This window comes from Fistularia commersonii, chromosome 34, assembly GCF_037954325.1.
Source record: "Fistularia commersonii isolate RoL2024-O1a breed Wild chromosome 34, RoL_Fcom_v1.0, whole genome shotgun sequence".
NCBI classification, from domain to species: domain Eukaryota; kingdom Metazoa; phylum Chordata; class Actinopteri; order Syngnathiformes; family Fistulariidae; genus Fistularia; species Fistularia commersonii.
In genome coordinates, this window is record NC_141317.1 from 671,027 (window position 1) to 815,205 (window position 144,179).

The 144,179-nt window shown below is 40.8% G+C and overlaps 6 protein-coding genes across 10 annotated transcripts; 1 reads left to right on the top strand and 5 right to left on the bottom strand.

Annotated features, from left to right (window-relative positions):
- Window positions 1-10,351: 10,351 nt before the first annotated feature.
- Window positions 10,352-79,681, bottom strand: mib2 (MIB E3 ubiquitin protein ligase 2). 2 transcript variants are annotated; one of them, XM_086141785.1, is made up of 19 exons: window positions 79,543-79,681; window positions 59,209-59,589; window positions 57,969-58,140; window positions 35,484-35,590; window positions 34,048-34,242; window positions 33,289-33,431; window positions 32,820-32,927; window positions 32,607-32,711; window positions 31,991-32,153; window positions 31,284-31,417; window positions 29,662-29,810; window positions 29,015-29,171; window positions 27,584-27,738; window positions 17,075-17,201; window positions 16,674-16,934; window positions 13,998-14,176; window positions 13,724-13,917; window positions 13,420-13,485; window positions 10,352-12,910 (listed from the first exon to the last, which is right to left on the bottom strand). In XM_086141785.1, exons 2-19 carry the CDS (start codon window positions 59,429-59,431, stop codon window positions 12,669-12,671), a joined length of 2,880 nt encoding a protein of 959 aa, XP_085997911.1. In that variant the 5' UTR covers window positions 59,432-59,589; window positions 79,543-79,681; the 3' UTR covers window positions 10,352-12,668. The 2 variants fall into 2 exon arrangements, with proteins under 2 accessions (XP_085997911.1, XP_085997912.1); XM_086141786.1 differs by lacking the exons at window positions 57,969-58,140; window positions 59,209-59,589; window positions 79,543-79,681 and adding an exon at window positions 36,651-37,182.
- A 1,512-nt stretch (window positions 79,682-81,193) lies between these two features.
- Window positions 81,194-86,071, bottom strand: ubiad1 (UbiA prenyltransferase domain containing 1). 2 transcript variants are annotated; one of them, XM_086141357.1, is made up of 3 exons: window positions 85,899-86,071; window positions 84,325-84,945; window positions 81,194-82,143 (listed from the first exon to the last, which is right to left on the bottom strand). In XM_086141357.1, exons 2-3 carry the CDS (start codon window positions 84,887-84,889, stop codon window positions 81,656-81,658), a joined length of 1,053 nt encoding a protein of 350 aa, XP_085997483.1. In that variant the 5' UTR covers window positions 84,890-84,945; window positions 85,899-86,071; the 3' UTR covers window positions 81,194-81,655. The 2 variants fall into 2 exon arrangements, with proteins under 2 accessions (XP_085997483.1, XP_085997482.1); XM_086141356.1 differs by having other exon boundaries at window positions 85,995-86,034.
- A 2,259-nt stretch (window positions 86,072-88,330) lies between these two features.
- On the top strand, window positions 88,331-97,551 carry mmp23ba (matrix metallopeptidase 23ba). 2 transcript variants are annotated; one of them, XM_086141358.1, is made up of 8 exons: window positions 88,331-88,606; window positions 92,496-92,632; window positions 93,609-93,748; window positions 94,186-94,353; window positions 94,492-94,656; window positions 95,911-96,021; window positions 96,970-97,096; window positions 97,190-97,551. In XM_086141358.1, the coding sequence occupies exons 1-8, from the start codon at window positions 88,475-88,477 to the stop codon at window positions 97,362-97,364; spliced, it is 1,155 nt and encodes a 384-aa protein (XP_085997484.1). In that variant the 5' UTR covers window positions 88,331-88,474; the 3' UTR covers window positions 97,365-97,551. The 2 variants fall into 2 exon arrangements, with proteins under 2 accessions (XP_085997484.1, XP_085997485.1); XM_086141359.1 differs by lacking the exon at window positions 94,492-94,656.
- A 1,296-nt stretch (window positions 97,552-98,847) lies between these two features.
- On the bottom strand, window positions 98,848-116,622 carry cdk11b (cyclin dependent kinase 11B). Of its 2 annotated transcripts, none has more exons than XM_086141361.1 (20): window positions 116,513-116,622; window positions 115,564-115,694; window positions 115,350-115,489; window positions 113,888-114,015; window positions 113,627-113,771; window positions 113,080-113,216; window positions 112,604-112,729; window positions 112,403-112,501; window positions 112,033-112,221; window positions 111,883-111,957; window positions 111,465-111,673; window positions 111,270-111,360; window positions 111,072-111,193; window positions 109,289-109,394; window positions 109,012-109,133; window positions 107,722-107,829; window positions 107,232-107,348; window positions 104,718-104,866; window positions 101,000-101,189; window positions 98,848-99,437 (listed from the first exon to the last, which is right to left on the bottom strand). In XM_086141361.1, exons 2-20 carry the CDS (start codon window positions 115,672-115,674, stop codon window positions 99,342-99,344), a joined length of 2,460 nt encoding a protein of 819 aa, XP_085997487.1. In that variant the 5' UTR covers window positions 115,675-115,694; window positions 116,513-116,622; the 3' UTR covers window positions 98,848-99,341. The 2 variants fall into 2 exon arrangements, with proteins under 2 accessions (XP_085997487.1, XP_085997486.1); XM_086141360.1 differs by having other exon boundaries at window positions 113,080-113,255.
- A 4,824-nt stretch (window positions 116,623-121,446) lies between these two features.
- On the bottom strand, window positions 121,447-124,112 carry klhl10a (kelch-like family member 10a). Its single transcript, XM_086141112.1, has 4 exons — window positions 123,666-124,112; window positions 122,367-122,990; window positions 122,075-122,224; window positions 121,447-121,803 (listed from the first exon to the last, which is right to left on the bottom strand). Exons 1-4 carry the CDS (start codon window positions 124,080-124,082, stop codon window positions 121,447-121,449), a joined length of 1,548 nt encoding a protein of 515 aa, XP_085997238.1. The 5' UTR covers window positions 124,083-124,112.
- Window positions 124,113-126,526: 2,414 nt separating this feature from the next.
- On the bottom strand, window positions 126,527-133,997 carry rprd1b (regulation of nuclear pre-mRNA domain containing 1B). Its single transcript, XM_086141687.1, has 7 exons — window positions 133,330-133,997; window positions 131,522-131,651; window positions 131,078-131,211; window positions 130,135-130,253; window positions 129,864-129,990; window positions 129,217-129,392; window positions 126,527-128,531 (listed from the first exon to the last, which is right to left on the bottom strand). Exons 1-7 carry the CDS (start codon window positions 133,478-133,480, stop codon window positions 128,382-128,384), a joined length of 987 nt encoding a protein of 328 aa, XP_085997813.1. The 5' UTR covers window positions 133,481-133,997; the 3' UTR covers window positions 126,527-128,381.
- Between the last annotated feature and the right edge of the window lie 10,182 nt (window positions 133,998-144,179).

Here is a 144,179-nt window from a genome sequence, read left to right on the forward strand (position 1 = left end):
CAGGATGGGGGGCGCTTGGGCTACGAATGGGTCACTTGAATCCAATAGCATCATCTCCAATCTGACTTTGGTGCACCTGTACTCCTCTGCCAGACTGGAAATGGGCAGGTGTAGCATCCCTTTGCTGTAGAGCCCGATACTGCTGAAGTACCTGGGAAGGCCAAGCCACTTCCTTGCATATGAGTTGACCAGTCTCTCCAGCTTTTCTACCTGAGAGCAGAACTTCATAGAGGGTTAGTGGCCACAGGATACGTGGGAGTAGGCCATACTGCATGCACCAGAGCTTGAGCTTGCCCAGAAGCAGGGTTCTGTCAATGTTCTCCAGGCCACTGGCAACCTCCTTCATGAGCTGCTCTATTTGCTCTTTATCCTTGAGGGAGGCATCATACCAATGAACTAGGCTCTTCACCGGCTTCTCCGAAACCGTTGGAATGGGTTCCTCGCTAATGTAGAAGCGGTGGTCTAATAGTTTCCCCTTGACAATGGAAATGCTTCTGGACTTGCTCGGCTTGATCTTCATGCGAGCCAGCTTGATGTTATCTTGGAGCTTGCCTAGTAGCTGTACTGTACAAGCCTTGGTTGTGGTGAGTGTTGTGAGGTCATCCGTGTAGGCTCTGACCGGTGGCAGCCTCAGTCTGGGTCTTATTCGCTGTCCGCCAACCACCCGTTGCGAAGCCCGTCTGATGACCTCCATGGCCAAGGTGAAGGCCAAGGGGAGGTGGTGCAGCCGGCCATGATCCCCACCTCTAGCTGTTGCCATGCTGTGGTGTACTCTGCAGTTGTCACACAGAGCTGAACGTCCTGGAAGTAGGCCTTGATAAGGGTTGTGAGAGCTGGTGGGATGCTGAAGTAGTTGAAGGCTGTCCACAGGAGGTTGTGAGGGACTGAGCCAAAGGTGTTTGCAAAATCCAGGAACACCATATGAAGATCTGTTCCTTCTTTCTTGGCAGCCTGGTTCTGGTGCCAGATGACACTAGCATGCTCCACACACCCGGAGAAGCCGGAGATGCCTGCTTTCTGAATTGATGTGTCAATCAGGTTGTTTTCCTTCAGAAATCCTGCCAGTCTTTGAGCGACCACGCTGAAGAAGATTTTTCCCTCCACATTTTGAAGGCTGATCTGGCGAAACTGGCTGATTTCTGATGAATCCTTCTCCTTGGGGATAAGGATCCCTCCAGCCCTCCGCCAGGACGTCGATATTTCTTTCTTTTGCCACACCACTCCCATCAGCCTCCGGAGAAATCGCAGGAGATCTGGTGCGTTTTTATAGAGCCTGTATGGTATGCTGTAGGGGCCTGGGGCTGACGCAGCTCTTGCTCTGGGCACAATTTTGACCACCTCACTCCATCTGGATGGGCTAATGTCTAGCTCGTACTGTGGTGGGTTGACTGGTGGCAGTTGGGAGGGGAACCTCTTCATGGTGAAGGTCATCTGTGCAGGTCTTTTCCAGATGTTTTTCCAGATCAGCCTTTGACACTGAGAGACTTCCACTCTTCTCCTTTGTGAAGAGAGTCTTCACAAAATGGAAGGGGTCTTTGTAGAAGCGTGATCTTGTTAGCTCCTTCCTTCTGCGCTTCTTGCGGAGGTTTTCAGCTCTCCTCAGTGTTGCAAGCCTACTCTGAATTTCTTCCTGCAGCAGGTTTATTCCCTCCATCTCCTCCTCTGTGCCTTTCGCTACTGTTTCTTCAGCTGCCTCCTCTCCTTGAATAGGCAACCCATTTCTGTCTGCCCTCTGGACTTGATAGGAACTGCTCTGTTTGATCGCTTGCTTTCGACCACACCAAACCTTTCCGCTCCATAGGCATAGGTCAGCCCGACCATTCTCTCCAACTTCTTCATGGTGGTGCTTTTGATCCCTTCTAGGATGTTGCGGAGATAAGTGTTGATCTCCTTCCACAGCGACTTGTCGCAGGACTTTGGCCACTTGATTAATGGCCTTTGCCCCGGGAGTTTCTTCTCTGCTGATGGACGTGCTGTGTTGGATTCCAGTTCCTCTCTTTCGCCTAGCTCTTCCTCCTCTGGGACAGGGGCATTGATGTCCTGCAGACTGTGGTGTGTGTCCTGCTGCTGGACTTCAGTCGACTGACTCGGCCTGCTTCTCAAAAAGTAGCTGTCGATGCGACATCCCTGTTGACCCTTCTTAAGGCACCCTTTCTTGTCCTGGTGCCCGGAACTTGTCCTTCCTTTCTAGCTCACATCCAACCTATGGGGCAAAGCCACTACCAACATTGAGCCTCACACCTTCAAGCCTCACACCTTTCAGACTGATATCAGTTTCAGTTTCAGACTGATATCTGTCAACAAACTCCTGCTTCAACAAACTCCTACTCCATTTTCTTTTCCCGTCAGTACCATGACAGTACAACTTAAAGCCTGCTCGTAAGCTTCTAGCCTTACTAATTTCCACCTGGTCTCCTGGTCTCCGCCAAGATCTAAGATCCAAGTCTAAGTTCGGACCGCAAGGGTCCCCTGCGCCGCTAATACCCAGCTCACACTGCACCAGACCCCCTTGGCCTTTCCTGTGGATGATGATCCCAGGGGAAGAGGGACCTGTTGTTCCTTCGGCCTGAGCCATGGGTAAAGACCCTGCCACAAGGCGCTCACGGCCAAGCTCCGTCTCTGGGTCTGGCTCAAGGGAGCGACCCGGGCAAGGGAAAACTGGGTCCAATGATTTTCCTCTTCATGGAGGTCTTCTGAGCCACACTTTGTCTGGTCCCTCATCTGGGACCTGTTTGTCTTGGGTGACCCTTGCAGGGACATAAAGCCCCCGACAACATTGCTCCCAGGATCAATGGGACACGCAAACCCTCCCACCACGGTTAGGTGCCAGCTCACGGAGGGGATTATATATATAATTTACTATACAAAATTGTGAAAATTGTAGTCATGCTAACTCTACAATTGTATAATGAATATATCATGACAGGCATTAAGTACACTCAGCTTCCTGAGCAGGTACTACCGTTGGTGACATTTCCTGATGATCTCCTCAGTGTTAGAGGAGAACTTCAGTAGGTTGTTGAAGACAGTGCTCAGGTATCTGTACTCCTTCACCCTTTCTACTGGCTCCCCTTGTATGGTTGTGGTGATTGGCTCTGCCAGTTGCCTCTCCCTAATGGAGAATGTAATGACCATGTCCTTAGTCTTGCTCACACTCAGCTTCAGGGCGTGAAGTCCTGGAAGTCTGAGCCGTGGTGGAGTGTGGTACCAGACAGTGGGGAAAGGAGGACAGTGTCATCAGTGCACTTCATCAGGTGGACCTGCAGTCGTCAATGTAGAGGACGAAGAGCAGGGGAGACAAGATGCAGTCTTCAGGTGAGCCAGTGGAGGTGAAGAGAGTGTCAAAGTATGTTAGGATGCAGGATGTTAAAAGCAGAGGTCAGCAAAAAGGAGCCTGGCTGTGTTTCCTGGCTGTGGGGGGTTTCCAGGTGTTTGTGTATAGAATCAGTGAGGAAGAGCTATGCATCATCCACCCCTCTGTGGGCCCTATGGGTGAACCAGAAAGGATCAAGCAGGGATTCAGTAGCTCTGGTGATGTGAGTTTTTACAATTCTCTCCAAGGCCTTCATCACCAGAGAGATGAGAGCCCTAGGGCCTTGGGGGTCCCCTTTTTTGGGATGGGAATCACTGTTGAGTGTTTCCAAATCTGGGGCACTGTGCTGCAGGAAAGGGAGCTATGAAGAAGGAGATGGAAAATTCCCCCCAGCTGCTCGGTACAGTGCTTGAGGTAACATCCACAGATCCTGTCTGGACCAGACGCTGCATAGACCCTAGTTTTCCTAAGGGCTCTCGGATGGCCACCTCCTCAGAGTCGAAGACCAGGGAGGGGCAGTCCGGTTTGAGAATGGAAACAAAGGTCTCATAAGTCTATCTGAAACTCTGAAAACCTGCCATCAAGCTTCTTGCCTTGCAACCTTTCTATCTTGTCTGCTGCACTCACAGTATCATGGCAAACAGCTTTCTAACTTTTCCTGTCGTCATCCCAACATTCAAAGTCCCTACTCTCAGTCATTTTCCTCTTTTCTCTCTGCTTCCGAACAATCCTTTCTCCTCTCCTTCTTCTTGACTCATAGTAGTCAAATTTCCACTGGTGCCCCATTAGTTACCGGCACCAATTGGTTGGTGTTTACCACTAGCAGGACTAAGGAATGATCATTTGATCCCTATACCTTTGGTGACTACAGAGGGGTCATTTGACCCCCCTGCCATGGAATGTGGTCTTTCCAGTATGCTAATAATGTGGCAGCTCCCTGCTGGGAGTTGAATGCAGTTTGTCAGAGGAGCAGCTCTGGGGGGAGGGGAGGAGAAAGCGGTATGAATCAGTTTTACATGGATTTCACCTAATCAAGGGTAATTGCTTCTGACTCTGATCTTCCTCTTGAAAGCTTGAATGTTCTTGTTTTTTTTTTGTAAATATTCTGCATTGCTTGATAATGGATAACCACATATTTATCATTTTTGTTGATTTCAATTTAGTAAGAGACATGAAAATAAGGGAATGAAAAATATACAACATAGACACTTTGCTTTTTTCGAATGGTCTGTTTATTTTTTGATACAACATTGTAACAAAAACACAAACAAAATTCACAAATATTTACAACTTTTGGTTGGTCTGAGCAGACCTGGCACTCCCACTGCACTTCTTTTGTGCGTTTGCCACATGTAAACTTGTAGCAGTGCACACATTAAACAGCAGCAGGGTTCTTTTTGCACCGGTGCTGGACTTGGCATTTCTTCCTTTTGCCGAGTTCAGCTGGTGTGGCGGCCTGTTTGTACAGCATGATGGTACTTAGCTTTCTTTTGTGGCCATCCTCAGTCTGAACCACACCGTACATACTGCTCATAACGTAGACAGTCTTCTTCCAGCTGACTGCATACACTGTCAGGGTGGCGTCAGTCATTGAAAACACCTGAGTGCTGAACTCATTGCATTTCATCTCTCGAGGCAAAGGGGGAATTTCTCTGCAAATCTTATTGGGTGTTCCTAGAAGGGTATTTTTCCGGCTGAGCAACTTTTTTGCAAATGAAATGGAGGGGAAAAAATTGTCCGTTGTGACAGTTCTGCCCTGGTCCAGAAATAGTCCCATCAACTTCATTACCACACTCTCGGACAGTCTCTCCTCTTTGGGACGACCAGGCTCTTTGCCAACATATGGAAAGACGTCACAGATATATTTTAATGTCAAGTCGCCAGCCACCCAGAGCTTGATGCCAAACTTATCTGGTTTTGTAGCAATATATTGCAGAAAAGGGCAACGTGTCTTTAATGGGAAAAGCTGTTCATCAATTGTGATGTGACAACCAGGTCTGTTGAATGTGAAGACCACAAGAAGACCAAGGCCTCGCCTACATTTCACACCTTGCATTGTACTCTCAGCAAGCTGCTGCCATTAGTGGCACATTTGAATAAAACAGGGACTGCTCAGCCACAGCATTCCAGGGCACGGGATCAAATGATCCCTGTACAGGATTTAAAGAAGTACCCAATAACTCCAGTCTTGATAGTGTTACTCGGACCTCGACCAATTCGGTATGATATTTGTAGGTTTGTCTCACAGAGACATTGGCTTGTGCCCCACGGAGGCTGAATTCCGTGCCACAGTAGTGACCACTAGATGGCGCGCTCTTCCTAATTAAAAGCCCGCAAACGCCGCTCTGCACTGAAATTCTAGGATGACCAAAGTAACAGGAAAAAAAAACATGTTCAAACATAATATTCAAAAGCTACAACTTTCATAAATTTAATACATTATTGTGTTGATCTGTTGTCATAATGGAGAAGGGGAATAAAAAAAAACATATTGAATTCAATCAATTCCTCATTGTAATATCAAGAGCTATTTGAATGAATGGAATCTGAGACGGCGTCAACAAACCGACATTTAAATATTGGATTTCTATCATACAAATTAAGCAACATAATCCACCCATATGCTTTCATTCTTTTGTTTTGTATATTCTTGTTGTTTGTTTGTTTGTTTATTTGTTTGTTTTGAGTTTGAGTAAGTATTTACTTATTAACACATTACATTTCTTGACACCTGATTCTGATTCTTAATTCTTTTTTCATACTTACATAATGGTACCATCATGTGATTTACTAATTTTTTTTATTGTAATATTTAGAATATTAAAGCAATTACTTTTAATCATTTAGATAATGTGCTGCTGACTGATTATTTCATTTTCCACACATTTAGATTCGTACAAAAACATTAATAAAATGCACATAAATAGTTAATAGCATCCAGCATTTCACACATTAAAATAGTAGCACATGAAGAGTTGAATATAGAAATATATTGTAACATTTTAGTCAGGGAAACACCCAGGTGATGGTAAAACGTCTGTTTAATGAGCAATTGCTGTTGTTGGCCACAGCACACAGGCTTGCAATACAACTAACTGTTCCCGCTCAATTACAGGTAAAAAAAAAAAAAACAGACACAGAATTCATTGCACCCCAAACCACACCCACAAAATTCCCAGTTACCCCAAAATCTCACAGAAACCAAGCGTCAATATAAACCTTAACATTGGTGACTCACTACAGTATGTTAATATACGCTTTCTTGATTTAAAAAGAAAATACAAAGTAACTTTAGAATTAATTACGTTGCTGTCTCTGTTTTCATGTTGTTGTTGGTACTGGTGTCCTCAGAGAGGACATCACTACTAAACGCTGAGTCATCTGCCAAGGCCACCTGAGCCTTAAGACAATTAGGTCTAAGAAGTGGCTCAGGACACGCAGAAGCCCCTGAGATGAGCCAGGTTTGTCTCATCAGCTCGCCAGCTGTCTACCACAACATAGACTCAGCTTAGTCATGATAATGTTTTCTTTCAAGTTTCATTTGATATAGGTATTTTTCTTTGAGATACAAAACTTCACAATATGGTCTTGTTGTATTGAATGATGTGGATTTTCAATTGAAACCTATTAATAATTCTCAATCATTCTATCAGTTTATATGCTTTCAGGCAGCTCATATTAGCAACAGTAAAATAGGCATCTGCAGCCGTATAGGTAATTTAATTCTATTTATACATGATACTTATACATGATTACTTGTGAAAGGGCTTCTTAAAAGTAAAAAAAAAACAGATGCAACATTAAAATAAGTCATGTGTATCATTTCAAAACTCACAAAACTTGTTTTTCAAACAAGATTTTTATCAACATTTCTGGATACTTTGTGTCATTTCAGGAATTTAGCAGTTCGGGAATGCTCAAAAAACACCTGTTTGGAATATTCCACAGGTGAATTTGAAACAGGTCTTTGTCATCATTTGGTATAAAAGGAGCACCCTGAAAGGCTCTGTTGTTCACAACCAAAGATGGGGTGAGGTTCACCACTTTGCGAACAACTGCGTGAGCAAATGGGCCCACAGTTTAGGAACAACATTTCTCGAGGTGTGATTGCAAGGAATTTAGGGATTTCATCATCCTTGGTCTATAATATCATCAACAAATTCAGAGAATCTGGAAACATCTCTGTGTGAAAATGGCAAAGCTGAAAACCAATATTGAATGCCCATGATCCTCAATCATTCAGGTTCTGCATTTAATGCTTGCATCTTTGTGTTAAGAAAATTGCCACGTGGGCTCAGAAACACTTCAGAAAACCATTGTCAGTTGTAATTATACAGTTGTCAGTAATTCAGTTTGCCGCTGCATCTACAATTGCAAGCTAAAGCAGTATCACACAAAGCAAAAGCCAGACATCAACAACACCCAGAAACGCCACCAGCTTTCCTGTGCCTGAGCTCATCTGAAATGGACTGATGCAAAGTGGAAAAGTGCGCTGTGGTCTGAGTCTACATTTCAAATTGGTTTTCAAAATAATGGCTGTCATATCCTCCGGGCCAAAGTGGAAAAGGACAGTCCGGATTGTTATCAGCACAAATTTCAAAAGCCAAAGTCTGTGATGGTATGGGGGTGTGTAGCAGTGCCCATGGCACAGGGAACTTGCAAATCTGTGAAGGCACCTTTAATGCTGAATTATACAAAAAGCTTTTGGAAGGACATACGCTACCTTCCAAGAGATATCTTTTTCAGTGACGTCCTTATTTATTTCAGCAAGATAATGCCAAGCCACATTGTGCACGCATTACAACAGCCCAGCTTCATAGCAAGGGAGTGCAGGTACTAGACTGGCCTGCCTGCAGTACAGACTTTGTCTCCTATAATGTGTGGATCATTATGAAATTCAAAATACAACAACAGAAACCCTGGATTGTTGAGCAACTGAAGTTGTACATGAAGCATAAAAGAAGAAGAGTGAAGAATCCCTCTTAAAAAGCTTAAAGAATTAGTGTCCTCAGTTCCAAAACACTTATTGAGTGCTGTTAAATGGACAGATGATGAAACACAGTGATAAAAATGCCCCTGCCCCAGCTGTTTTTAAATGTGTCATAGATATCAAATTCAAAATGAGAGAATAGTTGCAAAAAACATGAAAGTTTGTCAGTTTAAACATCAAATATCTTGTCTTCGTTGTGTATTCAATTGAATATTGGTTGAAAATGATTAGCAAATCATTGTATTGTTTTTAATTATGTTTTACTCAATGTCCCACTTCATTAGAATAAGAGTTTCTAAAATATTTCTAACTGCTCCCTTGCCACTGGTGGACGGCAGCCCACTGCTCATGGTTGATCCATGATGGGTTTATAGCAGAGAACTAATTTCCACGCAAGGATTAATAAAGGATGAATTATTATTATTAATTTTCAGGCCCATGTGTCTGTGCAAGTTGTCTTTTTATAATTTACTCATTTTATCATACTTTTGGAATTTCAGAGGTGACAGGCTGCACATTTACAGTGATATTATATCATGATTGTGAAAATATAACAACACAAGCTGATGACAATGTCAATATACCGAGGACCAAATGTTATAGTAGAACTTTTTTACTGGGTTAGCAAGCAAGGGTCAAAATATTTTTTGTAATCATAAAAGAATATTTTCCCGCCTTGCAGTCATCAAATTTGAAATTATAACATTAACTCACATTGGTTCATGAATATATGGGAGCAATAAGCAGTTTCATGAGTGAATTTTCCACTGTGTGCTAAGAGGTCATAAGTCAGCTTTGTCAGCTTTGAGAACAGTGGAGGAAGGAGCTGTTCTTACACCACAAATAGAATGGGAAAGGGCAGATGGTGGGAGAAGTGAAAAAAATACATGTATAGACTATTCTCTTCAAGCAGGCTTGAACAGGGAATTGAGAACAGCAAGCAGGGTGGTGTTCAGCAAGAGGCTTTTGATAAGTTTTGAGAAAAACTTAATGGGAGTGAAGCAAAAGCAAGTTGACACCTTTTTATCCATCAAAAGATAAAACCTGTGTGCCTGGAAAAACTGTAGCATTTGAAAGACAAGTTTAGAGCCTCTAACACATGTAGGGCCCCTTTATTACTAAAATAAAGGAACCAAAGACTCATTATCCCTATTGTCCTTAGGCGTTTGAAGAAAACAAGGGGATTCCTTTTAATTTCATCTTTGGTAAAAGATGACAAAAATCTCTGTTTTAATTTGATTTCTGAAAAATCCTGTCAAACCCTCAACATTAGCAGCCTCAACATTACATACCCCTCACCCAGTTACAACTCAACAGAACTTAACGAAAGCCCATATTCAGTGCTGACACACCATAACAACTGTGTAAACTGGAATGAAACAAAACCCTGCTGGTATCAAATTTTTGCACATGATTTAATCCAAGTAATTTCCAAGAAAGAAGATAATCAAGCTTCCGGCGTTTTGACTTGTTTACTGTTTTCAGTTCAGCTTGTGCTCTTTTGGAGTCTTTTTACAGCAAAGTGCTTTATTAGTATCGTGCAATTTATTTATCTGACTTTTCATCACGAGTTTCACACAAAAAATACTGGCTGATGCAGGTGAATCTTTCAACTGAAAATTAAAAGATCCAATGTTCAACTTATTGGCTTATATCACTGGTGAAATACAATAATTGTCAGCAAACTCGAGGCTTGTGCTGCTAGTGTTGTTCCATGTGTACCTTACATGTGTACATGTAAGGTTCATATTAAAACCTCTCTGTTTTACAGTGAGAATACATACATACACTAGAAGATTCATTCTACCTAACAACATGTCTGATCACCTCCTGTATGTGTGCAGTCTGGCTCATGGTTTGAAATACCAGGTTTTTGTATTAATGATACCCAAGATGGACATATTAGTTTGAGGGGGGAAAAACAGACATTAAATGATTCTGCTGAACAAGGAGATGATTTCATTTTGCTGTAAGAAAATGCAGAACCTGCAATAACTGAATCAGCAAAATTTTGAGCACATAACTAAAAGATAACACATAACATGATCTCCTTAAAAAAACGTTCCATATTTATTGCAAAATATTTTTGTACACAATACAACTGAAAAAAAAAATAAAACAAACATCAACAGAGGAGGAATAGACAGTAAGGCCAACTTTAGAACTCCAAGAGCTGAACTGTACAAACACCAAAGCCAACTATGTTTTCACACACATATTATTTCTTGCCTTCACAGCTACCTCCTTCTGGGGGAGAAAAAGGATAAATGTTACTTTTTTTTCCTAAACAATATTGCCTGAAAAAGTAAATCCATTAATGCAGTGGAGAAATATGACAGCCCCTTGATTCATCATGTCTGACCAAATATAGTATACTCACAAAAGGCTCCAAACAAAATTAGTCTGATACCATTGTATAACTCTGAGAACATGGGCATTCAAGCTAAAGTTTAGGAAGCTAACATTTTTAGCTTAATATCTAAAAACAGTGTGCTGAGATAATACTTATTTTAAACAAAACAATGTTATAAATAGGCAAAATTTGCCTCTTAGTTTCAGCTCTTTCATACAGCTTTAATAACTGAGCCCCAGCTTGAGCTAGGAGAGGTTTAACGTAGTGCAATACCCATGCACATCATCATGTGATATGGCACTGATGTAAAAGTACTTTCCTCAAAGTAAACCTTTTGGTACACATGTCTAAGTCTCTCAAGCTTCTTTTCCCACTTCTTTATAAACTTTCCACACAAAAAAAGGCAGAGCGAGACAGGATAATGTTCCCTCTCCACAACATTCACATGTACATATTTCACATCGGCTCTCCCAAAATTTGGGATGTAATGGAAACAAAAACCCTCCTGTTTCTAAGTCTATCATTGAAAATAATGATTAAATTAAAATCAAAATATATATGATATGCATAAGCCCTTCAAGAAAACACACCAAAGACATAAGAGTAAAGATGATGTACAATCCAAAACTCAAGGGACAAGAAAGGGTGGAGGGGGTGTCTTGAGAAATTATGCGACTGGGAGGGTGATGCAACAATGTCATGTATTTGCCCTCCTATTTCCATATGACAATAAATCACTTGGTTAAATTACAAATTTCTTTTAAACCATGAATGTGTCAGACAAATAGTAAAGAATACAGACTGCTGCTTCTGATACTTACGGTGTGTGTGTGTGCATGTGTGTGAGTGCAAGTGCGTGTGTGTGTGTGTGGTCTTTTTAAATACCTTTTGAAAAGGATATTGTTGCCCTGATGCAAGTACAGAGAAATTCATTTTCCAAATGAAAATTGAACTTTAAGGGTTAATAACTTGCATCGCTCAGTTCTAATTTGGAACTAATTTTTTATTACTCTGTTTTGGTGAGCAAATGGTCTGACACACTAGCTCCATAATGGTGGATGTGGGGGAGGGCTTTGAAAAAATCAGTGGATATCACAGGTGCTTATAATGCTTTGATACCCTGAGTATAGACATAGGCTTGGGGTGAAATTCAGTAGAAACAATTTTTTTTTTTTCAAGCAAACACCAATTGAAAAGGTCATTACTAAGTAAATCCACCTTTAACACATAAATAAAGCCTGTACTTAAGGGTACATTTAAAATCACATTGTAACCTAAAAGAAATAAAACAACAGCAACAACAACAAATCACCCATGGCGACAAAGTCGTTTTCAGTTTTACAATATGCATATCGTCATGCATATAGTGTGCATTCCCCTTGCATACAGGCGGGCGGTCAGGGACAATATAGAGAGCGTTTAGTTATACCAACTTCCTCTGCAGAGACAAACACTAATATTTAGAGACTTACACAAATTAGAGCAATCATAATTCACACAGCAGGCTGAGGGGCAAGATGGGGACTCATTCTGTGCAGCCTTGTAAACAGGAGAGGCCCAACAGCCGGAGAGGATGATGGGTAACAGACATCCCACCGAAAGCAGTCCTAGATTAGGACATAATCTAGGAGGTGGAGGGTGAGTGGGATTGAAGAAGAGAAGAGGGGAGGGGACAGTTTTCTCACAGCTTGCAAAGTGAGAGCATGAAGAGGCAAAATGACCTCACTGAGCGCTTCCTGTTGTGCCAGGTAAAACACTGACGCCGGAAATACGTTCACATGAATGAAATGTTCCCATCTGTGGACTCTCAGTTGTGAACACAGCATCTGATCAGAGCAGCCTGAAAGAGGTTCAGAGGGGATAAACAGGGGTGTGACAGGCAGATATTACTGGAAGTCAGACTCTAATGTCATTAGTTCTATCAAAAAGATAATACCCCCACCCTAAATCCCACCTCCCTCCAATCCCTTTGACATTCTCTTTGGGTCATTAAGAGCTGACAATAGAGGAGTTCAGACAAAAAGCTGGATTCGCTCTCGGATGGTCTGTCTACAGATTGGACAAGTCTTGAGTGCGGCACTGCAGTCAATACAGGAGGCATGTCCACACTGGAAGACCAGCTTGATGTGGTTGTCGATGCAAATGGGGCAGGTGATTCGCTCCTCCATTTGGCGGTATCGAGACTGGAGCTGCTCCAGCAGGTTGTGCTGCTCTGAGTTCTCTGTACCGGGGCTGCAGTCAACCTCGGTTTGGTCTATGGAGAGATATTACCAAGATCAGTTCGGAACAACAAGACTCTGAAAATCCCAGTTTAGGACAAATTCTGGATTGATGGAAAGCAACGATACTTGACTTATCCACAAAGGGTATAGCGATGTAATGCTGAAACATTTAGATGAGCAGAGGTTTCAAAGCAAAACAAGACACCAAGGTTTTGCTTGAGGTGATACTTTTCCAGAGCTGTACAAACCTGATATGAAGATGTCGAATTCACTGCTATTACATAAAGCAGCTAGTTTTAAGATTAATAGCCTCATACATTGACCCATGAACAGTCATAGAAAAGAAAAACTCAACATCAGTAGTTTGGACAAATTTACTGGTCTGTTCTTGACACATCTAAGCTTTAATTTACAGTCTAAAATAGATATTAAAAATAAAGATAAGTTATATTTAGCAAAAATAGATTATAAATATTGGGTGCACAAAGCAGATGCAAACAAAAAATCACTCTGACAGTACTGTAATAAGGGGCCAACGTACCTTGTCGAATTTTCTTGGTGATTGTGACTTGGCATTTGATGCATTTCTTCATTCGATGGGCACACTCTATGAAGAAAGGATCAGTATATTTGTTTCTTGAAACAATACAGGGAAACGCTTCGGCTGTTTCAAAGGTCCACACACACTTGATTTGTCTCTGATATTTATTTATTTTTACAGCACAGAGGCAGATCTTATCACTAAACTGTCTCACTTTCTGTATGCATAAAATGTTGAGTTTTTTACATTTCAATTTTTTTTATTTTTGTTTTTTTGTATGCTTGGTTTTATGTCCTTCCCTTACCTTCACAGGCCACACTGTGCTGGCACGGGCAAAAGAGAACCAAGAGAGCTAACTCAGAGCAGATGAGGCATTCACTGGGCCCTGGTGGTGTGGGGAGGACCAGATTGGTCATGGTGTTGGGTGTAGTGTGGACACGCCGCAGGCTGGCACTGCTCAGGCCCTGTCCACATGTAATAGCCTGCATACGTTGCATCCTGAGACACATGTTCCAATGACAAAAATGTGAGCATACACTGGTGTTGTAAGAAATCCAGCCTATGTCTGCAGATATTACCTGTGCTTCTCAGAGAAGTTCTTGATGAGCTGCACCATGGCACTATCTGCGACCAGGTCAAGGGGGCTTTTGCCCTTGTGGTTAGCATAGTTGATGTCAGCGCCTTCTTGTGCCAGAAAACAGGCAATTGCAGCACCCACACTCAGTTCAGTGCTCCCAAGAAGACCGGAAGCATTCAGCTGTGTGATGAGGAGAAGATGCAGAAATTAGTTGAGCTTGGTAGCCAACAGAAAAGACTGACTTTAGTCATCTGAACACATTAGATGACTGTGACGCAAACATCTGATATGTTTGTGCGTCCTGTTTGTGTGTTGGCTTGGGAGATGTCCAGGATGCTTGGTGGGGCTACATTGTTTGTTTTATACTGTAAAGGACATTTTTATAGGAACAATCGTATTAACACAAACTGATGTATCAGTGTGAGAAGTGCTAGAAAGAAAGTGCTAGATTAAGCGGGCAGTAAAGGTCTCCTATCATGTATAGCTAAACTTGTTTAATCAGTTGATGGCATTTCAAATAGGATGGAGAAGAAAAAGAATCCTGTGAGATTTTTAATTCTGAACCGTATTTACAAATGACATGGTTAAAGTTAGCATTACAAAACATTCACTCAACCTTGCATTTTCTGTATTTTATCACATTTCAAGTCATTCTGTTGGTTCTGACGCCCATGACTGTGTCAGGGTCACTGCTGTCTTCAGTATTGTTTTCAGCAGCTGCAGGCACTGATTTTGAGCACAAAAAAATAAAAGAGCTGAGATAAACACAGTCTTCCTCTTGTGTCCAGTACTAATTTATAAACATAACAGAGACAAAAAAATGAGTGAGTCCTGGGCTTGCCCGTATTGGCCTGAAACACAGCCTTCAGTTTCTTAGAAATGTGCTGGTATGGAGTAACTTCAACTACTTTATCAGACAGTTCACAATATCTGCCCAAAGATTTTGATAATATAAGGATTTTAACTTGCCTGAAGTGATGATGAACTATTCTAAACCAAGATGACAAAAATTGAAAATATAGCACTATCAGTATAGAATTAGATATTCAGAGGGGCTGTTAGGACTTTCTGCTTCTGAGGATGAATAATAGCACACTGACTTATTTCAGAGCCGTAAATTAATTCAGTTTAAGACATGAGTTAAGGAAACAGTCATCATTGGGGGTAAATTATGTGTGTTTACATGTTATTAAGTCTTGAATTCTGCTCAATATCACATGTATCTACCATTCCTCAGTCTTTATCAGTTGACTCCATCCATAATTCTCTCAATCTCTCAAAATGTTGCAGTCACCTAATTTTATGTTTGAAAACACAATATATGCTTTAATGTGCATTGCCTATTTGTTAACTGCTTTCATTTTACATGTGTTTATACTATAAAGTATTTTACCTCACTAAACCCCTTACATATTACGGTCAAAGCTTTCTTTGATCAGATTAGGTATCTTAGGTATCTTACTTGATTATCTTGAGTGACCCTTTTCCCCCAGATTATAGTCAAATGTAGTCTCTAACTGAGTCCTTCTTTACTGTGTATACATCGTTACAAACCCCATCCCATGTAATTCACTGTCCTTGAGTATGTTAGTTTACTTTTTGTCTCCTGAACACCACATTAATCTGTTTACTATCTTTGGATCACAATTACTATTCAATCATTCACTCTATAGTTCCTCCTCTATAAAGGCTTCATGGATTCATAGGTTAGTCTTTCTTCAGTTTTTAAGACTCTCTATGTAAGTCTAATAACTTGTCACTCAAATGATGAACAACTACCACTTAGCAGGTTACAATTAACCCTTAATCATAGTTCTGTAATGTCATGTTATCTGCTAATTTGTTTGTGAGACCAAGGAGTTTATATGAATAAACATTTATGGAAAAAATATTAAAAACCTGAAATTGTTTTTCTAATTGTTTTTCTTTAGGTCATTATTAGAAATTCAGGGTCATTTTAGCCAATACAGTAGGAATGTTCCCACAATGCTGGATTTTCACAAATCCAGTTATTAAGCCAAACATGTAGGGCCAAAGTTACAAGACTATTCTTGATGTTCTAATGCCGTTCTGTAGAATATTTGGATCTATGTGCAACAGGCTGGATCTGTAATACATTTTCTTTTGCCGATTAACGATAAACATTTGTTAAAGTTGAAAAACAGACAGAGAGCCAAAACAGCCACCCACTTAATAAGTAAAATTGCTGAAGAAATTATAAACAAGTATTGTACTTTTTGCCCAGTCAAGTCCAGTTTCTTCATAGGTCACATCTGCATTGAGATGGATATCGCACAAAAATGGATAATCCTGATTTAACACCCACATTTCTTTTATTAATATACCTGCACCTTCAGTATACTACTGTCAACTTCATATATAAAATATGATATAAAATTGAGATAAATATTCTACTTGTAAAATGTAAACTGTGTTACCACATTCCCTCTTTCAGGGCAGTCACTAGGCTAAAGCATACACATACACAGACACACTCCTACACATGCATGCATGCAAGCACAAGCACACACACATCTCCATTGCTGCGAAGCATCTTGCTGTCAATTACAGACTCCTTCTCAGGAGCATGGAGTTCAGCTCAGACCTAGGGCTGAAGTTATTTTTAAAATAAGTCAACGCCGTTCCATCTTTCCTCTGCTCTCCCGTTGGTTCTCACCTTACAGTACAGTGATGTAGAGGAACAGCCTTCACTGCTCTCCTCAGTGCTGCTCGTTCCCACAGTGGTACTCAGCATGACATTGGCTAGCTGAGGACGGAGGAGGGCCACATGCATTGCTGTGTCACCATCTTCATCCTCCATATTAACATCAGCACCCTCAGCCACCAGCAGCTGGACCAGGTCAGTGTGGCCCTGAGTCACAGCTAGCTGCAGGGGCGTCTGGTTACGGTTGTTACGGATGTTTATGTCACAGCGTCCCTGTAGAAGGAGAGCAGCAGCACCATTCACTTTTCAATTTTCCTCCAGATGATCGGGAAAGTAAGTGGTTTCTCAATCTCAAATGTGCACTTTTGCATACGTGTTCATGCAGAGACAGAATCTGAATGATAATCCCATACCTCCTTGATAAGGATATCAGCAACATCATGATGATTGTTGAGGGAAGCCAGATGAAGAGCAGAGAAGCCATCTTCCTTCTTGACATCTACCAGCTGCCGTGCTCGACCCAGTATCTTCTCTGTGGCCCTGGAAGAGACAGACAATATAGGACTGCTCAGTGTTCTGCACTGTTTAAAACATACTGTCTACATGACAAAATACACTTGAGGCAGCTTAACATCATTAATATAATAATACGGTAATCAAAACTTAATTCATTTCTAGTATTGCGTTTCAATCCATGCATGGATCTAATGAACCTTAGAGGTCCAATTCCTCGGCTCAAACCGCTGCATTCACTAGCACACCCATAAGCCTTTCAGAATAGGAAGCAAATGCTACCTAGGAGTCTCTTTATACTTAACAAGAACTTGGACAGAGACCAGCTGTTATAGGACAATTAACAAGTCAATTTAACAAGAAACATGCGGGTACACACACGCAACACAACAGAATACGAGTTTACACCTAATACACCTATTGCACATCACCAACCTGAGGAGACATGTTCCTTTCACAAATAACAATTCTTCTGGGCTATAATACTGACAGAATACAAAAAACTGATGCAAACTATCAAGATCTAAACATTCAAAATGCTACATTATTTACAAGGGTTAAAAGTCGAAAGTGCAAGTTTAGGGAAAGATTGAAAAACTTTACTCTAATAATCCAAAAAGGCAGTGGAAATAGCATCAAACACATTTTATGTAGTCTGAAATTTAGATATAGCCTCTTCTTTTGCTTTCAGCGATTCCCTTCAGTAGTAACCACAATGAATTATCTTCCCCCGTCTAACCCCATTTTCTTTGCATCCTCCTATCTCACACCAAGCAACTTCATGTCCTTTTTGACTCAATACATAAATCTCTTTGGTCTTCCTTCAGGCCTCCTGCATGGCAGTTCCAACATCAGCATCCTTAACACATTATATTCACTATTTCTCCTCTGTATATTTCCAACCATCTTGGTCTGGCCTCTCTATATTTATCTTCAAAACATCTGACAGGTGCTGTTCCTCTGATGGGCTCATTCCTTTGTCACTCCCAAAGAGAATGTCAATATTTTCATCTGTGCCACATCCAGCTCTGTTTCCTGTCTTTTCCCCAGTGCAAAAATCTCTATAAAGTTTTATGGTATGGTTTAGAGTCAGGACTTCGACAGGCTAGGAGAAGCAGGGAAACAGCCCGGGAACGTTCGATTGCAAGGACGACCACTCTCAACCCCTGAGCCACGCCACAAGCTGACGGAACACAGAGGCAGACTGTATTTTTAGTCTGTTTGGCCTTTTATTTCATAAATACAAGGAGGACTTAAATAGACAGGGATTATTTCATTTGAAGTAAACATAAAGATAGATGGAAGTTCCTGCTGGGCATCTCTGCCTGTAGCACCTCCTCAAGTGCCCATGGGTCAGCCACAGGGTCACGAGATTTCCCCAGCAACTGTCCTTGTTTCTCAGCCACAGCCAAAAGCTGCCTGCCTTCACCTCCTCTGCCAGCTGTTTAACAGCTTTCTTCAGCTTCCCTCTGGTCACTCCTGCATCTATCAAGAGGCGTATGGTGGTTATCAGCTACACGAAGCCTCAGCATTCCACCTCCACAATCACCCAACACTTGACAGCCACCTTGGAGTATTTGGCCTTTTTGTACTTGAAAGCAGCTACAATCCCTTCCTTGTGTGGACGGCTGATCAGTGGACTGCCTTAACTTGAGAAGTAGCCTGGTCTTCTCTTGCATAGCACTCACTGATGGATTGCAGTGGAAGTTCAGTGTGTTCTTCCTGAAGAGACCTGTGTGTGACAGGCATTGTGGCAGCTCCAACCGATATTAGATGAATGAATTGGCTTTTCTGCCCATCTATCCTGTGGTGGATTAGGGGATGTCACTCATTTTCAGCGGCAACATTACCCTCCTATAGATAGTTGAACTGATAGCAACAGACCTTGCACATCCCAGATAGTTGACTTTGGTCAACCCTTGCTAGGCTGTCTGTTAGCTGCCTCATGACAGTTCATGACAGTGATCTGTTGGTCAGACAGTTCGGTGGTAGACTGCCATCCCAGGGTTTTGATGGGCTGTTCTGACAGAAAGCGCATTTTCTCTCACCTGACGATGAAGGTGGTGGTGTCACTTCTGATCCCCATTCTGAGTGACAGGCTACGTGACTTGGTGGGCTTGATCCTCATTCTTGTCTGAGCCATCAACTCATTCATCCTTTTTAGCAATCAAACTGTACATGGCATTGTCTGGAGGAGGCTGGTGGTGTGGTCCATGTAGCTCCTCAATGGGGGTTGCCCCTGACCAGATGGTAGTTTGATCCCTCCAACTATTTGTCTTGCTCCAGTGAGGATTTCCTTAAAGGCTGCGATGAACAAGACTGGAGAAATGGCACACCCCACTGCAGTTACTACTTGTAGCTGCTGCCACTTGGTGGGGAAGTCTTGGAGGGAAAAGCACATCTGCAGGCCATTAAAGTAAAGCAATCAGGTTCTTTATGAAGAGGGCTGTGTGGAAGAACTCCATAGTTGATCAGCTGGTATGTGACTGATCCACACATGTTAGCAAGCTCTAGCCAGATGACATTTAATTCAGTCTTCTCCTGCTTGGCCTTCTGAATCTGATCTCAGAACGTTGAGTGCTCCACACATCCTGGGTAACCTGAAACTCCCACATTCAGCCATTCTCTAGCAGATAGGTGGCCATCCTTGAGACCAATACAGTGTAGAAGATCATTCCATCTACATTTAGGAGCATGATGTTTCTGAATTGGCTGAGGTCTTTGGAATTTGCTTCCTTGGGGATGACAACCGCTACCGCTCTTTGCAAATGTGATGGAATAAGTTGTTTCTTCCAGGCAATTCTCATCAGGTACCATAGCAGCTCTAGCAACTTGGGGAAGTTCTTGTAGAGCTTGCAGGGGTCTATTGAGGCCACGGGCAGAAGCAGACCTTGCCTTCTTTACAGCTTGTCTGACTTGGCTAAGCTTGGGGGGAATAGTGTTGAAATCAGCTGTTGGTGGTATGGGCCAAGGGACCCCTGTTCATAAGGGGATTTTGCTTAATGGGTCACTGTATTGCCTATTGGCCTGCTGTTTTATCTGCTCCCTGAAGGCTTCAAGCTTCCAACTCTTCTTCTCTATTAGGTAACATATATGTATTCTCAAGTTTCTATTACTCTTTCTCATAACATATGGTTACCACATTTTAGTACATCTCCTTCGATCAGTGCTACCACTCCAACACTCCCATATCTCCCCAGGTACTCATCATGGGTATCAGGTATCATCATGGTTAACTGCCTTACCACTCTTCATCCACTTCAATGTCCTCACTTAATCTTTACTAATTTCTGCTACTTTAATGGTCACCTCTCCTACCCTTTGTTGTCAAATCTTCCTCATTAATCAACTGTTCAAAATAATTCTTCCATTTTCCACACTCCTGTCAATCAATACCCTCTTTATCCTTAATTACCCTGACCTGCTGCACATCTTTCCAATCTATCTCTCTCTGTCCCACCAACCTGTATAAATCAGTCTCTCCCTCCATACTGTACAAACTAAAATACAACTTATTGTACACCCTTTGTTTGGCCTTTGTCACCTCTGCCTTCAGCTTGCAATGAAACTCCCTGTACTGCTGTTCTTTTCATTCCAATCAATGTCCCATTTCTTCTTTGCAAACCTATTTCTCTCCATACACTCCTGCAATTCTTTATTCCACCAACAAGTCTCCTTATCCACTCTCTTTCCAGATTACACATTGAGTATTCACCTACCTGTCTCCCTGATCACATCATCTGCAGTTTTCTACATATCTGGAATGTCCTCCTGATCACCCAGAGGCTATTTCAGCTTCTCTCTGAAAACTTCACAACGCATCTACCACCTTGTCCTCCGCTCTACCCTTGTCATCTTCAACTTCCTGGCCACAAGACCCATTGTACAAACTGCCGTCCTATGCCGTCTTGCTACACTTTCACTTACCACTGCTTTTCACTACAACTTAAATTCTGCTCCTACACTTGTAGCCCTGCTATCTGTATATCCGACTTTATCCATTGCATCATGTCAACAAACTCTAGCTTTTCAGGCCATGGTCTTAACATTCAAAAGCAATGATAACTATTACAAATAACTACATATATATGCAGGACTGAGAAAAATGGATGGAGCAGGCAATATTTCAGTAAAAACCTCAGCCGACTTACAGATAAGCTGTGTGTGCGTATGGTGCTGGTGGGTGGGGGGGTGGGGGGGGCACAAAGTTACCTTTATATTTTTGATAATTTTACTTTGTTCAAATTACTTACTCAAGACAGTTTGGTAACCATCAATTCAGCTGTCACAGAAAATATTAAATTAAGTAGTCGCTTGTGTACAAAAAGCATAAATACATCAATAAACGATATACTGGAACCCATCAGAAAACAAGACAATTCTTTAAAATATCATTACCATGTTTCTTTATAAAGAGTTAAATTGGATTTCTTGGTACATTCAATCTACTGATTACCATTCCTGTTAAGATGGAAAAAATTTCTAAGAAAGCCACAGTCCCAAGACAATATCAATCTAGTTTTTGCCTCATACATGAATGAACTCGTGAACCACAACGTTCCTTAACACCAAAAAACCTGTCTCTACTATTGTCACAGCAGTTGATATCAGGAAAACAGGAAAATGATTACCATGGGCCCTCGCAGAAACTCCAAGCACAGCACATAAGACATTATTAAATGGTTGTCTATTGTAGTTTACCCTTCTTACCCTTCTGTTGCATGCAGTTGTTACTATTCAACTGTCTTTCTCTTTGCTTTGTTGACATTCATCAATGTATTGCACTCAAGTTGTGGGCAGGCCTGAGTTAATGTTGTCTGTAAAATATTTCTCAGAGCTTTTACAAAAGCTATTGGCATGGCTCTGCGGAACAGGCCTGTGGTTGACAGTACTGAAAAGTGACACAGTGACACAAGAAGATAGTCTACAGGTAAGTTGCGAAATGGGTTAGAAATGTACTTGTATTCAAATTCTTAACATCTTAACTGATGAAAATAACAGGACCTACACGCTTTCCAATCTAATATTCCAAGATTTATTCATCAAATTGCATAACATACACAAACAGTGTCTAACACAAGCTTTGAGTGACATCAATTATTACTATTATTACTGGATTTAATTTCCTGATGGCATATCTTAAAATTGAGCTGAGGAATAAATTTCCACTGTATGGTTTTCTGATGATTTGGATAGAGGGTTCACATTAGGTCATAAATGTCCCGGAGCAAGGAGCCAAAACCTGACTGTGATCAAACTTGGTGGACTGTGAAAGACATCAATCACCCCCAAAAAACAAACATCTTTACCAAAATGGGTGGAAACCATGAGTAAATTGATGACCCGTTTTCTTTGACATGTTTCAAGACATTCACAATGTTATATTACAGGTTCTAATTTGAAATAAATAAGTGTCATGTAAACATATTGCCAACATCGAGACATCACCTCAAAGCTATCTGCCTTCTTCTTCTTCTCCTTTTGGCTTTTCCCTTCAGGTATTGCCACAGCGAATCAACCTTGTCGATCTAACCCTATTCTCTGGATCTTCTTTCAAACCAGCTACCTTCATATCTTCTCTCACTACATCCATAAATCTTCTCTTTGGTCTTCCTCAAGACCTCCTGCCTGGCAGCTCCAATTTCAGCATCCGTATACCAATAAATTCACTATCCCTCCTTTGTACATGACCAAACCATGTGATGATAATTATTCCTCTTAGTGCTGACAGGATAAAAGAAAAGGGCAACTGTAGATCAATTTATTCCAATATTTTTGGAATAAAGTTGATAAAAATGTACACGATTCAGTTGGACTGGGTCCCGAATATTTCTGTGCAACTTCATTTACAATTAAACCATTTCACAATATTACTGTTGAGTATTTACTCACAACCCAGCTTTCACTAACACTAACTTTTGTGTATTTGCTTGTCTGGTCAGTGTCCTGTCAAGGCTGTGTTTCTGATTCAGTACCTCCCCAACACACACCAGAGATAATAGAAATTTGTGACAGGTGTGAGTGAGGCAGTCTAGCTTGCCAAGAGCATCTTATTGTGGATTGAAATGGCTGAGTGGCTGAAATGCAGCCTCAGGGCGGCACTGGCCCGTGCCTCTCCAAGCCTGCCTTGGGGGGACACGGAGCAGTGTCTCCCTGTGCCGGTCCCAAGCCCGGATAAATGCAGAGGGTTGCGTCAGGAAGGGCATCTGGCGTAAAACTTTTGCCAAAACCAAATATGCGAGACAACCAAAACTATACCATACCGGATCGGTCGCGGACTGGGTTAACAACGACCGCCATTGGTACTGATGACCTACAGGGTACTAATGGAAATTGGGCTACTGTGGGTCGAAGAACAAGAACAAGAAGAAGAGGAGGAGTGCGTGTTCGGAAGCAGAGAGAGAGGAGGAAAGGAAAGAGTCTGGGACTGAGAGTAGGGACTTTGAATGTTGGGACTATGACAGGAAAAGGTAGAGAGTTGGTCGACATGATGCAGAGAAGGAAGGTGGATATACTGTGTGTCCAAGAGACCAGGTGGAAAGGTAGTAAGGCTAGAAGCTTAGGAGCAGGCTTTAAGTTGTACTATTATGGTACTGACAGGAAGAGAAATGGAGTAGGAGTTATCTTGAAGGAGGAGTTTGTTAGGAACGTCTTAGAGGTGAAAAGAATGTCAGATAGACTTATGAGTCTGAAATTGGAAATCGAAGGTGTGATGCTCAATGTTGTTAGTGGCTATGCCCCGCAGGTGGGGTGTGAATCTGAAGAGAAGGAGAAGTTCTGGAATGAGTTAGATGAAGTGATGCAGAATATTCCCAGAAATGAGAGAGTGGTCATTGGTGCAGACTTCAATGGACATGTCGGTGAAGGCAATAGAGGGGATGAAGAAGTGATGGGCAGATTTGGTATCCAGGATAGGAATGCAGAGGGACAGATGGTGGTAGATTTTGCAAAAAGGATGGAAATGGCTGTAGTGAACACCTTTTTCCAGAAAAAACAGGAACATAGGGTAACTTGTAAGAGTGGAGGTAGGAGCATGCAGGTAGACTACATCTTGTATAGACGAGGTAACCTGAAAGAGATCAGTGACTGCAAAGTAGTTGTAGGTGAGAGTGTAGCCAGACAGCATAGGATGGTGGTTTGTAGGATGACTCTGGTGACAAGGAAGATGAAGAGGACAAAGGCAGCGCAGAGGACAAAATGGTGGAAGCTGAAAAGGGAGGAGTGTTGCATGGTTTTCAGGGAGGAGTTGAGAAAGGGTCTGGGTGGTCAGGGAGAGCTTCCAGATGATTGGACAACTACAGCTAGTGTTATCAGGGAGACAGGTAGAAGAGTACTTGGTGTGTCATCTGGAAGGAAAGTAGATAAGGAGACTTGGTGGTGGAATGAGGAAGTGCAGGAGTATATACAGAGAAAGCGGTTAGCGAAGAAGAAGTGGGATACTGAGAGGACTGAAGAGAACAGACAGGAGTTCAGGGAGGTGCGGCGAAAGGCAAAGATAGAGGTAGCAAAGGCAAAACAAAGGGCTTATGATGACTTGTATGCTCGGTTGGATAGTAAGGAGGGTGAGAATGATCTATACAGGTTGGCGAAACAGAGAGATAAAGATGGAAAGGATGTACAACAGGTCCGGGTGATAAAGGACAGAGAGGGAAATGTATTGACAGATGCTAGAAGAGTGATGGGAAGATGGAAAGAGTACTTTGAAGAACTGATGAACGTGGAAAATGAAAGAGAGGCAAGGGTAGAAGAGGTGACTATTGTAGACCACAAAGTAGCAAAAATTAGTAAAAGTGAAGTGAAGAAGGCATTGAAGAGGATGAAGAGTGGAAAAGCAGTTGGTCCTGATGATATACCTGTGGAGGTGTGGAAGTGTCTAGGAGAGGCAGCCGTAGATTTTCTGACTAGATTATTCAACAGGATCTTAGAGAGTGAGAAGATGCCTGAAGAATGGAGACAAAGTGTGATGGTGCCTATTTTTAAGAATTAAGGGGATGTGCAGAATTGTGGCAACTACAGAGGGATAAAGTTGATGAGCCATACAATGAAGTTATGGGAAAGAGTAGTGGAAACTAGACTGAGAGCAGAAGTCAGCATTTGTGAACAGCAGTATGGCTTCATGCCTAGGAAGAGTACTACAGATGCAGTATTTGCGTTGAGAATGCTAATAGAAAAGTACAGAGAAGGCCAGAGGGAGTTGCATTGCGTTTTTGTAGACCTAGAAAAAGCATATGACAGGGTGCCAAGAGAGGAGCTCTGGTATTGTATGAGGAAGACTGGAGTGGCAGAGAAGTATGTTAGACTGGTGCAGGACATGTATGCTAGCTGTGAGACACTGGTACGGTGTGCTGTAGGGGTAACAGAGAAGTTCAAGGTGGAGGTGGGACTCCATCAGGGATCAGCTCTGAGCCCCTTCTTGTTTGCAATGGTGATGGAAAGGCTGACAGATGAGGTTAGACAGGAATCCCCATGGACCATGATGTTTGCGGATGACATTGTGATCTGTAGTGAGAGCAGACAACAGGTAGAGGAAAATCTAGAGAGGTGGAGGTATGCTCTGGAAAGGAGAGGAATGAAAGTTAGTCGCAGCAAGACAGAATATATGTGTGTGAACAAGAGGAACTCGGGTGGAGCGGTGAGGCTACAGGGAGTGGAGATCAAGAAGCTGGAGGATTTCAGGTACTTAGGGTCAACAGTCCAGAGCAACGGAGAGTGCGGAAAAGAGGTGAAGAGACGGGTCCAAGCAGGTTGGAATGGGTGGAGAAAAGTGTCATGGGTACTATGTGATAGAAGACTATCGGCCAGAATAAAAGGAAAGGTGTACAAGACAGTGGTGAGACCAGCGATGATGTATGGACTAGAAACTGTTCCAATGACCAAAAGACAGCAGACAGAACTAGAGGTTGCAGAGATGAAGATGTTGAGGTTCTCTTTGGGAGTGACCAGGATGGATAGGATCAGGAATGAGTCTATCAGAGGGACGGCACATGTTCGATGTTTTGGAGAGAAGGTCAGAGAACCCAGACTGAGATGGTTCGGTCATGTACAGAGAAGAGATAGTGAATATATTGGTAGACGGATGCTGGAAATGGAGCTGCCAGGCAATAGGTCTCGAGGAAGACCAAAGAGAAGATTTATGGACGTAGTGAGAGAGGATATGAAGGTAGCTGGTGTGAGAGAGGAAGATACAGAGAATAGGGTTAGATGGAGAAGGTTGACTCCCTGTGGCGACCCCTGACGGGAAAAGCCGAAAGAAGAAGAAGAAGAAGAAATGGCTGAGTGGCGCTTTCACCAGCTCCATAATGGTGCCACTGAAAATAAAATAAACATTCTTTTTTGTTTAGTCTTTGTCTCTGCCCTCTTTTTATTCTTTCTGCTAAGTCATGAAACTTTCCATGATTTCAGTTAAAAATACTACTAAGCGCCTCACTGCAGAGAAAAGTATTCTAAATTGTCTGTCTCAGTGTGTTATCTATATCCTTGATTTTCTTTACTAGTTGATCACAAAAGTTTGAATCTCCATTGCTGAAAATATTGTAAGTAAATCAAAATGTGGCATATTGTATAACAGGTTAAGGTGTGAGAAGAGGTACAGCACAGAACATTAGGGGTTTGACAGGTGATTGGAGCTGTTCCCATTTCAGGGAAAAGTGCTCATCATTGTGAGAACCTTTTGAATACCCACAACTCTAACAGCAGGTTAAATATGCCACATCTGACACACCTGTACATATTAGGGTGAGAAGACATGATATACATGTCCATCAATGTATATGTATATACATACATCATACGATCCATGTATATACATTTAATAAAATGGGGTAAAATAAAGATGATAACACCAACTAGATAAGGTAACATTCCCAACTATTACATTTAAGGCAGAAGAATTGGCATTTTCATGACATCTTATCTTCTGATAACAACTATTATGGTTAACATCATGTAGAGTGCATCATGATATCCCTGCTATACACTAGTCTAAAAAGGAAAAATGGAAAGGGATAAGTAACAATGAACCAATAACTGTAAGTGATTTTTTTGTTGGTAGCTACAGTTTGCTAGGCATTTCTATAGAATATTTTCAAGTCATCCCCACTAACATCTTTGCCCTTTAAATTCTTGGATTAGTTCCAACTACAAGTTATGTTCAGTATCTGCTGTGGAAAACAGACAATGACACTCAACACAGGTGGAGAGAGGCCATCATCAGGTAACATTTTAAATGTAATACAACCACATCAACTCACAAGTATAAATCACTGAAATGCTAGGACACAGAATTTTGTCTTTCTGATGTGCCAATGCAAGAGCTATAAATAAGCCACAAAGCTGTCAGAGGTGTAGGAATTCAGTAACTGGGACAATATCCAATATTTAACATGTAGATTTGGGTTGTCTTTACTCACAGTTTGTTTCCTTTAAGGGCTGCATGATGGAGGAGGTTGAATCCTCTGTGATTCTGTTGGGTGAAGTCAATGTTGGGCACCACCACTAGGATTTCAATTATATTGCGGAAATCCTTTGCAATAGCATCATGAAGTGGTGTGTCTCCATATGAATCCTGAATGGAGGAATATAGATGCAAACATGAAGCACAATGAGTCTTTGAACATTATCAAAGTTAGCCTGAGTTCTCAGCCTTGAAACACTGACATGCAAAACTGTGATTCCCTATGACTGCATTGCATTAAACTACAAAAAGATAATAAAAGGATTTGAACATTTTTCAGGTAATAAATACTAATGACTACCTTGAACAGTTCTATCAAATTTTCTGAGCAATTTAATAATGAGTACTTTGTTTTTTTTCAAACACTTTATGGCAAGATCTTTCACTAACTTTTTCTGTATTTATTTGTTTAGGATATCTCTTGCTGTACTTAGATAACTTCCCACCAATGAATATATATGAGTCAGATTTCCCACCAAATTCAAACTTAAGAGAAGGTTGAAATAGTTTTTGATTTTAATCATTTGTATCAATCATGGCTAGAAAAACATCATTTGGAAATTCAATGGTGAAACATTCATATTTTTTGAACTTATTATGTCAGGTGGATGCAAAAATAACTTATGTCAGGTGGTGGCAAAAAAATGATATTTGATTTTAAAATGGTCCAATCAAAGCTAAAACAGTGTATGTATATAAAATGTCTATTGACTCAAACTTTCACTTTCAGATAATTTTGCTGTCTAGGGGTCAAAAACAAGTAAAGTCAGAGGTTGGTCTTTGATTTAAAGATGGGCAAGGTGATTTAACATGCACTCTTTACACACAAACAGCAAATACTGCTATTATATTCCATGTAGCTGTGTAGCCATTCTACTCCAGCATAAAGAATTGCAGTTAGTCAATTTTGGTTCTTGCTTCAGGCATGTTACACAGTTTGGAAAACGCCTGAAAAGAGACATCAAGTGGGTTTGATTATGCCGAGGGACACAACAATAGGGTTATAGTAAATTACCACAAATGTTGGACACCATGTTTGTTAATGGACGCTTTAAATGGCATTATGTGGATTGCTCATGACATGTTTATTATAAATGATACTGCTATAGTAACTCTGTCATTAAGTACACTATCATTCATCCTTTCATATATCATTCAACTTATTAACATGATTACAAAGAACAGCAACAGAAATCCATGGTTTCGATTAATTAATTCCATGATTGTCGAATAAATTCTTGAATAGAACCTAAACTACAGATAAATTACATTCTTCTGGCCGGATCAAATCATTAAAACATCCAAGTGGGGAAGGATGCCAAGTTTTGGCCAAATTTTCGTTCAACATATTTTGCGGTGTGTATTTTTAGGCATGCCAAGTTCTCACCTGAAGATTGATGTCAGCTGAATGTTCAGTCAAAATGCGCACCACATCAGTGAAACCTTTGTTGACGGCAATGTGAAGTGCTGAGCACATAGAGTTGTTCAGAAGGTTAACGTTTGCTCCCTTGCTCAACAGCAGCCGTGCAATTTCTGCCCGATTGCTGAACCATACAAAAAGTAAAAAAACAAAGTCAAACTCAAGGTGTTCAATTCATTAAGTGTGAACTGTGTATTTACGTTACGCATTCTAGCAAATTAAATCTATGATGTCTGTAATGAAAAGCTACAAGTAAAAAAAAAAAGTGATGATCTCTTATATCATGCATTTAAAATCCTGTATTGTGTTTCATGGCAAAAGATTGCTTCAACAAACCAAAGTCATTTTGCTTTATTTTCAATTGATCATTCAGAATGCCTGCTTACTGAGTATGTGATAATGTGATAAAGATATGGCACCGGCCAGAAAAACGGTTTGTAGATATTTTCTTTGTGAACGGATTTTCATTGTACACAGGAACAAATTCAGTTACAAATACAAATTATCATTTGGCTTAAACACAAGACTTGAATCTTGTTGTTGACTCAGTGAGTGTCATATTTAAACCTCCTCGTGCTCAAAGGTCTAATGCATAAAGGAAACTGTGAGCTTACCCAAAGGCAGTGTAGTGTAATGCAGTGTCTCCATCTTCATCCTTGACCTCGATGGAGCTGTTGGCTTGCAGAAGGGCCTTCACCACCTCAATATGACCTTGGTGTGCAGCCACCTGAAGCGCTGTCTTGCCCTGGTTCTTGATATCCACCTGCCAGGAACATACAGCCAGGTGAAGATTCATTTTAGACATGACAGTGGTGTGGACACATACAGAGTTGAACCTACAGTGGCTGGAATAATCTGGGCATAATCTGTTATCCCATTGGCATGTGGATAATGCATAATCCAAATAAGTACTCACATCACTAGCCTGGAAAAGCAGAACTGTAAAAGGGAATGCAAGATATACACTGATATCGCTTGACTTTGACTTTACGTATGTAAAAATATAGTATGAACTATGGGAGTTTTTCTGTACAATTGCACAGCACTGTGCAGCCTTTTTTAATAAACGATTATTTTTATTGTTTGATTTGGCTGCCTTCCATCATTTCTCTCTCAAAACATTAGTCTTGAAATGATTGAATTTTTCACCAACATCTACATATCCACATTCCCTCTTATTCAGATCAAGGTTGGTCTACTGCCTCCTGATGTGAGAAACAAGCGCTCTTGTGTTGAAGGACTCTTTTGCTTTCTTCAGTACAAAGGTCTATGCATCCATCCAGTGAACTTTGTAAACTTCAGTGCTTGTTTCAGCCAAACAGCTTTACTAGTTTCAAATGCCTTTGTTTGTGGTGTTTCTGAAAAATCCTCCAGAATAAGGTTGTCAGATATTCATTTGAAAAAAACATAACAATAGTGATTCTGTTTGTTTCCTTCTGTATTTTATTAGTCTTCCTTTGGTTTTCAGAATGACTTCGTTTGCTAGCTGTGCTTGATGTGCTTTTCTGCTTTCTTTGTGCTCTTTGGCATGGTATCAGGTTCTGAAAACCTGATGCTGGGGCTACAGGGTGTCATGTGAATCAAGGCATAGGTATTGATTAATTGACTAAATTGACTAAATCATTAATACTTTATGTGGGTGTGCTGCTTCTATCATCATCAGTGTCCACCACACAGCCCATTATGGCCTTACGATTTGATATGACATGACATCATAATGTCATGACATCATAAGATATGCCACTGTGTCAAGCGAATGCGGTTGGCTAAACGCTGAGGGTGGCCAGAGGGTGGCCATTATTATATTATTTCATATAAATGCAGTAATCATAAACTATATATACCAATTGCAAAATGTATATGAATTTTATATTAATAATAATTTTATGCTCTTGGCAAAAGCCAAGAGCATAAAATCAGCACTCCCAGTGAATCAGCCTGCATTGGCTTTGAATTTATTTTTGGTCTGGTGATCCTCCAAGGAAAACGTTAGAAACCCACTGGTATGGCATTGTGATTTTGGCTTTGGAGTACAAAGTTAATTCACATATAAAAATGCTTACTATCTCATCTGAAACAGATTTAAAATTGGGAATTTTTTTTTGATGTATAAAAGTTCCCTTGTCTTATCTATCTCATTTTGTGACTTTGGTCCAGAACAATAATGTCCCTATGTAAAGAAGTTCTGGACTAGGCAATAGACTGCAACAGATAGATGTAGGAGTACTGCATTAACCTTGTCAGGATACTTTTGCACCAACTCCCTCACTTTGTTGGCACTACCATGGGCTGCTTCAATGACCAGCTGGCTGGGATTGTCTTGTTCAGTAGCCTGAGACAGCAGCTTTTCCAGCACGGATATTACAGTACCTGCATGGGCCAGCAAAGAGAAGAAAAGGAGGAATAGTGAAGAGCAAGGGGGAGACAAGAGGGACAAATAAGGGTTTTTATATTTATAAACAAGTTTAAATCTTATTCTCATGATAAGTGATAGTGTCACAAAAACTTTCAGATGGCCAAAAGCAAACCACAAAGACGGATGGGTTAACAAGTTTTGTTTGAAATAAAACCACAGGAATGAGTCAAAATGTCCCACTGATGGTTAACTCCGACCAACCACAGACAAATCAATTTGCCATCCACCAAGGTGAATACATGCACAGAATAGAATGAGTGACAAGAAAGAAAAAGCGGGGAACTGATGCAATGACAAATATCAGCAGGGCAGTGGACAGGATCTTCATATACTATGAAGAAGAACATTTCAAGAAATAGACACCTTTCCCACACACAGCCGCAAGGACACAGAAAGAATGCCTGTGAATTGATTAATGGATGCTTGCACAGTAGAGGAGTAGCTGAAATGAGGACAGAAAAGAGAAGACGGTAAAACTGTGGGTTGAACTTCCGTGATGAGCCCCCTCATCCCGGCAGAGGTCTTACTTCCAGATTCGTTGGGGTTTTCGGCTGTCATGAGGTTGGCGTCCACCTCCACCGGTTGGGCTGAGAGACAGGCTGGGTTGAAAGTCCATGTCTGGCCCCCAAAGGCCACTCGCAGGTCACCATCTGCATATGCTTTGAGCACCTTTCCAACCTGGCCAAGCACCTAAACAAGTAAGGAGGATGTGGAATGCGTGGATGAGACAAGAATATTTAAAAGAAATAGCTTGGATTGAAATTTCTGTAAAATCAAGTTAAAAGGTCTTCGTTTACTGTCACTTGACAAACAACTATATTTTTCCTGTTAAGTAAATAACAAGGCAGTATTCAAAAGGATATCTTTATACTCACTTATGTAAACCATACTTTCATGAAATTAAGTGACTTGGGCACTAGTGTTGTACATAACTCTTGCAAGCCCCTTTTGTCCTCACAGTAATAAAGAGCATGCCAAATTATTTCAAGTTTTTTATTATACTATGAAACAGTCATTTGATTGATGATATGCAAGTCATGTGGGCTGCGGCACGGCAGAAACTCAGAATTCTTAACAGGATGTAAAATACCAACACCAATTGGTAAAGCAAGCAACTTTAATATTAACGTTAAATAAGCATACGGGAGCCATGCTGTCTGTCCACTCCCCATGGCCTGCCTGCAGCCTCTTGACACTGTCCATGTCCTCCAGGACTCTTACTAGTTCACCAACACCAAACGTGTTAACCTTGGTAAATAAAAGACATATCATGAATATATTTGTTAGGATTAGAAAGAACTACACATTTAAAGGCAAGACCATTCGTTTACATATAAAGGTTCTGTAACTCTGTACCTTGGTAAGTGCTCCAGGATGGAAAGTCCAGCGAATGTTATTGCTGTACTGGACTCTAACATCTCCTCGGTCAGTGATTCTATGAACTGCCCCAATACGGCAAATGTACTGCAAACACAAAGAGGGCATTTCACCCTAGATCAGCCCCCTGAATGTGAATGACCTGGATGTTCCCTTTAGCAGCTGAGGTTTTAGGGTTATGCTGTGTTTTCTTTTACTCCATTGCACACCGAAGTCCATCTGAGTCACTTACATAAATATTCTTTATGCCAGGTTCAAAAGACACATGCCACATGTTATTAGTCATTGAGAGTAAATGTAACTCAAACTTTATTGTAATATGTTGAAAAAAACAAAAGAGGAACATTTTGTACTTTGGCATAATGAAACAGGGAGATTTGAAAAACCTGTTGCATTATTGTTTGTAAGCTGTGAGTAGCCTATGGCGCAAAAGCCAGGGCTTTCATACCTCTGCCATTTTTGGGTTCCATCCACCGTGGCCCTCCTGCATCTGTCTCAGAATGTCCACCTCCAAGAGACATTTGACTTTATCCCCCTGCTGGAAGGAGTGGCCATCAGCACTCTCTTGGCGCTGCAGCTCTGCATGCTCTCCTGGAAGGAGATGTTAAAAAATTAGCAAAAGGTACCTGCTGATGAAGTACCAGTAACACTAATATTTTTGGTCTACACAGCCCGATGGTATATCTTCAATCTACATTACAATTCATTCAAAAATCAATTTAAAAAAACATTTTGCCTTTCATTTTTCTGTGTCATCACATTCAAAATGTAATGAAACAACAGACTCATGCTGTTGAAGAAGCTGCTTGAGTTGTGGCTTATTTGATTGCTTGGACACGGAGCTGTCATACACTACTACCTGTTCTGCTTTGATTAAATGCAGACTAATATTAGGATATAATGGACTGTTTTAACGAGGTACAGTTCATGCTTGGTAGGTACTTTAGGAAAATATCAAGTAAATTGTCTGTCAAATAAGAGTTTAACAGGTTTAACAAGCAAGAGAAATGTTATGACTACATATACACATGTCTGGAAATGCTGTGGAAACAAGTACCAACATGAATTGCAATAGCACAGCGGTAAAACAGATTCGCCTATTTCTGTATCACACAGAAATACAATTCAATAGCCTCTTTATGTTGTACAGAAAATAGCAAATTGACCTAGAAGAAATGCATGTTTGGAATACAGGAAACTGTCTTACCAAGTTTTGGTAGATGATCTTTGTAGTAAAAGCCTCCTTGGCCATCAGAAACATATTTTAGGTCTACCTTGCCCTTGTGGCCCATTCGGTAGACATTGGTTGTGCCATTAGACCAGGTGACACTGGCCACACTGCGACCAGACTCTGTGTCCCAGCCTCGAATGTCCACTACCTTCCCAACCTTACCCTCCCCGCCTATACACACATAAATACACACAAACACACATTGAATACGCAAGAAACATTATTGCATCAGTGAGGCAGAGACAAAAAATGGAAAGGGAGAAGAAAATCTCTTCATTAATAAAAGAAGCAACATATTTTTGTGCATTTTGATCAGGAGAAAAACTGTAAAAATGTATTGACATGCTAGACAGAATGGGAGGGTGAGGGGAAATCATGAAACGACAAAAGCATGTCAAGAATTAGACAATATAACAATATGATTCACTCCCATTTTCTAGAACTCAGCATCTAGACAAAACATAAATTCCAATTTCTTTTTCAAGTAACAACAAACAAAAAATCACTTTGAAAGGTAGGATTTGGCCTGTTAGTTCACAATGATATCGATTTCTGATCCATACATGAAGCTATGTCATTTGAGAAAGTCCATTGAGCCAACCAAAGTCATTAAGGTGCCTCAGTGCATGAACACACTGGAAAAAAACAGTGACCCATTAGACAACATGATGGGATGGAGTTTTCTCAGAATGCTCAAAGTATCATGTATACACTTACAGCACACACGATTTAAGCCAGATAAGTGACTTAACCAAACCTCAGGCCATACATTTCAAAGACACCAAGAGGACATTTTGACTCATTCGTTCGGGCCCTGAAAAGGGAATGTTACTATTCTCAGAGATTCATACCCGAGACAGGAAAAAAAAGGCATATTAACATTCCATCAGCCACTACAAGAAGTATGAAAGGCCTTTTCCTCCTTAAAAGAAAAGCTATCTACCTCTCTAAATGAGTATTTCTAGTTAGTATTTAGAGTAAGTAGAAATATAACTTAAAACAACAGTTAAACTTTGTATCCTGATTAAAATTTGAAAGCAGGTTGATAAATAATAGACCAATGAACAACTAAAAGCAAATAAATACAGTCCACTTTACTCTCCTAACATATGCTCCAGATTAGGTTTTCTGAGCAATGCTAGTAAGACAGCTGAAAAGAGAGGAACAAAGACTCGACAAAGATGAAGAGGCAATCATACATGTGTGATAGACACCAATCAGTCATCTGAATTATAGGTGCAGTAGACACATATAAACGTTACATTACAGGGATTAATGACGTGATGTTATTAGGGGTTCTGAGTTACCAAACACTTGTTGAGGTACAGCTCCATGAGAAAGGAGATAAGAGGCCTGCTTAATTGGCAATGACATGTAAGTTGTGAGATCAGTCGATGCAACATGTAACTCACCGTCTTGGTTGCCCCAGTCCCAGTCAGGTCCACGAACCACTTTAACACCTTGGAAGATTCCCTTGAGGATGATCCGTGGAAGGTTCTGCCTTGGTGCCAAGTTTACTCTGTGATAAAACCATGGAGAGACAAGTGAAAAAACTGTAGTATGGACCATCAAAAACAATTAAGTGACATCATAAACACAGAACTCTTTCCCATTATTTGTTTTATGACTGACAAAATATTACCCGTCTTGACTGTGAAAGAACCTCAAGTAATTCCTTATGTACCTACTTTAAATCTGACTTTCTGATTTGGGCACATGTGTTAAAATCATGTTAATATTTAATTATTACAATGGCTTACTGGCTTGCAGTGCAAGATGATATGATTAAGATAGGAAACGTTAACGTCAATGGTCCTCCAAATTCAACACTTCAAATGTTTTGTTCACATAACCTTCGAGGTATAGTTTAAACTATCCAATTGCCATCCATGTTACTGATGTAATGAAAACTCAATTATCAGTAAAGGATAGTTTTGATATACCATCAAGAGAATAACTTCTTGTTGAGTTTAATGCACCCAAGACTGCATTGTTTTCAAATCAGTCAACCTTTTTAGCATAGCCAAAAAAAAAAACAAAACCAGTGCAGTATGGCCCTATTCAAGATCTAAAATAAAAGTAATAATAGACAATCTCTGCCTTTGGACCAATGAGGACAGGTAATTGAATAGTTTTTACCTTTGGAATACATCAAGTAAACAGTTTTTACAGGTTTTTAAACCTCATGTTTGCACATGGTGAGCATTCCTGTTATTTTGTTGTATATATATGTATGTACAGTGTATATATCTATATTTGGAGAGAGAGAGAGAGAGATAACATAACAATAGGAGCATTTCTATCATTCAAAAATTAAAATTACAGCCTTCAAAAATGTATGGTTTTATACATGTATATATCTAGATACACACACACATTCTTACATAAAATTATATATAAAATACCCCTCCAAAGGAGAGGGGATGTTTTTTCCAAAAACCTTACAGGACAGGAAATACAAACACACCAGAAGAAACACCAAACACTGAAAAACCCTGTAAAACAATACAGGCAACATTATATACACACTTTACTCAAATTACACATCAAGACAGTCATAATCTTGGCAAGTGACATACCTTATGGTAAAGATTTGATCGGACCTTGGCGCAAAGGAGCTGCCTATTCCCATTCTTTCCAGACAAGATCAAAGCCCAGCATTGTTGGACAGAGCCAAAATAGTACAAAATCCAATGTATTCAAAGAAAAAAAAAGTGTTGGAGACGTTGTCATAAAAAAGCTTTACAGAGGCTTTAATGCAACCATATGTCCCTCCAGCAGTGGAGTTTTACATTCTTCGCCAGGAATCTTTAAAGTAAGCTACTCTCATGTCGTGTCTGCATAGATAGTTAGGTTATTGGAGGCCACAACAAGAGCCAAAAGTAGATTTTGCTCTCAGTCTACTAACAGGAAATCTCTGTGATCTTGGAAAGGTCTGTGCTGAGAATGGTGTGTGTCTTTGTGACTAATCCCTGGAAAGCAAAGTAGTCAGAAAGCAGGCCGCCTAATGGCAAAGCTTATAAGGTTTGTTCTCTGGAGCTTGTATACAGTAAAATGTTTTTGTTTTTCATTACTAAACTACACACACAGTACAAATATATATATTTGATGTCACAATTTGGTTTTATGTATCGCTGCTGTAGTAAAAAAGGTTATACTGAGAAATGTCGCAGGTTCTGTCTATTTCCTGATAACCTAACCGTTTGTAACAAGGATCATGAGTTTTGTTTCAAAAGACAAGAGTGATCCTATGTTTTTTTCCTAAAGAAGATTTAAATTGACAACTGTATCTATAGCAAGATGACAAAACATGTCCTAAATATTTGACATGTTTCCCAGTATAGCTAATCTGAGAAAGAAAACAGCTCTTTAAAGTGATCAAGATTTCTAATCCTGCCTGACCAAATGTCAGCCCAGCTCACAGACAGGATCAAAGCAAGAGACCTACAAATACTGACAGTGACAGGGTCAACAGTCAGCCAAGGTTATCACTGAGGCAGTAGAAAACACAAAATTATACGACAAAATTAACATGCAGGCAAGTGAAAAGTACCAATAGAAAATATTGAAAAACATGTACACTGCTCAAAAAAATAAAGGTAACACAAAAATAACACATCCTAGATCATACTACATAAATATACTTATTAAATACTTTGTTCTTTACATAATGCAGCCTCAGGATGGCACTGGCCAATGTCCACCCGAGCCAGCCTCGGAGGGGGCACGGAGCAGCGTCTCTCTGAGCCAGTCCCAAGCCCAGATAAATGCAGAAGGGTTGCATCAGGAAGAGCATTCGGTATAAAACTTTTGCCAAAACCAAACATGCAAATCAACCATAATAACAAGATCATACCGGATCAGTCGAGGACCAGGTATACAACGACCGCAATTGGTTCTGATGACCTACAGGAAACCAATGGAAACTGGGCTACTGTAGGTCAAAAAAGGAGAGAAGGAGGGCGTGTTCGGAAGCAGAGAGAGAAGAGGTAAGGAAAGAGCCTGGAAATGAGAGTAGGGACTTAGAATATTGGGACTATGACAGGAAAAGGTAGAGAGTTGGTCGACATGATGCAGGGAAGGAAGGTGGGTACGGTTACAAGACACATAGCATCTTCTGACACATAGTAAGGCCAGAAGCTTTTCATTTCCAGTGTTAATATTTATGTGATTTTATTGTCAGCACATTCAACTATGTAAAGAACAAAGTCTTCTTCTTCTTTCGGCTTTTCTTTTCAGGGGTCGTCACAGCGAATCAACTTTCTCCATGTAACCCTAGTCTCTGTATCTACCTCTCTCACACCAACTACTTCCATATCCTCTCTCACTACGCCCATAAATCTTCTCCTTGGTCTTCCTGTAAACCCCCTGCCTGACAGCTCAGATTCTAGCATCCGTCTACCAATATATTCACTATCCCTCCTTTGTACATGACCGAACCATCTCAGTCTGGCTTCTCTGACCTTCTCTGCAAAACATCTAACATGTGCTGTTCCTCTGATAGACTCATTCCTGATCCGATCCATTCTGGGTTCATCTCTGTGACCTCTAGTTCTGCCTCCTGTCTTTTTGTCATTGTAACTGTTTTTAGTCCATATAGCATTGCTGGTCTCACCAAATCACTGATAGCCTTCTAACACATAGAACCCCTGACACATTTTCCACCCATTCCAACCTGCTTGAACCCGTCACTTCACCACTTTTGCTCACTCTGTTGCTCTGGACTGTTGACCCCAAGTACCTGAAATCCTCTAACTTCTTGATCTCAACTCCCTTGATCTCCATTTCATACACATATACTCTGTCTTGCTGCAACTCACTTTCATTCCTCTACTTTCCAGAGCATACCTCCACCTCTCTAGGTTTTCCTCAACCTGTTCTCTGCTCTCATCGCAGATCATAATGTCATATGCAAACATCCTGGTCCATGGAGATTCCTGTCTAACCTCATCTGTCAGCCTGTCCATCACTACTGCAAACAAGAAGGGTCTCAGAGCTGATCCCTGATGGAGTCTCACCTCCGCCTTGAACTTCTCTGTTACCCCAACATCGCACCACTGTCTCACAGGTAGCATACGTGTCCTGTGCCAATCTAACATACTTCTCTGCCACTCCAGAGTTCCTCATACATTACATTAGCTCCTCTCTTGGCACCCTGTCATATGCTTTTTCTAGGTCTACAAAAACACAATGCAGCTCCCTCTGGCCTTCTCTGTACTTCTCTATTAGCATTCTCAAAGCAAATACTGCATCTGTAGTACTCTTTCAAGGCATGCAGCCATACTGCTGTTCACAAATGCTATTGCCTCTGAAGTGAATAGATTGATTTCACAGAAGTGTGATTGACTTGGAGTTATATTGCATTGTTTAAGTGTTCCCCTTTATTTTTTTTAGCATGTTTATACTACTCTTTCAAACTACTGCCACCACTATGTTAGTGAATATGACAAACAGAAAAATTAGATCTTGATAGAATCCTCAATCAAAATATTCAAAGATAATAATACAAAATATCATTAAACAAAAGCATTTCCTCAAAAAGGCCGTGGGTTAAAATAGTTCCACTGATATTTCACTTTTCGTTATTTGAGTACTTTGGAGAGATAGTATAGTGTATACTGTAAATGTAAGGACACAAAGGCCTAAGAAAAACCTGAGAGTACTATTAGATGGATCAATGATTGGTAAACTGCACAAATCAATAGGAATGCAAGAACTCAAATAACATTTACTACTACTTCAAAAAGTCAAAACTGACTGATCAGTATCATCTGGGAACTTCATACACATCCCAGCACAAAGAGGATAATGATTTTGTTAAGTTTTACCATCAGACACAAGCTACATCAACACAAATTAATGAGCTTTACCAGAATAAAAATATAGGTATCAATCCCCAGAACCTAAATTTCCTTTTCCACAGTTAGTATCAGTTGCTGTTAGATGTTGGATGTGTCTGGCTTTCAATTTTGCGCTCTAGCAAAAAACAAGTGTTGATGAAACTGTTGCTTCAACCAATCAGATTTTGAGTTGCAACACCAAGGCCTTCTAGAAGGGTATGGTAACGTTAGCTTGTCACATGCCCTTTGACTGGATCATCAGAGACTGCACAAGCCAGAGCTAGCAGACTGCATCTGTAGCGAGCTGCACGAACACAAATACAGTTGTGTTGATAAAATAGCTAATTTGTCAACCCATGATGGCTGAAGGAATAGAAGAAATTGATGTGGTTGCAGATTTACTGTCGAAACCATTTTCAAGACAAACTTTTCAAGAAAAGCAGAAGATCGTTATAGGTCAGGCAAAGCTAGCAGGCCTGTTACAGTGAGGAAAATTATTTTTTTGTCACTTTCAGTCCGCTAACTATGAGCATACCAGTATCTCTAGCTCACAGGCTCCAAGGAACACTGCAAATTGTATTGCCTGGAGTGCTTGTTAATTGTCACCAATTGAGGTTAGACCATTGGCTAGAGTAAAGGAGTTCTGTGACACCGTTGTGCTAGAAAGAATCTAATACAGGGAACTCTGTGAGGCCACTGAATGCATTGCAGCCGCTTCAAGCACATATAGAGGTCAAGCGCAAGATCCCTGCGAGCTACAATGAACTCCATGGCAGGATTCTGGACAATGTCATTTGCCAGACACAGACCATTTAAAGACCACAAAAACTGATGTTTGTCACCCTCCTCGACCCCCAGAAGTTTCAGGAAGACAAGAAAAATTTCATCTTCATCAATAAACACCGAGCCACGGAACACTTTTCAATCTGTCTCGGCCTCAAACAGAACTGACTGTAATTTACATTATGGATGATTTTACAGGAAATTCTCCCATTGATCTTCACTTTCATTGATCTTCAGAAAAATCTGAGTGAGAGCATGGGGCAGCTGTACACATTAGTGTATGTGGTGCTGATCATCCCCATGTCCACTGCTTCTGTCGAACAAACATTTTCAGCTCTAAAGCAAATTAAAACTTATGCCACAAATACAACCCGGCAGGCTCAACTTTCACCATTAGCTTTGATTGCAATAGAAAATGACTTCTTGATGGCACGGTTGAAGCCCACGGATGATCTCTACGACACAGTAACTGAACTCTTTTTAAGGAAAGAAAAGGCGATAGATTTTGTGTACAAATAATCAGAATTTTCAGCAACAGCATTTATTGGGGCTACAACAGTTATCTCTGCAATGTAACAGCTGCAGAAGGAGATGTTTTTGATAGCCATAAAACAGTTATTGAGGGGTGGATAGATAAATGAAGCACTACTGAAGGCCTAGGTGTGAAATGCTTTTAGTGACATGTATTATTGTTTTTTTTCTTTGCCATTACATAGAGTATGTGTCGTTACAAACTCAGTCAACTACAATATCCATCCATCCATCCATCCATCCAGCGCTTATCTGAAGTTGGGTTGCAAGGCCAGCAGCTAAGAGCGGCCCAGACTTCCCTCTTCCCAGCCATATGGTCAAGCTCTCTGTGGGGATCCCAAGGCGTTCCCAGGCCAGCCTAGAGACATAGTCTCTCCAGTGTGTTCTGGGTCTTCCCCATGGCCTCCTCCCAGATGGACATGCCAGAAATACTTACCCCAGGAGGCGTCCAGGCGGCATCCTGACCAGATGCCCGAGCCACCTCATCTGACTCCTCTCTATGCAGACGAGCAGTGACTCTACTCTAAGGCCCTCCCGGATGGCCAAACTTCTCACCCAAAGAAGAGTTCAGCCACCCTATGGAGAAAACTGATTTCAGGCGCTTGTATCCGCAATCTTGTTCTTTCGGTGACTATCCACAGCTCGTGACCATAGGTGAGGGTAGGAATGTAGATCGACCAGTAAATTGAGAGCTTTGCTTTCTGGCTCAGCTCCCTCTTCACCAGGGCAGACCAGTACAGAGTCCACATCACCACAGACGCTGCACCAATCCACCTGTCAAATGGCCACTTCATCCTTCCCTCTCTCATGAACAAGACCCCAAGATACTCGAACTCCTCCACTTGGGGCAGGACCTCTTACCTGACCCGGAGTAGGCACGCCACATATTTATGGTTGAGCAACATGGTCTCGGATTTGAAGATGCTGATCCTCATCCCCTTTATAAAAAGGGGGATCACCATGCCTGTCTGTCAATCCATTCACACTGTCCCTGACATCCACACAGTGCTGCAGAGGTGTGTCAGCCAGGAAAGCCCTAAACATCCAGAGCCTTGAGGAACCCAGGGCAGACCTCATCCACCCCATGTCATTCTCCATGGTCTCCCTGAACTCCTCCCTAGTGCAGGTGCTGAGTCGAGGGGCAATCAATATGCCCACACCTGGCCAGCGCCTTTCACTGGGGGCAACTCCAGAGTAAAAAAAGAGTCCAGTCCTCTGAAGAGGCTTAGTTTCAGACCGCAAGCTGTGCGTCAAGCTGAGTCCAACTACATCTAGTCAGTATCTCAGCCTAACACACCAGATTGGGCTCCTTCCCTGCCCGAGAGGTGACATTCCATGTACCCAAAGCCAGCATCTGCGTGTCTAGGCGGGGGAAAACTGGTTCCAATTGCACCCTTCATCTTAAGGGGTCTTCTGATATGCACTTTTCCTAGTCACTCGCCTGGGACCTGGTTGCCTTGGGTGACCCTTCTAGGAGCAAAGCCCCCAACAACGTAGCTCCAGGGATCACTGAGACGTGCAAAGCCCTCCACCACAATAAGGAGGCAGATCAAGGAGGCTGACGACGACATTTGAAATAGAATTAAAAGTCCTGGTTAAGACACATAGCTCTATAAAAACACTGTTCACAGAAAGCTGAATATGCTTAACAATGAATTATTCTCAATGCAAATGTACTTTTTAAAAAACACTACTACTATTTTATTGTATTCCAATTTTATTATATCATATTTATTATCATATAATTGATTTTTGATATGAGCAATTATTGTGTTGTTTTTCTGTGGAGGTTGTCAGTCACCCAGGTCATAGCAGATCTTGTCAAAATCTGTCAAAATCAAAACTGGACTTGATTTCTTACCTCGACAATCTCAGATTTTCTTAGTTTGATTAAATTGGCCAAACAGAACCACGGGATTATAATAATTCATCAGTTGAGTTTAATCCAAAAAAGATTAACTTCAACTGTACAAAACACATTTTTATGTTGGTTTGAAATAAGTTCACAAAAATTTGCTCTTCCCAATGGTTTCAAAATTAAGTATTTTTGAAGCTTGTCAGGAATTCTGCATATGTTAAGAATGTGTAAATGTGCAATGTGTGGCTTTTCTGAAAAGTTTAGACAAATTACTTGGACAAAAAAACAAAAACAAATCATTTATTTACTCTTTAACTGAAATTAATGTAGCCCTTGGGAGGGCAGAAGCCAGTGTCTTCCCTAACCGTCCCAAGCCCTGATAAATGCAAAGGGTTGTGCCAGGAGAGGCATCTGACAAAAACCCATAACCAAGTACACAAATCAACCTCTGACTTTTATCCATATAGATTGAGGCCTGGAATAACAACATCCGTCAGCTGAGCTGATAACCTACAGGGTACTAATGGAACATGAGCAACTGTGGTTTGAAGAGGAAGAGGAGGAAGGCATGTGCGTAGGCAGAGAGTGAAGAGAAAGGCAAGAGGCTGGGACTTTTGAATGCTGGTACTGTGAGGAGAAATGTTCGTGTTTGTTGGCATGATGTAGAGGAGAGCAGTGAATCAGTGACGTGCAGTCAGTAGAGGCAGGGAGGCCGGGCCTCCCCTGTCATTACGGAAAGAAAAAAATGCAAAATGAAAAAATAAATTAAATGGTTATATTTATTCAGTGATTTGTACTATCAAGTTATTTTCCATATAGCTTCCCCATTTTTATTTTTTTTTTCCCAAAATCGCTTAAAGAATGTCAAATTTACTGTTCAAATATGAGGAAGAGACGTGCAGTGATGACATCTGTGCCTCACTAGCCATGAACCTCACCGCACGCCACTGCAGCGAATATACTGTGTTTCGAGGATACCAGATTGAAAGGTAGGAAAGCTAGAAGCATAGGAAAGCTAGAAGCTTAGGAGTAGAACTTAAGTTGTCCTATCATAGTACTGATGGGTAGAAAAACACACTAGGAGCTATCTTGAAGGAGAAGGTGGTTAAGAATGTTCTGGAGATGACAAGAGTGTCAGATAAACATCCTTGGAGGTTCTCAGTCATCCAGGTCATGGTGAATACTTGTCAAAATCTTCTGGTTGTGGCAACGACAAGCCACGACAAAGATGGATAGGATCATAAATGAGGACGTCAAATGAATAGAATATGTTGAATGTTTTGGAGATAAAGTCAGAGAGGGCAGACTGTGATGGTTTAGAAATATACAGAGGATCATGAACATACTTTAAGCGGGATTCTGATGTTGGATCAAGCAGGCGGCCTTCAGGAAGACCAAAGAGATTTATGGATTGAGTGAAAGAGGACATGAAGTTAGTTGGTGTGAGAAAAGAGGATGCAGAGAAAAGAGTGAGAAAGATACAGATGGTTCATTGTGTCAACCCCCTGAAGGAAACAGCCGAAAGAAAAAGAGGAAAAGTTAAAGACGTCTCTAACAGTCCCCCAAATCCCTTCTCTACTTCAGTCACAACAGCACATTTTAGGAACTGAAGGAAAGAAGAGAAAGAAGTCAAGCTCAGTAACGACAAAAGACAAGAAATTACCAAAGGAATTCCAATCAATCAACATGCTCCAGAAGTGTATGAAAGAAAGAGAAAGCTTGGTGGTGGGTATTGTGAATAAGCCATTAAGCATGATTGTGTGGCGGAAAATTGGGGTGGAGCTCTGAGCTTGATGTGCAAGGGAAGGATTAAGCAGTAAGATAACCCGATAGGTTCTCTGAGACTGCGTGTGTTGTTTTTGTGTGGCAGATCCGATTAACCAACTGCATACCAATCATCTTGTAAACATATGGTAGGAACATATGTCAGCCTGAGCACTGTCAGCATGCAAACACGTCTGGATATACTTCATTGCCCTCATCAAAAGCACTGTGAGTCAATAGAACATGATCACAATGAAGAAACATTTACTCCACTGCTCTCCAGTATGTACACATCAAAAGGCTTCCATTCCAATAATACTCTCAATACTCGTAATAATACTCACAAACAAATCACCTTTAATTGTGATGAAAAAACAATGTTCCTATACCACAATTCAGTCTGATCATGCATATTATACACAGCATCTGACCAGTTTACATTTGGTATGTCAATATGTTAAGCTATATGTACAGCTATATTTGCTTTATATCTAACACCTGTTACCTAATATAAGTTTGCCAGTAAGTTGAAAATTAACATGCTTATCTGCACCACCTGAGAATGTTGGGATGCTAATCCAGTTAAATCTGTTATAATTACAAAGGAACACTCATGCACAGAACATCCAGCTCAGGTCTCACACCACATTTATGACGGCACAACTCCTGCGTCAGCTCATTTAATAGCATTGTTTTGACCACTTCCCTTTGTACCCACAGGAGACAAATAAAAAGTTTCTAACATTATTAAGTTGTCATTAGAATGCTGTTCCACATTAAAGAAGTGCCTCTAACTATGCTAGCGCTGACTCCGCACATAGATCAAAATGGTGGAGCAACAAGGGGAGTCTTTCATGATGAAATCAAGTTATATTTGCCTCCCCATGCGAAAAGCAGCATGTCTTATGACTGCCAGAATCTAAAATAGTTTTCAGAAGTGCTTTTGGCAAAAACATGGGAAAAGGGGGGCCTTACATAAAGAACTACTATGTGTTCAAGACTACATTCTGTTCAATACCTCTCTATTTCATTCACATTGTGAAAAAAGAAGTGATATCCATGTGATTTTCTTCCAGTAACTATATCAGAAAAGTTTGGCAACAATATAAAAACAGTCCCCTTAATTTTGCATTTCAAGTCTGATTTTCTGATTTTTGAGATGATTATTTTCAAGTCATTAATTGCCATTTTTCTGATGGTATTTGTTCATTATTTAAAATGAAATGAGACAATTTAATGAACATGAGCTCATTTGCCATTGAAAGAATACATATCTCAATTGCATACAAAGTGACAATAATATAGTCTCAGGGGGGCAAAAGTCAGTGTCTTTTTGAGCCAGTCCCAAGCCTGGATTGGTTGGTTGCGGGGGGAGCAGTTATGTCAGAAAGGGCACCCAGTGTTAAACAATATAACTTCCATACCTGATCGGTCGAAGTCTGGGTTAAAAACGACTACGAGTGGTGCCGAAAACCTGGGCTACAGTCACTTAAAGAGGGACTGGAGAAATGTGTGTTCAGAACCAGAGGCAGAAGGGGAAAAGGCAAGAGTTTGAGACTATGAGTAGGGACTGTTATTATATTGACAGGAAAAGCTAGAGTTGGTTGACATGAGGCAGAGAAGGTAGGTTGATCTACTATGTAGCAAGGAGATCTGGTGGAAAGGTGGCAAGGCTAGAAGCTTTGACGCAAAGTTGGTCTATCATGGTACGGATAAAAAGAGAGGTGGAGTAGGAGTAATCTTGAAGGTGGAGTTTGCTAGGAATGATCTGGAAGTGTAGAGTCAGATAAAGTGATGAGTCTGAGGCTAAATATTGAAGGTGTAATGTTGCTACTGGCAATACCCACAGAGAGTAAGAAGAGAAGGAAACATTCTGGGTTGAATTAAATGCAGTGATACTGAATAGCCCCACAGGCAAGGAAGTGGTGACTGGTGCAGACTGCAATGGACACATTGGGGCAGGCAATAGAGGTGATGGGTAGGTTTGATATCCAGGATAGGAACAAGGGGGGACAGATGGTGGTAAACTTTGAAAAATGATGGAAATGGCTGTGGTGGATACTTTTTTTCCAAATGAACAGTTACAAATGATAACTTGTAAGAGCAGTTGGACGACTGTTAAGAAAGATGATAAAGAGGACGAAGGTAGAAAAGAGGATGAAGTGGTTGTCGCTGAATAGGATGGAGTGTTGTATGGTTTTAAGGGAGGAGCTGATAGAGGATGGCTCTGCGTGGCTGGACAGCTACAACTAATGAACCGTATTTTCCACACTATAAGGCGCATAGAATAAAAACTACAGTAGTGGCTGGGGTTGCATTATGCATCCACTAAATGGAGCTGCGCTAAAGGGAATGTCAACAAAACAGTCAGATAAGTCAGTCAACCGTATAAATATAATAAAAAAAACAATGTTCTGGCAACTCTGTTCACTCCCAAAACAAGTTTGTGCATTCACAATACGGTACTGTACGTACCGGTAGCTCTTACTGGTATTTGCGCCGCCTTTGTTGAAAACAATGTATTTCCAACTCAATTTGTCACAGCTCAAAGTGTTTCATAAAACAAAAGCACCAAGAAGGACCGTCTCTAAATTCATTGATGTTAAGTTCACGAGCTAGCACTGTTGCCTTCATTCGAATAGTGACTGGTGACACTTCTACTTGCGTCTCTCTGTTCAAAAACCCTCTGTTCAAGTTGTCGTCTAACTCTAGCCATCTCGCTTTGTTCCCTCAGAAACTCTGTTTGGTCTTCTTTACTTGGCGCACGTCATCTTGTTGCTTCCTCCACTTCCGTACCATTTATTTCGTTAATGTTGAATTCTCTCACTGCTGCTCTATTCCTATGTTCTACTGCATGACTGATAGCCTTGAGTTTAAACTCTCCGACGTAAGCATTTTGGGGTCTTTACACACGCACACACACACACACACACACACACACACACACACACAAATCGAAATTAAAATGCACGGTTCGCGCAGTCATATATCCCAGCATGCTACTTCTTCTACTGGAGAAAATTAAGTCGGTGGCTGCTTCCCATAGTTGCAAGACCTCTTGCGGCTCAATATTGATCCATATATAAGTCGCACCAGATTATAAGGCATACTGTCGGTTTTTGAGACAATGAAAGCCTTTTATGTGCGCCTTATAGTGCAGAAAATACGGTAATCAGGCCGATGCGTAGGAGAGTACTCAGTGTGTTGTCTGAAAAAAAAGTACACTAGGAGACTTGGTGGTGGAATGAAGAGGTTCAAGATCACAAAGAAGAAGTGGAACACTATGGAGACTGAAAAGAGCAGACAAAAATACAGGGAGATGCCGCACAAGCGAGGGTAGCTGTGGCAAAGGCCAAAGAAAGGGTCCATGATGACTTGTATGCCAGGTTGGATAGTAAGAAGGGAGAATGGTTTATGAACAGACAGTTCAAGATGGAACAGAAGTGCAGCGGGTTTGGGTGCTTAAGGATATAGGGAAATGTATTAGCAGGTGCTAGAAGAGTGACTGGAAAATGTAAAGATTACATTGAGGAGCTGATGAATGAGGAAAATGAAAGAGGGCAAAGGGGCAGTTGTGGACCACAATGTGGCAAAGATCAGAAAAGGTGAAGTGAGGGGGGCATTGAAGAGGATGATGGGTAGAAATGCAATTGCTTCTGATGATCTACCCGGAGGCAGCAGAGATGTTGAGGCTTAGGAGTGACAAAGATGGATGGAATCAGAAATAAGTCCATCAGAGTGGCAGCGCATGCTAGATGTTTTGGAGATAAGGTCAGAGCCACCACCTTATCATGGTGGAGGGGTTTGCGTATCCCAGTGATCCAAGGGGCTAAGACATAACGGTCTTTACGTCCCTGTTAGGTTGATGACCCCAATGATGAAGAAAGAAAAATACCAACACGTTTTCTCTTGCCCAGACGCAGGTCACAGGGGTCCCTCCTTGGAGCCAGGTCTGCAAATGGGGTTCGATATTATATGTGCCTGGTCACTGAGCATTCACAAAGGGGCTCAGCTGGGTTAAACCCGAAAGGACATCATGGGCCCCCTTTTCCTTGGGTTCACAACCCATAGGAGGGGCAAAGGGTGCAATGTGAGCTGGGTGGGGACCAAGGTGGGGGAACCTTGGCAATTTATTACCTCTCCATTGGGGAAGGAACCTGAGCTGGTACTCGAGACTGAGATGATATAGTGATATAGTCAGACTCACCTCACCCCCAGTGCCCCCAGTGAGAGGCACCAGGCAGGTTAGGCATGCTGATTGCCCCCCGACTCACCGCCTGTATGTTGGGGTTCAACCCGGTGGATGAGAGGGTAGCCTCCCTCTGCCTTTCAGTTGGGGACCAGGTTCTGACTGTTTTGTGTGCCTTTGCAGCCCACACCAGTTCAGACTACCCACCCTTTTTGAAGTCCCAAGGGGGGCTGCTAGACAATGCTCACATGGGCAGTGACAGTGGTACCTGGAAAGAGGTGATTGAGAGGAACTGTCCTCCTCTTCAGTGCACGAGTGTTGTCTTGTTACAGAACTTCTGTTCTCATCATGGACTGTCTATGTTCAGACATAAAGATTGTGAACATGTGCACCTGGCACCAACAAAACTTTGAAAGCAGTTTAATGATCAACTCTGGTCTTGTCAGACTTGAAGCTCCACGTTCTGGTCACATGAGTCAAGAGACGATTGGAGTTGTCAACTGATCACCATCTGGTGGTGAGCTGGCTCTGATGATGTGGGAGGATGCTGGTCAGACCCAGTCAGATCCAAACATAAAGTTAAGGTCTATTGGGACCGTCTGACAAAGTCCCCTGTCAGAGAGAGTTGCAACACCCACCTCCAGCACAGCTTCAACCACGTCCCAAGGGAGACTGCGATAATTGCGTGCGAGTGGGCTGTGTTCCACTCACATCTTGTCAAGATGGCAGACTGGAGCTGTGGCCGTAAAGTAGTCGGTGCCTGTCAAGGCAGTAACCCCCAAACCCATTGGTGGACCCCAGCAGTGAGGGATCACGTCAAGCTGAAGAAGGAGCTCTCTTGCTGAGCCTTTCTAGCCCCAGTGGGGTTTCATAGGCAGCTGACAGGTATCAGCAGGACAGGTGGTATGCAGCTGTGGCGGTTGGCAAGGCAAAATCTCAGGCGTGGGTGGAGTTCAGTTAGGCCATGGAGAATGACTTTGGTTGGGGACTTTTACAGTAGGGATGGTGGGCTGCTAACCTTGATCTGGGATGTTGTGGATCAATGGAAGGAATTCTTTCAAGGTCTCCTCAAGCCTGACGATACACCTTCAATGAGGAAGCGGAGACCGGGAACTTTGGGGTGGACTCTCCTACTTCTGGGGCTGCAGTTGTCTAGGTAGTCAAAAAGCTCCTGGGTGGCAGGGCCCCAGCGGTGGATGAATGTTGTAGGGCTGTCCTGGCTGACATGTCTCTGCAGCACCATGTGGAAGGCAGGGGTTGTGCCTCTGGATTAGCACACTGGGGTAGTGATCCCCCTCCTTAAAAAGGGGGATCAGTGTGATTTACATCCTGGTCGTGGAACAGTGGCCCAGCTCCATGCCATCAGCAGGGTCCTTGAGGGCGCATGGAATAATCTCCAACAAGCCTGCTACATGTTTTTTGTGTTTTGTGTAAGAAGGCATTCGACAGTGTCCCGCAGGGAATCCTGTGGAGGATGCTCCAGGTATTTGGGGTACCAAACCCTGTAATATGGGCTGTTCTGTCCTTGTATGATAGGTGTCAGAACACTGTCCGTATTGTCACTTGCCAATACATTTCTGGTGAGGGCTGGATTCTGCCAGAGCTGCCCTTTGTCACCAAAGGGTGGTTGGAGGTGGTAATGTTGTGGAAGAAGTTGTCGCTTTGTGTGCCATCTGTGAGTTCTCTAGCGCCGACCAGAGGGCAGTAGTTCACACAAATGGTTGCCAGGGACGGAATTGTCTATGACGATGTTTGCCACTCTGGTAGCAGGAGCTGGCAATGTCCTTTGGCTAGATATTTAACTGCCCAAGATCTTTTGGGCTTTGTCCATCACCCTCTGCAGTCCTCTCCTGTTGCCCACTGTTCTTCCTGAATACCACAATGTCATGCAGTATGTCCGGATGCTCTCGATGGCTGCCCTGTAGAAGTTCACAAGCAGCCTCTCATTCAGGTTGTTTTGCATGAGTATTCTCAGGAGGTGGGGTTGCTGCTGGGCGTTCTTAACCACTGCTATTGTGTTGGCAGACCAAGGGAAGTTGTTGGAGATGTGTGTGAATCTGGAAGATCAGAGGGTTTTCAACATATTTCCCATTTATGTGGAGTGGGGCTAGCTCTGTGCCTCCTCTCCTAAAGTCAAGAACAATCTCTTTTGTTTTGGTGGTGTTCACAATATTAAACAACATTAGCTTGTTTACTGCACACTACTTTGCAAGCTTGCATACCTCATCTCTGTATGCTGACTCATCTCCATTTGATATGAGTCCAACCACAGTGGAGCCATTCGAGAATTTAATGTTTTTGAGAGATGGGTAAGGGAGCAGTCATGTGAGTGTAGTGTGAACAGGAGGGTGCTCAGTACACAACCTTGGAGGGAGCCAGTGGTGAGTGTGATGGTGTCTGATCATTTGTGTGTGGTTTGTTAAAAAGTTATTGATCCAGTGGCAGAGGGAGATTCAGCCCAGGTGAGATAATTTCCCCACCAGTATGTCGACCAGTTTGTGACAGAGACAGTTTGAAGGTGAAGACATCAGAGAGCTTGTTCACGAACTCTCGTATTCTACCAGGGCTAGTTCTTTTCCTTGGGTTCACTGTCCTCAGCACCTATCTCACTACATGTTCCTGGACTTTGGGTCTTTTGAGGGCCAGAGAGTCTGACAGCCTCAAAGCAGGCAAAGAAACAGCTGAGGTACTCAGCCAGCATGGCATTGGGCTTTATATATGTTAGTTTATGACTTCTGTGGCTGGTGATGTGGTTTATGCCCTGACATGATTTCCTTGAGTACTCTGTGAAGTGGTCCTCAACTTTTCTTTTGTATGTCACTTTGGCATAATCCATCTTTTTTTGGTTGGGACCTGGCTGAGCAGTACAGTCATGTCCTCCTATCCGCGGGCGGATTTATGTTTTTTGAGCTGGAAACTTCAATAGCCATTCATGGTGTTTGATTTGGGAAGACCCTGATTTGTTTACGATAACAGTGTATCTCTTGTGTTTTGACATATTACCATAGCATGTCTGTATATTCGTGGAGGTCGTGGTGATCAGAGGAGGGTTTGTGAATACATTGGTGGAAAAATGCTGGGGTTGGAGCTGCCCAGCAGGGGGGCCAGAAAGACCAAAGAGAAGATTTCTGGATGCAGTGAAAGAGGACATGAAGATAGCAGGCATGAAAGAAGATGCAGAATAGGGTTAGAAGGATTTGATTTGATTTGATTTGATTTGATTTGATTTGCTATGACGAACCCTGAAGGCAGAAGCCGAAAGAAAGAAAAGAAGAGAAGACATGCAAACTGACAAAAAAGCTAATAAAAACTCTGAAGTTTATCAGCCAATGACCATTACCTGGGGGTGACAGTATATGTATTCATCAAAACATTCACAATTCATCATCATAATTACCCTAATCATTAACCTATGGATATATAATAGCTTCCAATCTGAAATTTTTAATATATAATTTCAAAATCTTGTTATTTTTGAGGTTCATTTGAATTAACTTAACTCTCAAACATCACTAGCAGGTTAACGCAAGCATAAAATGATGGTTACAGGCACCGATCTCTTCCATGGACGGATCTAAGGGCATTGAAAGTTAGATGTTTCAAACTCAAATCATAGTAAGTTGACTGTCCTCAACTGGGTGTTTAACGACACTAATGAACATGAATATAACATTCATGTTTTAGATATGAATACTGTAAGCTGAACTTAACATTAAAATTATTTTTAAAAAAACATTAAGAAGTAGCAAAAGTAGACAAAGTTCTTAATTTGTATATTTTTTTACATATTTTTACATATTTGGTTTTACATATTTGGTGTGTTTCTTCAGTGGTAGTTACAATAGTGGTAGTTACAATAGTAACTACCACTGAAGAAACCATTTTGCCATTTCAATAAAATGAAGAGTGACAATTCAGTGCTCAATGATGGGGGTGGTTGGGGGGGTGGGTGACTGCTTATGACCTGTATAGTCACAGAAAGGTCTTTGTAACACCCAAAATGAGGACCTTAATGAAGTAACAGCCAACTAAGCAATAATTGGGCCTCACTGAAAAAGTGCCTCTGAAAGGAAAATTTGGACAACATATGTGATTATAACCATGTAAAATTCTATCCACCCTATTTTTTGCTCATAGACAGTCTTCTTATTATTACTCTTCTGCTTTTGGCTTTTCACTTCAGGGGTCGCCAAAGCAGATCAACTTTTTCCGTCTAAACCTATTCTCGGCATCTTCCTCTCTCACTATGTCCATAAATCTTCTCTTTGGTCCTCCTGTAAACCCCCTGTCTGACAGCTCAGATTCTAGCATCCGTCTACCAATATATTTACTATCCCTCCTCTGTACATGACCAAACCATCTCAGTCTGGCTTCTCTGACCTTCTCTCCAAAACATCTAACATGTGCTGTTCCTCTGATAGACTCATTCCTGTTCACTCCCAAAGAGAACCTTAGCATCTTCATCTCTGCGACCTCTAGCTCTGCCTCCTGTCTTTTTGTCATTGGAACTGTTTCTAGGCCATACAGCATTGCTGGTCTCACTACTGCCTTGTACATTCTTCCTTTCATTCTGGCCGATAGTCTTCTATTGCATAGTAACCCTGACACTTTTCTCCAGCCATTCCTACCTGCTTGAACCTTTTTCCTTACCTCTTTTCCACAATCTCCGTTGCTCTGGACTGTTGACCTTAAGTACTTGAAATCTTCCAACTTCTCAGTCTCTAATCCGTGTAGCCTCACCGTTCCACCTGGGTTCCTCTCATTCACACACATATAACACATATATTCTGTCTTGCTGCAACTAACCTTCATTCCTCTCCTTTCCAGAGCATACCACCACCTCTAGATTTTCCTCTACCTGTTCCCTGGTCTCATCACAGATCACATTGTCATCTGCAAACATCATAGTCCATGGAGATTCCTGTCTACCGTCATCTGTCAGCCTGTCCATCATCACTGCAAACGAGAACGTCTCAGAGCTGATCCCTGATGAAGACCCACCTCCACCTTGAACCTCTCTGTTACACCTACAGTACACCGCACCACTCTCACAGCTAGCATACATGTCCTGCACCAGTCTGACATACTTCTCTGCCACTCCAGACTTCCTCATACGATACCAGAGTTCCTCTCTTGGCAGCCTTTTCTCGGTCTACAAAAGTGCAGCACAGCTCCCTCTGACCTTCTCTGTACTCTATTAGCATTCTCAAAGCAAGTACTGCAACTGTTGTACTCTTTTTAGGCATGAAGCCATACTGCTGTTCACAAATGCTGACCTACGCTCATACACTTTATTCCTCTATAGTTGCCGCAATTCTGCACGTTCCCCTTATTCTTAAAAATGTGTACCATCACACTTCGTCTCCATTCCTCAGACATCTTCTCACTCTCTAAGATCCTGTTGAATCATCCAAACAGAAACTCTACCGCTGCCTCACCTAGACACTTACACACCTCCACAGGTATATCATCAGGACCAACTTCCTTTCCACACCTCCACAGGCATATCATTAGGATCAACTGCCTTTCCACTCTTCATCCTCTTCAATGCCTTCCTCACTTCACTTTTACCAATCCTTGGTCCTTTGCAGCCTGCAATAGTCACCTCTTCTACCCTTCCCTCTCATTCATTTTCCACATTAATCTGCTCTTTAAAGTAATCTTTCCATCTTCACTTTACTCTTCTGGCACCTGTCAATATCCCCATTGACAGTAACTAAGCGTTTTCACAAACCCCAACTCAAAAGATTTGAGTACAGCTCAATTTCTACACCCACAACTGAATGTATATCTAACCACATAGTGACATTACAATGACAGAGTAACACTGAAATAATTTATCTATTGCGCTTTCTGTCTTCTAATGCCTATTGTGTTCTGGTGTATGCACACTTGCCAAATTGTCAGGGTGTAGAGTAAGTCTTTCCCAGGGGTATCAAAACCAAGTGTTGAATGTTTCGCAGCACCAGTTGAGGAAAAATGTCTAGTTCGATGATTCTGTAGTTGCCAGTAAGGAGGCTAGGCAAATTACATTTGTTCTCTTGGGAGGAAAGGTTGGATCATTTAGGTTCAGGCTCAACAAAATTCACGGTCGGAGCCAGAAACTTGCAGTCAGCAACATGTCTAGCAGTAGAACGAGCAAGTGAATGGTTGTGGTTGAGGAGGAAGCATGGTATCTGGGGAAGTCGCGAAGGAAGGATAGTTTGTTTGTATTCAACAGATCATGGTAACATTGCTGGAATTTCTGTTTGTGTGTTTGTTCTTCCATTTCCACAGTTCACCCAAATCTTTACAAATTTGAACCCCAGGAATATGAGGAAGTGCAATACCAAGTCTGGAAAAGCAATTATATTGTGACTGAAAGTGATTGTGTCTGCTATCCCTTTCTGTTTTTTAAACGCTGGCCTTTAATACAGCAAAGGTCAGAATACAGGAGCACTTGAAATTTTTAGCATCTGGTGCTTTGACACTTAAGTTGGAAATACAGCCATCCCACTACTTGTTCTAATTATTAACTTTTGCTATTAGTACCATACAGATCAGAATAATGGTAGAAATATCACTTTCAACACCAGCTATCTTACAATTAAGAGTAAAAGTTTCTGTTTGTTTAAGTGACAGCTACCTGATATAACTAAAAAAAAACAACTTCAGCAATCATACTGGAGGCCAGCCAATCACGCATCCCTAATAGAATGTTCTAAATGACCTTTGTCTGCGGAGGTTCTCAGTCATCCAGGTCATGGTGGTCGAAATCTTCTTGACACGGCAGATTAACAAGATATTCAAGAAATTCCAGTCCTGTTGCCATGACAAGAAGTTTTCAACAAGAATTCTAAATGGCCTATGCGGAGCATATACTGATCAAAAGAGCGAGTTTTATGAAAATAATACTTATAGTTAATATTACTATTCAAGGAAACCTAAGGATTTTATTAGTTTGAAGAAAACTGTTGTCAATTCTTGTTTTATATTGTAAATCATGACTTGAAAATCCTGAATTTTACAGCCTCCAATAAAGAGCGGGAAAACAAAAGGAGCAGCATAAGACATGGACCAGACAAAAATATAGAAAAGTATCTAGGTCATACATGTCACCTCATTAAAATGAGCACAGGCCATCCAACTGACATTCAGACAGTGCCTGAAGCAGTTTAGAGCTTCACTGTGAACTGATGCAGAACAGTGAATTCTGAAAGGAGAACTCACGCCAGTAAATTTGGATACATGGGACACTTGGAATCAGCTCACTTGGTGTTTATCCCCAGTTTGCTTTTGTTGACTGAATATGCAGAAGAAAGTTTGTGCAACATTTTAATGTTTGTTACCACTTAGAGGATGAAATATCTGGTTCTAGTAAATGGAAAATTGCCCACAGCATATTATATTCTTTAATCTGATATTTTAGGTTCTGTGACAGTATCTATACTTGTTATTTTTCTTGTTAATTTTAGACTATTTCTAACAAACAATGTTCAAACGTTAAAAACGTTTTAAAAAAAAACATTTTGTGGCAGAAAATATGTCTTTAAAAAAACAAACATTTTGTGGCCTATATATTTTTACTGTTGGTATCATACTCAAATTCTACCCTGACTATCTGACCACAAACAAGTGCCCTATTAATCAACAAACCTATATATTTAGAGGCAAGCTATAAGGTGAAAAACATCATTATATAATATAATATAATATAATATCTTCTTCTTCTTCTTCTTCTTCTTCTTCTTCTTCTTCTTCTTCTTCTTCTTCTTCTTCTTCTTCTTCTTCTTCTTCTTCTTCTTTCAGCTTTTCCCTTCAGGGGTCGCCACAGCGAGTCAACTTTCTCCATCTAACCCTGTTCTCTGTATCCACCTCTCTCACACCAACTACCTTCATATCCTCTCTCACTAATATAATATAATATAATATAATATAATATAATATAATATAATATAATATAATATAATATATGTTTGTGAAAAATATCTTGCATATAAAAATATTACAGCCCAAAAACTCTAGCTCAAATGGCAACATAAACAAACGTTTAATTTTTTTTAATGAAATGTGTTCCACACACTAGCAAAAAAATATAAAGGAAAAGGTCAACTTTTACTCTACATCCGAATTTATTAGCATCCCAGACATTTCCAACGGAGCCAGATATCATAAATCAATTAATCAGACCATCTAATAAATACTCACATTAAATATTTTCCATCAAGATAATGGAAACCATCAGCTTACAGTCCTTCCATCCAAAATGATGAGCAACGTCTGTAGCACATACTGTAAAGGCGTCAGAGAACAAAGCTTGTTCTTTTACCCCAGTTGGCCCCAGTTAGGCAGAACGATGTCTAGTTATGTTTTTCCTTTTATGACTCATTTTGTAGTTATAAACCTCATTATTTTTTGAAGCTGTCTTCTTCATTCACAGTGAAGAACTTCCAGAAAGAGCATGTGACTAGCGTGGTATTGTCTGAATAGTGATATGAACTACAGTGATGTTTATGTGTAAATTAGGTGTACAGAATAAATTATAGAATGAGACATCATCTAGTTGACCATATAACCTATCTGGGCCCCTTGTCACACAGTGGATTCTCATATAAAAGACAGGACACCTTCCTCACTATCGGTCCATCCACCTGATAGTTTGTTGTTAGTTCTTCAGAAAAGAGATATGACTGAACAACAGGAGTAAGAGAAAAGGTATGCAGGTGGGAGACATAATCATTCTAAAGACAACCCTGTGATAGAACATTAGTGAGCCCCATATTAGAATGATAATTAGGCTAATGTAGTTAGTTGGGGGGGAAACAACACCTATGAGTCAAAATTAGATTTTGTGAAAGCTTGTTGAGTGCATACAGTGTAGTTCATTTCACCGTAATAAGAAATTAAATTGGGGATCAATTGTGTGTGGTGAGGTGGATAGTGTGTCACTTACGGCTGAGAGTGTGCCGTCTCGTAACGCTCAAAAGCATGACTCAGGTCGTGCTTGTTGTTCATGTAACACTGGGTGCACAGGTCATAGTCAAAGCACACCTTGCACTTCCATCTCATTCCCATAATGCCGTGTTTCTTGCAACTGTCACAGATGATGTTGGAGTGACGCACCCCTATAGTTCAGGAAAGAAAGGTTATTAAAGAAATGTCAGTGGAGGTTTAAATCCAGGATGCTCGGGGTTTCTATTATATGTTACAGATAAATGTCTTTGTAGTGCATTTACATGCGCGATATCGTAAGATGCAAGCTATTTTCCACAGTATTCTAAGGTATAGCTGTGTCCTTATCGCAATTCCTAAATTCAAAAGCGGAGGAACCAAAGCACAAACAGCATGACAACCCCCCCAACCCCTTAGCTCTTTATCACTTTTCCTCCATTTCTCTCGCTTCATTAACTGAAGAGCAAGTTTCTGAAGCAGAAAAATGGTGTTTTAAATGAAGCAAAAAAATAATGAGTAAAGCATTTGTTTGTGTCATTCAAGTCAAAAACACTGTGAAACGGCTGATGATTGGCGATGTATCCCCCTGGATAAAGACTGGCTTTTAATATGTGGAGGAATCCAAGGCAATGCACTAGCATTTCAAAACAGAAACATGGGAGGGGGTAATCACAGTTGACCTGGAGAGAAAAGGAGGGGAGTGTTTCCATTTATTTGTTTCCATTTATTTAGAATTTTAATCAAATCAGATTGAGAGATCCATTAAATGACCTTGACTAACGTTCAGTTTTTAAACTGTTAAAAACTAAGATGACAATATTTGTTCATAGGATGGAAAAATGAAAATTCACAAAGGGTATGGATTTCAGTAGAGGAATTAAGCAGAGCATGACAATGAGTAAGTTTGTCTACATTTAATATTCAGTAATTACTATTAGATAAACCTGAAATTAAACCAACCAAAAGGCTGATTGACTTTGAAATGGGATATACAAAACTGGAAAACAAATTTAGGATGATCCTAAGACTAGGCATCAAACTTAAACATCAACAGTCACTGACTAATCAGTATCAAAAGTCAAAAATTTAGCCATGATTAGGTTTCTGCTGTGAAACTTTAGACAATACTTCAATTGCCTTGGTATAAAACATAATTGATAACTCTGATATTTTTCTTTTTACAATGAAGTATTGCCACAAATAGTCAAGACTTCATATAACCACAAGGCTTGGTTACTTACCAATTTGAGCATTGTCATATAGCAGTAAGTCGTAGGCTCCCTGGTAGCCGGTGCGATAGTTGGTCCTTGTACCACTATCCCACTGCACCACTACAGTCTTATCAGGTGTTGTGGTGCTGCCTTGCCGCCCAATCTCCACAACGGTACCCACATGGCCCTCACCATCATCCTGATTTCCCCATTTCCAGTCCAGGCCACGCACAACACGCATGCCAACCTCCATGCTGCCTTTGCTCGTAAGGGGCCTAGGGGTAGAGTGCAACGGCCGGGACCTGGAGGCACGGTCACTTCCCCTGCGACTGCTCCTATGGGGCTCCCGAGTGCCAGCCTGTGTTGATGATGTTGTGGGAAGGGCAGTTTCTGGGAGCAGATCAGATGTGACTGTAAATCAGGAAAGATTGGATTCCAATTAAAGGACAATCAAATATCAATGTGACAGATAATCCCCACCCCCAAAGCAGTCAGAGGAATTTGTGTCTATTCTACAATGTTTAGTACTTGAAAATCATACAGCCAATCTGTATGCAACTGGCTGCTAAAGGACCTGTAAAGCAGCATGCCAACTGTCATTAACCGAGGCATTGGGATTTCTTCAAGCTGGTAGATCATTTACAGCCACCCTTGCTGTGTAATGCCACAATTTAGAGCGAATAACTGACTAATAAAGTCCTGGTCTGCAACAGACACACAAACACACTACCACACACACTTATCCATAACCACCGCATTCTGTTTGGCTTTATCTCTGCCCAAAAGTTTAATGAAAACCCTTAACTTGGTCTTTACCCAAAATGTGCTTAACTAACAATCATAAGGTGCAAGTGGTAAATATAAACCTATAATGGAACCTGGGTATCTCAAAGGCAGCAAAAAAAGGCTTGCGGTATTTTAAAACTGCTGTTTCATACTAAAACAACTCCTCAAAAAAACAGCAACAGTTGGAAATAACAACTACAAACTAACCCCTAGTTTCTATAGATTTTCTTTTCTGCACTGTATGTTAACTGTAGTTTTGAAGAAAAAAGTAAATGGTTTCATAGCCATATCAGATAAACATAAGCATTTAAGACAAGCCATGCCATCCAGTTTTCTACCCTGGGAACAGAAACAGTGAGTGATGAAAGGGGACCCCTCAACAGATGGTGATTATGAATGTCCTATCAAACCTTAATATAAACTCACGATTACTTGCAAACACCCGACTGCAGCCTTTCAACCAAAGCAAACTAAACTAAATAGAGTTATAAAAATGACTTAGCCTTGATTAGCCTTAATTGTAGATATATGAAACAGTTCAATGGATTCACTGATTCAGACTAAGATGATAGAGGTAGACAGGCAAGACGTTATACATTCAACCTTGACTTGTGTCTCCAGTCGTATAGTGTGAACTGTGTTTTCAGTAATAAAAGGCAGTAGTGCTCATATGGATGCCTGTTTCAGTAACATGGACAGGAATTCTTGGCAAAGGAGCTCGACTATCTGTGGATGTCCCTTGGATTCATTACTCACATGTGCTATGTTAGATTATGTTCACACACACAGTGAACTATGAACAGTTCTTGTTTCTAGTTGGGTTTTTTTCTAATAGAAATTTAAGTGGAAATTGAATCTATTATGCTTCCATGAAGTGGGAGTCCACAAGACAAGGATAAAACAAGGATAAAATAATTTCAGGTCTACTGTAAGTTTTCTGATGGCAGCTTTTGAAGAGACTATCTGCTGCCTCTCAAACAACAGTTCGGAAAAAGGACTCATTCTGCCACAAAGCGAAGATTCAAAAACCTAAAAAAAAATTCTCTACAACTGGCAACTTCAAGATACATTTCTTTAAAGATGACCCATTCTCAAAAGGTTGGATTAACAAGAGAAAGTGGAAAATGTACTGTAACTCATGACTAGTAAGAGTCAATCTGCAAAAGCTCTGGGTATTAACTGAACGCAAGCAAGGCTGGTCTTTTTAGAAAGAAAAAACAGTTACAGTTATGTCATGAATAAAACTACATGAAAAGATACCTCCTCTTCTTCATTCACTGTTGGTGAATGGAGCCTTGGCCAGGAGGAGTTAATGTCATCAGACGGACCCCTTTGATCATCAGGTGTTTCGGCTCTGAACTATAACACCCTCCCATTGGTGGTGGCCAAATCACTGCCCATCTTATCCTCATAGCTTCCAGCTTGCTTCCTCCCTCCTGTTTTATAACCAGCAAGAGGCTCTTTCTGCTGCCTCCCCCATCCTGTGAGCTTTCTCCTCCCTTCCTGTCATTCTTATGGCTGTGAGCAGTTTCTTCACTAATTGTGCCCTCTGCAGCCTACCTTGACTGGGAACAGCCATGTTTGCCAACCTTTTGTCTCTGCAGTCTTTCAAGAGGTCCTGGTATTTTGCCCTCTTCCTTTCAAAGGCTTGATTCTATCCTTCCTCGTTTGATGAAAATGATCTTCTATGACTCTTCTAACCACAGTATCACATCTGGCCTCAAGGTTGTCTGGACTACCTGGGGGAACTACAGCCTTCCCCCCAGGTCTACCTTCATGTCCCATTATTTGGCGTTTTGAAGAAGACTGCCATGTCATTTGTCATTTCAACCTGGATGGATGCTCTCCTATGTGGTTTGCATATCCCTCCTGCTCCAGTGTGTCGGCTAATGCCACCTTATCATGGCGCCATCTGTGCCTACCTTGGGCAAGTGCTGTTTTACACCCTGATAGGATGTGCACCATAGTGCCCCTTTCCCCACACAGTTTGCACAGCGGGTCCTCTCGTTACCCACTTGTGCACTTCTCATTGCACTTGTAGCTTGAACCTGTTTGTTCGATTTCCTTTTCTAATCCCAATGCTGGACTTCTATGACTTGAACCCTTATTCTGGCCCACGCTGTCAAGCAGTCCAGACCTGTAAGCACAACAACTTTCCCCCACATGGGTGGTGGTTGTCATGGTAAGGTAATCCATGTAACCTCTTATTGGGGGTTGCAAAGTGCATGACTTCCAGATGAATAATATTGGCAATATTGTGCATCCAGTTACAATCCCCTTAAAAAAAAAAATAAAAAAAAACACTTAAAACCCATCTCCAAGTTTTGCCACCTTGTTAACTGGGCCAATTTGAATCATAACTGGATGCCCCCAAAGTAGCTGTTGACCATTCCCCTGATGTGCCGAGGGATGTGATGGTGTTTTAAACCTGCAAAGATAAGGGCTTGAGGGATTGAACCATAGGCACTGGCAAAATCCAGCCAGGCAATGGTAAGGTTGCCTTACTTGATTTAGGCTAATGGATTATCTCATTGATAATTTCAGTGTGTTCCAGACATCCAGAGAGTCCTGGGATTCCATCTTTTTGGATAGAGGTGTCAACATATCCATTCTCTGTCATGTATGTATCATCCTTTTTGCAAGGAGATTTTGCCTTCAGCACTGAGGAGTAATATTGTCTAGAATTGGTTGATGGTTGACAAGCCCTCTTTTTTCAGCACAAAACAGCCTTAAACCCTCTTCCAACATGATGGAATAGTGACCTTTTTCATGGTCCTTCAGCATAGCTTCCAAGAAGAATTTGGCACAGATCCTGTTCTGGCCTTCACCACTACGACTCCTTCCAGGATGGTTCACCAATGTTTAGCACTTTTCGAAGATATCAATGTCTGGGTTAGCTTCCAGGGCATGATTTTTGACGGCTTTGGGTCTCCAACCAAGAATGCCTACACATCTTCCTTATAACTAGTCAGCAATCCAGACTTTGTTTCTCCATGCAATTAGCTCATGAACTTTAAAGTGTCTTTGGCGAACTGAGCTCTTTTGTTTTCCTTCTCTTTTTCCTATTCTGAATGTTTTCTGCTCTCCGTATTCCCTGCAGTCTGACCAGTCAGGTCCTTAATGCCTTCCTTTTCCTCAGCAGGGGCTCCTTTGAACCTTTTCTTTAAGGTCTTGATTTCCCCCTCAGGCAATGGATTTCTATTTCTGCATGGCTGGTGAGAGGTTTTGATGTTATGCTTCGCTTATTCCACTCCATAGCAGTCTCTTGCCAGATTGTATGTTACTGTTGTGAGTGTATTGACTTTCTTCTCAGCTGTTCCTGCTTGTGTGGATTGCAGCATTTTGTCAAGGTCCCGGTCTGGTTGGTACAATGCTTTGGTGTTATTCATCCTGGGCCACTTTATTCATTCCCTCGCAGGGTGAGTATGGTTATCTGGTATGGTTTTCTCGGGGGGGATTGGGATTCACTGAGTTGGGAACAGGTGTGCAGAGCTGCTCCTATCTGTTTGTCCCTGATGCTGGAGAGCTGCTCAGGCGAATGTGCTCATGCCTGAAGTGTGAAGCTTTGCCTGAAGCCCAATGCACCCATGCCAGAGACAACGAAATTCCTCCTTTTCCATCCAGTCTCTCCTAGAAGTCTCCGGTTGCCAAGAAATCCAAAAACATAACTACACCAAAAGATGCATCCTCTTCTTTAATAGCTGGCACGTTTGACGTGCCACTGAGAACTACCCCCACACGCTCATTAGCTGGCCTTGCCGAGTCAGCTGTTGTCAACTTTCAGCTTGTCCTCTCCCCCAAAAATGGCTAAACAAAAGATGGACTTTGAAAACAGTGGGCTTCAAGACAGCTGGGAGGCAGAGTTTACATTCACGCAGCTGTTGATTCATAACCGTTGAATGCACTCAGATCTGAGCAAAACAGAACAACTATGAGGGTTAAGATCGATGCATAACACAGCTGTGGGAAAGGATATTTTTGAAGTGGCAGGCGGATGTGTAAATGAAATGATAAATGATAAAGTCGTGCCACAGACAACAGTTGGAGTGCCTGCGATGTGCAGTTAAAAGAGTGGACTGGTCGGCAGGATCCAGGAGAAAATGTGCTAGGAATTACTTGGGAAATTACTCAGGAAAAGCTGCTTATTGCAGCCCATTCTCATCCCTATGCGTCAACCACCTGATAAATGTTGAGGTTATCCAATGCATTAGGAGGCCTTTCTCGTCATTTTTCAACAGACCTGGAGCGTCATGTCTACATCAACACTACTATTTCTCTCTTTCTAACCTAACGAAAATAAAATATTTATTTGCAAATATTTTCCGAATAAATGCAAAATATTTTGCATGTTTGAGAAACATTGCGCTCTTCCAATGACGCAACACCCTTTGAGAAAGTGCCTAATGTGCCAGTATGTGATGCGTGGGAATGTGTCGTCAAAAAATTTGGAAAAAATTGGAACTTCTCCAGGTTCGTCGAAAAATGACAAAAAGGGGGTACCTAATGCGCAAGTATGTGACGCTGAGGGAAGCTTCACCATTCGTCGAGCAGTTGACACATTTGAATGAGAATGTGTTTCTTATAGGGCCATAAGAAATAAATGCAACCGATTTTCTTGTATTTGATGTTGTTATTTCTTGGCAACAACTTATAAGCTTTGTCAATTCAAGTGTCTGGCTTAGACCAGAGAGCAGAAAACTGAGCTATAATATGTTTAATTTTTTTCTTGCTACCACAAGGCATATTGAATTGTTTTTTTAAAGGAAATCCTTTTTTGGCTGTGGAAAAATGTTTTCATTACAAATTACCCTGAAAATGCTGCAGATGGTGCCATAAGAAATTGTTGGAACTGATCTTTAATTTATTTAATGTTTAATGTTGTTTTAATAGACAACCATTTAAAATCTTTGTGAGTTTCAGGGTCAATATGTACATTAAGTTAATTTCAATAGGTTTTTCAAAAAACATTGAACCCCTCTGGCCCTCGACTTGTATCGATTATTAAATTTTGGCCCACTGTGTATTTGACTTTGATACCACTGCACTATATGATGGAAAAAGGAAAACCTAGGGCTGTAAAATCTAAACTCATAAAATGAAAAAACATCACCCGTTCACCTATGTCAGTGGATGAGTAGGCTGGCGCTTGCACATACCTAATTTAACCGTAATAAAATACTGCAGCATAGAGCAAATCCTTTACAATGGCAGAGGTTAAAAACAATTAATTACCTCAGTGACAATGGCACTGACTAATCTTTTCCGCTTCTAATCACAACAGACTTAAGATGAGACACTTATTGGAGAATACTTCCATTGATTTGTTTTAACAGTCATGTCTTCTTAAAGGATCTAGAAATACTGACATAGACAACAACCATTCAACATGCTTTTAATGCTTACAATAGAATTTGTGTTTGAGGGCATCTGAGGCACCTGAGCCAGCCTCAGCGAGCATGGGCCTGTGTCTCCCTGAGCTGGTCCGAAGACTAGATAAATGCAGATCCCTGAGCTGGTCCAAAGACTAGATAAATGCAGAGGGTTGCTTCAGGAAGGGCATCCGGCGTAAACCAAAACCAAATATGCGAATCAAACCTAACAATCCCATACCGGATCGGGCGAGGCCTGGTTAACAACGACCACCATTGGTATAGATTACCTACAGGGTAACAGTGGAAATTGAGCTACTGTGGGTTGAAGAAAGAGAGGAGGAAGGTATCTTCAGAAGCAGAGAGAGAAGAGGAAAGGCAAGAGTCTAGGACTGAGAGCAGGGACTTTGAATATAGCGACAATGACAGGTAAAGGTAGTGAATTGGTTGAGATGATGCAGAGGAGGAAGTTGGATATACTGTGTGTCCAGGAGACCGGGTGGAAAGGTCATAGGGCTAGAAGCGTATGTACTATCATGGTACTGACAGAATGAAAAATGGAATTGGCATTAACTCGAAGGAGGAGTTTGTGAGGATTGTTCTGGAGGTAATAAGAATGTCAGATAGACTTATGAGTCTGAAGCAGTAAATTGAAGGTATGATGCTCAATGTTGTTCATGACTATGTCCCACAGGCGGGATGTGAGCAGAATATCCCCTGAGATGGGTTAGTGGCAATTGGTGCAGACTTCAGTGGACAGGGTGATAAAGGTGATAAAGAAGTGATGGGCAGGTTTGATATCCAGGATAGGAAAGCAAAGGGACAGGTGGTAGACTTTGCAAAAAGGATGGAAATGACTGGAGTGAGCACTTTTTTCAGAAAAGACAGAAACATAGAGTAACTTATGAGAGCAGAGGTAGGAGCACACAGGTAGACAACATCTTCTATAGACAAAGAGATCAGTGACTGCAAAATAGTGGTAGGTGAGAGTGTGGCCAGACAAGCTAGGATGGTGATTCATAGGATGACTCTGGTGACAAGGAAGATCAAGAGGATGAAGACAGAGCAGAGGCCAAAATGGTGGAAGCTGAAAAGGGAGGAGTGTTGTATGGTTTTCAGGGAGGAGTTGAGAACGGCTCTGAGTGATCAGGGAGAGGCTCCAGATGACTGGACAACAACAGCTAATCTGATCAGGGAGATGGGTAGGAGAGTACTTGGTGTGTTGTCTGGAAGGAAAATAGCTAAGGAGACTTGGTGATGGAATGAGGAAGTGCAGGAGTACATACAGAGAAAGCTCTTTGCAAAGAAGTAGTGGTATACTGAGGGGACTGAAGAGAACAGACAGGAGTACAGGGAGATACAGCGGAAGGTAAAGATAGAGGTAGCAAAGGCAAAACAAAGGTCATACGATGACTTATATGCTCAGTTGGACATTAAGGGGGGAGTGAATGATCTATACAGGTTGACAAAACAGAGGGATAGGGATGGAAAGGATGTACAGCAGGTCCAGGTGATAAAGAATAGATAGGGAAATGTATGGAGAGATACTAGAAGAGTGATGGGAAGATGGAAAGAGTGCTTTTAAGAGTTGACGAATAAAAACAGGGGAGAGTAGAAGAGCTGACTATCATAGACCACAAAGTAGCAGAGATTTATAAAGGTGAAGAGAGGAAGGCATTGAAGAGGATGAGGAGTGGAAAAGCAGTTGGTCCTGATGATATAACTGTGGAGGTATGGAAGTGTCTTGGAGAGGCAGCGGTAGTTTCTGGCTAGATTATTCAACAGGATCTTGGAGAGTGAGAAGATGCCTGAGGAATGGAGAAGTGTGATGGTGCCCATTTTTAAGAATAAGGGGGATGTGGAGAATTGCAGTAACTATAGAGGGATATAGCAGATGGGCCATACAATGAAGTTATGGGACAGAGTAGTGGAAACTAGACTGAGAGCAGAAGCAAGCATTTGTGGGCAGCAGTATGGTTTCATACCTCGAAAGAGTAATACAGATGCTTTGAGTATTTGCTTTGAGAACGCTAATAGAGAAGTACAGAGAAAGTCAGAGGGAGCTGCTTTGCGTTTTTGTCGGCCGATAAAAAGCATATGACAGGGTTCTAAGAGAGGAACACTGGTATTGTATGAGGAAGTCTGGAGTGGCAGAGAAGTATGTTAGACTGCTGCAGGACATGTATGCTAGCTGTGAGAGTGGTGAGGTGTGCTGTAGCTGTAACAGAGAGGTTCAATGTTGAGTTGGGACTTCATTAAATGAAGTGTTTGCAGTGGTGATAGACAGGCTGACAGATGAGGGTAGACAGGAATCAAGACAGGATATGTGTGTGAATGACAGGAATCCAGGTGGAATGGTGAGGCTACAGGGAGTGGAGATCAAGACGTTGGAGGATTTCAAGAAGTTGGGGTCAACAGTCCAGAGAGTGTGGAAAAGAGGTGATGAAATGGATTCAAGCAGGTTAGAATGGGTGGAGAAAAGAGTCAGGGGTACTATGTGATAGAAGACTATCGGCCAGAATGAAAGGAAAGATGTACAAGACAGTGGTGAGACCAGCAATGCTGTATGGCCTAGAAACAGTTACAATGACCAAAAGAATGGAGGCAGAGCTAGAGGTCGTAGAAATGAAGATGTTGAGGTTTTCTTTAGGAGTGACCAGGATGGGTAGGATCAGGAATGAGACAGCAAATGTTAGATATTTTGGAGAGAAGGTCAGAGAAGCCAGAATGTGATGGTTCCCTCATGTACAGAGGAGAGGAGGGATAGTGAATATATTGGTGGACAGCTTCTGGAATTGGAGATGCCAGGTAACCTTTATGGACATAGTGAGAGAGGATATGAAGTTAGCTAGGGTGAGAGGAGGATACAGAGAATAGTGTTAGATGGAAAAGGTTGATATGCTGTGGCGACCCCTGAAGGGAGAAGACAATCTATCTTATCTTATCTTATCTTATCTTATCTTATCTTATCTTATCTTATCTTATCTTATCTTATCTTATCTTATCTTATCTTATCTTATCCTCTCCTCTATTCCATCCAAAATCACAGCTTGGTCTCATCTCGGAATTTTCATAATATTGGAGTCACTTAACATGTCAGCATGTAGCCAGGGAAGCTGTCGCAGGGTGCCGTTTTCCTATTGATATCTTCATGAATATGGGAAAGACAAGGATTGAGATTTGGATGCTGGAGCATCCTAGAATGACAAATTATATTAAATATATTATTGAGACACATATTTAAAACTGTCCATACATAGCAACACATCCATACCATAGTGCTGATGAGCAGACACAACACTAGGGACTCACAGTATGACACTGTCTACAAAGACCATACTTATCTCAAATCTTTATCCTAGCTTTCCAAAATAGATGTTAACTCAGTTGTTTACTCAGACACACCACAACTGCTAAAATAAAATAAAAAAATCAACTGCATATATTACCTATGAAATATACCTGTCTAAGAGTACCTTCTACAGCCAACACAATTTCAAAGCACTTTATCATAATGACATGACACCCCTTTTCTTATTTCACAATTTCAGATTTGGAAGTTTATTTATCTAAAACGATGGGCTTTCACAAAAAAAAAACTGTCTGAGACTGCTGCCCGTGTCTCTTCATTATCAATATTTAAGCTTCTGCATACAGTGCATGTGATGTAAATAAGTCATTGTTTGATATGAGTGGTTAAAACAATAACTACCATAATTTCCGGACTACTGAGCTCAGCTGAATATAAGCCGCACCAGCTAAAATTAACAAATAAATAAATGGGGCCACACTTGTCAATAAGCTGCAGGTGTCCATGTTGTAACATGAGATATTTACACAGAAACATTTTGTTTCACTTTTAATTGAATTCATACTAGTAACATCCACGAAAACATGACCGAAATGCTTTTTTTTTTTAAGATTGCCTGTAATACATCTGATGAAAAATTAATAATTTTATAATATTAAAAGAAAATAACAAAATGAAAAGTCGATCCATGAATCCATTTCCTATCCCCGCTTTGTCCTACTCCAGCTGATCACTACCTTGGTCTTCCTCCTGCACAGTAACACCATTAAAGTTGTCTTTGTCAGTGTCTGAATTGAGCATTCCAGAATTTCATGGTAATTTCACTGGTCCGATGAGACGAGGCTAAATGTTTAGATGGCATGAAGCTTGTACGCCCAAAAAATTTGCTGCATCATTGTTTAAACCACAGTGTTCAAAACATTTGAAAAAAGTAGCAGCTTAAAGTCCGGAAATTACAGTACTTTTTTAAATGACGTGTTGTGTCCACATAAGTTGCATTTCCACAAACACATCAAATGGAAAAGCAGTTTATCCTTGATCTTTACAAGTGCGTGTGTGGCTACATGATGGAAAGTGGTTGTAGGTGAGGAAGGGATGAGATTGATCCTGAGGAAGTGAGTGTGGCCCTAAAATTTGTATTCATGAGCTTGTTGTGCAATACCCAGACAAAGCTTCTCTAATTTTCCCAGCTTGACTTGAGAAAATACACACACATACAATTCTGAAAATTACCATCTCCAAACAGCTACCAGCAACTTGTCTTTAATGGCAAACTCAGTGTGGTAAATGGAATTTATTTAGCATTATCTTGCGTGGTACTCCATAAGTACTTTATATTGCTGCCTCACTCCACTGCAAACTTGCGCATATACACAAGCACACACAAATGCACACATGCATACATGTGGGAGCACAAACACCTCAAGAACAAACTAGCACCTTAAGAATACAAGATGAAACAGACTATCCACAGAGTTATGGTGTAGAACGGTGTGCACAGGGCTACATAGCTATTATTTATGTGTGGAAAACAGGAACAGCAACTGTTTCTATTTAAGTAAATGACCCCATCAAATAATCAGCTTTTTTGTGATTGATCACTCAATCTCCATTCACATCTCCCGCAAAACTGGCTGGTTTGTTCAAAGCTAAAAAACATCTATGACTGCATGATTCCCTGAAACTCTGACATCAGCATTTATTATCCTCTAATGTCAGAGTTGTATACATATACATGTACATATACATATACATATACATATACATATACATATACATATACATATATACACACACAAATAGCGTCAGGGTGTGATGCTCTATATTGTGCGTGTTTGGAAGAAAAGGAGTGAGTTAGAAGAGGAGAAAATTCTGGACTGAGTTAGATTAAGTGATGCAGAGTATCTCCAGAGCGGAGGGTGTGGTAATAGGTGCAAACTTCAATACCCATGTTGGTGCTGGCAACAGTGGGGATGAAGAAGTGATTGGCAGGTTAGATATCAAGCATAAGAACACAAAGGCACAGATGATGGTATCCTTGGCAAAAAAAGGATGGAATGGCTGTAGTGAGTTATTTCTTCCAGAAGAGGCAGGAACTAAGGGTTACTTAGAAGAGCAGCAGTAGGAGCACACGGTTAGCCCACATCTCATATACTGTAGACGATGTAATCTGGAGATGATCAGTGCCTAAAAGTAGTGGTAGGTAAGAGTGTATCGGGACTGCATAGGATGGTGATTTGTATGGTGACTCTGGTGACAAAGAGGATGAAGAGGACAAAGGCAGAGCAAAGGACAAAGCAGTAGGACAAGGAAAAACAAAGTTATTGTGCAGTTTCAAGGAGGTTTGGTAGGCTCCAGGTGGTCAGGTGGAGCTTCCCAATGGGTGGACCACTACAGCAAATGTGATCAATGAAACAGGTGGGAAAGTACTTGATGTGTCATTTGGAAGGAAAGAAGATAAGGGAACTTGTTGGTGAAGTGAGGAAGTGCAAGACTATATACAGAGAAAGACGTTAGCCAAGAGGAAGTGGAACACCGGTGGTAATGAAAAAAGAAGGCAGGACTAAATGGAGATGTAGTGCAAGGTGAATGTAGCGGTGGCAAAGGCCAAACAATGGGCGTGCTGTTACTTGTTTCGAGGAGGGCAGTTGGGAAAGAGAGACAGCATTATACAGTGCAGGTTGTGCTGTAAACAGAGATGAGTGACGGGAAGAACATGCGGCAGGTTTGGGTGAATAAGGATAGTGTGATGGGATGAGAAAATGAAAAAAAATACTTTGAAGAGTTGATGGATGAGGTAAATGAGAGAGAACACAGAGTAGAAAAGGTGACTGTTGAGGCCAACAAGGTAGCACAGATTATTAAAGATGAAGTGAGGAGGGTTCAGAAGTGGATGGAAAGTTAAAAGACAGTTTATCCTGATGATAAACAGTGCTGTTGGAGGTATGGAAGCATGTGGAGGAGGCAGGACAGATTTTGACCTGATTGTTTAACAGGATCTTAAAAAATGAGAGGATGCTAGAGGAATCAAAAAGAGTGCTGGTTCCTATTTCTACAATCAAGGGAGATGTGCAGAATTGTAGTAGACATAGATTCAATAAAGTTGATGAGCCATAAAATGAAGCTTTAGGAAAGATTAGTGGAAACTATACTGAGGGCAGAGATGAGCATTCATAAGTAGCAGTATGGTTTTATGCATAGAAAGAGAACAACAGATGCAGTATTTGCTTTAAGAATGTTGATAGATAAGTACAGAGAGGGTCAAAGGAGACTGCACTGTGCCTCTGAAGATATACAAAAAAAACAGGGTGTTGAGGAACTATGGTATTATATGAGTTGTCTGGAGTGGCAAGTGGCAGTACAAGGTGGAATGAGACTGAATCAGGGATCCGCTCTGAGCCCATTCTTTTTTGCTATGGTAACGGACAGGCGGACAGATGAGGTAAGACAGGCATCTCCCAGGATTGTGATCTATGCATAAGTGATATCCATCCATTATCTTCTGCTTTTTCCTTCACTTAGGTTGCAGGGATACTGGAGCTTATCTCAGCTGTCATTGGGCAAGAGGCGGGTAAACCCAGGACTGGTCACTAGTGGGCAGAAACTGGAGAACCTGGTGGAAACCCACACAAATACACGGAAAACATGCAAACTCCACAAAGAATCAACCCAAGGTCCTCTGTGCTATGAAGCTGAAGCACTGATCACTCTGCAACCATACTTAATGCATATGTAATATACTGCTGAAAAATCAATAAAAGGCATTTTCTTAAACATCTACAAATTAAATTGAAAAATAATTTACAAAACACATTGTTTAGGGCAGCTGCAATATTTTTACTGACATTAACCAAAAATCACGAGTAAAGGGCCTGATTAGATACTTGAAAATAAAATAAATAGTAAAAACATTGAAAATCATTCCAGGTTAAATATGTAGCATACAACAAGGACATCTTGAGTTACTGGTAATCAATCTACCCTGGCACACAGTGCACAAGATAGAATAGGATGTCTAACTGATGGAAAGAGGATTCCAGATACCATGATGTGGTCATACTCTAGTTGAAAGCACGATGCTAGACCAAATCGAAAAGTAATGATTTGGTAAGACACTAATGTTGGTCTTATGTCTGTGAAAATCTGGCTGTTGTATTGTAATTTAAAATTAGCAGTGCCAATTCAATCATTGAACAATGTCTCTGATCCAAGTTTAGGTCACCAAGTTATACGTAAGGGTTAAGGGTGTCGGCCAATGACATGGCAATCAATTGGGGAAGATATGTTATATTTGTACTTCACGCAACCTACACAAGGACATCAGCAAACTGCACTGATGTAAATCATGGGCAACGTTAAAATGTAACATGATTCATATGCATTACTATCAGAAAATAGCTGTTAGCCAATAGCATGATAATGAGATGTGCACAACTGTGTGAAGCAGCAGAGACCTACTAAAACATGGCGTAAAGGGTTTATATCTTCAATCTAATGTCAAATAAGAAAAGGTTGTCTGCTTGTGCTACTTTTCTATATCCCTGCCACTGGATATACAAGCTAAGCTGAGCACAGTCCGCAGACAAACTGTAAGACTTCTGTCTTGGTGTTCGAAATAAAATATAAAGCCATTGTCTGTGGTATATGCCGGATGCATCAAGAGGGTTGGAGGACTTTCAGAAAAATAATAACAATCTTGAGTAATATAAGAAATATTGTTCACCATGGGCAACAGTGCTAAAGTAAGAAACCCCCATTTTCTATTTCAGGCAACACAGACTGACTTACACTTCATCCCTGACTTAATGCCCCTCACTATAAATAATTCTATCAAGCAGAGCAAGACAGAATGTCAAAAAATGTGCGATTTAGATATATAGGCACATGGCTTTGAAAACAAAAACAAAATTGTGTCAAAGTTTTTCTATTTTTTTTTTTAATGTATTTCTTTTTTCAAAATATTACAACATTTTCCAAGAAATAATGTTGCATGTTTATCCAGCTTTACGCTGTTACTATTTTTAACTTTGTTAAGATGTCGTAGCATTTATGTCAATTAACTTTAAATCTCTCAGTTTAATCTTAACTTAAATCTCTCAAAAAATTGGTGGATAACGTTTAGATGTTTCTTTTTTGAGTGAAGTGTTGTCTAAAAGAACCATTACAAAGCCCAATGCCTGAATCAAAATAATTTATGAATAACTTGATATTGATAGTGAATATTCCCAAGAATACAGAAACTCTAAAAGAGCCAAAATTGATAAGTGCACTATATCAATGTCTGACAATTTTGTGAAATTACCCTTGGATATCATACTTACTCCCCATGATCTTCAGCCCACTTTTGAACATGTCTAACAGCTCAATTCCAGTGTGTTGGGATACCACTGGGCTTGTATGTTGATTCCAGGTCGAAGAACAAATCTGAACTATAGGCTCTGTGGAGTAGTCATTTCACGAGGGGGGGGGGATCACTGGTATTTGGTTTTCAGTGAACTTTGTCCTTTGTTCTGGAACATGAAGCTTATTCTACTCCATTTTTTAACTTTGGTTTGAGATATGTCTTATCTGCCAAAATGCCATGCTGATCAGCACTGTAAAGAAATAACCAACTAAGCAGCTGAGCTGATCATACAAAAAGGACTGTGTTAGGCTAAAGACATCACTTTACAGAATAGTGGACCATTGTCATGTTGAACAATGACTTCTGATAGCATTTTTGTTGTTTTCCTAAGCAAGGCTCTACCAGTCCAGGTTCAAAGCTAAAGTTAAATGACAAATCAATATTGAGTCACAGATTGAAATATGGTTCAACGAACCATATACAATAAAAATAAAATCGAAAAGTATGCATTCTATAATTCTATTCAATACCTCACAAATTGAAGTCTAAAAAAATGAAGCCAATGTGGATATTCCATCAACTTTTTAATAATGACATCACTGGTTACAAAATGAAATCATATTATACAAAGGCTACAATATGGGCTCAGTTCTCGGTGGATTGTTGTGTCATTACACACTTTCCTCATGCTTTTATCGTTTAAATATAGATTTTTAGGGCTTCGAAGAGGGAGTAAAATGAATGATTGACATCCATAGGGTTTACACTGATGTTTGGATTGTATACAGTTGATCAGCCCAAATCTGCCCAATATTTGTTTTATGTCTGCTGTGCAGTACAAACTGAGAATGCAATTTATGGCAAGACATTACCCCCAAAAGCAGGCTTAAAGGGAGCACCTCAATGACTTGTTTAGTTTTGCAACCAAATAATTTCAACAGTATTGTTTGGTTATAATAGAAAAGTGTCAATCAACTAACTCCTATGACGGATTTAATTTTGATGTTTGCACCAAACATAAAACAGCTTGTGAAATGTAAAGCGGCGTCTGCATGTCGAAGATACGGAAATAGCGAGAGTAGCAACCATGCCCCCACTTTACAAAGCAACTTGGGATGTATGGTATTTGACATATTAACTGCATGTGGGTTATTTCAACACCTGGTTATTTACCTGACCTGTAAGTAAACTCCCAATGTGTACCCTAGAACAGAAAAAAAGCAGCCCTATTTCATTTAATGATCAAGGAGATGACTATACTGCATGTCGTTGCCATGCACTTGTACATGTATAATGACAATAGAGTTAAATCTAATCTAGTATGTGTGATCTCATTTATTTAATCTCCTTTACTGCCAAAAGACTAAGACTGAAAAATAGAATGTCCTCTACCATTTATGAAAATAAAAAGTCTATAATTCCAGTATTTGACAATCAAGACCCTGAAGCTCCCTCCTTTCCCAACATGGCTCTAGTATTGGTTTACATTTTAGAATATTGGTGTGCAGCAAAATGAGAAGGATCAACAAGAACATCGAGGCAAGGGAAGCAGGTCCTTTTCTCCCCTACATTAATGAATCAGAGGTTCATGTACATGAAATAAATAAATAAATAAATAAAACTCTTGCTGGTCATACCAGCTTCTGGTGAGACAAAATATGCCTCCAAAGACACCCTGGTCTGATGTGCTCCTTGAATGAACTGGCTGTGGAGGAGAGTATACAAGGGGAGGAGGAGATGTTCCAGAGATGTGATGTTAAGTTGTAAGCAGTCTTACAGAACCAGTGTCCTGCTGTGCAGGCGACCACCCTGGCTGTGGAGGATCTAAGCTGGAGGAGGAAGACGAGGGGGCACTGTTGCTGGAGGATGCTGTCGATATTTAGTCCTTTGTACGTTGTGTCAGCAAGGATTACACCATGGAGGAGGGGGAGAGGAGAGAGAAGAAGATGACCAGGGTGAGCAGCTGCCTCACAAATGCTGCATTAAGGTTGAGAGTCCTGTACTTTTGAATAAAAACAAGGCAAAGCCAAGCCGACTCGTCAAATGTTGTATTCCATCAACAGAAGACGTCCGTGCAGCAGTATGCACGTAAAGCCAATACAATGTCTATCAATCAATATGTGCGAACACATACAAGCGCATCAAGCTCATCATAAGGATGTACAGCCCTCTCTTTCATGGTCTACAGGGACAAAACTCGCACCACTGCCAATAAGCAGATGAGCAGATGATAAAGGCAAGGGGGAAGGGGCAATGCCTTTTGGAAGGAGTGTCACGGTGTTATTTTTGGGTTAGGAGGGGATATGCCCAAGGAAAAGAAGCAGGATTTCAAAGAATTTTTTATGAATGAACACCTGCCACAATTCTTATTTTCAATAGCAAACTGGTTTGTGCTGGAGAGCTCAGCCCCTCACAGTGTAAGCCAGAGGAAGGTACTCTGAGTGCTTTCTTAGCCTTGAACAATACTTCTTTTAATGTGGCCACAACTGTGAGGGACATTGACAAAATGTTTCCCAAACAGCCAAAGCATTTTTTCAGCTCATGGTGGCACATTCACTTGAATGTACATTGGACTTAACAAGAGAGGAGAATAAATGGAAGGGAACTTGGGAAGCTTGAGACCCACACTCATATGAGAAAATGTATTACATCAGTCTCCTGTCTTGTGAACAGAGCTGCTTTTGCCCATGTCAGATACTTTTATGTGTAGATCTCAGAAAAGTAGCACTATTTTTTATTTGACTAGAGGAACTGCTGAAGCACAGGCTAGTCGCAGCCTGAAGTACACAGAGCTCATAAACTGAGACATTGCCAATTGCCAAGACATTGTCTGAACACACCATCTTGTAGGTGTTCAGACATCAGCTTGTGTATTACAAAGGACTTGGAGGAACAAGGAATTGCTCTTAAATCAGTCATCTATGCTGAATGCCTCTGAGACGCTAGGTCTGATGGAGTCATGATGCATTACTGCTCACAGTGTTATAAAGTATATGTTGAACTAGTAGAGGACTAACTTTAGGCCAAGAGGCCATTGATTTGAATCACCAGTCCAGTTGGGAATAATATGATAGTGAGATGATAAATAGGTTTCTCTTCTGCCAACCAGAATAAAATATATGTATATATATATTATTATGGCATGGCAAAATGGATTTGAGGTTGGTCTGGCATTGTTTTTTTTTACCAGAGACTGATCAGAAAGTTATCATTTTTAGCTTGCTAAACATTTTGCTAATGATACCTTTGTTAGGGTAAATGTATCTGCCAAAGTGCAACATCTTGATTTAGAAATCATCTTCATAATTCATTATGGGTTGGATGATTACGCAAGATGACATTCTGATATATATTGCGGGGACCTTCCAACTTATCAAAAATAATAAATCTGATGTACAATTTACTTCTACTTCATTATATGTACTTGTTCAGCTTGTCAAAAAAAGTATTGTCTCCTTCCAGCCTGCTATGCAACAGAAAGAACCATAATTGGTAGTTAGAATGCTTCAAGGTATTCAAGGTATAAATTCGCATTCACCAATAACCGTTTAAGTCTGAAAAATCATGACTTTCATTTACAACAGTTTTTTTAATGCTTTGCCAGTCCTCAACCAATTTCTTCGATTTCTTTAAAGCAATTGCTGACCAATCATTACATGATTTCTGTGGATTTGAAGGAAGAGTTTTCCTGCTTTTTAAGTATACTAAATTACAAATTATTCCTTTAATTACCCAGGTGAATATTTGCTGAGGCAAAACTCCGATTAGAAAATCAGCTGAATATTAATTAAATTACCCGACTAAAATGACCAGGATTATAGCAATACCATGATTTGATGTTGGTTCAGTGCATTCTAGGGCAGAAAATATAGACCTCTGTTCTATTGAGGAAATAAAAACAATGTTATTGGGAGTCACTTTGTTTTATTAAACAATATTGGCTTTTTGCTCACATATGCAGGACTGTCTGTTTGGTAACATAATTTTTGTATGACATGTATGATATAACAACAGATGCAGTGAAAAGTGAGAGAATGATCACTGACTTTGGAAAAAAAGAGGAATGAAAAAAAAGATGTTTCAACATTGTCATGTCTGCAAAAGCGCAACACAGCAATCCTTTAAGGACACTGCAAAAATCATACAAGCCCAGGGCTGACTACGTAGAAAGGGACACCACATGAGTGCAATCCAATGTTATACCATGATTGATGTCTGAATGTCGTTAACTGTGAAAAGGCAACTGTCAGCTTAAAAATAAATCCATTAATTATCATTAGACTAATCAGATACATCTATAAATCCTTCTTAGCTCGAGTTACTTCAGACAGTACTCTTTCTAACACAAAATTCTCTGATCTATGATAAAATGACACAAAAAAGACATGCAGCAAACCTGTTGACCTACCATTTAAAAAACAGATGAAAAAATTTGTTGTACAACAGCTGTCCCTGTTGTCTAGTATTTGTCGTTTTTATTTCTACTTTATTCAACATTTACTTAACCAGGATAGAACTCAGTGAGATTAAAATCATTTTTACGAGTGCCCTCTTCAAGACAGGCAGCAGCATAGCCCACAAGCCAATGACAGCAGCAACATCATAAAAGCATTACAGTCACCACGGATGTCAGAATAGTTACACAGTAAAATAGACAACAGTAAACGTGTTCAACGAATGCAGACATGGTAACTTCCGAGCGAGTCTAAATCATTGAAAACATCTTCAGGGTCCAAGTCATTCAGTAGCCCTTAAAGGTGTTCAATGAGACCTGCTCCCTCAGATTTCAGTCATTTAGCGGAGTGTTCAAGTCAAAGGTAGCAGCAAACTTGAAACCACTCTTACCACTTTCCGTCTTGACAAACGGAATAGACAATAAAACCAATCCTGCAGGCTGAGACGATAAGAACTTGATGTTTGAATAATAACGACCTGCTAACTGAATCACTTTCCCGGCGCCTTTTTCATTCAAATCGAGATGCTCCCTGTATGACTGGGACTTTAAATGATGTAAACCAGCATACACTTGAAGCTTGCTGGTGATGGAGAATTTTGGAGCCAATATGGATCATGGTAAACAGATAATTGGCAACGACTGTAACTTCAGCTGCAGCATCGTGACGTACAACTGCCGTGCTTCTGACAGTTCGCCCATCCACACAGAAACTCGCTCCGTCTGTGTGATTAAGGGCTGTGCGTGTGCCGAACATCCTATGTCATGTTCCCAGCCGGTCGATGCTGAAAGGTGCTCCAAACACGACGCCGCCAGCCAGCGAATATTAATTTACCCCCGGGTCAAGTTAAGCCCTCTCTTGTTTCATCAGTAGCGTTGGAGACGGTCAACCGGAACGTGATGAATCAGATCTAACTTTCTCTCAATGTGTTAGACGCCCTTTATGGTACAGCACAATGCTGTTAACACGAAGAGGGACGGTAAAGGGCTTGTACGAATACTACAGCGGCTTGTCAAACGCTTACGCTAGCTAGCTTATTCATGTTTTGCCTTCCTTTAGGAAAATGAAAAAGGCAACTCATAGCATAGTGTAGCTACTCACCTGTTCTTTGTCAACAATGTTTATTTTGTGGAAGAGTATAATCCCACGTCATTGTCTCCAAACACCGCCGACATGGTTTGTTTTATCGTTAGAAAGTATTTACTACACAAGAAGGTTTTGCTGGACCCAGCCATGACAACACGCCCATGCATTGCGTCACTACTAATGCTGCCTTCAGGTGCTCCTCGGAAAGTACAGAACACTTTGAATTGGTAAACTGCTAAAGCGAATCGTAGCCTCGGGGAGTCGCTCAAGCGCTGGACGTTTTCTTACTGATTTCAGTGAAACGAGTAACCGATTTTTGCTATATGAATGCAGATATAATGCTATGAGTAACATTCTTTATAAAAGCATAGCGTTCTATGCACTTGGGATATCACTTTATGATGTAAGCTCTCCGATATGACGTCAGAGTCGGATGGTCCATCAAGCAGGCGTCAGACGGAGCAGATCCTCATAAGCACACGTACACATCCTATCCAGCGGCGGGCTAGCTTCGAAAAGCTTAAACGACCCTTTATTTTTTTAATTGTGTTTTATTGATTGTTTTTTACCTGATATTTGTGGATATTGCTAGAATTGTGAATTCCTTCGTGGGCATGAATAGAGTACTTACTGAACTCCAACCTGCAGAGGCACAAGTAGCAGTTGTTTTTTTTATCCACCACGCAGACAAGCACAAGCGCCCTAAGTAGCAGGAGTCCATCTCAATCTCGGGCATGAATCTCGAGAGTTGGTTATCCAACACTGCCCCCTGCTGACCCATGTACAGACACAATCACGCGTAGTTATTTTAGTAAGTTAGATATATCCGCCAAATATTAACAGCTGGATGGGAGGTTTTCTCTGATGACCCTTTTCAAGATTTGATGCTTGCTGCATGTTGATCGAATAGTGGCTGAAATACTTGTCGCTTAACTAATCTTAGCCAAATGCACCTATACTGAAGAAAATAAAAATGTTTTGTGATTGGACATAATGGAAACCATCCATCACTCCGAAGTCTCCAGCAGGTGTTCATGTGTCGATCTGGTGACTGACAGAGAAGGGGCAAAAGCAAAGTCATTCCACTTTTCCACTTTCATACAATCCTCATGCCCTTTATACATATATATATATATGTATATATATACACACACACACATATATATATATATACATACACACACACACATATATATATACATAAGCCAATAATGTAACGACTAATGGTAACAAAATAACTATCAATAAATAATAAAAAATATAGAACAAAATACAATATGTATTGGGCGATATAGTAAACCAGCCAAATTCAAATTAAAATGGTAAAAAAAAGCTGTCAACTTCTGATGTTCAGTACCTCTAAGAGTTTCATTTGTGTAAATATCAAAATGCTCCATTTGGATGTTGTTAATGCCAAATCTGCATAACAACTTCAGAATGTCTTCTATTCCTATTCCGTAATTATAGTTTTCCCAGACAGATGCTTGCTTTGATCGTTTTAATTCTACCATGCAGAAACATGTTTGCATTTTACACATTTAGTATACCCTTAACTGAGGGTATAAAGACCTAAGAAAATGTCTCTTTGTCACACTACACTTTATAATATTAATTTAGGACAAAAGTTTATTTCTTTGGCCTCACTGAAATAAAGACATGGAAATTGAGCATCTGTGAGTTTTATTACCACTGAACAAAAGAGTATTTGGATCTTGGAGGGGGATATATTAAAATGTACGATTCTATTGGTAGAGGACAAAGTTAAGGAAAAAAATGTCTAGTAGGCCTACTCTCCTCAGGATTTCAGCACTTTAAGAACAAATGACATAGAAATTTCAGTCCATTTAAGGTTAAAAAATTCCATCCTTCTACTGTGTGATAAAAATTCCATAACTCTATAGTATGATACCATGTTTTACCAACAGAATGGAGTGGACTTCATATTGAGGAAAAACAAAAATAAATCATCTGACTGACTATCTCTTCAGTGCCACAGAGAAACCAACAAACAATTCTACGTAACACAATTTAGAAAATAAATTAAAGCCAGGGAAATTCTTCAAATACAAAGTGTTACATGAACTAGTCTGCAATAAAACATCAAAATTGAATGATTAATGCTATGGAATTAGAGTAACGGCAAACTGCCAGGAGGAGCCAGAATGATGCCAAAAACATAGAAAAGTCCCATAAGGAGATTGAGCTTGGCTGTCTTATTGGGAATCTTGGCATAGCATTGGGTGCGAAACTGCTTCTCCAATGGGAATGCCATGGGCAGTGTGAGTAGAGGCAGCGCCATGCTGATGGTGTAACGTGTGGCGAGGATACAGAACAGTACATAGGGAACAAAGAGCAGAAGGTTGTAGAGAACGTAGGAGAGTGTCGGACCGATGAGGATGGCCAGAGTCACGATGCCTGCCTGCTTGTCTGAGTCCATATCCCTTGTGTTGTTGCTGTGAAGGATGGCCTCTGTGTTGAGAGCCAGCGGGACGGCGTACACAAGCGGCAGTACCGACAGGTAGCCCACTTGCACCGCATGGGCAAACATGACTGCCAATGGGCCAAAGGTGATGAGGATTACAATGTCTCCCAGGGCCACGTACTTCAAACCAATGCCTGAGGGAAAGGGCACATAAAGGTGACAATCCAACTTCAAATACCAAGATGCACACAATCTTTCTTTTATTCCTATGTGATTAGAGAACACCAATAATTTCAGGATAATTCAAAGACTAATCATATACCCATCCTATCCCCACTAAATAACACCTCATTTTGGATGGACAATATTATCAGCATATACTCCAAAAGGGACGATTCCAATGTAAAGTAAAATGTTGAGAAATCAGCTGAAATCTTGGACAGATATTAAGTTAATTCTATGTTTAATTTAGCAAATTTAGTCAATTTATCCAGATAATGTTTTCATTATGAACATTCTATATTGGAGTCATGCTGTCGGTGTAATCCCAGAGTATAATCCCACTATTGAAAGATTTTACTGCTTCAAAGAAGAAAAAGGATGTTGGATGTTGGTATCTATTATCAATGAGAAATCTGTAATCACGCACTGTCCTGAACATCAAGGTAGTATGATCATACAAACTAGGGAAAGTTTAAACCTATAAAAAGCATAGAATAACAGGTTTTTCTTCCTCATCCCAAATCACATTCTCTTGTGAGGCAGCTGTATCTAAAGCTCGGGTGGCCAGGCAGCCTGGCCCAAACATAGCTTGGAATTGACATAAATCTTCCCTGAATGACCTGCCATCAACCAACCCAACAGCAGAGAACGTTATATAGTGTTTCAAATAATACATACATATACCTGTGTTGTATTTGTATAAAGATGCACGGTGAGGTTATATTGGACCAGTACCAACAAATAGGTGTTCATTTGAAAATTACAGTAAAAACACAAAATCTCTGCAGCATGAGGATTTTTTTTTTTATATGTATATATTAATACTTGTATGTAATACTGTTTCTTCCGCTTGCAGGCAAAATTGCTCCCTAAAAACCAATGAACACTGAATCAAGGTCGGGCAATTTATGGTGATATTCAGAATTAAGGAGAAATGCTATTAAAATGTATTACTGAGCTTGAGAAAAAGGAAAAACACGCATATCCGCTGCCCGGTTAGGGATAGGTGCTGGATCAAAATATGGACTAAACGAAGCTTTGAAAAAATCTGCACACCAAGTGGGCTCCAAAAGTAAAGCAGATTCATTTATTTTAGCATGACGGTTACATCACGAACATGGAGACATGGAGGGAAAAACAGAAACCAACGGGCGAGTGGCTACTCCACATCGCCCCACAGGTCCTTGTCATTCGAATCAGATTGGCAGCACAGTAACATATCTGTTAAACCTATTTGTTAAGCATCTGAAGAAGAGTGGATTGTGACTTGAAACGTCATGCTAAAATAAATTCTCTTTACTTTTGGAGCTCTATTGGTATGCAGATTTTTTCCAAGGCAAGAAGATCATTTTAAAATGTTCCCCTGTGTCACCCAATCCTGTGAAGGTTGTCAAATCAGCCATCCTCAACAGTCAGAAGAGGAGATTGAGAAAAGGGATCAACATTGATGAGGCAGTCCCATCCTAAGGGGCAGAAAATATTACCTCTCTGGCATTCAAACACAGCTGGCACTGTGAGGAGTCTCAGTTCTGTCTAGACCAAAATTCTATGGTCCTGGATAAGCAAACTCCAAGAGCTCCAAAAACCTTTGAAAGGAAGTTTTGAGCTGTAAAACTTTTTGGTATCCTTTTTAAGATTAATCGTCTAAGCCTATAACAGACACTTTGCTGTTTTCTGTTTTGCCTCGCATCTGACGGTTATGAGAGCAAAATGAAACAGTAGTTATATGTTCAGTTGGCCATTTGCCCACAGGCCCATGTGTGCAGAATGAAATACTTTTTCTGCACCTTACAATAAACAGCTGACCATAGGGTCCTTAGTAGAAAGCTTAAAATTGAAACTGACATGTAATACTGTCAAATACAAAAGCCCCTTTTTCTTACAGTTCAGACAGGTTAGTTTTGTGCTGGCAGTCTAACTATCTTTAAGACATATTGAGATCGAGGGTGGATAATTCACATTTGAATGATCCCACTTGACACATAAAATCCCACGTTGCATTCCTAATTGTCACTAATAGTGAACAAACAAAAATCAAAAAGCAGGCCTGTCCAAGCAGAGCCATGCTGAAAGGCAGTGTTTTGTCTTGACATGTAATTTTGCTATGAGCCGATGGAATCAAGCAAACAAATTTGACATTGTACTTTACTTACCTCCTGTGTATAAAAAAGAGCTAGACAATCCCCCAAAGTAAATAAGAGCTAGGTGCTCCAGTCTAAGTGTAGACAGGAAGAAGAGAAGTGTAGCACACAAGCACCCTAAAGAGTACAACAAGGCTCCAAACATTACAACATCCTGAGGCGCCAAGATCTCATCCACAAGAGTTCTATCATCGCTCTTCTTGTGATCAATCCCTTTAGAGAAGTCATAGTACGTGTTTACTAGGTTGCCTGCCCCGTGTACGACAAGGACAGCCACTGCGCACACCATCAGGATGACCAAGTCTACAGATCCCTCCAGTTTGTATGCCAGTGCACTGCCAAGGGCCACTGGCGTGAGTGAGGCACTGAAACTCCATGGTCTCAGCGCTAAAACATACGCCGCACACTTCTGCTGAATGTCTTTAGTAACTCTGGCCATCCTCGACATGCAGTAATTGCTCGCCACGTGATCGTGTACCAAGTTATTCATTCCAGTCTGCCACTTTTGGCCATTTTGACCATTTGCACCAGCCAACACAAATGTCTCGATCCTGTCATATTTGTGATCTTTGGCCATTCCTCTGCAAGGTTTATAGTATCAGCAGTGATCCCGAACGCCAGCAATAGGAGTTCCTGGGGGAGGAAAAAGGAATTATGACTCAATCAAACAGTAACGGCACAACATTGTATACAGTATATAACAGTCTTAATAAAAAAAAGGGCCTACCAGCAAAACCTCAATATTGTAATTCCAGACTGAAAAGGGTCAGTATCATTGTTTGTTTACTCAGTTTACATCAAATGAAGGCTTGTCGTCGACACACCCATTTTGCAGCTCGCATTTTGTTGAGACTAGGTTTAAATATTCCATTGGAGAGGTATCAGTTTACTTGGAAGGTTATTAGAGGATTTTATGGTGACACTTTTACACATTATGGGATTTTACAAACAGGTGTTTCTCCTATGTTGTTCAAGGAAAATCACCAATCAGACATCTATTTTTAGACAACCGATAAAGTGGTACCAATTTTCAAAAGATATTTGGTGTATACATTTTAATGTTTACATGTAAAAATATGATGAATATGGCATCTTCCATAAAGACAGGATTGTTTAATACTAGCCTGATGACCAACGTGTCATTCACTTGTCTGACAATAAAACGTATAGAGCCGTTACTTCTTAAATGCACGTGAAATTCCCCGTATGACTGCTATCCACGCATCGGCCAGCGTTTGGGTCTGCAAAAGATCTTTTCACCGACTCATGAAATAGCAAAAGAAACAATGTTTCACAAATTTTGTAATTTAATCATTCATTACTTAATACTTGCGTGATGGTCTTATTACACAATACATTGAAGACTTGTGAATTGACCACTTAAGACGCAGATGGCTGACATGAGGAAGGTTATCGCCCTTGTCTAGGCAAGAGGAAGATGAACCCTGGTGCGGTCACAGGACAATAAGAAGCGCTAGTAACGGGCTGAGATACTAACTGAGATTATGAGATTAACGCTAACTGGTTAGCCGCCGAGCATACTGTCCAGGGACAGAGACAAGGAAATGCCTGTTGGAAAGTCTTACCTTCTATAGCTTCGATATCCGAAACAAACTGGACCTCCGACTAGTTAAAATCATATTCCTGTTCCCGGTGCTAATAGAGGCAGCATGTCAGCTTACGTGTCAATCTGGAGGGTATTTGACTGGTTGGCCAGTAACCCTGCAGCACCTGGATCGCCATTTCCTCCGCTTGCAGTGCGACGTGATAAAGGGGTCGACGAGAACAAGACCCGCGGAAGGTTCCGCCTCTCAGCCTCTTAGTCCAAGGACTCTCATCACGCTACAATAGTTCTCTTAAATATTACAACAATTTCCTATTGTACCAGTACAGTGGTTTACAGAAAGTCAACTAAGATAATGACAAATTTCGTAGATTGTTGACATTTTTAATGATCCTAATTTTAAAAATTGTGATTCATTGTTTGACTCACGTGACAATACCATGCACTTGCAATGATAGGTACAATGCCCAGAGGAGAGCTACGCACAGCATTTGTAGACAGACGGCATTTAGTGTCGTGGATGTTTTAATTCCTGAAAAATGCATGATTTTGTTACAATAATTCATCCATCCACCCTGGACTGGTCACCAGACAATCCCAGGGCAACAGACAAACAGACATTCACTCACTCATTCAGGAAAATTTTCCCAATTAACCTCTTGTAATGTGGGAGGAAACTAGAGAAAACCCACACGGACACAGCAGAGCATGCAAACCCTGCAGAGAAAAGTCCCCTGGTCAGAATCAAACCAGGGTCCTTTGTGCTGTGTGGCCAAACGCTAACCACTGTGTTGCCATGACACCCAGTAAATCAGTTTGAATACTAAAAAACAAATAATAAAGTTGAAGAAACCAGAGCAACATTTGTCAGCTCGGGGTGTTGGACCAGGTCAACCATAGGCTTGGCAATAGTGTACGGCTGTTGCAGGATGGAATGTACTGTACATGTGGCCTATGGAAACAAATTCGATTCGTATTGATATATAATCACATTTTGATACAGTTACTGGTTGCTCGAGGGCAGAAAAAAAACACGCATATTTTTGTCGTATCGCTTGGTATGAAGTCATCCAACTTAACAGATACTCTGTTAGTGAGTTTGCACAGCGGATGGTTTATATGTAATCAGTGTGCCTAACGTTCATCCAACAAGGCAGATTGATGAGGGTATCTGGCTGCTTATGTGTCACATTCAAAACACTTTTTTTTCCTTCGATGTTTGCTAAAGTACAAGCTATCCAAAATATATCATTTATCCCTTCATAGTGTTTGCTCACCTGGTCACTCAAAAATCAGCCCAGGTCGTTGATTGCAGTAAGCAAGTCAGTCTCAAGTCTTCGCACTTGAAGTTCCAGCTACAGTGTACAGAAAAAAACACTTTTATGAACCTTTTCCTGCGATTTCTTTCTTTTTTAATAATTCTGATCTTCAGTAGGTAAAGTTTTCCTTTTATATATCTAATAATAATATGGCATATTCACAATCATCAAACCAAATGTCTGTGAATTGAACAAAAGAAGCATCAATGTATCATTTTAACACAGATATCAGGGCAACCACAAGTCTGATGTGACTGATAGATTTAAGTCAGTCGGGTTGAAATAATGTTGACTCTTACGCTGATAAATGTCTGGTTTTGGACTGACCAGAGTCGAGGCAAACATGACTTCCATATATAGCAAGTCATGGTCTACCACAGGTCAACTTAATAGGACTAGCCATGTTTTTTTCTCAAATAACCCTCTATAACACAGACATGGCATAGAAAACATGATGAAAGCTTCCCTGAGATTACCAGTCAAAGTGTCAAATGAGAAGGTAGCTGAGTTCTTTTATTTAGATAGACATGCAGAAAATGCTCGCAAAATCGAAGGCCTTTGTTTTCAATTTGACGTTTCTGAGTGCTCATGATCTTCAGGAATGATTCCATCAGAGGAGCAGCATGTTCGATGTTTTGGAGAGGTCTGAGATGGTTGGGTCATGGACAGAGGAAGGAAAGTGAATATATTGGTAGACGGATGCTCGAATTGGAGGTCTTGAGGAAGACCAAAGATTCATGGACGTCGTACGAGAGGATATGAAGGTAGTTGGTGTGAGAGAGGAGGATCCAGAGAATAGGGTTAGATGGAGAAGGTGGATTGTTGTGACAACCCCTGAAGGGAAAAGGCGAAAGGAGAAGAAGAAGAGTGCTCATGATCTTCAAGGTTTAATGAAATGAGATGAAATGAGATGTTGCTGCATAAAACTCTTGTTCTTCTCAATAAGCCGTGTGATCTATCTTTAACTGAATCCCCGGCAGTTAGTCAAAGTGTTTTGATGGACGGAGCGCGTTTGGTTTTCATTAATCCGTCTCGACACTGACCCCGTGCCCCATCTCCAGTAATGTGAAACCAGTCCTCTGGTACGCGCGTCATGCAAGACGAGCGGGCTGAGCTGGCGTGGTGTGCGTTACTTCCACTCGGGTCCGCTGGCTGGACTGCGCTGCTGCACCGAGGTCTCTCCACACTGCCGACGATCGCCTGGAACAGCCAAGGGCGATGAAGTGCTGACGCCGCCACCGGAATATTTGTTGCACCGTGTTACCCGGCCGGAGGTGTGATGGCGGGCTCTGGCGTTCCCGCGAGGCTGCGGAAGAGTCCAGGGGACTCTGCTCTGCTGGCGGCCGCGCTGCTCAGCCTCCTGCTCGCAGGGATGCAGCGAAGCACAGCGTTTCCCCCCTGGAGGATCGAGGTATGAAAGCTCAAGCCGTGCTGAGCGACGGCTCACATAGAGTTTGAAAAGTTGGTTGCTTTTTGCCTCGTTCCGCTCCAAAACGCAAGTCAGGATCCAGTGACGGATAGTTTTACCAGTTCGTTTGAGAAACTGTCAGGATTTTGGTACACTCTTCTTGTCAAACTCGCCCTTTCATGGGTAGTTTAATGTAAAGATGTCTTTTTATTATCATCTGATACAAATAAACAATAATTTGATGAGTACAGTCTGTTCCAAGGAATCCAAAATGTTCATACTTGTTAAAATCGTCTGGTAGGCTTAGCTCATACTGCTGACTCCATATAAAAAATACATTCATTTGAAGAATTTCTGGCGTAAAGGTAGTAGGACCTTCACAAGTCAGGTTTACCAACCACTATGAATAAATAACTTCTTCTTTTTTCTCTATGTTATGGAAATGACTCAGACCGGCAAACATCAAGTGGAGAATCCAGGGAATTCAGAAAAGTGCATATTTACTGCAAAAAGATTATCTGTTGTAAATACATACTTTGTCTACCCATGTAATGTAATGGAAAGTTGGTTTGTAATTTATTAAACTCTGTGGAATTGGGTCTTCAGTATCTCGTACGTGCAGGATGAAAATTGTAATCCTTATTTCAGTGGTCTCTGGAATATCGATTCAACCCTTCCAGACTGCTGAAGGTCCACAGGGATTTTCCTTCACATGTTTGGACCTTTTGACCTCACCCTCACCACCAGATTGAAGGTTGACTCCTTCTACTGTTGCTGATTAGAATTTCTGTGAAATTTAAAAATTAGGAATTCATAGGTCCTCATAGGTCAAAATTAGAACCTTTTCTGACAACTAAGGTAAAGAATCAATTTTGCAGATCCATAAGAACATAGAGTCCTAGATCCCCTTTTCCCCCTTTTGCACTCTTTTCACCATTTTGGAAGGGAAGAGATAGAGGTGCTGCCTCTATTTTTTTGTGACTGGGTGAAGCAAAAACAGGAATCTGAGAATAGGGTATAGAATTCAAAGTGATGGGAGTGATTTTGATTTCAGCTCTACATTTTCAGCATTTTTTTCATTTGAATAAAAAGTAAGCTGGTTAAAAAGTGCTGTTTTAGATGCTTAAAAGCAGAAATATATACATGATCTAACATTGATTATGACAACAGTATAACCAGGTTATGATTTTTTTTATAAATTGACGTCAATAGTATTGTATGTTCAACATTGCAAGCCCCGGGAAACCTTAAGCTATCATCATTTAACTGAATGTGCATATGAGTAGTCAGTATTGCTATTATCAAGATAACTGGAGTGTCTTTCCTATCTCTTATCTGAGGCAATTCTTGTAAAGTCTCTTGGCTACATGCAAAAAGTAGCAGGAACCTTTTTTCGGAGGAAAGGAAAAAAGTCCAAGAAGAAGGTTGAAACCTTCACCACGGCACAGTGTGTAAATTGCTGCACATACAGAATATCTGTTTTCATATTTTATTAGAAAAGACTGGTCATCTACAAGGGATAGTTCAGCCAAAAGATAAAATTAAATATTTTTTTATTCTCACTGACAAAAAGAGAAAGTAAGAATGCATTTTTAGTCCAAACAATTTTCAAACTTAAAAAGACGAGCCCCCCTTAAAAAAAAACCCTGTGCCGTTGATTTTGTATAACTCAAATCTCTGAAATTGGTCAAGTGATACTGACTTCAAGACATGCATTTTACATCATGTTTGTATCCAAAATGTCCACAAGCATGCAGATAGGGCAAGTTTCCATTGCGACAACTGATCTGGGATCATAAGGTCGTATTTGCAAAAGTAGCGCAGGATCATATAAACAAGGAACTGCCCTTTCTGTAAACAGTAAAAGAATTCTGCAGATATTAGGGCTAAAATATGGTCAAAATGAAACCCACGTTTCAAAAATAGGTCAGGACTTCAGTCACATGTGGGTTGATTTGTTCAAAAAATTCAACTGACCTTTCAATAAGCCAAATATTTACTGTATGTTTATGTCTTCTTGAAATAAACTGGCAGGGTGCTAGCAGGGTTACACCCAAAACATGACAGATGTTAATGTGTGAAGAAACAGAAAAGAGGATTCAAGAGACAAGTTACATACAGTACATCTTGCCAATCTGCTTAAATCGTCCTTGATTGTTGGATTAGAATACATACTTGTTATGTTATCTGCAGTCTGTAATCCATTAGGAAGGCTTTATGCGACTGTTTCGTCTAACATTATAGACAGGTGTTGAACATTACTCACTGAATACATACATGTATGCTGGGTTCATAAGTTAACCAGTAATTATCTCTTTAAAGAAAACTTGTAGCTATGGTAGTTTTTCAGTGTGAATATTTCCCCTTTCCGTCACCCTTTGATTTATCTGTTCAGGCTGTTAGCCGGGTAAAAGACTTCATGGATCAAACTTATGGCCCAACTTCCAGTGTTGAAAAGGGGAGTCATCACCTAAACCTGTCTCCATAAAAAAAAGGGGGGGTTTTCACCTGGTCTGATTGCTATTATGAAACACAGGCACCAGGGCAAAATGTTCACTTACTGAATATTTATGAAAGCACTGGAATACATAGTATCCACACATCGCCAGTTAAAGCATATCCAGGTGCTGCGATTTGGAGTCAATATTTTTATTAATCCCCAAAGACACATCAGACACAATCCATCTGTGAAAAGGGTCATTCTTAATGTTTGGAAAACAGTTTTACTGCTGACCATTTTTCCTTTTCCATAAGACGAAATTCCAAGGAATGAAAATAATCCTTTATCCATGTTTAAGTAGCAATTAAATAACTAGAGTGAAGAGTTGTTTTACTGTAACGGTATGGAATTTCTGTCTTATACCCTTCCCAAGGCTTATAGTAGTGCTTAATAAAATAATTGTGTGCCGCACATTTCCTCAGAAGCCTCTGTCTTTGGTACCCAACTGTAGCTTCGAAAAGTTATGTCTTCAAATTTTTTCTTAATGCGTGTCCCCATAGGACCGCTTGAAGTCTTTAGGCTTTGTTGCGAAACATTGTTTCTGCAATGTTAATTCTTTTCATCTTTTATTTGTGTTGTGTCGAAAATACCCCTTCTGATCACCTTGGGTTCTTGACCCCTATTATGTAAATTCTTGACTTTTCCAGACTTTTCCTTTCTTAAATGTGAATTTGATAATGACTGCATGTCTGTGTGATGTAAACATTTCAAAAGGAGTAAGAAATGAAAAGAAATCAGTTGAGTAAAATGGTAAAGTTATGTAGCAGGTGGCTTCTGTGTCTGGGGTAGAAGGTTCACGACCACTTTCTTAGAACTGGATTTCAAATACACTTTGATTAACCGCAAGAAAAGATGTAAGCATTAAGTCCTGGGGAATATAATATTTGATGAAAGATGTATTTCTCTTCTGAAAAAATGCAACTGTCGCAATTATGATATTTCATTCCAAATTCGAACATTTTCCCAAAACTAACCAATTTTGTGATTTAACCATAACCATGTTACCTCAAAGTTTCAATAATAGCTAATCTTGCCAGATCACTATTCCTATGAATGTAGGAGAAAGTGAAGTCCCTCATCTGCAGAAACTCAATGTAGAGTATTCTCCAGGGATGTTTTTATGTATTTGTTTCTAAGTTGTCAGTGGGGTCTAAAAGGGATGTTGAACAGGAGAAGTTGTCACCAAAAGATCCCAGATGAGCAAAGCTGATTGGTTGCTGTTCTGTAGATAGATTTACAATAACCAAAACATGGACATCAGTGGCCTGTCAATGACTATGGTGTATCGCCCCCTCTAACCATGGCCTTAAAACCCCACTGATCTGTTGCTAGGTCGTTTTTAGGAGTAAAAATTATGTAAAGGGATTAATTACAGGTTTTTCTTTGTCCAAGGAAGAACCTTACACCACTGCATTGCTCATTGGGATCCGCAAAGACGCTCATTCACAAGTGCTTCATCTGGCCAGGAACAAGCGCTACACCCTCACCCCGGAGCAGCTCAAATGGAACAAGTTCAAGCTAACATACAAGTATTTATTTCCAATTATGCCTCTAGTTAAATAACATGTTCAGCCATGGAAGATAAAGAAGGGAGGAAAAATTCCCCTCAGACCCGAGGTGAAAAAAAGATAAGACTGATGTTGATTTGGGCAGAAAAAAGCACAGAAACAAATGTTTTTAGTTGGAGTTTGCATCAACTATTATTTAAAGTAAATCTCAAAATGTAATTGATTCTGTCACATCACCTGCCCAAAGGCCAGTGAAACCAATATTTTTCAGACCATTATTGAAAATTAAACCAGTATTTTCCAACCACATCCACCTGATCTTTTTGTTAGTGAAAATTGTCTACCGAATTCAATAGATATCACCCTTTTCTTCCTTGTCTTAATAAAGATGGCCACTGAAATTTGAAAATAGACGCAAGTTGAAAGTCATCATAGTACATTGACTGCCCACTTGATCACTATTTGAAAGGAAGCTGCCTTGTGGACCTTTGCTCATTTTTATCACTTGGCTTAAATGGCTCAATGTGTTTTGGGAGGATCCAGTGATACTTTTATTTTATCTCTTTTTAGGGGAGTTGTGAAAAGATTATCCCTTAAATTTAAACATAAGAGAAGATTAGATTCAAGTGGAATGGTTGGATCAAGATGTATTTCTAAGCCTGGAAACATTAAGGATTACTCAGCTGACAAGACACCGAGTCCACTTGGAGTCATTCCTGACTTAATAAAATTAGATCCTTATCTCTTTGGCAATGGATGACAAAAACTGAAATATGTCTGAGTTTGATTAAAAGGGCCAATATGAGTTGAGTCATGACTCATCTATATGAAAACATTGCCTTAGTAATGGGGCTGTACTTGAAGTACTTGTGGGAACTCCGGTCTGTCTGAACAGTGGCCATTGTGTTTTTGGCAGAATCCACCACTGGAGAGGAATGAGTGTACTGTAGAGGTCAGTACAAATGACACAATCCTTATGTTGTTTTTTTTTGAGCAGGCTGCTGTCTTATCCTACAAACCTGATAAATGCAAGTGACACACGCCGAGGCATTGCCAAGGCTTTTGGCATGTGGAGTGACGTCTCGCCGTTCAGCTTCAGAGAGGTGCCAGCTGATCAAGAGGCAGACATTAAAATCGGTGTGTGCTCCGCATGTGGCTAGATCACTCTTCAGAAGATGTCCTTGAGCTTTGAGCTCCAGAAGTGTTGACCTGCTTGTTTGTTTTTCTCCCAGTGCTGTATTTGCCATAAACCTCCAAACTCATAAATCATTTTTGTTCAACTGTATTACCCAGGGTATTCAGCATGCTTCATAATTCTTAATGGAAAAAAGAAATGCTTAACAATCCCCTACATGTCAGCCCATGATGAAGCAGTCAATCTTATGCTATAATTCTCCCTTTGGGTGAGGAATAGAATGAGCAGTTGGTATGATGAAGAATGGAGGCGGCAGAGAAATCTGTTTCATAATTTATTTCATTTATCACATGGCAATACAGTCATTTTTAGTGAGGATTTCTCTCCTCAGCTGTGATGTCTCTTTTTTTTTTCTTTCTCTCTCTCTTGGTTTTTGCAGGCTTCTACCCCGTAAACCACACAGATTGTCTGCAGTCCTACCTGCACCACTGTTTCGATGGAATCACCGGAGAGCTGGCTCATGCATTTTTTCCACCTACTGGGGAGATTCACTTTGATGACCATGAATACTGGATTCTGGGAAACATGCGGTTCAGCTGGAAGAAAGGCAGGATTTGTTTTCATTTGTTTCTTGAAGCTACAAAACATATATGCATGTGTTACATGAAGTCATGGCTACTGAAGGCTGCCTTGGTTGTACACAGCAACTGAAAAAAGAAAATAACTATCAGTATCTTTGCTGCAGGGGTTTGGCTGACAGACCTTGTCCATGTTGCAACTCATGAAATTGGCCACGTCCTTGGACTCATGCACTCCATGGACCCAAAAGCTATAATGCACCTGAATGCAACTCTGACAGGCCGCAAGCTAATCACACAAGACGAAGTGTGGGGCTTGCATCGTCTGTATGGTATGTGTGCTGGCCTTCTTGAGAATATCGATCTGTCTAAGTGATGCTGAGCATAAATCTTTACAAACAGATACCTGCGGTTATGGTTTAATGTACAGTAAGCTTACAGTCTGTGTGGAGCAGTGGCGTGCAGTCAGGGGAGGCAGGCGGGGCAGATTCCTGAAAAATAAAAAACTAATAATAATAACGTGAGATAAACATTCGTTTTTGCCCACTGGTCAGTGTTATTAAAAAAGGGGGACTTTTTACAACAAAGTAACAGCTTTTGGTAGACAAGGATAGACACATGGACTTCGTATTCAAATGAAGCATTCGTCATTCTTACGAAACAACACTCAGTCTCGAAGTTGTGAGTCAAAGCATTGTTTGTAAATCTTACAAGTCAAAGAGGATCTTTGAGCTTGGATTTCTGCTTGCTAAACCAGAAGCCCAAAAAATGTTGTTCATTTCTCCAGACGCATTGCTTCTGAGGTAGTCCAGAAACATGTCATATCTCACAGAATCAAGTCAAAGACACATTGACTCTGTTGGTCTTGAAGACATGAAGTAAGTCATCCACCCAGTGAGTCTTTAAAGCCTCTTGACTGGATAAATGTTGAAATCAGTAAAAAATGTCTAATTTATCTATACAATAATAACCTGATAATTGCAAAGTCCATCAGCTATGAGGCATTGGGAAAACTAAGCAAGAATGGCAGCTGCTTCTCTTTTCCTGTAGAGCAATGCGGATTGCTCAGCAAGTTTTTAAGTAGAATGATGAGAGAGAATGATGTGGCAACCTCCTCTCTGGGTTTGAGGACCCGTTCAAAGTTACCAGACAGGAGAGATGCAGTACAGTAAGGTGAAAGACTTAAACTGCTCAAGAAAACAAGCTGTGAATAATGTAGCTCCCGTTTGTTGTCAGTCGTATCTATAGAGACGACATGAGTTAAAAGTTAACTTCACCTGGCACACAGAGGAGGAGGCACGAATTCTGTCTCCTTCTGGTATCACACATATCATCAGTTGATTCAGTTGTCATGAACCTGCAAGTACAAACCCCCTAATCCATTTTTGGTTAAATCCAACCATTAACACAGAAATACTCTGACAACTGACATTGAAGACCAACGTTGTATTGAGTCCCATATAAACCACTCATGAGTCATTATTAATATTGTGATGAGTCATTTTCCTTGGAACTAAACAGAAGTCTTGTGTTGCTGAATGAGAACAAAGTGCTGTCTGATCCTCCCTAGTTTCTCTTCTCCCCAGGGTGTTTGGACCGATTATTTATCTGTCCGGCTTGGGCTCGGAAAGGCTATTGCGACAGCAAGCGCAAGCTGATGCAGAAGCACTGCCCTTCCAGCTGTGATTTCTGTTATGGTAAGGCACATCAGAAACTGAAACCAAGCAGTAGTCCAAGGGGGCAGACAGTTCTCTCAACTGAGCAGTGAACTGAGCAGTGCTACGAACTGTTTTCCAATGGAGCAACAGGAGCCAACAGGTCCAGCCGTGCAGAGCTGTGACAGGGGCTTTTATGGATTTGATTGTTACACAAGGAGTCTGTGTTACATTCTGGAGAAATACCGGACCCTAGTGGAGATATGCATTTTAGCTCAGGACAAGACTGAGAAGAGCCGGTACCTGTTAATTGATTTTCTAAAATGTACCGCTGCACAGCGAAAAAATAAATACTACATCAGTCAGCCTAACCCTCTTTGGTTTAGCTGTAGGACACATTAGTGTGAGGTGTCCTGTTGCACAACAGGAAATGGTTCCTGCTGATTGTTGTGGCTCTGAGATTTTTGTCAGCAACAAGGGACATTGTAGAGAGAGGCAAGAGGATACAATTCCTGGCTCACAGTAATCTGTTCCTCATTGTTGATTGGGAGATGTTGTACGGCTGTGGAAAATTCCTAAGTGACTCCAAACCGCTGGAATTTCAGACTGTGGCTTCAGGGTTAGAGACACACAAGGTCAATTTTGTATTTTGCGGTATTAAAGAGAGCAGCTGTATGTTAAGCATATTTTGAGCTGGTCTTGAGGCAGTTTGTTTACTCAGATAACCAACAGCAGATATTCTATTGATAAGAAAGCTGTGGCTCCATTGGGAAGGGAGTGGTGAACATACAAAAAAGAATTGTTCATCATGTAAATGTTTTTCAGAAGTGCAAGTTATGAATGTAGCGTTTGAGGTATCAAGCAATCTCCTGTTATATTTTGCTACTTTCATCCCCGAGTGATTGTTATAGGGTTGACAACAGTATTAATCATCTTATATTTGATTGAAGTACTAGCCACCAAAATGATCTGTTCTATATTTCCATTCAGAATTTCCTTTTCCCACCATGGCACCCACACCAACACCTCCAAGGACAAAAACTAAGCTTGTTGTTGAGGGCAAGAAGCTAACTTTTCGTTGTGGGAAGAAAATAGCGTCGAAGAAAGGCAAAATATAGTGAGTATTACTGCTTGCTCTCTTGACAGTTCCCTTTTGCAGTGTGCTGTGATAGTAAACTGAACGCTGTCCTACATCTGCATCCCATTTCAGTTGGTACAAGGATGGCGAGCTACTGGAGTTTTCTCATCCTAACTATATCACTTTGAAAGATGACCACATAACTATAGTGGCCAATGCCATTAACGAGGGCACATATACCTGCATCGTGAAGAAAAAAGACAAAGTTCTTACCAACTACTCGTGGAGAGTACGCGTGCGCTTCTGATTGCCACACCAGCTTGTCTGCACACTGAACAGGAGGCACACACATTTCACATGGTCGTGAGCAGACCTCATTCACTATGGCACATATTTCTGTATTCTGTATCTTCCACACAACTGTATCAAGACTATTTGTCATATTGTAAAAGCAATTTCAAATATGCAAAAAAAATAAAGTTTTGTGACTTGAATTTTTGTGAAAATAATTATACACTTTATTTATGAGAGCCTTTTCAAACCCAAGGTCACCTTACAAAAACTTGAGAAAGTTAGCTGATTACAAAAGTTAAAAGATTTACAGCAGTTGGAGTCGAAATTACAGAGAGGAGGCAATTTTGAACTGATAGGTTCTAAGTTCTCACGTAAACTGAAGGAGTCGGCATTTCTGACGTCTGGGGAGTGAGTTCCTGAGCCATGGAGCAGGGCAGTTGAATTACTATGGGTACCATATCCCATGGTAATAAGGCAAGCAGAGGGAACAAGTTGAGTCATGGATGAACACCAGACAGTGGAAGCTGGTAGCAATATGATGCTAGTAGGGTTGATGCAATTACTGGTGCGTATCAGGATGCTGCCAAAATGTGAAGTGTGTTGGACAAGCTGTAGTTGCTTTTTTATACAGTACCTGTGCAGACTACAAAGGTTGTTCTGGATTAAACCTGCATACTTATATAATGCTACATTATAGTGGGGCTGAGGGATAGCAGGAGATTCTTGGAGTCTCGGGTGGAAAAAAGGTTTAATCAATAACTACACCTTAAGTCATGTTAAAATGGCAAAATTGATCTTATCATAAAGGAGATTATTTGGGTTTAAGTACCGTACCGCCCTATTACACTATAGTCTTTTTGTGGGTTTGTTTACATACATATTGAGCAAACTGAATTAATCAAACCAGGACAGACCATATTGTCTCTTGCCTTAGGAACTATTTGGAACTTGCTTCAGTGACTACCTGAGGAAACAAGCAGCTGACCTCCAAAGACAAGGCTGCAAGCCTGACAAGCAGCACTCCTTCCAAAAATATTCAGCACATAAGATGTTATAACCTGCAGCGAATGCCAGTGGAGGTAGGGTTCGGATAAAAAGTTATTAATGAAGCTTTCCATTTTCTAATCTTGCATTTCAACAACTGGATTTTTCCTGTATGCACTTCAACCAGCTGGCATTCTTGTAGGAAACTTAAGCTTTATGTTTCTTTAGTTCAAAATCCAAATATGAATTGGTCTAAATAAATAGAGACATTTAAAAATAAAGGCAGAGCTATGTCTGGGCCTCTGCTCCCTTGAAAGTATGGAGACAAATTGTGCAGTGCAAAGAATGACATCACTTTTGGATAGCTTCAACAAAGTTGGGTTCAAGGCTGGATACTTTCAGGGGATTGACTTCCTCTCGTTTTTTTCTCCTGATGGAGTGCAGTTGTTTGCTCACCTTTGACAAATTTAAAAAATAGAAAAAAAATCATCATAATTCAGGGGAAGACTGCAGACAAAACCATTTCAAAGTTTATTTTTAGAAAAAAATGTCCTTCTGACACAAACTGACATTCCTAAGTAGATTTTAGACATTATGCTGGATGGAAATCTAGTGCCTGCATCATTATACAGTAGCTGAGGAAGCCAGGAAATACCAGCCATTCAAAAAAACCCATGCCTCTCTCAAGTATAAAAGGGCAGATAAAATGAGTCAAAACAAAAGAACTAAACTTGCAGTAGTCGATAGTTAGGTCCCGTAAGTAAGGGTTAAAACTGTCACATTAAAAATGGTGACACAGTTTGTAACACAGAGAAGCAAAAGAAGTGAAGGAAGTATCCTGGAAATCCAATGTTTGAGCCGCCAGTCACGCTGTGAAACAGTCCTGGCAGTTGCAACTCATCAGAAATTAATCTGATTTATAATAGTCTTGAAATTCTCAGACAGTCTAAGAGCCCATGGCTGCGCCTTTCTTGGTCAGATAGCAAGGTGTCCTGCACTTTTGGGCTCAGAATTTGAGGCTGAATCCAGGACCAACTGCTGATGCTCCTTGGTTGCTGGTTGTCAGATGGAACCCCGTGTCTTTAATTAGATCATCATCCCCCTGAAGAGAGGAGAGAAAAAAATTGACTCTTGGAAAATGGCAGTTGAGGTAGAACTAATATCATTAAAATTTGTACTGTCGAGATGACCAGTCCTACAAGCAGTTTTCTATGCAAACCTCACAACCTTATTTGATTCACATTGATACATTGTAACTGTAAGGAGAAAGTAATGTCAAATTTTGTTTATGTAGTGCCAAATCAGAGTTGTCTCATGACATTTCACATTTAAAGCAGGTCTAGACCACACCTGGACCTCAGTTTAAATTACAGAAAGCTATTTTTCCAAGGTTTCAGTAAATTGTTGATTTCCATCAAAAGCCTGCCCATCCTGACTGTGAGGAGAGGGATTATTCTAGTATGTTGACACAGGTTAAAATAGACATGGGAGGGGGTATCTGGATTGGAATGTGAAAAGGTAAAGCCAGAGAAAAGAAAAAGAAGTGAAACCTGGATCACATGGACTGAGGGTCATTTGGAAGTTACCGGGGGCTGGTTCTCCTTGTTCGGAGGGTGCAGATGGGCCTGGTCCATGTGTGCATTGATCTCACTACAGTGTTACAAGTTTGTGAAAAGTTGTGTCTGAGGCTCCCTCCTCTGTTCAGAGATGTTTTTTTCCTGTTATAACAAAGATGGCTTCTTTGACTCCTCTCTCCAACCGTCTGTCTTCTCTGGCCTTTATATGCACATTGCTGTCTTCAAATGAATGGCCCAGTGCAGAGGTTGTTTGGTCTCTCCAATGTAGATGCCATTACAATCCTCAGTACAAGTGACAGCATACACCACATTTTCAATCTTATGCCTGGGTGTTTAGTCCTTGTGGTACACCAGTTTTTGCCACAGGGTCTTGTGGGGAATGAAATGTACTGGTGTAGTGTTTGTTGAACCACCATATACCAAGATACAACACATTAGGAAAACCCTGAGATCATTTGGCTACCCGAATTGGGCCTTTGTCAAATCAGAAACCACCAGACACACGACCATAGAACAGGAGGAAGACAAGAACAGAACAAAGAACATCGTCATACCATATGTTGCTGGTGTTTCGGTAATACTCCAAACGCTGTATTATCGGTGCATGTCAAATCCCACAAGTTTCACTCCTTTGTCTAGCTTTACTTTTTCATTTCACATTCCAATCCAAGTAATCCCCCAAAAGTTGCTCTTTTGTCCCCATGAATGACACCCTCATTAGCATAACAACCCCCTTAAAACTAGTTTCAGCCAATCAACTCTTCTATTTACATAACAAGCAACCACAACCTAGATCCCGCCAAAACCCTGGCAGTTATATTCAGATACTTCCCAAGGGTCATTAGAACCAAGGAAACCTCTCGGATCAGGGGTGACACGTCTAAGTGAAGAAATTCAAGCCATCACAAGAAGTCAAAACAAAAGCAGGCCTTAAAAATGCCTTCTGGGTTGGTAGGAATGTTGTTGAAACATTTGGAACTAAAGGGTGCACATCGTGGAAAAAAAAGCAGGAAACAGCCAGACACAAACAATGTCAATGTTCAGAGCCTGGTATATAATAATGAAAGTGGAAGGTTAATTTTCTTACCAGGTGACTGTAACCTAGGCCTCCCTCGGGTGGACGGGGGCTGGTCCCTCTTTTCACTCTCTGCTGCTCGCTCTTGGCCGGCCAGGTAGGGAACATGGATGGGTCAATGGGCAATGGTGTCTCACGGAAGTACTCGTGTTTGAGAGCTTCATCTGATAGAATCCTCTTGCTTGGGCAGAAAGTGAGGAATCTAGAAAAGATTCAATGATCCAGTTAAGTTGGAAATATTAATGCACTGATACACACCCGAATGCAGGTCACACCCCTCTTGTAGCCAAGCCCAGGGGCATGGTTCAATGGCAAGCGCCTGGTGGCCAGGCCCCATGGGTGCAGGCCCGGCCACCGGGTCTCTTCAGAAAATAAGGATGAGGTACATACATGGGATAGTCGACTCTAGGATTCAGTGGGGCAGCGTTGTTTTTGTCTTCATTGAGGAACAGTGGACCAGCACTACGCTCTTTGCACAATCCTTGAGGGTGCATGGGAGCTTACCCAACCACTTTACAATTATTTGTGGACTTGGAGAAAGCACTCAACAGTGATGTGGGGAGTCCTGTAAAGGGTGTTCCTAGAGTTTGGGATACTGGATTCCAAAACACGAACCATTCTGACAAAGTATGATTGGGGCCTGAGCTTGGTCCGTATTCCCAACAGTAAGTCAATTACATTTCCGATGAGGGTTGGACCCCATCAGGACTGCTCTTTGTCACAGATTCTGTTCATAACATTTATAGACAGAATTTTTTGGTGCAACAGGAATGTCGAGGGGATCCAGTTTGCTGTCCTCAGAAATGTGTCTACTATTTGCAGATGACCTGGTCCTGTTGACTTCATCATGATCTCCAGCTCTCACTGGGGCAGTTCGTGGACAAATTTAAAGCAGCCGGAAGGAAAATTAACACCTCAAAATTCTGAGGTCATGGTCCTCAGCCAGAGAAAGGTGGAGTCTCCCACCAGGTTGCGGAAGAGCGCCTACCCTAAGTGGAGTAATTCAAGAAGCTCAGGGTTTTGATTTACAAATGAGGGAAGAATGGAGCAGGATACTGGCAGGCAGATCTGTGCAGCGTCTACAGCAGTGGTCCCCAAGCCTCGGGTTACAGACCGGTGCCGGTCAGTGGATCAATTGGTACTGGGCCACCCAAGAAATAATTAATTATTTCCATTGGATTTATTATCTGAGTCTGAAAAATCTCTATTTTGAAAAATGACCGGAATCTCTCAGTTACATCTCGGTCACTTGAGCGCCAAAATGTAACCCACAAGCTAGCAGGGAAAAGGTCTAGTGAAGAGACAGAAGAAAAGCCTACAACTTCCAAGAAAAAGAATGATTTTAACAGACAATACCAGGAGTTCAACTTGAAATGTGGATTTATCATAACAGGTGATTCCACAGACCAAGCCACTCAGCATAATATGCGGCAATGAAGCAATGAAGCCTTCATTATACTCATGTTATGTTTTTGGCGCAATGTTTCGAGGAAGCTGCTAATAAAGTTGCATATGAGTTAACAGTGAATTTACATTTATTATTACAGTCGCAATATAACCCCCCCCCAGTCCGAGGTAAAATTGTCAAGCGTTGATCACTCCGCGGTGATAAAAAGGTTGGGGACCACTGGTCTACAGTAATGTGGATCAATCTGTCATGGTGAGAAAAGTGGAGCTGAGCAAAAGGACAAAGCTCTGGTTTTGTCAATCTACATTCCCACCCTCACTTATTTTCACAAGCTGTGGGTAGTGACCAGATCATGGATAAAAGCAGCCAAATTTAGTTTCCTCAGTTATCTGCGAGGGGGCTCAGAGTACAGCCGCTGTTCCTCTGCATCGAGAGGGGCTACAGTATATGGGGCGGCTCGGGTTTTCTCCGCAACCTGACCCCACATCGGTGGTAGCGGATGGACAGATGGACGGATAAAACACAGTTAATGAGATTGGTGCAACTTTAAAGAACATTTTTAATTACATCATTGTCATTTTGATCCGTATTCCCAACAGTAAGTCAAATACATTTGTAGTGAGGGTTGGACTCCACCATTTCATTATCATTTTGACCACTACATACTTACTTCTGTAGCCCCTAAAATGTTGCTGATGAGAGTCACAAGGAATTGAGCACTACCATTAGCCCCCGTTCCCAACACGGCTCACAACTGGAGGTTGTAGGAGCAACACAGCTAGCGGAGTGTATTCAAGCAACACAGCTTGAATACACTCAGTTTAAATTAGGTTCCTGTACTTAAAATCCAGATAGCCTAAATAATCAAAGAAAGTAACATTTAAAGATCGGGTCTTTGGAACTTGCTTTATACACTGAGTACTATAGGCAAGATATGAAGCCTTAGATTGTGAGCCCAGTGGGCCTGAGTTAAATGGCTGTGACAAGGTCAACATCAGCAATTTGCCAACCTGTTGAACAGTAAAATTTAGGCCTGTAACTGTCTCAACTGGACATTTCCATATGTGGTAAAAGTTCTAACAACTGATGAATAACAATCGGTGCCAGAGAAGTTTACCCGCTGGCACCAGCACAAAATACAATACTTGGTTTGGGCTTAGAATTCCAAGAATGTGTCTTTCATCTGCACCTGGAAGCTTGTTACTTGCTAATCTCCAGGAATAAACCCTGCTGCTTTTGACTGACATACTCACTTACACCTGGGAAGTCATGCCATGAAAAACTACTAGAACAATTATGACTATAAACATTTGGATAAATTGCATTTTGAAAGGTTAACTGATCTAAGAAAAACATACAACAATATTTACCACATAATATTTCTCGCATCGGATCATCATGCAAAAAAGGTTACTGAAAAGTCTGAAAGTAGACAATAAAAACGATACACAAAAGTCAACAGCATGTTCCAGCTCATCTTTTGAATGGTCACCAGAGCTTTGACGCAGAAGTGTGTGATATTTCAAACAGTTCTGCAATGTCTACCTGCCAAACAAACCCTCTATTCAGCCCTGTCAGAAGTTTTCAAAAGAGCACTTTACTATGTGATGAACTCTGGAGGTCTGAATCTTTCTTTACATCTTGACAAGTGGAAGGTTTCAGCAGAGCTGGAGAGATGCCAAACATGCGCTGAACTGTGACACCTTGAGCTGCTTAGCAGACCGGTTGTTACTGTATGGCTTCAGTGGGATAGGGTATGAAAAGTTGAGTTCTTTTTTTTTGCCCTTTTAATTTAGTAAAACCAACTACAATCACACTCATCTGTTCACCTATGGAACTATGTTTTCCCATACTGAGGATTATCAGCACAGTGGTTGTGTTTATAAAAGTGAACATGGGTATGGAACTGGACTGCAGAGGAATGCGGCAGTAACTTAATACACGTTGTGAATTAAGTTAGCTTGCCAGAAATCTAATGCCTGAATAAAGCTCTGGGATGACAATTAAGACTATGACAGCGAGGAATGCAAAGATCCAAGTAGGGTACTCCAAATACCATCATTGGAGTCATGCTGATAGATACTGATGTGTCTGATAATTGACTGTCATTGACATAATTTCATTATTGTAGCATCAGGAATGCTTTAAAACACTGACACTGCTATTGAAATTCCAAATAATATAACTAACAAATACATTAAAATGGTCATACTGCTGACCCATGAGGTATACTCATCATGCTTTGACAGGTAGTGATTTCACTACAACACTACTAATCATACACAAAGGATCGACAACAGTGAGACTACCAGTCCGACTTACTTGTTCATTAAGTCGAAGCCTTGGTCTGAGAGTAGCGCTCCAAATCGCTTTCGCAGATTGTTGTAGGGATACTCTGTGAAACTCATCTTCTTCACAGCGGGTAACTCATTGTAGCCAGGCCAGATTTTCTCACTAGGCGATCCCAAATCCTACAGAATACACCAACAGTTTCAGCAAATATTCAGGCTTGTTAGTCTGAGGAGCTATGGATAAGTGAAACTCCAACTCTGGCTTGAGAATCAGTGTGTTACTGAAATATGGCAGCAGTGAAGTTGTACGTAAATTTAAATACTTTACTTCATCACTGGTTAAATCTGCAGGAGGACCTCAATGACATCAATCCACGGAGCAGCTGCACTTCATGCGGTTTGAACTACTGAAAATTAATCAAGCTACTAGGTTGGGTTTTTTGATTTTAATACAACTTCATTGGCTAATGTCAGACAGGAGCTCCCCCAAGTGGTGTAAAATAAAATTAAAAAATACTATGAAACCTAATAAATTTCATACACATACCCCTATCCCCTTCTCCTGCCGAACAGCATCAGCTCCTAAGGACTAACCTCCCTCACCCCACTCCCCATCTCCTCAAACCCGGACACAAACACAACCACAGGCAATCCCCCCGCCCTCCACCACACCATCCCATCCCCCTCGAGCACAGATATGGTCACCATTTGCCCCCCCTCCTGCTGTTCACCGTGAGCCTCCACAGACAGCCCCCCCAGAACCCTACTATATCCATTGGAATATTGACATACACGCAACCGCTACTGCCCACCCACTCCCACCCACCAGCAGCCCCCACGGTCAGTATTCTTCCACATCACAATCCTCTATCCCCCCATCCCCCTGAACACAGATGCAGACACTCCCCTTCACCCTCTCCCCAACCACAGCCTCACCCTCACCTCCAGCCAGGTACAGAGGGAGTTCTCCTGGTTGAGGCAGAGCAAACCCAGTGGACCAGACATCAGCCCAAAGATCCTCAAGGTATGTGCTGGGCAGCTTTGACTTCTCCAGTGCCTCCAACAGCATCAAACCCATCCTCCTCAAGGACAAGCTGCTGAGTACGCAACTTCACCCTGACATCACTGCCTGGATCCTGGACTACCGCACAGGACGGCTGCTGTATGTTAGGGTGAGTGACTGTGTTTCCGAGGCTGTGGTGTGCAACACAGGAGTGCCCCAAGGTACTGTCCTGTCGTCATTCCTCTTCACCTCCGACTTCCGGTACAACTCAAGTTCCTGCCACCCCCAGAAATGACAATGACGGAATTTCCAATTACTCTTCCATTGTTGGATGCATCAATGATGACACTGAGGAGGAGTACAGAGGTCTGATTGCGAGTTTTGTTGAGCGGAGCAACCAGAACCACCACCGACATCTTCAAGACCAAGGAGATGGTTGTGGACTTCCAGAAGAATCGGAGGAGACAGGTACCAATCACCATCCAAGGTGAAGAAGTGGAGATATTGGGACTCCTACAAGTACCTTGGGGTCCACATCAACAATAAACTGAACTGGTCACACAACACTGATGCACTACAGGAAGGGTCAGTGCAGGATGTTTTTCCTGAGGGGACTGAGGTCATTTGGTATCAGTAGCGGGCTCCTCAAGACCTTCTATCAGTCTATGGTAGCCAGCGCACTCTTCTTCGGTGTAGAGTATTGGTGGGGCGGTGCCAGGACAATAGGCTCAATAAGATAGTGAGGAAAGCCCGCTCGGTGGTGGGACTGAACCTGGACCATCTTCAAGTGGGGAGTGTAAAGGACAAATTGGGAGCTGTCCTGGATAATCCCCCCCCCACAGCCATCAGGCTGTACAATAGCCATCTGAACAGCACACAACTCCGAGTGGCGTGAGTCCACCTGTGCTGGCCACCTGTGCTGGTTCCACAATTCCACAACCTCACTTCCTCATCCCACTCACGAACTCATCTGTTCACATGTCATACCCTAACTCTGCTGTCTTTCTTATCCTTGTTTGTCCCAGCCAGCACACATCCTGGCTATTTTGGTTTATTTGTTTTATTCATCGCTATTGTCACTCTAATTATATTGTCGTTTGGTTCTAGTTGCGTATTTTTCACCCTCACTGTTCCTTTATGTTATCCATTGTTATCCGTGATGTTGTTGCTGCTGTCTATCTATTTGCGGATGTCTTGTTATCTTCTGTCTCTCTATTTATATTTATATGTATTTATTATTCATATTTATTATTTAAAAAAAAAAAAAAACTGTTAGGCTGCTGTAACAAAGGAATTTCCCCGATGGGGATCAATAAAGCTTCCTATCTATCTTATCTTAATATGATATGAAGGTAGTTGGTGTGAGAGAGGAGGATACAGAGAATAGGGTTAGATGGAGAAAGTTGATTTGCTGTGGCAACCCCTGAAGGGAAAAGCCGAAAGAAGAAAAAGATCTATCTTATCTTAATATGGTAAAAAAAAAGTAAAAACTGCAAATGCCAGTACTATTCCTTTATGGTTGGGGCAAAATCAGGACATTACCTTGAATATCTTGTTTATTTGGTCAATTTCAGATTTTCCAGGGAAGAGAGGTTTCTGGGTAAGGAGTTCGCCAAATATGCAGCCCACCGACCACATGTCAACAGCTGTTGAGTACTCCTGCGGAAAGGAGAGCACATACTGTGGCAGTCTGCAGATATGTAAAGTAGACAGTTTGCTTGGCACAGTCTTACATTCATCTGTCTCATTTGTGAAAGTCAACTTGGTTTGATGGCTGTTGGACTATGCTGTTTTCCTGCATTTATCATGTGCTTTAAAACTCAACTTGCATTTCAGAAGTAATTCAGTATCTTAAAATGCCAAGTGCTTTGCAGATGCTGTCATCTGTTGGAAATATATCTTCAAATAAAAAAGATAAAGATGATGTTACCACTACTTTAAGTACATGGGCTTAAAAATCCCTCAGGTCTTGGAAAGGCAGTCAGTCTTGGTCAGATGATGCAGACAACAAGGAATGAGCTTCAGTTCTTACCTTGGCTCCAAGTAGCAGTTCGGGGGATCTGTACCACAGGGTAACTACAACAGGAGTGTAGGGCTTCAGAGGAGAACCATATTCCCGAGCCAAACCAAAGTCACCAATCTAAAAAACAAGTTTTCATATATTTTTATTTTTCAGACTAGTAACTTAAGCCCACCGCAGTCTCTCTTAACTGATACTAGGAAATTCATAAAAACTACTGATAAAGAGTATTTGATTTCCCTCAGTAAGTTATAACTTGCAACCTTTTAAAGTTACTCTGGCGGGTTCTTCAAAAAAACATCAGTATCTGGGAATAACTGGTGATAGTCAGAAAGCTTGACAACCACAAAACTTCAAAAACACCATGCCAACATGATGACAGGGTGGTGCTGAGGCTACTATTAAATAGCATGATCTAGTAGTAAATACTATCTGAGGATGGGTAAAAAGTTACTGGAAAAGCAATGTAAAATTTTCCTTAATTACTAGGGAGGCTTCATTGTGCACTTGTGTTTTTTTCAAGTCATCAGATCTACCTAGAACTACTTTACTCTATTTTGCATGAAGAAAAACACTGTATAATTCAACTGCTCTCAGACACCGCCCATAATATTTTGTTAACCTTTGGTCTTTTATCCCCAGTGTTTGATAGTCCGAAATGACTTGTCTCATTCCAATACATAGAGAGTGTGTTCGGGATTGCAAATATAAAACAGCTACCTGTATAAGGGGACATGGCCCTATCCTTGGCTGCAGAAGCTGGCTCTTGGAATGTGGATTGCCACCTATCTAGTTTGGAAGGCACCTGAGGTGGTGTCGAGGCCTAGAGGTTCAGGCTAGATATAGTTCAACTCGCCAACTCTTTTCAGAGTCATTAGGACTGCTAGATAGCACTCCTACCAGGGAGTTCCTCATTGTAGTGCATGACTTCAATGCTCACATGGGCACTGACAGTGAGACCTGGAAGGGCGAGATTGGGAGATATTGCCCCCCTCCGATCTTATTCCGATCACTGTTTTTTTTTTTTTAAGACCTCTGTGCTTGACAGACGGTCCATAACAAACAGAGGCCTTAGGGAACACCCAAAGAACACTGGGGGGACTATGGGTCTCTCAGCTGGCCCGGGACGCCCCAGGGATTCCCCTGGAAAAGCTGGACCAAGTTGCTGGGGACAGGGAAGTCTGGGTCTCTGCTTTGGCTGCTGCTTTCATGACCCAAACCCAGATAAGGAACAGAAACTGGATGGATGCCTTGCTGTTTTAAGTTTGGTTTCGCCATAGACTTGCTGACATGGAAGCCCACCTTGAGGATACCCTTGTGGCTGAGCAGAAGATTGGATGTCTTCAGGTCACGATGGAGAATCCAGTTATCATGGAGATGTCGAACTCCGCGAAGTAGCTGTATCATCAGAGTCTTAACTTCACCTGTAAGACAGATGTTACTGTAAAACTCGCTTGACGTATATCAACATTCACTGCTTAGCTCATTAATAAAACAGGATCTTGTGAGAGCAATGTTAAACTTAAAGAATAGTGACTTTACTTCATTCAGGTCTGAGAGACAATTAAATTTCTATTACCTGGCAAGAAAGGCTGCTTCATGGTTTCCATCAGACTCTTCAGATCATGTTCCACGTAGTTCATCACAATATAAATCTTGTCCATATTGCTTCCAACAACTATTTCCTAATGGGGAAAAATACTGTAATTTAAATATAGAACATTTCAGGCTCCTCAACTATACACATATGGACACAATTTTTGCTTCCCCTCTGTTCATGAAAGAAACCACCACAATGGTACCTTGCAACAGAAGAACTTAATAATAAATAACAAATAACTGAATATTAACCAATTGGAGTCAGAAATGCTTTTTAATTTTGGCTCAACAGAATGCTTTAAAAAAATTAACTAGTGAAACAAGCTTGGACAAAAATGACAGGCCCCTAGACATGTAAAACTAAGGTACGTCCTCCGATTAGCATCACAGGTGGCTTATAGACAGTCAGTCTGCCTATTTAAAGGGTAGAAAGTAGTCACTGCGCTGTTTGGTGACATGGTGTGTACTACACTGAACATGGACTACAGAGAGCGAAGGAGAGAATTGTCTCAGGAGATTAGAAAGACAATTATAGACAAGATGTCAAATAGATGTCAAATAGAAGAAACAGATAATATGAATGGTAACTAAAGAGTCAAGAGTAACTTCTAAAGAAGTTAAAGGTGAAAGCCAAGGTCAAGGTACATGAAGAGGCTCCCTTAGTGAAATTATGATTGAAGCAGCATAGCACAGTACAGCACACACAGATCAAAGTTGAGATGATCTATAAAAATATAAAGAGGGGAGGACAAATAAATATTTTAGATAAGAAAGCTACATATATAGATAGAAAACTACCTTCAATTGTAAGTTATTTCACATGTAAATTGTATATTACACATTCCAGCACATCCTTATTCACAATAACATCCCACATCCCCAACCAATGATTTCCTATCCATGAGTGTCAGATTGCATCATCCGTTACTGTTTGAGCCAAAGTAGATGACCAAGGAGGACAACACTGTTGAAAGCAAATCATAAAAAATGCAAGACTGGTATCTGCCACCAGCATATTGACCACAAAGCTTCTGGGAGAATGTCCTTTGGACAGACGAGACAAAGCTTGAACTTTAGAGGAAGCGCATCCACTCCATGTTCAGATGAGAAAATCAAGCATACCAAAAAAAAGTACACTAATGTGAAACGTGGAGGAGCTGTTATGTTCTGAGCTGCTTCGCTGCATCTGGCACAGAGTGTCTTGAATCTGAGCATGATGCAATGAAATCGCAAGACTACGAAGGCATTCTTGAGTGAAATGAGCTGCCCTGTGTCAGAGAGCATGGTCTCTGCCGCAGGTCATGTGTCTGCCAACAGGATAATCACACAGCTAAAAAAAGCAAAAACAAAAATGGCTAAAAGCAAAAAATTGGACTACTCTGAAGTGGCCTTCTATGAGCCCTGATCTAAAGCCTATTGAACATCTGTAGAAGAGCAAAATATGCTGTCATTAAATATGCTGTCCGCAGAAGGCAACCTTCAAGCCTGAGCAGTTTGCTAATGAGGAGCGCTCCAAAACGCCTGTTGACAGGTGAAGAAGTCTCATTGACAGTTACGGAATCCTTAGATAGCAGTGATTGCCTCATTTAAATGATCCTGTTGAACAACAACTCAAAAGCAAGGTCTGATTTTCATTGGTCAATTTTCAGTATTTTTTTTTTTTATTACTTTTGTCAGTTTCACATTATTTTAGTGACCAACAATTTTGTCCATGCTTGTAAAAAATATAACTTTCAAATATTGGATTTTTAATGTTGCCTCACCCTTACTGTGACAATGTTTGGGTGCTGAGCTTTCAAGATTGTATTAATTTCTCTTAAAGAGGTAATAGGGAAGCCTTCTTTCTCCTTTTCCATCTTTAGCCTCTTCAATGCCACAATTTCATCTGCAAACACAAGATCACATTTAGTGTTTGCCAATAAACATGAGATTTCAGCAGGAAAGGGAACCATGTTAATTACCAGTCTTTTTGTCCTTGGCTCTGTATACCACACCATAGGTACCCTCCTCTATTCGGTTTAGACACTGGAATTCCTCAACACTGCGGCAACCCTGAACAACAACATAATTGATGCTTCAACATACTGCTGACATGAATATACTAATACCATGTTTGTTGCAAATATGGTTTACTCTTTTTATTCACTTATAGGGACCTGTAAAGCGGGCAAGTATTTGGGCAGCTCCTTTTTCAGCTCCACGGGTGAAATAGGAGGAGAGTCTGGGATGTAGTTCTCTTCTGGAGTGGGGGAGCGGGAATGAGTCTGTGATTGAGGTGTAACATCACCCTCCCCTGCATCTTCTTCCTCCTCCTCCATCTCTTCACCACTTTCGTCAGTGTCATGGTCAAAACGTGACTCTGGTACTATGGTACAGAAGCTGGCATTAGTCTAGTACTGGAAGAGCATCTTAGTGAGTCAAATAGGATATCAAATTTTGTTGAGAACATCACTTTTAAATTAGGATATAGATGTCATGTCATTCATATGTTGCACTGCATTTTAACATGGGAAGACAAACATTTAACAATGACATAGTAACTATACAAATATTCCATATTGGTGGTTTACTAACCTGCAGGTATGTGATTTCCATTTTCCCTGTCCTCATCAAAGTCTTCTTCTGACTGTTCCTCCTCACTCACATCCTCTAAAAAGGATCAAGTTAGAATGTTAAACCTACTTGTCTGTGAAACTGGACTTGACAGATATGAGTCTTCACCACCTGCACTTTGCTCAGACCTCCCGGAGCCTGACACTGATTCTTCCTCCCCTTGCTCTTCTTCACCCTCACTGGGACTGCTGGATTCTTCCTCCTCCTCTTCCTCTTCCTCTTCTTCCTCTTCCTCCTCCTCTTCCTCCTCCTCCTCTTCTTCTAACTCTTCCTCTTGCCCCTCAGAGCCTGATTCTGATGCTTTGCAATGAGAAAGGATAAATTTCTTTTGAAATGTGCATATTCTTGAGATGCCCGGTCAGTGATTGTCTTTGATTTATCTTCTTGATAACCATATAAAAACAGTTGACACTGAGGCAGGAATGTGTATCAGTTTACAAAGACGTAATCACTGTGAGCAGAATGTATCTCCTTGACTCACCTAAGGAAGATTCAGCAGGGCTGGATTTTCTTTCGATGTCACTGATGTCCTGGAGGTCTGCAAGCAAGTCTTGACACTCTGGCTTCTCCTCCTTCAATGCTGCATTCATAACATGATGTAAGTTATCCTCAAAGTTTTGACCATGCAGAAACTGCTCTATAGCGGTAAAAATAAACAACCCCAACACAATAGTAAACTTACACGCAATTTTACGTGTCTCACTATGTTCAGGCCTGTCTCTGGGAACACGTATGGGACTGCGGCTACGGTGACTTTGTTTTGGTTTGTCATCATACTCATCTGGCAACATCCTATGGTGTGATGGTACTGACAACAGAAGAAAGTCATATTAATCTCTATGGCAGATTCAAACTTCGCTGGTCAGAAAACAAGACAGAGGCACTTTGTAATGCTCTCATCTCCAAAACCAATATACCAGTCATATAAAAATTTGAATTTTCACAAAATCCTGTTCATTACATCATTCAAAATTTTCATCAAAATTTGCTTGATTCCATGGCTGCCCCTAAGATGAAACTTTTTTTTTTCTTTGTCTACGCCTACTCCCGAAAAAAAAAAAACCTTTGACCGAAATTATATAACTGGAGGATGATTTTAGCTTTCAGTGTTGGAGAGTAAACCAAAGCAACAAAGTAAATTAGGTAATGTTTACCGACCATCTCGTCGAGCCTCTCGCTCTTTGCGTCGCTCTTCAGCCCTTCTCTCTCTATCTTTCATTTCTTGTTGCTCTTTCTGCCGCACACGCATTTTTCTGTCCCGCTCACGCTGGCGTTCCAGCTGCTCCAGCCGGTCCCTGTGGTCCAAAAAAAACCCAGGAGATTCCAGTCGAGGTCTGCCCAGACAACCAAAAGCCCAGCCTTGTCATTATCATTGAAATTGTCAGAGTGATTAAATATGTAAACTTGCTCAAAAAGCATTCTGTACATCCCAAATATACCTGTAATGGACAATAAAGTATACAAGCCTACAATATTTGTTGTTTAAAAAGTAACAAACCATTGGGAGACATCCGGAGCATTATAACATTTCGGAAGTTGCTTAAGTCAATACAGATCTTATTAATTAACAGTACAGGATTAAAGTAACAAATCTTATTAGTTTTAAAAAAATGCATACACCACAGGTTAATAACTAAAAATGTTTTCATTTTAATCCCAGTAAAATATTTCAAACATATAAAGTCTTTGAGGAACCAATGCCCACCTCTCTCTGCGTGAATGAGCCCTGGCCTGTTCTCTTCGTTTTTGACGTTCCCAGTCTCGCCGGGCTTTGTCTTCTTCCCATTGACGCTTTCTTCGATCACTCTCTCTCTCTTTTTCTTTGTCTTTCGGGCGTGAGTGTTTCCCTGCTACAAAAGCAAAACACTTGGGTGGCTACAGATGAAATAAAAATCTGTCCAAACCTGACATATTTATCTGTATACCATAAGCTTGCATTTATAAAATTTAAGCAGCAATACCACACCTCCCTCTGCAGAGTGACTTCGATGGCGCCTTTTATCTTTTCTCTTCTCATCCTTTCTGTGGTGTGATTTTTCTTTCCTTGCTATTTGCTGTGGGGGCTTGATTGCTAGAGATTCATCTTCCTCTCCCCTGCATAAAAGTATACACAAAATTTGTCAAATATCTTTGAAATCGATATCAATAGTAATTCTAGACAGAAACTGAGTAATATTATGTTGATGCTATTAACTTTTCAGCCTTAATGAGAAGTGACTTTTTTAACACGATCGTACAGATCTTGCCTCAATCGGACAATGCAGAGGGATGATTTCAAATAATTGTCACAGAATATTCATAACTATGATTGAAGCGGTTTTGTCCAGTGGCCACATGACTAGTCTCTCAAAAAGTTAGCTAGTCCGAGTGAAATTCAACTTATCTTCTAATCTATGAAAGAGGCTTTGACAGCTAAAGCGACAAACACATTATGTCTAGGACAGGGTAAATATTATATTAGTTAAACTGAAATTAAAATTATGCACATCGCTCCTATCTTTCTCCTGCATATTCTGCAGGCAGTGCAGAACAGATCAATCTCTTCTTCAAGACAACGGCATAAAATCATCCAAGGCATACAGTTCAGCACTAAATGATCTGTATTAAAAGAAGCAAGTGCATTGATCAATAATATTAGAAGCAGAACCATATCAGCCAACAGAAAATTAAAGTCATATTTTGATCTGGCTGCACAAAACGCAAAAAAAGGCAAGCACTCAAAAAACAAAACTCAGACCCAAACTGTTCAGAAACTAATCTTTTCCTTCCACTTGAGCCAGCCCATTTACTAATGTGTATATGCAGGTCAGCCTGACATTCAGGCTGCTAAACACATTTTATGGTCAAAGCAAATCCCCTCACTTAATCATGAACCGACTGATCCAGTCAAAGGTTATCAGCCTGTAGTGACCTAAATTGGATTTTCGCAGCAAGTTAAAAAAGAATGAAAGCCACAATGCAAACACTATCAGCAAAGGGCTTGTACCAATTCAATCTCCACTAATAAGAGCATTTATCAACAACTGGGACTAAATAAAAATGAAATGACCTTCTGCTGTAAATAGAGGCCACCAACACTTTGACTTCTGTTGTCATGAAAGTGAGACTATGTTCACAAACAATATAGAATATGTTATTCATCAATTAAGTTATTTTATTTCATCACTCTATTACCTGGCTATACAACTGTCACCCACATAAATTTTACATTAATCACGGTGCAAACCAAATGGCCATGAGAACTGGTCCTCGACAAGTCTTTGTGCTTGGATATTTTTCCCTTATTTCAGGAAAGATCAATGGCTGTTGAACAATGAATGATGCTTCACCTTTGAACCATGCAATGCTCATTGTTAGTTAAAAAAAACACTACGCATACTTTCACAAAAAACACAAGATATGCTTCTGTTGCCTCTTCAATTGCATACCTGTCCTCTGTTGAATCTTCCCGGGTATATGGGGAATTCCGAATTGTTATTTCCATCCTTTGATCCCGTAACTCTCCTTCTTCCGGAGTCTCTCGTTTGGCTTCCCGATCATCCGCCTGTGAAGCAAGGCCCGGTGTGAACTGCGGAAGACAGGAAAACATGTGGTGAACACTCTAGGTTGACATGATGGTATTTCATTTTAAAAATATTTTACGTTTTTTTGACGCTTGGGATCTGCTCTCTCTTGCAATTCTTTTCTTCGTTTTTTCTCTAGAAGGATTTCATCAAGAGTTTTCACTTTCCAGGTCTCCTTTTCGTCCCCCATCAGCGTACAATCTCAACCGTCTGGGCAGCACACAAACAATTTTAAGCAAGACAAGTCAGCACAGCATGAAATCAAAGAGAAGAAAATGAACCTGAAGGCCTGGGTTTTTTTGTCCCGCGTGCAGCTCTTTGAACTCTCATTGTGGGATTTTGTTCGCTGTCTGGAAGCTTAAGATCCATATAGTTGTCTAAGTTTTGGGGGGGATTGTGATATTTCTAAATCTTACAACAGCCCAAATGTAACGTTTTGGTTAAATCAGGGTCACTCGCCTGTCTTTGCAAGTTTGATACTTCTGTTTTTAAGTCTTGTCCGAGTGCGCTCATACACGCACCATGTGGAACAGTTATGTTCAATTATAAACTTCGTGTAGATAACAGAAACAACAAATAAGCTGACATTGACTAATTTTAATCGATAAAGATATAAATACGACAACTATCAGTTTGCTATTATGTTGCATGAGTTAGCTACCTAGCATAAATCCCAGAGCCTTAAACAACATTATGATAGCTTGAATATGTAATTAACTCCATAGTGGCATGACAACACAGAGGGAAAACACAGCGATGACTGGGTCTCCCTCCGTGTGACCAGGTGTTGAGCGAATTAGTGGATGCTAAGAAAATTAGCAGGCTAACGATAGCAAGCTAAAGTTAGCGTAGACGACTATTACTAGACAACTGTATTTGACGAGCCGCAATGTTGAATAAAATACAGGTTGCAAGTCTGGAAGTGCTACTACCCAAAAACCCCTAAACTGGCTCCGAAACTCTCCTTAAACCGCCAGCTGCGAAGAATAGTAACAATAATCCCAGAGCGCGTAAGGTCATCAACAAACCTGAAATATGCGCAGCGGTAAACTGTCACACCGGAACCGGAAGCATCAACTTCTTCTTCCTTGGGTTTTTCCTTTTTTCCTTTTTTTTCTAATTATTTACCTATTCATCCATTCATTCATTTATTTATTTATTCATGTTAAAATTTCAAGTAACCGAATAAAAGCACTTCTGACTCCCTTCTATTTGGAGTGTAGGTGGACGTTAATTCGTCTTACTGATGGGATTTTACTTAATATATCTAATAAAAAAATCGACCCAATTGAAAGGTTATTAATTACTTAAATAATATGATCCCATGTTATTGATGTTATAAGTATTCATATTTCATTCACTTTAAGAACAAATGTTTTGCCAGTATATTCTCCAGGTAAAGAAAGTTTCATCATATTGACACCAGACAACAGTATGTAGTAACATTATAATAGAATATTGTAACAGTGAGCAATTTACTTATTGTCTCTTTGGAACTAATGAATCATTTACATTAATACAAAACCACTTAACAACTGGGAAAATAGATGCTTTACTGACAGTTAGTGCTGAATGCAACCACAAGGAGGAACATGAGAGCTGGTTCAAGATAAATGCAGAAGTTTGTCAGAAAGGCATCGGACATAAAACTTGTGCCTCGCTAAATGTATGAAATCAATCATGAATTCCAAACTGGATCAGTCTAGGTCCAGGAAAACAAAGACCACCTCCTGTGCTGATATTCTGCAGGGCATAAGTAAAAATTGGGCTTCTGTGGGTAAAGAAGGGGAAGAAAGGCATGAGTTGGGGACTGGGAGTAAGGACTTTGAATGTTGGGACTATGAGACGAAGTTAGTTTGGTGACATTATGCATCAGAGAACAGTGGATGTACAGTGTTTCGAGGAAACCATGATGCTGGAAGCTTAGGAGCAGGATTCAAGTTATTGTATCATGGTATTGATACTAAGATAAAAGGAATAGGAGTTATCTTGAAGGAGGAGTCTGTTTGTAATGTTATGGAGGTAAAAGACGTGTCAGATGGTGTTGATGAGTCTGAAGCCAGAAACTGAAGGTGTCATACTCAATGTTGTTTGGGGTTATACCCCACAGTTCGGCTGTTGTGAGTGTTTGTACTTCACAGGTGGGATATGAATTAGAAGACATGGAGAATTTCTGGAGTGGGTTAGGTGAGTGATGCAAAATATTCCAAGGGGTGAGAGGTAATAAGTGCAAATTTCAATGGACATGTTGGTGCAAGTAATAGAAGTCATGAAGAAGTGATGGGAAGGTTTGGTATGACCACAGAGAATAAGGGGGTGGTAGACTTGGCAAAAAGGATGGAAATAGCTGTGGTACTTTCTTCCAGAAGAGGCAGGAACACGTGGTCGCTTGTGAGAGCTACAAAAAATTCTCAAGCATGGGACCATTAAAGTGCATCTTGTCTCACTTCAACTGAGAAGTAGGAGCACACAGGAGCGACTACATCTTGTACAGATATAATCTAAGGGAGATCAGTGACTGCAAAGTAGTGACAGGTGAGAATGTAGCCAGACAGAAAAAGATGGTGGTTTGTGGGATGACTCTGGTGGCAAGAAAAATGAAGAAGACAAAGGCAGTGTAGAGGACAAAGTGCGAGAAGGGGACCAAGTGTGATTTAAGGGAGAAGAGACAGCCTCAAGTTGGTCAGGAGGAGATTCTAGATGACTGGACAACTGCAGTAAATTTCATCAGGAAGACACGTAGGAGAGTATTTGGTATGTTGTGTGGAAGAAAAGTCGAAAAGGCGACTGTGGTGGAATGAGAAAGTGCAGGAAAAAGTGCAGGAAAAAATTCTTGAAAAAGCTTTTGACAGGGTGACAAAACTGTGGTACTTTATGAGGAAGTCTAGTATGGCAGAGAGCTATGTTAGACTGGTGCAGGACATGTATGAGAGCTGTGAAACAGGAATGAAATGTGCTGTATATGTGCCAAGGGAGTTGAACGTAGAGGTGGAACTGCATCAGGGATCAGTTCGGAGCCCCTTGTTGTTTGCTATGATGATGGACAGGCTCACAGATGAGGTTAGACACATGTCCCATGGGTTTTGATGTTTCCAGATGAAACTGTGATCTGTAGCAAGAAGTGGGGAGCAGGTGGAGGAAAATCTCAAGAGATGGATGTATGCCCTGGGCAGGTGGAGGTGAGGGTTAGCAGCAGCAAGTCAAAATAACTGTGTGAATGAGAGGAACCCATGTGAGGTAGGACAGTGAGGTTAAAGGGAGAAAAGATAAATAGGTAAGTACTTGGAGTTAACTGTCCAGCGCAATTTAGCGAATGGATAAAAGGTGAGGAAAAACATGGAGGAGTCAGCAGTGAAACCAGAAACGTTGCATGGTTTAGAGACAGTGGCATTAAAGAAAGACGGGAGGCAGAGTTGGAGGTGGTAGAGATGGAACTGTTGAGGGTCTCTTTGGGAGTGACCAGGATGTATAGGATCAGGAAACAGTTCATCAGAGTGTCAGCACATTAGATGTTTTGGACAGGTCAAGAGGGTTAGATGGAGGCAGATGATTTGCTGTAGCAACCCCCGAAGTGAGCGAACGAAAGAAAGATAGACGGAATGTGTATGATGAATATAGCTAAGAGGTTAAAAACTAATGTATTTTACTTATTTTCATATTTCCTTCATGTTGTCTAAAGTAGAGGACGTATGGTACATAATGTTAAATTTTGTAGTTCCTACAAAAAATATTTTACAATAGTTGTCAAATGGAGCATTAATGTAAGGATTTACACAAAATCTCAACTATGTCAATAATTAAATTCAAAACAGAGAAGCTATATAAAGACAAACCACATGCTAGAAGATAGCTTATAAGTCTGCAATCTTTTGAAAGTATCATACTTTGACAAACTGGAAGGTGTTTGGTGTTTTGCTATTGTAAATTAACAGCTCCCTGTATTTCTTGATGTTGCATATCCCTGTTTCACATTATTTGTGAGTTTGTGATTGGTAAATTTTCTCCAACTTTTCCAGTTGTGTGAGCCTCTGTTTACAAACCTGTGCATTTGTCAAGATCAACCTTTTTGTGGCACTTTATATAATTATCATATGCAAACTGGCATTGGCTCCAGCTCCTCACAACCCTGTGATTAGAATATGCGCAATAGATAATGACTACTGGTTAGATGTTGTTTCTTAATCATCACATTAAGGTCTACCAAAATAGTCCTACCTCTTGACCCTCCAGTGCAATTCTTGGGGGCATTCCATGAAATGGACAGATTTATGCCAAAACCATTACATCCTAATGGCCCTCTTCTTTACACTGTCTGAGAAATCTAATTTTGAGGCCACATGTCTAAAATTTAATAGCAAATACTAAGGAGCCGCTGTCGTGCTGGCTCTCAGCCTGTACTTTGGCCAGAAATCTGTTTGACAATCCTGTCCAGCTCTGGGTCATTTATCTTTTTGAGTATTTTAACCAACAGGCATCCAAGACTGGAAGCCTCAAGTGAGCAATAGTCAACCAAATTTCCTGCCTCTGGCCAGCAAGTTTCCCTGGTCCTGTCTTCCACCTCTTTGGAAATGCATATATTGAAAGGTGTGTCCAGGTCCTGTTCCCTTTTGTGCTGCACCAGTCATGAAGTTTCACAGTTCCATGGGTTTCATGTGTTAGTCCTTCTTCTTCTTCTTCTTCTTTCGGCTTTTCCCGTCAGGGGTCGCCACAGCAAGTCAACTTTCTCCATCTAACCCTATTCTCTGTATCCTCCTCTCTCGCACCAACTACCTTCATATCCTCTCTCACTACGTCCATAAATCTTCTATTTGGTCTTCCTCGAGACCTCTTGCCTGGCAGCTCCAATTCCAGCATCCGTCTACCAATATATTCTCTATCCCTCCTCTGTACATGACCTAAGACATTCAATTTTCATTTCATGTATTTCAAATGTAAATTTTGTAGTCTTTTGTTTGTGTATTCCACACGCTTCTGTAGCATCACTAATGTTGTTCCAATGCCATGTTTCTCTATTTTGTTCCCCTTGCTTCTTCTTCTTCTTCTTTCGGCATTTCCCGTTAGGTGTCGCCACAGCGAGTCAACTTTCTCCATCTAACCCTATTCTCCGTATCTTCCTCTCTCACACCAACTACCTTCATATCCTCTCTCACGACGTCCATAAATCTTCTCTTTGGTCTTCCTCGAGACCTCTTGCCTGGCAGCTCCAATTCCAGCACCCGTCTACCGATATATTCACTATCTCTTCTCTGTACATGACCAAACCATCTCAGTCTGGCTTCTCTGACCTTCTCTCCAAACATCGAACATGTGCCGTCCCTCTGATAGACTCATTCCTGATCCTATCCATCCTGGTCACTCCCAAAGAGAACCTCAACATCTTCATCTCTGCAACCTCTAGTTCTGCCTGCTGTCTTTTGGTCATTGTAACAGTTTGTAGTCCATACATCATCGCTGGTCTCACCACTGACTTGTACACCTTTCCTTTTATTCTGGCTGAAAGTCTTCTATCACATAGTACCCATGACACTTTTCTCCACCCATTCCAACCTGCTTGGACCCGTCTCTTCACCTCTTTTACGCACGCTCCGTTGCTCTGGACTGTTGACCCTAAGTACCTGAAATCCCCCAGCTTCTTGATCTCCACTCCCTGTAGCCTCACTGCTCCACCCGAGTTCCTCTCGTTCACACACATATATTCTGTCTTGCTGCGACTAACTTTCATTCCTCTCCTTTCCAGAGCATACCTCCACCTCTCTAGATTTTCCTCTACCTGTTTTCTGCTCTCACTACACTTTGTTCCCCTTGCTGGATCAGTGTAATGAATAGTGTTTCTGTGCAGGCACAGAGTATGTTCGGTGGATGTCTTAAGTTGATGTGTATCAGTATTAAAATGTGGTATTTTTTCTAAACGGTTTTTGACAGCTTCACAAGAAAGTGTAGTTCCATGAATTTAAATGTTTATTTATTTGAATCGATCATCCTCTGCTTCATCTTCATCGCAAAACTGCAGGTCATGACGACATGCAACATACTGGGCCATGTTAGGGAGTCTGTATACCACGCAGCAGCTCAGTGCACTGCGGGCGATCTCCGTGTTACAGACTTCATTCCACTCTCCACTTACAACATTGTAGCTCTCTACGTCATTGCAGGTAGAGATGCCATTGTAGCCTCCTACCACAAAGATTCTGTCATCCATTACTGTCAAGCCAAAGTTACTGCGCGGATTGAGCATGGAGGGCACATCATGCCACTGGTCAGTCCGAGGGTTATAGGCCTCAACGCTGCGCAGACGTCTGGTCCCATTAAAGCCACCGAGCTATAAGTGGAAGGATGAAAAATGGAAAAAAGGCGGTTTGTCCTTTTTAAAAACATCTGTGTCTTATTGATATATGTGTCTATGAATAAAGTTATACTCTTTCTGACCATCGTATTAGAGGTGTTTGATGAGGTGAACTGACATTAGGTTAATTTAAAGGACCATATATTGAACTAATAGTGCAGTATATATATATATCTTGTGACAGTTTGGTACTGTATTTTGAAGTGTCTGTGTTGTGTTGGTCTTGTCAAGAGATTGATGGGCTTACCGCATAGACATGGCCTGCATAGGTTGTGACACCAATGCCACTACGCCTGCTGCTCATGGGGGATATCATTGTCCACTGATTGGTGACTGGGTTATAACATTCAGCCAGTGATAATGGCTCCTCTCCATTGAAACCACCACAAATGTACACCTAAAGTGGAATAAACGAGTCCTATAAATAATCTTTTGCAGAGCTCAATGACTTGAGGGATTTTTTTCTTCAAAAATACGCTACTTTTATTGTATATGTGCTCTAAACTGAAACTATATTGGTGATTATAAATTCCACTCACCTTCCCATCATAGGCTGTGCAGTTGGCATCACTCCTCCGCTCATGCATGGGTGCGATAAGTGTCCATTGGTTTGTGATGGGATCATAGCGCTCAGCAGTCTGGAGTCGATCATGCCCATCATACCCTCCAATGGCATAAATGCATCCATCCATCACAGTGACACTGACATAGCAGCGGCGTGAATGCATTGGTGCCACCTCATGCCAGATGTGCGTGGCTAAATCAAACTTGTGGACACTGCTGAGCTGTTCAATGCTGTCAAAGCCACCAACACAGTAAATTGATCCATTGAGGACAGCACAGCCGTGGTAAGCCCTCGGTGCATCATTGTGATCATTGTGAGCTACAGCGACCCAGGAGTCAGCACGGACATCGTACGCCTCAATCCCATTGATGGGACCGTCTCCACTCCAGCCGCCAATGGCCAACAAGATAGAATTGGGCAAACGTGGACGGGCCAAAGGAGGGCAGATAACAGCGCCAGGGAGTCTGTTTCTTCTTGGGTCAGCTAATGATCTCATGGCCTTGAAGATGATTGGACAACACTCTTTGTTTGCCTTCACTAGCTCATTTTCATTTACAACCTCTTTGATATATGATAAACTCATCAAAGCCAGCCTGACCTGGAAAGAAACACAAAAAATGGAGCACTACATTAGATAGTGCAGAATGACCAGACAGTCACTTCCATATTATCAGCTGATTTAAGCCTGTCACGTGGCATTACATTTATTTAGGGACCATTTTGCAAAATGTCAGAAAATACTGAATATCACCATTCTTATTATTTGCATATTTGCATGTGAAAACATTGAATACATTGTTTTGAAAAACATCTTGAGTTTCCCTGCACCACCTTTAACTTACAAGTTATTTACAAGTACTTTAAGTACCAGTACTTTTATGATTTCATCATCATAAAACTCATTGCAATGCAGATTCATCATTACCCCCAGTTTAAGTAAGCTTAGAGATGAAAAAGCAAACAATCATTTTCTTAAGCAACATCCAATCAACATTTAAATTCCCATTAAAACCCGTGTCAAATACTGAGATCTTAACAAGAATGATACGGATGTCATATGGATGTTCATCAAGAATTTGGTCAAATTGGACAATGAGCAGAGATAATTCTATTAGGCCTTGTAGAATTTTAATAGTTAAACTGTGTTTTTGTGGTTATGCCAATGATAACTGATCATTTTAATTTTACAGGACTTAAGTAAGGTAGGCATGACTATGGCCCTATTTTCTAAGTATGAAATATGCAAATATAAATATGCTCTTTGCTCCCTTACCTTGGACAATAGCAGAGGGAGATGTTTTTTGCGTTCTTCGGGTATATGGTTAATCCAGCGCAGTATGGCCTCAAACACTGATTTCTCTTCTTTTACATTCAGTTGGTCATCCTCTATGAATTTTACAATTTCCTGTGCAGGGAGCTGCAGAAACTCTTCTGAAGTGGCAGCAACCTCCTCAAAGTGAGCCAGTATGTATAGGAAGGCCTTATGTTTCATTTCTGGGTAGTGAATGTCTGTGAACATGTAAATGCCAATGCAGTTGACTCGGTCCAGCTGCTCCAAAAGAAAGTTGGAGCACGATTTTAAAATGCCCATTACTCTAAAATGGGCAGCTGCCTCAAAAATGTCTTGGACATTCTCATTTGTCACAGACACACAGCCAGTGTAGGCAAACTCAATAATAATCTTCATCATGTCAGGTGCCACTTTGTGAATTTCAAAAACTCGACGATCTGGGGTTGACCAGTGAGTGAAGAGACTTCTGTGGGCCAGGGAGAAAATTAAATTTTCACATCATACTCACACAACAAATTTACATTTCATATAACCCCTTTAAAAACAGATGCAAAACAGTTAAAATTAATGTCTAATAAAACAATCAGTGAACCACATGATTCAAGTGACATAACGGCTAGATAGTTACTTTAAACTTACTTTGGGACTGAGAAGTCCTAAAATTTAAGATGTCTGAGGTTCAGGCTATGTAACTTATATTAAGAAAACTTGTCAAATGCCTTGTTAGCAAGCTCATTACAAATTATCCGTGACATATAAACTTTACCTGTCACAGCATGTGTGAATGAACTAGATCTTTTTTTCTTTCCCCACCTTTTATATACCATTTAACACAACAATATGTATGAACTGACATTCCGTTACATGCCTTGGAGTACAAGGTTTTGCAGCAGATATACAAAATTGCTGTTTGTACCATATTTTTTTTATATAATCAGGAAAGATTTTAACAATGCTTCTGCAATACCAATGGGATTTTAAAATAAATCCGTGCACTAAAGATCCCAACAGTGTACCATACAGGCAGCAGTAGGAAGATTATTTTCCTGCACAGAGCAGAGACAACTTTAACTTCTGTCCTGCTCCCCTGAGGATTCATGTGACAGAACATTTATGTACACTGCATATGTAAACTTGGTGCCCTATTGATCCAACCACTGGACACACAGGCTGTCAAACTACAGGTTATTTCCCGTGTCATGTAGTTAGCAGATGAAGTCTGGAAAGTGCAGTCTTAATATCAAACGCAGCAAGTGCAACCCATGATCAGTGTGATTAACAGAGCAGATGAAAACAGACCTTTTATTTTCTTAAAAGTTTGCCAGTTTGCAAAGCCCAGATATGTTAATGTAGACCACAGATACTAATCCAGCCCTTGTAGAATAAAGAACAATTCACATATAAATGTGTCATTAAAACCCAATCAGTCACGCGTATCTCTCAAATCTCTCGCGCGTGAGCAGATTTGTTCTGCTGAGTGGAAGGAGCAGCATCATGTTCCCAGTTTTTCATTATTTTGGTATAATGACCATTTTCTTATATATACCCTGCTACATAAAATAATGACTACAGTAGTAGGACTAGAATGCTAAAAAAAACACTTGAAATGGTTTGATTGTAGCTAGCTGACAAACTTTAAATCATAAAATTAATCTGAAGCCATGGAGTTGCCTTAACATTAAGCCCACAATCCCAATGTCATTCCATACTTATTTTCTACATTTAAGATTTATGTGAGAGTAGTCTTTAACAGAGCACTTACCTGAAATAAGAACTACAGTTAGATAGAACAATCTTGTGTGCTGGAAATTCAACATTATCCACTATGATCACCACGTCACAAAACTGTTGCTCCAGACGGAACTCATTATACAATTCAATTTCCTGACTCATCTTTTCTCTCTGATGTGAGAGCCTCCCCTCATTGTATTTTAGAATTCCCTTGGTGTAACACTTACACATTTAATTTAGAGTTTTGAAAATGATCTGTATTATCTCAGTTATTAATCCCTTCACTGAGTGGGGTATTTGGAGAATTCTTCCACTATATGACATCACAGTGGAATGTCTGATGTCATATAAAAAGAACACAGTCTGTAATATCACTGTGAACTGAGACTGCAATAATCCTATCTTACAATAAATCAAGAAATGTCCACCACCAGCACCACCCCAACGCCCTATCTTTAGCACTTCTCATAAAAAAAAAATAATTAAAAAAAAGCTGTGATATCAAAAAAGTAAAAAATTGATAGTTGAGGTGTTAGGGGTAAATGCTACAATTCCTGCATGCTGTGAAACAGGTAGCTGTGATGGCAAGTATGGGATGTTTGATAGCACTAAAGGATATTGTCACTTGATGGCAACTCAGTGTAAGCTATATGGAGCCCCTAAATGAAGGACATCATGACAGTTTTGCGATGTTATAGGTAATTTACAGTTGAAAGAAGCTGGTTGGTTCCTTCTTAAAAGCCAGTTCAGACAGCAATGAGAAGAAGAAAATCAAATCAGTACAAAAAACCACATTCAATTTGCATTGCTTTTCTGGGGGAGAAACGTTTACATTCTTGACTGTTTATTTCTATCCGTTTGAGGAATGACCTTCAAAGCCATGAAAACACCACACCTTCTCATCAAAGTACTGAAAAGGAAAAATCCAAGAATTATTTTTTTTCAATTTACTTATTTTCAAATTTTGATAGATGCTGCCTTCAAATCACAAGGAAAACTTGTGATTTGACATCAGAAGAACCCTACGAACTTCTCTTACAACAAGGCCAATGCTTTATTTCTTTCTTTCTTAAATTATATGAACTTTTCATATCTTTTATACAAGAGGCAGGTTTTGTTTCAAATGGTTCCGGTTTATTGGCGTCCACCGAATCACTTTTATTACAGAAATATACTACCCCTACTGGTAGTGAAGAAAAACTCTGCAGACAAAAGCACCACACGGCAAAAAAGATAAAAGATAAACTAACATCTACAGTGATTAATTCTGGGTCATAAAGAGGTTGTATTGAATGTGGACATTTTTGTTAGTATTGTTTGTTTTAATATCATATTTCTATCACAATGAAGCACAAAAAAAGGTGGTCTTTTTTTTGCTTACACTCTTAAAAGTAATATCCAAACAGACCCAAGGAATTTGAATCCCTATCAGTGACTTTAATGACTAAAAAAACCAACATCCTTTGGTTTAACAACCACTGTTGAAGCTGCCATAAATCACATATTTTTACCTGACATACTCTAATTGCCGATTTCCATCAGACAACAACCAGGACAGGACCTGCAACATGAGTGACTCTAAAGACTGCATCAAACCTGCCAACACCAAAACACCCCTCTAAGTTCGGAAGATAAATATCTCCTAACTTTTCATCATCAAACCTTGATGATGGGCGATTCAAAGATGAGCAACAGAACCCAATCCTGTTATTCTTGTCTTTAGAGAACCTCCTTTCAATATAATTTCACCTCAGTGACTTGGAAAACAATTTATTCAGAGTGTCTACATTTGGGTGTGAAAGAAAATTAGTTTGTAAATTGGCCACCTATTCAACTGTATGCATTTGAATTATATTATTGGGACATAACATTGGGTATTTCTTAAAATCTTGAGTATGAGCCAATTTTGACTCCTCGGTCCATGCAGCATCACTGCACATCTGTCTGAGTGTCAGTCGCCAATCCAGGCAGCACCCAACAAGCCCAATCATAAAAAATATGGATGAAGTGGCTCACCAATTTTGTCAGTATCATACAAACCTGTTGAACATGGTTCTGATTTAACCTACTGAAAAAATATGCACTTTAAGTGATTAAATGATCTTATGTCTTTATTTTGTCTTTGCCTGTATTTTCATACTTGAAAAAAATATTGAGGATGTCATCTAAGCTTTTCTCCATGTTCTCAGAGCGGATAGATTTTTAGGTTGATAATCTTTTATACAAGACAGTTCCTTGCAAAGAAAACCTCAAAACTTTTTCCAAGTACAAATATGAAAATAACTGGCCTTGTTCTAATTCCAATGCCAGTGTCCAAATAAAATATGAAAATAAACAAGCTTTTCTTATGGTACCTTGAAGCTTTCGTTGACAACTAAGAAAATGCTTGATAAAGAAAAAAGGTTCTTATATTGGCTTTAAACAGGCAGGACGACAAGGTCTCACAGACCATATAACCACCAACAAAAGGCCAAAGTAAACCCAACAGTTCACGATCTTCACAGTGTAATAACATCCACTTAATGCAAGAGCTAACAACCAAGACTCATCCTTTTGATGAATCCAAAATATATCACACAAGACCTTTTACAATCAACTTGTTTGCCTCACCTTTACTTCTTCCCCCTGCCTCTCCAATAATGTGACCAAAATTTCCAGCATTTAAAAACAAAAACAAACAAACGAAAAAATAACTAACTACCTTGCTCAGAGCTGGTGGAGTGGAATCCTTGGCGAGTGAGCAGGAAAAAACAGGCTGACAAATGTCTGTTCTTTGCAGTTTTGGTTTCACCAAACCTTTACTCATGTCCTTTTGACCCGTCCTGCAGCCTGGGCTAACTATTCTGTTGAGGAGAACTTTGACTGCATGTCCTCCCTTAACAGAATGACCACTAGCAATATTATTTTAATCCAACATGGGGTCAGGTTTAGGTAAAGAACAGGATAGTTTGTCTGAGCAAAGACTCCTCAGTCGGTGGAGAAGAGATCTCCTGCTGAGGGGAGTGGAGCAAGTCCCCCGGTCACATTGGGTAGAAGGGAGAGGTCAGGAAGACTCTGGATGTGGGACTTGAGCTCTTTCCTCACCTGGGTTACCCTCGCCAGCTTCTGCTTGTATTCCTGCAGATAAACAGATTACTATGAACAGACGAATAGTAAAAATGCATCACAGTTAAAATGTATTGTAGAATAAAATAAATACTACGAATGTATTAGAAAAATAAATTGCAGTATTGAGTGCAATGCGATGTTTAACTGGCTTAAATTTTGCTAATAAGTACCTGTAAATAAACAGGTTACCTCTGTAATAGAAATTCCGTTTACGATAAAAGAAGAAACTTACTGTGACAAACTGGTATTTTTGTGCCATTAAAGATATCGAGCAAAAACCTTCAGATTTCAGCTTGAAATATTTATTTGGCATATTCAGAATGAGTGCATTGAACCTACCCATTTTTTAATGTAATTTAAGATCCACACCAATGAGCTGAAACAATATTCTTCCATACAGCTATACTACATCTTATACACATTAGGGTCACACAACGGTTAACCTCAATCAAATGTTTGTCTTTTCAATCTCATGATGGTAACCAGAGACACTCTAACGTCAACTATGACATAATTGAGAAGGAATCAGAAAGGCTGACTTCATTGCGCAGGTTAAGGAAAAAATATAATATAGCAGGGCTTTTTGTTGATGTGAAAACGTACATTTTTTATGATCCAATAAATCACTACACAAAGACATCAGCCTTGTTTGCAGTCAACAGATAATTGAAGGTTTGTGTGTATGACGCCTTGCCTCAAGTTTCTTCTCTCTTTCTGTGAGTGCCTCTTTCTGGCTGCTAATGTATTCAGTCAGCATTCGAGCAAGCTGCCTGCGATCCTCCAGCTCTGCAGCGAGTCGACCATTGTACTCAGCCAGCAGCAAGCAGGCTTCATCCACTGTCTTCGACAGCTTATCTGCAGCTTCTTTGTCTATATTGGCAAAAAAAGTGGGTAGTTCATGTTACAGGTATAGCATTTACAGAGGCAGCTAAGTGTTACAATATTTGTCTATGGGGGTTCTCAGTTCAACAGGTCATGGTTAATAGAATATAAAAGAAGAATAGAATGTGCCTTTAATGGTCCCACAATGGGGAAATTTCAATTCAAGACATCTTCAAGGTAAACATCTTAAAGGAAAGAAATCAAGGGTAGTTGCCACAATAAGATTTTGACAAGGATATTACAATATTGTCTGAAGGTATGTGAAAGACTTTGCAGAAGGCTACATGGCTGAAAAATCTGCTCAGGTTTGTGAGGAAATAAGTCTGTGTCAATAGGTGGCAGTAGTTTGTATTCATAATTCATAAAGGTAAATCCAAGGACCAAAGAGTCAGCATTTTACAACATTTTCATGTTTCTTTTTTAAGTAATTTGTATTACAGAGGAGATGTGAAGTGTTACCAGTTATTTTCTCTAATAGAGAGACATCCTGGACCTCCTGTGGTAGGGAGGCGATCTTCTGACGAACAGCCGCGTCACCCGATGCAGCATTTTCCAAATCCTGCAGGGCTTTCACTAGCTCCTCTGTCTAATGGAGTTACAGTGTAAAAGGGAAAAAGGAGGGAAAGTAAAAAAATAAAGGTATACACAGAGGATAGGTATGAAGGTGGTAAAGCATTGCAATGCAAGACAAATCACTATTTTATTTGAACAGCAAAAATCGATGTCTTACTAGCTGAGTTGCAACGCTGTCTGTGTTGCGAGGTGAAATATGGCTTCTGTAGTCATCATCCTCATCGTCTTCGTCTTCCTGGATCTTCTGGTAGCTTCTTTTCATGGGCTTCTTGTCTTCTGCAGAGCCAATTTACAGACCACATAAGAGTGAAAGACTTGATTGTTACCAAAGTAGCTCATTTACATCCATATTACAAGTGAATTCCTTTCTTCAAAGTGAGGACCTGTAAAAAGATGCTAAGTCTTGTATGAAAAGAAAGAGTGGAGTAAAAAAATAACATGAATCCCCAGGCTCCCCAGACAAACTCCAATTCTCCTTCTGTTTGATTATCCAGGAAGGTTCATAATGCTGGGTTTACTAGATTTCATGAGGGGTGCTAAGAATATGTATACACATTTCTCCGGACCTCACTCCATGCTCTAAATGCAAAGTCATCAAGAATCGAGAAGCATACATAGGCTCTTTTCCATCAAGGAGTCTTAACAAAACTTTTTAACTTCCATCAGCTGTATAGGCATTAGATAAGCTGAATACTGTGATAAATTCAGAAGGAAGTGTGCCATATAGACATATTCCAGGGCACTGAAAGGACTGATCAAAATATTTTATGTTATAAAATAAAAAATCAAGATATTACAAAATAATCATTAACTACTGCATTCTCATTAACAGTAAGCTTCTAAAATGGCTTAAATATTGTACCACTTATTGTTTTTTTTTTTGCTATGACGCATTCTAAAGCAAAGACAAAACTTGAAAATTGATCAGTCACATTGAAAGCAGCAGTCCAGGTTGGGACTTGGAATATATGGACTAACAACATGGACTTTTCTCTATTAAGTTTCCTGTTTCTACTGGTTGCAACAGTTACTGTTAAACTTGTATTCCTCAACAGTTATATGTACATTCATCAAAGGGAATCTATAACAAGTCAAATAACCTGAAGGCCTGGGGCTGTTTGAGTCTTCAATTGCCAGTTTGAGTTGCTGAATGAAGTCACCCCTGTAGAGGCTTCTCTCTTTCCAGATGTTGAGCAGTCGTTCCATGTGCTTTTTACAGCTCTCATCAGCTTCACTACAAGAGAGTCACATAAGAAATCACGACCAATTTAGAGGAGGTAAAACAAAAAGACACCAACTGTAATTTCTCCAAATAGCATGTGTATCATCTAGTCATCTTGTCATATATTCATGAAGATTTATTGACAAATCACATTTAAATTATTTTCAACTACAAAACAGTCCCTCATCTCAAAGGATGACAATAAAGGTAATATTTGTGGGACTTTGGGATACAAACATCCATAAATAAATTCCAGTCCCCCATCAACAGAAGTGCTTCACACACACTGTCATAGTGGCACACAGCATTGCATAATATCTACCTGGCAACATGGGAGCAGGCATCCACAAGGACAGACTCAAAGTCTTTGGTAAACTCTGGTCCTTTCTTCTTGCTGTTCTGGATGACATCGTTGGCCAGATAGAGAAATGTCAGCTTCCTGCTGCTTTTAGCTGGAGGACATATACATCTCCATTCAATTACTACAATTCAACATGTAAGAAGGAAAATCATCTGATACACTGACAGATTTTATTTGTCGCACACACTGATCATGTCTTTGTAAATTTGACTATATTTAATCCATCCCGGAGGAAGACTTGTCATCATTGCTCAAAATTTCAAGTAAAATGCCAAAACACAGAAAATCATCTTCTCCCATATCAAACTCAATACAGTAAAAAGACAATACACTAAAGAACACTGTAAAACCAGTCCGATCTTGATTCTTGCTACACGCTCCTAAAAAAATAGGATATGGGAACAGATGATTGGGAATGCTGAAGAACGGTCTAATAAAACGTGGCTGGAAAGTTCCACAGACACAGAAGTTAATTGGTAACAGGTGATAACATCATGATTGGGTGTCTAAAGGGGTCTTTGAAAGGCTCAGTCAAATATGGGGTGCAGTTCATCGGCAAATTAACTTCAAGCATATGGTCAAATATTCCAACTGTGTAAACAAGACACCATCTACATTCAGTTACATCATCAAAAGACAATAACCAACAATGATTATCCATGAAGTACAATTCCCAGGCACTGCAGTCCTATAAAAGGATAATAATACACAGCAATGTTTGGGCTTCCACCAGTGTGTCTGCCATTGAAAATTAGAGGGTATATATAGACAGGAATAATTTTTTAAAATATATCTGCTATATACTGAAATAATGGTTTTCATGAAAATGAAATGGATCATCTAGATTGCGACGAGCACAGCATTTAAATCCAGGACTCCTTAATGGTGTGGATCTGTGTTTGTGCCTGTAGCGTGGGTAATATGCACATTTGAAGGCATCATGAGTGCTAAAAATGCTGATTTTGGAATTATATGCTATCATACAAACATCTCCAGGGAGCTCCTTGCTTGTTCCGGCAAGAAAACTCAAAGTAGCATTCTCTATATGATTCCACAGGGCTTACAGGTCAGTGAAGAAATTTAAGTGGCTAAGGTCCAGTTCAGGCCTATCCCTCATTAGGAATGAGTAGTAATTAAAGAAAAACTATGTTTAAAGAAAGATATGACAACCAAAACTATTGAGCAACTATTGTTATCTGCCATTAGAGGAAAATACTATGGCCATCTAAATTAATGATGCCTCTTCTCAAATCACTTAAACTGTGGTCATTTTTGATAGAGATTGAAAGATACACATGCCCTGCCCTACATCTGTACATCTACAAGAGACATTGAAGCATATCAGCCTGAACATTTACCATCAATTGAACTTAATTATTCTGCAAATGCTGCTTTATTTACATTTTGTTTAGTTTCCAAATCGTTTTCAAAACTGGCTTGCTAACTTTTCTCCAAGTATACTTACTTTTAGTAAGTCACTTCACATCATTTCATATTATATTGTCAGCAGACCTGGCCAGGCTGGTTTTGAATCAAATCAAAAATGTTTTTCTTCTTTCCAAAACTAACAACACGGATATTTTCGGAAGCTGTTCAACGCCAAAATGCTTGAAAGACCAAATAATCAGTAAGTCCGTTGTTGATCTGATCGTGATTGTAAGAGTGCTAAAATATATATAATTGTCTGGGATGTTTTGTGTGTCAAAAATAACTTCCGTTTTTGCTGTTGGGATGCAAAGTTCTGCAGGGAGAGTGCTCGAGATCCCTACCTTTCTTCAGCTCTCTGTGCCACACTTTGACGATGAGGGCCGAGTGTTTCCGGTGGTGGATGATCCACAGAGACAGAGTCTGGACGCTCTGCTGCGAGCTGCTCAGCTCCGATAGCTTCTTCTCCAGGGCCGACTCGGAGAAAGACGACATGTCTGTGTGTTTACTTTTTGTTTCCTGGCGACCCGACAGGCCACGGCCCACTCTAAAGCCACTGCGCTCAGGGATAATCGGGAGAACCTCGTTCTGTCATCAAAACGGAAGTTCTGTCGCTGCTTTCATAAGAAATATACATGCAACTTCAACTGCCTGCCGCCCACTTCTCACTTCTTTATATTTCTGATGTGTATTGATTAAACCAACGGAAACTCCCGAGGCTTAAAAAGCACACCGGTCTGAGCATCAATATGCTCACTGTCGGTTTGTTTACTGCCGCCGAAAACGTTAGCTAGCAGAGCTAAGCAGCCATCTGCGTAGCGTGTCTACCAGCCAGTCTGCAGTCAAATCCGACTTTAGAGCATAAAACTATATAGTACGCGTGTGGAATAAATATGTAACCACTCATCACATTCTACAAAAGTGCTCAAAAGAGATTGGAGATAGACTCACAGTTTCTCTCTGATTCCTAACTAATCAGGATTCCCTCGAAAAAATGGCAGAGTGCACTTTCACCTCGACATGCGCGGCGCACATTAGTGACGACATCACCCCCCCCTCCCATTCAAATTCCAGAATCCCAAGTGTTTCAAGTCATATGCACAGAGAGGAGACATAATCGTTTCTTTGCTGTCCGCAGTGAATTTCAAATAGCATAACGTAAGTATGAAATAAATACAGAATAGCACCAAAGAAAAGCAAGTAAAGGCAGCATATAAAAGATAAAGTCGACATGGAAACTTGAGTGGTGTACGCAGGACTGTCGACCAGCTTGTTGACTGTTGTGGCATGGTCACCAGTGGTTGTGCAAATCAAATATGTGCTAATTGAATTGGCAAATTGAAAAAGTCAACAATTAAGTCAGGCTGTCTATGAATTTTCCGAGGTAGTCCATGGCTGCTTGATGAGTTTGACAACTGTTGCAAATTGTCAGCAATGAGTGTGCAGATTGAAAAAGTACAAATTGAAATGTGAACCGTCAAGTACAGTTGATTCTTCTGAAGAAGTCCATAAACTACTGTCAGTGTTAAGCTGTTTGTCTGAAGACAATGTCCCTTGTAGAACTCATTTATTACAGAAAACAAATCAGCACACAAACACTACAGGAGATGATGACAAACAAATGCTTATAGGGAAACTTAACAAAAAAGTTAATATCTCATTGAAATGTTTCTTCTCTTTGCAGAATGATGAACATGCACAGTTTGACTTTAATGCTCATTTGCAAACAGGTAACAATTGTATTTACTAATGTGAGGCAAATCTCTGTCTACCGTTATATTCAAAAGCCACAAGTATGATGTAGAATCTTGGTTTCCAACATAAAAGTTAACAGTTGAAATGACATGAACATATTGTTGAGCAATTTCACCCTCGGGGATCAATAAAGTATTCTGAGTCGAATTCGGATTCTGATTGACAAACAGTTATGGAGAAAGTGTGTCATTGTGCGGAGCGGGTGGTTTAGGTAGTTTAATTAATACTTTAAATGATAGAAGTAGATCTTCACTGGAAAACCCAGTGATTTAAATTACTAATGTCCATTTTTATCTTGGACATCATTTACTGTGAGCCTTTTTAATGCCCCAGGATTCAACGGGAGTTACTCAAATTCTTTGCTGATCAATCCTCTTTAAGATATGAAGTCAATACACTCACCATTTTACAGCAGTCAAGAAACAAAAGGCTCTCAAGTAAACCATAATCCATATGACGAGGGATAAACACTGGAAAGATCTTCCTCTTCTTTCGGCTTTTCCCGTCAGGGGTCGGCACAGCGAGTCAACTTTCTCCATCTAACCCTAATCTCTGTATCCTCCTCTCTCACACCAACTACCTTCATATCCTACCTTCAAATCTTCTCTTTGGTCTTCCTCGAGATCTCTTGCCTGGCAGCTCCAATTCCAGCATCCGTCTACCAATATATTCTCTATCCCTCCTCTGTACATGACTGAACCATCTCAGTCTGGCTTCTCTGACCTTCTCTCCAAAACATCTAACATGTGCTCTTCCTCTGATAGAGTCATTCCTGATCCTCTCCATCCTGGTCACTCCCAAAGAGACATCCTCATCTCATCTCAACATCCTCATCTCTGCAACCTCTAGTTCTGCCTGCTGTCTTTTGGTCGTTTTAACAGTTTCTAGTCCATGCATCATCGCTGGTCTCACCACTGTCTTGTACACCTTTCCTTTTATTCTGGCCGATAGTCTTCTATCACATAGTACCTGAAATCCTCCAGCTTCTTGATCTCCACTCCCTGTAGCCTCACCGTTCCACCCGAGTTCCTCTCATTCACACACATATATTCTGTCTTGCTGAGACTAACTTTCCTTCCTCTCCTTTCCAGAGCATACCTCAACCTCTCTAGATTTTCCTCTACCTGTTGTCTGCTCTCACTACAGATCACAATGTCATCCGCAAACATCATGGTCCATGGGGATTCCTGTCTAACCTCATCTGTCAGCCTATCCATCACCATTGCAAACAAGAAGGGGCTCAGAGCTGATCCCTGATGGAGTCCCACCTCCACCTTGAACTTCTCTGTTACCCCTACAGCACACCGTACCAGTGTCTCACAGCTAGCATACATGTCCTGCACCAGTCTAACATACTTCTCTGCCACTCCAGACTTCCTCATACAATACCAGAGCTCCTCTCTTGGCACCCTGTCCTTTTGCTTTTTCTAGGTCTACAAAAACACAATGCAGCTCCCTCTGGCCTTCTCTGTACTTTTCTATAGTATTCTCAACGCAAATACTGCATCTGTAGTACTCTTCCTAGGCATGAAGCCATACTGCTGTTCACAAATGCTGACTTCTGCTCTCAGTCTAGTTTCCACTACTCTTTCCCATAACTTCATTGTATGGCTCATCAACTTTATCCCTCTGTAGTTGCCACAATTCTGCACATCCCCTTTATTCTTAAAAATAGGCACCATCACACTTTGTCTCCATTCTTCAGGCATCTTCTCACTCTCTAAGATCCTGTTGAATAATCTAGTCAGAAAATCTACCGCTGCCTCTCTTAGACACTTCCACACCTCCACAGGTATATCATCAGGACCAACTGCTTTTCCACTCTTCATCCTCTTCAATGCCTCCCTCACTTCACTTTTACTAATTTGTGCTACTTTGTGGTCTACAATAGTCCCCTCTTCTACCCTTGGCTCTCTTTCATTTTCCACATTCATCAGCTCTTCAAAGTACTCTTTCCATCTTCCCATCACTCTTCTAACATCTGTCAATACATTTCCCTCTCTGCCCTTAATCGCTCGGACCTGTTGTACATCCTTTCCATCTTTATCTCTCTGTTTCGCCAACCTGTATAGATCATTCTCACCCTCCTTACTATCCAACCGAGCATACAAGTCATCGTACGCCCTTTGTTTTGCCTTTGCTACCTCTATCTTTACCTTTTGCCGCATCTCACTGAACTCCTGTCTGTTCTCTTCAGTCCTCTCAGTATCCCACTTCTTTTTCGCTAACCACTTTCTCTGTATATACTCCTGCACTTCTTCATTCCACCACCAAGTCTCCTTATCTACTTTCCTTCCAGATGACACACCAAGTACTCTTCTACCTGTCTCCCTGATAACACTAGCTGTAGTTGTCCAATCACCTGGAAGCTCACTCTGACCACCCAAAACACTGGAAAGATATAGTACAACAAAAAGGAAGATGTCAGTTGGGTTTGGTGTCAGAGGAAAGGGACGCCAGGGAGGTTGCACATGCCCAGTCAGCATGGAAACGGGAACCCCTTGTTGCAGTGAGTCGAGCAATGCAGGGGCAAATGGCAGACTCACCCAAACATGCCATGAGAGAAAGTCATTGAATGTGCAATAGGCGATTGTTCAGTTGTTAATATCCGACTTAACAGTACACTTGCCCGTTGTTTGTTGGATACAGGTAGTCAGGTCAGTACCATCACTGGTCAGTTTTTCAGTAAGTAGTTGTTTTTAGGATGATGACTCCATGCTTGCTACATCTAGTTGGCTGAAGTTAACTGCTATAAATGGGCCTGATATCCCGTATCAAGGCTTCTGTTGAAGTGGAGACATTTGGTTTGAAGATTCCAAACTGTTTTTTTTTTTTCAGATTTTGAAACTGACAGTACAGCTATAACAGAACACTGCATCGTTGGTATGAATGTGATACAGAGGAGTCAGCATCTAGTAACAGTGGAGTTTGACAGCGTTAAAGGGTTCTTTAGATCCTGCTTGAAGGAGTGTTGTCCAGTGAATGCAGATGTGCACTGTTGAAAAGAAAACGATGGCCAGAGTCGCAGGTAGAGACAAAGTTAGGATTCCAGCTGCTTCTGTGGCAACCGTCATGGTTGTCAAAAAGTGTGCTCTGAAAAGATGCTCATCTGATCAATGAACCTGGAACCCTAATTGCTCCCCTGGTGCTGGTGGACAGCAGCCTACTGCTTATGGTTCATCCATGATGGGTCTCATCAGATGATATGTGGCTATGTCCAGGGATGAGGCTAGGTAGTATCTTTCCGGTTGACTGTGTTGAAAGTGATCAGACCCGTCAGGTCAAGTTTCGCAAACCTGTGTGGACACTAAAGATGAACAGGTTGACTTAAAAGTGCAGTTGGACAAACTTGACATTGGTGGCACAGCTGAAGAACAAGCCTCTTTGTATGCTTTACTGACAAAGTACATTGACGTTTTCACTAATGATGACAATGACCTCAGGTTTACAGACAAAGTAAAACATGAGATCAGGTTGGTTGATGACACTCCTGTCATACAGCCTTATAAGCATGTCCCACCCAAATGGTACTAGGAAGCAAGGTCTAGGACAGGGATGTCCAAACTATGGCCCGCGGGCCGCAGTTGGCCCGCGGATCAATTTTTATTGGCCCGCAGCAAATTCTGAAAATATAGGTGAATATGGCCCGCACATGACGTTTGAGCTCAACTCTGCTGCGCTACTCAGTTTCAACACTAGATGGTGCCAGTAACGGAAAAGGTGCTTCTCCATTAAACAAAATTAAGCAAAGAAAAAAATTTACCACGAGTCACCAGAAATGGCAGCACCGGAGAAACGAAAGAACCATCTCTGTGAAGTCCTTCGTGTCTCAACCACCAAACATCCCAGCCATCCTTCAGTCCAAAGGACAGCATCACTGCTCCCACTGAGAACAATGTTCTTCACATTATAGGTGAGTTAGAAATACACACAGTAGTCATGTGTCAATATGTCACCTCTAGTGTGTGGCCCGAGCCTTTGCTTATTTTTCTGTATTCTGCCCTCACCAAAAAAACTTTGGACACCCCTGGTCTAGGAGCTATCCTATATCAGCAACAGAATGACAGGAAAAGAGTGATTGCTTGTGCGAAGAGACAGCGAAGAAGTGCAGAAAGAAATGACAAAAACTACAGCAGCATGATGTTAGAACTGCTGTCACTGAAGTGGGCTGTTGTGGAAAATTTTAGGGGATGTCCACTTGGTTCAAAGTTAACAGTAATAACTGATAATAACCATTGTGTCACCTAAGAATGCAAATCTTGGTGCCACCGAACAGAGATGGCTGGTTCACTTGGCTGCTTTTGATTTTGAAGTTCAGCATCACCCAGGACGGTGAAACACTGCAGCAGATGCACTGTCAGAGCACCTGCTAGCAGGGGAGCCACAGCCTGACCCAGATGACAAACAGTTGGGTGATTGTGTGGCCATTTGTAACTTTATTTGGTGGGGAACACCCCTTAAGACAGAATTGGTCAATGCAAGGATTAAATGTTGTCAAGTCAAGCAAATTAGGGCTCTACAAGCAGGTGTGTGACAGTCTAGTGCTTGGAGCCCAACACCGACCCCCACAGGCTATTGTAAGGAAGAGTTACTGACATTCCAGAGTTGGGATTCAGTCCTTAGTGTTTTTCTTTTATGTTGGAAACGTCCGCCAAGTTCAAAGGAGAGAAAATGTCTTTCCAGAGCTGTGAAAGCAGTGGACATATATCAGAGAAAGAGATGGATTGATGTACAGGGTGTGTAAACATGAACGCCATGGAGTCTGTTTTCAGTTGCTTGTTCCCAACTGTTTGCAGAAACAGATAATGGAGAGTGTGCCTGACTCCATGGGCCATCAAGGCATTGAAAGGACACTTCAGTTGTTGCGGCAAAGAGCATACTGGGTAGGAATCCACTGTGGTGTTGAACAGTGGGTTAATAACTGCCAGCCCTGTATTTTAACCAAAATGCTGCACCCTAAGATTCTATGAAGTCATTTCTGGTATCTAGACCACGAGAATTGGTAGCATTGGGCTTTTCTGTCCTCGAAACAGTTACAGTTGGTAGAGAAAATGTTTTGGTGATCACTGAGTGATCTCATGCTTTTCCCACCCAGGATCAAAAAGCAGAGACTCCAGCAAAAGTGCTGTTAAAGGAATGGTTTATGAAGTACAAGGCACCTGAACGGTTGCATTCTGATCAGGGCTGTAACTTTGAATCAGAAGTCATTGCTGAGCTCTGTAGATTGTATGGAGTAAAAAAGACAAACACAACGCCACATCATCCCACTGGTAATGCTCAGTGTGAGTGTTTCAATTGCACACTACAGAAGTTGCTGCACACACAGCCAGCTGAGAACAAGAGGCGTTGGCCTGACCATTTACTAGAGCTCGTGGATGCTTATAATGTGACCCTACAAGCAACAACCAGCTATTCTGCTTATTATCTGCTTTATGGGGTTGAACCACATCTTACAGTTGATGCGCTTCCTGCAAATGAGCATCCTGGCAACAAGAAACCTGACTGGCTGGCAGTTCATCAACAGAGGTTGAGAGATGCTCATGCAAAGGCGAAGGAATACACAGAGCAGAGAGCTGAGCAACAGATTGCTTTTGAAAAGTGACAAGGTCCAGAAGTGGACATAGGTCAGTAGGACATAGGTTACAGCAAAATGCAAGATGCTTGAAATTCAACAGTGTACCAGGTTTTGAACATAACAGGAACCACTTATACTGTTCAGCATGCAGGGGGAGGACTTGTCAAAAGGTTAAACGAGATGTCCTCTGACCATGTGGTCATCAGCCTGTGTAAATTCCCAGAAAGGAGGCAGAACCAGTGAGTGAGCCAACAGTGATCAGGGACACGGAGACTGAGCCAGAGAAGTCAGATGAAGGCCGAGAAGAAGGGGTAATAATAGAGGAGGTAGCCTTTTGGTTAAACCAATGGTTAAAACAATGATGCAAAGAATTCACCTATTAGGGAATGCAAGCACATTTCAGTGAGTCTTGACTTTGAAGTAGGTTCCTTTTCTGAACTGAAGGAAGTGAAGATCAGGATGAACCAGAAACTGTAGGGTCCAGACGGCAGTCTGGTATGCAGACTCCAACAGTTTGTTAGGGACACAAACTCTCTGAGCCAAAGGTTCAGCGGCTAATATGTCCTCCTCACCAGAGTAAAAGACTAAATGCTGAAACTCACTCAAATGTGCATCATGAGCCCAGATCAATTGTATACTCCATGACTGTGAGTCCTGCAGTGTTGTCAAACATTATTGCCAGTCTGGTAATTGTGTTCAGAGAAGCGCTCAACGAGGTTAAGTTGGGTTACTCTGTCATCGAGGGCACTGACAGTTAAGCTAGGGCAAATATAACCTGCTGCCCCTCCGTATGTTCCTTTAGTTTTTTTGTTCCTTGTTTTTTGTTTTCTTGTTTCCTTATTCCTCCACATTGTAGTTTGTTCAGATCTTGTACATTGTTGTTACTTTTTTATTTTTTATATTTCAGGAAATAAAGGACCCCAAAAATTCATCTGAAGTTTTGGTGTGTGTGTTTTCCCCGGCTTCATACATATATATATATAAAATGTATAATTTCAAAAAGTTTCATTCTTATTGGTATTTACTGAACAATATTATGAAGTGCTTTACACAAGGAATTTAAATGTACACTACAGATCAATGGAGATAGAAATTTTGGGAAAAAAAAAAAAAAAATTGGGCTGTGGCACAGTGGTTAATACTTTCTGCCTCACAGCACAAGGAGACCCTGGTCGGATTCCTGTTGGGAGCCTTTCTGTGTGGAGTTTGCATGTTCTCCCCATGTCTGCGTAGGTTTCCTCCCGTTACCCACCACAACACAAAAACAGATGCAGATGGTTGATTGGCTGATCTAGGGTTTTCCCGGCCTCTTGTCCAATGACAGCTAGGATAGACTCCAGCATCCCTGCAACCTTTGGTGCAGGATAAGTAGTAGATAATGGATGGAAAAAGGGGCAAAGTAGAGAAATCAAAATGAAAAGAATTCAAGTAATAATATAATGTTAAAATGATTATTCTAAATTCCTCAGTGCATAAACTTAACATTTTAAAAGGCATTTTACAAACCTTATACATGTATACAAGATGTACAGTGGGGCAAAAAAGTATTTAGTCAGCCACTAGTTGTGGAAGTTCTCCCACTGAAAAAGAATAGAGAGACCTGTCATTTTCATCATAGGTATACTTCAATTATGCAACACAGAATGAGAAAAAAAATCCAGAAAATCACATTGTCTGATTTTTAAAGAATGTATTTGTACATTTTGGTGGAAAATAAGTACTTAGTCACCAATTTGCAAGCAAGATTTCTGGCTCTCACAGATCTGTAACTTCTTATTTAAGATGCTCCTCTATCCTGCACATGTTATCTGCATTAATGGCACCTGTTTGAACTGGTTATCAGTATAAAAGACACCTTTCCACAACCTCAAACAGTCAGACTCCAAACTCCACTACGGCCAAGACCAAAGAAATGTCAAAGGACACCAGAAACAAAACTGTAGCCCCGCTGGGAAGACTGAATCTCCAATAGGTAAGCAACTTGGTGTGAAGAAATCAAGTGTTGGAGCAATAATTAGAAAAATGGAAGACATACAAACACCCTCAGATAATCTCTAGGGCTCCACACAAAATCTCAGGCTGTGGGGTCAAAATGATAATAACAACGGTGAGCAAAAATCCCAGAGGCACATGGGGGGACCTAGAGAGAGCTAGGACCAAAGTAACAAAGCGTACCATCAGTAGCACACATCGCCGCCAGGGGCTCAAATCACTCTGCTTAAGCCAGAACCGTACATGTCCAGGCCTGTCTGAAGTTTGCTAGAGAGCATTTGGATGATCCAGAAGAGGATTGGGAGAATGTGCTATGGTTAGATGAAACAAACTCAACTTGTCATGTTTGGAGGAGAAAGAACGCTGAGTTGCATCCAAATAACACCATACCTACTGTGACGCAGGGCAGTGGAAAAATCATGCTTTTGGGCTGTTTTCTGCAAATGGACCAGGACGACTGCTTCGTGCAAAGGAAAGAATGAACAGGGCCATGTATGGTGAGATTTTGAGTGACAACCTCCTTCCATCAGCGTGGGCACTGAAGATGAAACGTGGCTTGGTCTGTCATCATGACAATGATCCCAAACACACCACTCAGGCAACGAAGACGTGGCTTCTGAAGAAGAATTTCAAGGTTTTTGAGTGGCCTAGCCAGTCTCTATATCTCAACCCCGTAGAAAATATTTGGAGGGAGCCAAAGGTCCGTGTTGCCCAGCAACAGCCCCAAAACATCACTGCTCTAGAGGAGATCTGCATGGAGGAATGGGCCAAAATACCACCAACAGTGTGTGAAAACCTAGTGAAGACTTATGTTTGACCTCTGTCATTGCCAACAAAGGGTATAAAACAAAGTATTGTGATGAACCTTTGTTCTTGACCAAATGCTTATTTTCCACCCAAATAAATTCTTTAAAAATCAGACAATTTCTGGATATTTTTCTCCTTCTGTCTAGCATAGTTAAAGTGTACCTATGATGAAAATGACAGGCCTCTCATCTTTCTAAAAGGAAGAACTTGCACAATTGGTGGCTGACTAAATACTTTTTTGCCCCACTGTATATTTGCTCATTAATGTGTATTGTTTCTTATTTTCTAATTGCTATTTTTAAGCAATGGGCACATCAAATGTTCTTGTGATTTTCAAAACCATCATTAAACCTTACTTAGATTGGGAAGTGAGCAAAACTAATTGCAAAGATTGAGAATTGATTACTGTAATTGTTCGTTACAGTATTCAAAAACCAATGACTGAATAAAAGCTTGAGTCAAAAGAAAATTGATTAAAAGTGAGAAGGAGCAGATGGTCCTTTCTTGAACTACAGGAATGATCCATAACGGATTAGTTTAAAACAGTATTTAATATGTAACCGACAGCGACAAAATAATTATTAATGTTGTATAGGTTGTATTAGCACCGGAAATGTAAATGATTTCTTAAAAACGCTTTTAAATATTGTAGAATATTGACTGTGGACACAGTAATATTGAACAGTTAACCATATATGTTTACTTGCAATCTGCACATGCGCAGACTCTCTGTAGGCGGGCTCATGTCTGTTGGTACGAATTGCTATCATCACCTGTGCTCTGCTCTTCAGTAAAGTAACTAAGTGCTACTCTAATATCTCCGGTCGCCTTTCTACGCAAAACACAACAAATATCAAATATCACGTTTATTGATAAAATTGATTTTCCTTTTTTTTTTTTTCTTTTTTTTTTATTTGAGTGTCTCTTGTTTAGAAAAACGGATTCTCTATAGACATGAAGGGAAAAAAAGACGGAAAATTCCAGAATTTCCTTGCTTTGAATTTAACTTTGGCCAGCAGATGGTGCAAAATACTCACACCTTCGCCTCACAAGCACACACAAACA

What these genes read in the sequence shown, in the direction of transcription:
- mib2 (XM_086141785.1), bottom strand. Translation starts at nt 59,431, where the DNA reads ATGGAGGTTGGCATGCGTGTTGTGCGTGGCCTGGACTGGAAATGGGGA. An exon ending in CAGCTGACATCAATCTTCAG is followed by an intron (nt 27,739 to 29,014) that starts GTGAGAACTTGG and finishes TCCTCCATTCAG; the next exon opens with GATTCATATGGAGACACACC. An exon ending in CACCAAGAAAATTCGACAAG is followed by an intron (nt 12,911 to 13,419) that starts GTACGTTGGCCC and finishes ATCTCTCCATAG; the next exon opens with ACCAAACCGAGGTTGACTGC.
- ubiad1 (XM_086141357.1), bottom strand. Translation starts at nt 84,889, where the DNA reads ATGGCCAAAGATCACAAATATGACAGGATCGAGACATTTGTGTTGGCT. An exon ending in CTCTTTTTTATACACAGGAG is followed by an intron (nt 82,144 to 84,324) that starts GTAAGTAAAGTA and finishes CCTTTCCCTCAG; the next exon opens with GCATTGGTTTGAAGTACGTG.
- mmp23ba (XM_086141358.1), top strand. Translation starts at nt 88,475, where the DNA reads ATGGCGGGCTCTGGCGTTCCCGCGAGGCTGCGGAAGAGTCCAGGGGAC. An exon ending in GGGCTTGCATCGTCTGTATG is followed by an intron (nt 94,657 to 95,910) that starts GTATGTGTGCTG and finishes TCTTCTCCCCAG; the next exon opens with GGTGTTTGGACCGATTATTT. An exon ending in TCGAAGAAAGGCAAAATATA is followed by an intron (nt 97,097 to 97,189) that starts GTGAGTATTACT and finishes ATCCCATTTCAG; the next exon opens with TTGGTACAAGGATGGCGAGC.
- cdk11b (XM_086141360.1), bottom strand. Translation starts at nt 115,674, where the DNA reads ATGGGGGACGAAAAGGAGACCTGGAAAGTGAAAACTCTTGATGAAATC. An exon ending in AAGTCACTCTGCAGAGGGAG is followed by an intron (nt 113,772 to 113,887) that starts GTGTGGTATTGC and finishes TTGCTTTTGTAG; the next exon opens with CAGGGAAACACTCACGCCCG. An exon ending in GCGAGAGGCTCGACGAGATG is followed by an intron (nt 112,730 to 113,079) that starts GTCGGTAAACAT and finishes TTCTGTTGTCAG; the next exon opens with TACCATCACACCATAGGATG.
- klhl10a (XM_086141112.1), bottom strand. Translation starts at nt 124,082, where the DNA reads ATGATGAAGATTATTATTGAGTTTGCCTACACTGGCTGTGTGTCTGTG. An exon ending in GCACAGCCTATGATGGGAAG is followed by an intron (nt 122,225 to 122,366) that starts GTGAGTGGAATT and finishes ATTCCACTTTAG; the next exon opens with GTGTACATTTGTGGTGGTTT. An exon ending in ATGCAGGCCATGTCTATGCG is followed by an intron (nt 121,804 to 122,074) that starts GTAAGCCCATCA and finishes TTCCACTTATAG; the next exon opens with CTCGGTGGCTTTAATGGGAC.
- rprd1b (XM_086141687.1), bottom strand. Translation starts at nt 133,480, where the DNA reads ATGTCGTCTTTCTCCGAGTCGGCCCTGGAGAAGAAGCTATCGGAGCTG. An exon ending in ACAGCGTTGCAACTCAGCTA is followed by an intron (nt 129,991 to 130,134) that starts GTAAGACATCGA and finishes TAACTCCATTAG; the next exon opens with ACAGAGGAGCTAGTGAAAGC. An exon ending in TCTATTAGAGAAAATAACTG is followed by an intron (nt 129,393 to 129,863) that starts GTAACACTTCAC and finishes TTGCCAATATAG; the next exon opens with ACAAAGAAGCTGCAGATAAG.